The following is a 144,179-nucleotide window of genomic DNA, read 5'->3' on the forward strand; positions in this document are numbered from 1 at the left end:
TGCAATCAAATATGATTTTAAATAGGCTTAGTAAAAAAAAATAAATAATCGAAAATCAATCTGTGGCGGTCAGCCTTGAAATAAATGAACGTATGGGAAACACTGAGTTGTGCGTTTTGTGAATTAGCTGTATGAGCAAACTGAACGTCTTCTGACAATTTCCACTGCTGACCAGGCTGACTCAGAAACACTGACTGACACAATCACTGAAGAATTACAGTTTTTCTCGATTGTTTACACACATATTCTCAGAACTCTACACACAAATCAAAAAACACACACAATGGGCAAAACCCCTCAATTCTCCTGCAAAATGAAACTTTACATTCAAAACAATGTTATTTCTTCTCAAAATGGTATTTTGTTTTCAAATGACACACAAACCATCATATAAATAGACATTCATAAGAACCAGTTGAACACTGATGTGCTCAATGTAAAACACTATGATGAATGGAAAACACTTCTTCTTCATTCATCATAATGACTTAGGCCTTTTTTTGTTCAGTATTACACTTACTACAGATAGTACATACATAAGTGTGTTGTAAAATATTTGAAAATATTGTTTTTATACTCAGAACACACAAATACACGGTAACAAATATATTTTATTTGTCCCACAAAAACAATGTACACAGTGTGCATCCCATTCCCAACCAACACAAAGTTGCACATACACTACATACAAAACAACAGAAGAATTTACTGTACACAGTTATGAATGAAGATGAACTGGTGCTCTACTGCAGCCACCTCTAGCTCAAGGACTCTCTGAAACACACATGACAATATCAGAAATAGACATGGAGTGGTCACTATTGTGAAGCACAATCATTATGATTACAATATTATTAATATATATATATTAAATAAATATAATATAATAATAAATAATATATTAATATGTATAATTTACTGTATACAGTGTTGAGAGTATGCATCAATTGTGGGACTTAACTTGCACATGGTTATATCGCAACTCTTTGACTCTTTCTGAATTGCGTTCAAATGGCACCCTGTAGACCTGCTTCATCCTGAGATGATTTCTGCACAAGACACAGTCCAGTGTTGATAAGCTTACCCTATCAATATTTTGAAATATGTCATTGTTTTCTATTATTTTTATTTGTATTTGCTGTAATGTTATGGCGTTGTTTTCTAGGACCATGTTTATGATTTCAAGGTCAACGTTTCCTGTTCAGGAGACAGAAGACGTTCCCAACCACCTTGTGTTCTGCCAAACAAATAGTAAAATACTGTAAATACAAAGTAGGTATACATTTCCTAAATACTTGAAACATACTTTACAGTATTTTTACAGTCCTACAGAACAGTCCACAGGCAATACTGTACTACTGTACTCTTTGAGTACTGTATTGATATGCAGTACTGCAATTTGCTAGTGAGAGTAGATTTCTTACCTATTCTCATTTCGGGAAGTCCGGATGATGGATGCTACAGTGTACCTGCTCAGATTTGGCTGTACTCTTTGCCCAGCCTCCCTCATTGTTAGACCATGGTTGACCACATGATCAACCAAAGTGGCTCGGATCTCATCAGAGATTACGGTCCTTGGCCGTCTTCGTCCTCATCCTCTTACTCTCACTCCTCTGGCTCTGCCTCTGTTTCCAATGTTATCATCCATTGCTCCATTGAAGAGCTCACCTGTTGCCCTTTTATGCTAAAGCTCTGATTGCTAATTGGAAAACTGTGTGACGGGTGTTTGCCCTTGTGATGAGTCAGTGTGCATATTTGAATGGCAGTGTGTTCCTTGTGAAAACAAGATATTTTCTGCATGAAACTTGTGCCAAAAGCAGAGAATTGTGTGTAGTGTTTTGAAAAAAGTGTGTTTTAGAACTGCAATTTGAGTGTAAAGCAGGAATTGTGCTTGTAGTTTAGCAGAATTGGTTCAGGGGGTTGGTGAATGAGTTACATGTTGTGGTCATTGTGTCTCAAGTACCAGAATTTGTGTGTAAACAATTGAGAAATACTGTAACAAAAGCAGGACGGAGTTCTGGGATGATCATCAGTCAGGTGTATGATGGCACCGCTCTGATGTTGGGTGAATATGAGGGGTTCAAAAACATCTCCAACAAATACTGCACTGAGACATTTGTCCGTTGTTTCAACCACCAATAGCATTTCGTGGTTACCCATGCTTTGGCAGCAGAGCAGGCTTTGGGGATGTATTTTCCACTATGTGTAACATGCTCTATAAATTCTGCAGAAAATTTACTTTTGCCATTCCCTACAAGGGACAGACACTGAAGCGCCTGTTGGACTAGTCATTTGGGCATGGTCTCAGTTATTCAGAGAGCATTTGATGACCTAGCCACACTATTCTGAGAAATCAATGTGCAAGGTGAAGCAGCAGGTTTACTACAGGCCATGTCTGAACCTAGCTTTAGGTTCATTGCTGAGATGTTGCACAGAATCTTATCGTATCTCAACTCCCATAATATAATGCTTAAGGCAGGAGACATGCAGGGGCGGACTGGCATAATAATTCAGGCCGGGAATTTGACTCGACCCCAGGCCACCTTATTCACACAAACCACCAGGTACCAAACCAGGTATAGTCTTCGCCATGTTCGTCTAGTGACTTTTGGGACTGATCATTAAAGCAGCCTATGTGAACACTGAGTTTTCAAGACGAGGACGGAGCTTCATCACGGTGCCCACCTGCTACCAAGTCATTTAATACCAAGTTTACATGACCCCGGACGCACTGAGTCTGCCCGCGTCGCGGCTGCCGGACCGCTGCCATTCTAATCTGTGCTCACACCAGAAGTGCTGCAGTGCGTCCCAGAAGTGTCTCTGGCTCCGCTCCAGAGAGAGGCAACCAGCGTGTTTTTGCACGGCTTCCGTCAAGCAGCACGTCAGAGCAGATGAACCGACAAGTCAGACATAAGAAGGCAGAGAGTCCGGTCAATTTTCAAAATAAAATACCCCGTGCAGACTCCCGCTCATTTATCAACAATAAACACAGGTATAACAGACAAAAAAGAAACAATTTAACTAGATAGCCTAATAAATCATAGTAGAACATAAAACAAGCACTAATGACAAAATCCATAAAATTTAAACATGTCAGCAAAATCACAAAAACGCTCTTATTCTGAAATGCTCCTTGTGGGATGACAGAACTAATGCGGTCCACAGTGAAGAAGGAAGCAGAATCACAAAAGGACAAAAAACAAGTCATTAACGTTATGCAGGCAGCACAGTGCTGCTGAAATGCTGAGGGGCTTCCAGTGGAAGTTGAAGCCAGCATACTAAACCGCTGTTCACACGCAGCCTGTGTGAGTCTGGGGTGATAGGCTATAGCAGCTGAAGTCCGCCCCTCAGAATTCCCATGATGCTAATAAGTTTGCCATTTGTTTGAAATACAAATGTTACTTCATGATTGATGTATTTTATGTTTATAAAACATGTCTACTTAGAATAGAATGTTTTGTAGGTAATTGTTAGTATTGTGGTGGTTTACCATTGAAACCAGGAGTGAAGGAACTGTTTCATTTCATAGGAAGAGCTGAAGCTCCTTTACAGAGGGAGCTGAGCTACATACAGTCTGCTAATATACAGGTGCTGATCATATAATTAGAATATCATCAAAAAGTTGATATATTTCAGTAATTCCATTCAAAAAGTGAAACTTGTATAATGAAAACCCCAAAATCAGTATCTCAGAAAATTAGAATATTGTGAAAAGGTTCAATATTGAAGACACCTGGTGCCACACTCTAATCAGCTAATTAACTCAAAACACCTGCAAAGGCCTTTAAATGGTCTCTCAGTCTAGTTCTGTAGGCTACACAATCATGGGGAAGACTGCTGACTTGACAGCTGTCCAAAAGACGACCATTGACACCTTGCACAAGGAGGGCAAGACACAAAAGGTCATTGCTAAAGAGGCTGGCTGTTCACAGAGCTCTGTGTCCAAGCACATTAATAGAGAGACGAAGGGAAGGAAAAGATGTGGTAGAAAAGTGTACAAGCAATAGGGATAACCGCACCCTGGAGAGGATTGTGAAACAAAACCCATTCAAAAATGTGGGGGATTCACAAAGAGTGGACTGCAGCTGGAGTCAGTGCTTCAAGAACCACCACGCACAGACGTATGCAAGACATGGGTTTCAGCTGTCGCATTCCTTGTGTCAAGCCACTCTTGAACAAGACACAGCGTCAGAAGCGTCTCGCCTGGGCTAAAGACAAAAAGGACTGGACTGCTGCTGAGTGGTCCAAAGTTATGTTTTCTGATGAAGGTAAATTTTGCATTTCCTTTGGAAATCAAGGTCCCAGAGTCTGGAGGAAGAGAGGAGAGGCACAGAATCCACGTTGCTTGAAGTCCAGTGTAAAGTTTCCACAGTCAGTGATGGTTTGGGGTGCCATGTCATCTGCTGGTGTTGGTTCACTGTGTTTTCTGAGGTCCAAGGTCAACGCAGCCATCTACCAGGAAGTTTTAGAGCACTTCATGCTTCCTGCTGCTGACCAACTTTATGGAGATGCAGATTTCATTTTCCAACAGGACTTGGCACCTGCACACAGTGCCAAAGCTACCAGTACCTGGTTTAAGGACCGTGGTATCCCTGTTCTTAATTGGCCAGCAAACTCGCCTGACCTTAACCCTATAGAAAATCTATGGGGTATTGTGAAGAGGAAGATGCGATACGCCAGACCCAACAATGCAGAAGAGCTGAAGGCCACTATCAGAGCAACCTGGGCTCTCATAACACCTGAGCAGTGCCACAGACTGATGGACTCCATGCCACGCCGCATTGCTGCAGTAATTCAGGCAAAAGGAGCCCCAGCTAAGTATTGAGTGCTGTACATGCTCATACTTTTCATGTTCATACTTTTCAGTTGGCCAACATTTCTAAAAATCCTTTTTTTGTATTTATCTTAAGTAATATTCTAATTTTCAGAGATACTGAATTTGGGATTTTCATTAGTTGTCAGTTTTAATCATCACGATTAAATGAAATAAACATTTGAAATATATCAGCCTGTGTGTAATGAATGAATATAATATCCAAGTTTCACTTTTTGAATGGAATTACTGAAATATTCTAATTATATGACCAGCACCTGTAGTCATAGCTATGTTAAATTAACATAGATTGTCAGTCATATTGAAGCACCAACCACCCATACTGCCTACATTTGTTGAGAGTGGATTAGTTGTGTATACCGATTCAAACCTGCTAGATGATATTTGTTGCTCTTCTTGACAATGATTAAAGGCAGGACACCGGGATATGGCCCGGTTCTCCTGATGGCCAGACTGCCACTGGAGACATGAATCTGTTAACAGTTGTGCAACTTGTCAATTCAGCATGTACAGTAAGTATATTGAAAATCTCCACTCTAAGACAAAATTTGTGACACTCTTGAAGAGCTGCAAGGATGCAACAGTAGAGCCTGTGCCAAATAAGAGACAACATACACTAAACACATCCTTCACTATGTATGTAGTTGAGGAACGTATTGTACACAAAAATCTCAGCAACTAAAGAGAGCTACACGGAATATACTTTATTTGTATCGATGCAGTTTGTGGGGAAATGAAGGAGCACTTTAGGGAGCGCAATTGTATACTGAAGGATGCGCTCAGATCTCCGGACCCAGGGGATTCTGATTTCTTGGATGTGTCCAAAGTGACTGGACCTTACAAAGACACCCATTGTGGAGTCTGAATACACAGTGGCTCACCAATTCCTAAGTGCACAAATGAAGGACTCATCTCCAGCCGACAGTGGTAAATGGACAACAAAAGAAGTTCTTCTACTCTTCCAGAAACCTCTCGATGCAATGCCAAGCATGATGACGTGCTAAACGTGCTTTGACCTTTGGTGCAAGCACTGCACTCTATGAAAACTCTTGTTTAACCCATTTAATCGTGAATTTTTACCAGATTTGAAAATATCCAAATCATGTGTAATTAGTAACCCTTTGAAATAATCCATCATTGTTGTTTAAAATTTATATGAATAAGTAGGTGAAAAAGTGTAGGGCTGCAGCTAACGATGATTTTAGTATTCAAAGCTTATAAAAGCTATAGATTATTTCAACAATTCATCGATGCGTTGTTTCAGAAGTACTTTTGAGGGGGGTGAGCTACCAGAAGGCAACATTGAAGATGTTCAGGAGAGCTACAAATACCTTGGGATCCCCCAGGCAAAGGGAAACCATGAGGAGGCAGCAAGGATGTCAGCCACTGTGAAATACCTACACAGAGTAAGGCAGGTCCTAAAAAGTCCACTGAATGGGAAGAACTAAGCCATCAACACATGTTCTGCGAGTCATCAGATATGTAGCTAGTGAGTGTCAAGAACACTGTCCGGAATGAAACAACAAAGATCCAGGAGTACATCAGGATCAGGCCTCCAAAGATGAAGGGCTAAGTGAATACCTCAGGCAGAAGAAACCCAAGGATGAGGACAGGAGGAGGATGAACCTTCCTGGAGGGACAAGCCCCTGCACATCATGTACCACTGACAGAGATAGAAGAAGCCATCAGGAAATCCTACCAGTGGCTGCAAAAGGCAAGACTAAAGGACATCACAGAAGCACTAATCATGGCGGCACAAGAACAGGCACTCAGTACAAGATCAATAGAGGCTGTGGTCTACCACACCAGGCAGGACCCCAGGTGCAGACTGTGCAAAGAGGCCCCAGAGGCAGTACAGTACAGAGTTGCAGATGCAGGCAGGAACAGCCAACATGGAATGTCATTACCAGGTAGCTGGCATAGTGTACTGGAACATCTGCCAGAAGTATGGCCTGAGTCTCAAGGTCTCTAGGTCAAAATGGAAGACACCTCCTAAGGTAGTTGAGAATGACCGAGCTAATATCCTGTGGATCTTCAAGATCCAGACTGACAAACTGGTGATGGCTAACCAACCAGACATCGTGTTGATTGACAAACAGCAGGAGAAGGTTGCAGTGATAGATGTGGCAATCCCAAGCGACCGCAACATCATGAAGGAGGTACAACATCTGAAATCTCTGACCAGAAGTGTGCAGACCTAGGAACATCTAGGTACCGTGCAGAACCCTTCAACTCCCAGACTTCAGGGAGAGAACCTGAGCTTAAAGATGACACATACAACCCAAAGAGGGGTGAACTGGGGTTTTTATTTTTATATCATGGTGCATGCCTTGCCTGGGAGGTCATCTAGATCCAACATACCCAGAACTTGACTTAAAAGTAAAACTAAAAGAAAAAAACAAAGCAGAAAGTTACGTACAACAAGAACTGTGAATGTGTATACCTTGATACAATGTGTTATCTCGCCGGTCACTTTTGTTGCCGTCAAAATATTTGCTCATTCTATGACTACATTGAAGAAAGTTGAGTAAATGCACATATTAATAATAGACACCTTAAAGATAATGTGTACCAAAACTCTCCATCCTATCTTTATGTTAACATACTTTACTAACCTTTTGTTTGGGAGGTTTGATACAGTCATTCATTTGTCATGGTGCACCTAGGAAGTAAACAGCTCTGGTCATGTGACAATTTACACTAAACATGTGACACTGCACATAATTCGTGGAGACCCTTTATTTATTTATTAAATAAATATTTATTTATTTATTAATTTCAGTATTTGGTTGAAATTCATTGATACATCATTCAGAAGTTTTGTACGGTCACTAATGTGACTGATGGGATTAAAAGAAGATTTCACTCTACTCTATTTTACGGGTCAGCCTCAAACCTGGGTCACTGTGGTAAGAACATAGCTTTTGTACATGTGCTCTAGTGGTGAGCTAACTAGTCCCCCACTTCCAACCTAAATTGATGCAGAAAAGGCAGATATTGGTACAGAAATTGTCCCTAGAATACAGGAAATGAAGTGATTAATGCTCAAAATGTTCTTATGTTGATTTAAGCTATGGACATGTACAACATATGTTTGTTTGTTTATTATTAAAGTAAGTCAAATTTAAAATGAATTGAAATTAAAATACTGCACTCACTGCAGTCACTGTCCACAAAAGAAACATTGGATCATGATGTTACAGCTAGTGGTGCAGCTATACATTTTATATTGCTGCCCCTGTCCCCAACTGTGCATCTATTAAAAAAATGAACATAACATCCTGCACTGACCTACAGTAGAGCAACAGCACCATCTTCTGTTCATTATTGTACTTTGTACTGGAACGCTGGAAGGACTTCAGCTGACTGACTTTTCTTCTGGCAGGCTTCCAACTTATCAGAGCACATTGCAACACACAACTCTCACCCCTACACAAATGACTGAACCAGCCCTTCACCCATCACCATATACCTCAAATACTCTGATGAAATGTCCATACTTGAACTACACAAAGACAATAACTCATTACATCAAAACTCTCTTTCTCACTTCACACAATGGTGTATGGATAACTACCTGCAGCTGAACGTGGACAAAACACAGGAAGTAGTCATTAACACATCAAACACACCCCACACTGGACTCAACCGCCATACATGACAAGCCACAACAGGTGAGCAACTTCAAATATTGTGGACTCATTTCAGTATTGATCATTCTATCTGTAAATGATCTCAGCAAAGACTCCATGTCACCTGTAAACTCCAAGCACTCTCTGTTGCCCCTCACCTCCTGTTGTTGATTTACAAAAGTATATTTCAACCCATCCTGCTGCACTGTTCCCCCTGCTTCTTTACCCTGTGAACTATCTCCAACACAAACTTACCGGCATCACTCATATTGCCTCCAAAATCTTGCCTGCCAACACTCAACCTCTCAGACAAGTACCACAAAGCCATCACACGCCCAGTACTCACAACAGCAAGTGACACTGATCGACCCTCAATCAAAGAGCATTTGCTTCAGCAGGAGCTTTTTTCCTTCTGCTATAGGACCCCTGAACAAACTACCTTGTTCACACTGCTGTGATGTATGAATGCATACATCAAGATTTTCTGTATTGTCTATATCTGTGTGTTTTTGTGTTATATTTTACAATCCCTGAATTTGGCAGTACTTGCTTTTTATTATGTTCTCATTATGTTTAATTGTTGTACACCAGTCCACCAAAGGCAAATTCAATTTGGCAATAAACCTTTGGCAATAAACCTGATTCTGGTACTATATCCTGTAAGAACTACATCACATCAACTCAGTCGTATTTTACGGTGAATGTAGCTGGAAAAAAAGACAATGAACAAGGTAGTGTGTTACAGAATTTCAATAGTTTATTCATTCAATAATTAATCAGTTGTTCAATCATTTTTATTCCTGTTGTCAGTCACAGTACATTCAATTTCTCATTTTATAACAGTGTAGACAAATCACACAAAATATCACATCATATACAAAATCTAAACATATCTTTTATAAAACATTTAGACATCGTCTGCAGGTTTTTTCCTTTATTTTAAATACAGTGCTCTATTTTGTAATGGCATAAAACTCACTGAGAAAGATGAAACATCTGTTAAAATACATATATTATTTCTTTATAATTATAGTATTTAAAATAGCTTAATTTACCACAACTAAACACACAGTAATACTTTTGAGGGTCAAACCAACAAGTCTCTGGTTACTGGTCAGCTTCTCTACCTCTGTGTTCCCGAACAGTCTCAAGGTGTCATTTATTTGCTCTTACTTGACGACCTGTTCAGTTCAGTGGATCCAGTCATCAAGAAGTGCTAAATCAAAGTGCTGCAGACTTGCAGTAGATTTCTTTAAGACGTTTTGCCTCTTGTCCGAAAGGCTTCCTCAGCTCAGCACAGAAAACCCTGAGTTTCCCTCATCTCAGGCTTAACAACATATTTTCACTAATCCCGTTTTCTGAAACGTGGCCCTGCTCATGATCTCCATTGTGGTTGTGTGTGCACTGTCCGCAGCAATTAATGTGTATATACTGGTGTGAGTTTGTCATGACCCCCCTGCCGTGACTCTCGGTTTGAGTGTGAGTGTGTTCTTGCTATTTTTTTCCTTTTGGGCAAATGTGGCATGCTTGGTGTGTTTTGCCTTCCTCGCTTGCCAGCCTCACTAAGTTGTGCTCCTCTCTGTATGGGAATTGCTATTGGGTCAGCTGTGGCTGGAGGTAAAGTTGGTCGCAGGCTTATCAGAATATCTGTGATTCCATCCTCTGCTCCCCCCATTCTGCATGTCCTTGGGCAAGATACTGAACCCTAAATTGCTAATGTTTTTGCTCCCAAATTGCTGTGAATTTTTGTTTCTGATGAGCAGTTAGCACCTTAGCCTCTGCCATCAGTGTATGAATGTGTGTTAATGGGTGGATGTAATGAAGTGTAAAGTACTTTGTGCCTTCTGAAGACTAGAAAAGCGATATACAAGTGCATACCATTTACCATTGCTCTCTGAGACTGTACTGGGCGCTGGGGATGCTCCAACGAGCCATGCACAGTTGGCACCAATGCAGAATACAATGTTTCAAATTTCAGGAGGCGTTTACATTATTATGAAGGTTTGAACCAGTGCATGCATGTTTTCAGAGCCCAGCGCAAGAGTCATACAAACAGCCTTAGAGTTATGAGTCAACATGGCCTACAAGCTACTGGAATACTACTATTTCAAATGCTTAAATGACCAAGTGCCGTGGCTACTTGCAGAGCCGTCACGCTTAAAACAACATACATCATAACATCATTTTTGGAGCTATACTTCATGTCTGCTGCTGAAAGCACAGTGCAGTCTTAGTGAATGGAAGAATGATGGCAGTAGGAACCACTATTGTATTCCACACAGACCTTTTGTTTCTCTTGTATATTGCACCGTTAACTTAACAGACAACCTTGATCACACCTCACCATTTATTAATGTGGCCTCAACGCCATTGGCTTACATGGAAACTTCAGCTGGTTCTCAGCAGCACTGGACAAGGAAGGAGAAGATGGAGATGGAGTCAGGGCAGATTAAGGACAGAAGAGAGCATAGCTTAGCCACAAGCTCTTGTCTTGATCTGTGTCTGCAGATCATTTCATCTTCTAGGGCATAAGCATAAACTCTGGGATCAGTCACAGTAACAATTGAACTTTGAGGACATAAGATAAGGAAAATTCATATTTTTCACATCTGCAGATATGTATACTTTCTAAAGTTGTACTGTACGTACTTTTATACACTGCCTATTGTGGTCCTACAGTCAAAAGCTGCTCCACAGCAATGCAACAGAGCTGTGCAAAATATTAGGGGTAGTTTCAGTCCTACTGAGAGTAATTTGCTACTAGAAAGTACCTATAGGACATACTTTCCCAGTTTACTGGTCTAGGTTTAAGGGGTTTTGTGACAATATGGGAGTCATATTTTGGGACCATGTAAGACACAAAGGGAAGGGAGCAGGCTTCAGAGGACACTTCTGGTTTGTGCAAATAGGTGACTAAGAAATACATACTTACTCATAGTGAGTTATTTACACACACAAAGCAAATGCCTCCTAACACATTGGCTACACTAGATCAAATATATATTATTCACAACCCAAAGTATCACACACATTTTACTAAGGCAACTTGAAAAACTGGAGTGAAAATCAGCTGTTAACACTGTATTGAACAAAACTGAGTTGAAACACGGACACTGTGGCAAGGCAATTCTGTCGGCGTGAATCCATTTTACACTAGAGTTTTATCTTCATGATGGAGTCAGATTTTATGGTACATAGGTTCAATGCTAGCTTCATGTGAGAAGAGCTACTGGCTTGCTACAATTTCAATGTCTGTACTGCTGTATATGTACAACCTCAAGACATAAGTTAGTCATAATATACAATACATAGTTTCAACGTTTTAACTCTTTGGAAAGATACACACCCTGAGTTTGTTATTTGAAAGTCTTGTCCACCATTACTTTTTTTGTCTTGAAGTTTTGGCAAGCTTTATAAGCTGATTCCAATATATTTTGATTCAGTATGTTTATATATGACTACTTGTAGGCCATAATAATAATACATAAATGACATTTTTAACATTTCTCTCAGATAATTTAATGACGGACTTTCATGCTTGGAAATACAACTGACAAAGTGCATCTTAACAGTTAACTGAATAAATAAAATATGAAAAAACTAAATTTACAAACCTGCTGTTTCTCCTCATAACTGTTTGAAGGTGCTGAGGGGTGCATTTGGGGAATTTATGACCTCAGTATTTTTTTAAATCCTAGCTACGGCCCTGTCACTGTTGACTGGGAGGTCTTTCCCAAATCGGAGTTGCCACTGGAAGCTATAACAAAATCAGAGAGTGTATCTAAGCTACATCTTGGTTTTAGAAACAAGCCTAAATGTCAGTAAGACAAACATTTAGCAAAATCTGTAAAGAAACGGACCTCATAAGACTTAACTTAAAACTAAACTGCCCTCTACTCACACCACAACCCTAACTTCTGTACACCTGCATCCGCATGATGGTTCCAGGTGTGGTAGCTCCCTTAGATGGTCAGAGTTCTGGGTGTGCTCTGAATGGAAATTATACAAGCGCACACTATAACAGAGCAGAGCAGTTTCATTTAGGAGCCCATTTTTTCTTGGGTTGAAATCCCTGGTGTGTGCAACTAAGTAATGACAACATGTTCAGTGTTGCTGATTGTACAAATGTGTGTACTGTATGTGTGTGTGGAGGGAAAGTGTGTCTCAACTCAATCATTTCAAGTGCAGTACACATTCCAGAAACGCTGTGTGCCTCCATGGTCAGCTGCCATGGGCATGATGGTCAGCTGCCATGGGCATGAGTTTGTGTGTACATGCAGGTATGTGCACTTCATGTGTGAGCATGCTTGTGAATGTGCTGAGCTGTGTTGGCCTTTGTGCTGTGGTCTGAAAAGGCAGCTTCTGTTCTCTGCGTGTCTCTGCTGCTCCTCTGTGACCTCTAGAAGATGCTTTGTCTTCGGTTCTTTCCGCGACCTGAAGAGAGACACATTGAGATGGAAGACTTGATTTAAAATGATTATTCATTCATATTATTATTTATATATAACAGATGATACAGTATATAGAGAGTCCTGTGCCAAAGTCTTACTCCAGTGTGAAAAAATGCTGTAAAATAATAATTATTTCAATGACATGTTAATAGACTATATTTATCAATTAACAAAATGCAAAGTGAGTGAGCATAAGAAAAATCTAAATCAATCAATATTTGGTGTGACCACCTTTTGCATTTAAACTGCATCATTTCTTCTAGGTACATTTGCACATAGTTGTTTAAGGAACTTGGCAGGTAGGTTGGCCCAAACATCTTGGAGAACTTCCCACAGTCCTTCTGTGGATTGAGGAAGCCCCAAACTTACAAGGACCCTCCACCATGCTTCACTCTAGCCTACAGACACTCACTCTTGTTCTGCTCTCCAGCTCTTCGGTGAAGAACCCACCTTCTGCTGCAGCAAAATATTTCAAATTTTGAGTCATCAGACCAGAGCACCTGGTGCCATTTTTCTGCACGCCTGTTCCCGTGTTTCTATGCATAGTTGATAGACGTTGCTGACGTACTGCGGCAAGCGTGTTGACTCATTTCCGTTTCCGGTGCTTGTGTGTTGGTAGCGTGTTGTGCTGCTCTCGCTAAATACCAGTTAAATTTGTTAGATTATAGCGGCTAACTGTCCGCTAAACACTTATTTTTACAGTAATTTGCTTAAGCACTCACAGTTCTTTCCATCTTTTAGTGACTGCTGTTCAATCTCATAGTTGTTCAAACATTTTGGTAGCTGACGCTACAGTACTTTGGCTTAGCCGTTAGCGACATTAGCTCAGCAGCTAGCGATGGCTTCTCGTTCTCCCTCTCGCTCTCCTACTTTCTCCTGCTCGGTGTGTCAGATGTTCAGTTACTCCTCTGCCTCCTTTAGCGATAATAGTACGTGTAATAAGTGTAGTTTATTTGTAGACATGGAGGCGAGGCTCAGTGATTTAGAAGTCCGGCTCCGCACCTTGGTAGATCAGTCTTTAGCTACTGTAGCTAGCCAGTCCCCGGTAGTCGGTGCGGAACGGCCTGAGTTAGCCTGTGGTAGCCGTCCCCCGGCATCTCCTGAGCAGCCAGGAAAGGGTGGGCTGGGTGACTGTCCGAAGGAGGAATAGTCGTAAGCATTCAAAGTCCACGGGGCGCCATCAACCTGTTCACGTTTCTAACAGATTTTCCCCACTCAGCGACACACCCGCTGAGAAACCAACTCTGATCATTGGCAGCTCCATTTTGAGAAACGTGAAGTTAGCGAAGCCAGCGGCCATAGTTAAGTGCATCCCTGGGGCCAGAGCAGGCGACAATGAGTCTTATTTGAAACTGCAGGCTAAGGATAAACGTAAATACAGTAAGATTGTTATTCACGTCGGCGGTAATGACTCCCGGTTACGCCAATCGGAGGTCACTAAGATTAATGTTGAGTCGGTGTGTACATATGCAAAAACAATGTCGGACACCGTAGTTTTCTCTGGACCCCTGCCAAATCTGACCAGTGACGACATGTATAGCCGCATGGCGTCATTCCGCCGCTGGTTGTCGAGGTGGTGTCCAGCAAACGATGTGGGCTTTGTAGATCATTGGCAGACTTTCTGGGGAAGACCTGGTCTGATTCGGAGAGACAGCATCCATCCCACTTGGGAAGGAGCAGCTCTCATTTCTAGAAATCTGGCCAAGTTTATTAGTGGACCAAATCCATGACAACCCAGAGTTGAGACCAGGAGGCAGAGTCGCAGTTTAACACACTTCTCTGCCCTTCTTTTTCAGCAGTTACCCACCCAAAACCCTACGCAGAGTCGCAGTCTAACACACTTCTCTGCTCCTCCATTTCAGGAGTTACTTAGTGAAAATCCTATAGTGACGGTGTCTGTCCCCCGACCATCGAAATTATTTAAAAAGGTAAACAGAAGAGGAGCTGTGCATAAAAACCTCATAAAAATAAAAACCACAAGAGCAATAGTGCAAACGAATAGGAGAGTTAAATGTGGACTCTTAAACATCAGATCTCTCTCTTCTAAAGGTGTACTAGTAAATGAACTAATATCAGATTATGATATTGATTTATTTCATCTTACTGAAACCTGGCTGGGTGATGGAGAATATGTTAGCCTAAATGAATTCACCCCTCCCAGTCATATTAATACTCACATTCCTCGAGGCACAGGCCGAGGAGGTGGAGTTGCAGCTAAAACGGACAAAGTTATTATTGTAGGGGATTTTAATATTCATGTGGACGTTGAGAATGACAGCTTCAGTGCTGCATTTATCTCTCTGTTGGTTTCTATTGGCTTCTCTCAGAATGTTCATGAACCGACTCACTGTTTTAACCACACCCTCGACCTTGTTCTGGTGTATGGTATTGAAATTGAACATTTAATAGTGTTCCCACAGAATCCCTCTTTATCTGACCACTGTTTGATAACTTTTGAGTTTGTATTGCTGAACTACTCGCCATTGGGCAAAGTTTTTTATACAAGATGTCTGTCTGATAGTGCTGTAGCTAAATTTAAGGATGCGATTCCATCAGCTCTAAATACATTATCAAGTCAGCAAGTAACGGAGGACTCCTATGCTAATTTCAGTCCCTCCCAAATTGATCATCTTGTTGATAGTGCTGCAGGCTCGCTGCGAATGACACTCGACTCTGTAGCCCCTCTAAAAAAGAAAATACTAAAACAAAGACAGTTAGCTCCATGGTATAATACTGAAACTCGCAAATTAAAGCAAATATCGTGGAAACTTGAGAGGAATTGGTGTTCCACCAAACTGGAAAATTATCATTTAATTTGGCAAGATAGTCTTAAAACTATAGGAAGGCCCTCCGTAATGCCAGAGCAGCGTACTACTCGTCATTAATAGAGGAAAATAGGAACAACCCCAGGTTTCTTTTCAGCACTGTAGCCAGGCTGACAGAGTCACAGCTCTATTGAGCCAAGTATTCCCATAGCTCTCAGTAGTTACGACTTCATGAGCTTCTTTAATGATAAAATTCTAACTATTAAAAACAAAATTCACCAAGACCTGCCGTCAACTGGCACCGACTTATCTCTTAACTCAGGAAACTTATAAACAGCTGTAGAACCAGATATATGTATATTGCTTCCCTCAATCTTTACCAACTAACTTCAATAATTTCTTCATCTAAACCATCAACCTGCCTCTTAGACCCCATCCCGACTAGGCTGCTTAAAGATGTTTTACCCTTAGTCAGCACTTCTATACTAGATATGATTACTCTATCTCTATCAACAGGCTATGTACCACAGTACTTTAAAGTAGCTGTAATTAAACTTCTTCTGAAAAAGCCCAAACTTGATCCAGATGTTTTAGCCAACTATAGACCTTTATCTAACCTTCCATTTCTCTCTAAGATCCTGGAGAAAGCAGTTGCTAAACAGCTGTGTGACTTTCTACAGAGCAATAGTTTATTTGAGGATTTTCAGTCAGGATTTAGAGCTCATCATAGCACAGAGACAGCACTGGTGAAAATTACTAACGACCTCCTTATTGCATCAGACAAAGGACTTGTCTCTGTACTGGTTTTATTAGATCTTAGTGCTGCATTTGACACCACTGACCATCAGATCCTATTACAGAGACTGGAACATTTCATTGGCATTAAAGGAACTGCTCTAAGCTGGTTTAAGTCCTATTTATCAGATCAGATTGTACATGTTAACGATGAGTCCTCCATGCATGCCAAAGTTAGTCATGGAGTTCCACAATGATCTGTCCTCGGACCAATCCTCTTCACTTTATATATGCTTACTTTAGGCAATATTATTAGGATATATTCCATGGGCTTTCATTGTTATGCAGAGGATACTCAGTTATATCTATCGATCAAGCCAGATAAAACTAATCAGTTAGCTCAACTTCAAATGTGCCTTCAGGATGTTAAAACCTGGATGACCTGTAATTTTCTAATGTTAAACTCAGATAAAACTGAAGTCATTGTTCTGGGGCCCAAGCACCTCCGTGACGCATTATCTAAAGATATAGTTTCCCTTGATGGCATCGCCCTGGCCTCCAGCACCACTGTGAGGAATCTTGGAGTTATCTTTGATCAGGACATGTCGTTTATGTTTCACATTAAGCAAATTTCAAGGACCGCCTTTTTTCACCTACGTAATATTGCGAAAATCAGGAACATCCTTTCTAAAAATGATGCAGAAAAACTAGTCCATGCATTTGTTACTTCTAGGCTGGATTACTGCAATTCCTTATTATCAGGCTGCTCCAAAAAGTCTGTTAAGACTCTTCAGCTGATCCAGAATGCTGCAGCACGTGTTCTGACAGGAACCAGGAAAAGAGATCACATTTCTCCTGTCTTAGCTTCTCTGCATTGGCTTCCAGTAAAATCCAGAACAGAATTTAAAATCATTCTTCTTACCTACAAAGCTCTTAATGGTCAGGCGCCATCTTATCTTAAAGAGCTCATAGTACCTTACTACCCCACCAGAGCACTGCGCTCCCAGAATGCAGGGTTACTTGTGGTTCCTAGAGTCTCCAAAAGTAGACTAGGAGCCAGAGCGTTCAGCTATCAAGCTCCTCTCCTGTTGAACCAGGATCCAGTTTGGGTTCAGGAGGCAGACACCATCTCCACATTTAAGAGTAGGCTTAAGACTTTCCTCTTTGATAAAGCTTATAGTTAGGGCTGGCTCAGGTAGTCCTGAACCATCCCTTAGTTATGCTGCTATAGACCTAGACTGTCAGGGGATTTCCCATGATGCACTGAGCTCCTCTCTCCTCTACTTTCCCTCCCTCTGTATGCAACCTCATCCCATTATTGCATGTTACTAACTCAACTTCTCCCCTTTCCCGTAGTCTTGTGCTTTCTCATCACTCTCCTCTCTCCTCCTATCACTTCCTGCAGGTTTTCTGGCTCTGGAGCTGTGGAGTCTGGATCTGTGGTTGCAAGTCACCTGCTGCTCCCGTGTTCCTGATCGACACCCTCTGCTACAACAACTATTGTTATTAGTCCTATTGTTATTATAATCATTAACATTACGATTGTTATCATTAACACTACTATAAATATCTGTACCATTTTTCATTTAGTCTATAGCAACATCACCTTTACTGTCTGTACCTCTGTGTGTATATTATGTAGGCTGCCTCCTCTCTCTCTCTCTCTCTCTCTCTCTCTCTCTCTCTCCTTCACCCCAACCGGTCGAGGCAGATGGCCGCCCACCCTGAGCCATGGTTCTGCTCGAGGTTTCTGCCTCTTAAAGGAAGTTTTTCCTTGCCTCTGTCGCCTAGTGCTGCTCTTGGTGGGAACTGTTGGGCTTCTGTAAATATCATCACAGAGTACGGTCTAGACCTGCTCTTTTATGAAAAGCGCTGTGAGATAACTGTTGTTGTGATTTGGCGCTATATGAATAAAATTTAATTGAAGTTGAGTCGCGGGCTTTGTTTCTGCAGACGGTAGATGGCAGAGGTGGGGGACTCGCGTCACATGACTTGACTCGAGTTAGACTCGAGTCGCAAATTTGAAGACTTGAGACTTGCTTGACTAAAACAGACAAAAGACTCGACTTGACTCGGTTTTCTATGACTTTAGACTTGACTTAGACTTGAGAAAGATGGCTTAAATGACGTGATTTTATAAATAAATACATGCATTCGCTCATTCCAACATTTGCGCATAATCCTGCAACCATGTGTGCTTCACATAACATTAGTGGTCCAGATCTCCGTAACAGCGGCGTAAAAAAAGACTGTTACGTGTAGTACAACACAGACATTCAAGGATTATGATGTCGATGACTGTAGGAAGAAAAGAACAGCGGTGTGCAAAGTCTGCAGCTCTGCAGTCTGCTGTTTCCGTTTCACTTAATGATTTTGTTAAGATTTAGATACATTTACTTAGTGTTTCAACCTACATATACATACGTACTGTCTGTACCTCTGTGTGTATATTGTGTAGGCTGCCTCCCTCCCCTCTCTCTCTCCTTACATCCCTCTCTTTTTCTCTCTGTTCCTCTCTTGCCCTCTCTCTCTCTCTTTCTCGCTCTCTCTCTCCCTCTCTCTCCTTCACCCCATCCGGTCGAGGCAGATGGCCGCCCACCCTGAGCCATGGTTCTGCTCGAGGTTTCTGCCTCTTAAAAGGAAGTTTTCCTTGCCTCTGTCGCCTAGTGCTTGCTCTTGGTGGGAACTGTTGGGCTTCTGTAAATATCATCATAGAGTACGGTCTAGACCTGCTCTTTTATGAAAAGCGCTGTGAGATAACTGTTGTTGTGATTTGAACATTGAATTTATGATTATTAGCACCTGTTTGTTATAATTGTTTAATCATACACCTGACAATATGCCTACAAAATCCCTGACTTTGTGCAAGTGTACCAAGAAGATTTGATGCTGTTTTGAAGTAGTGTTGAGTCGTTCAAAGAACGTTTCGTTCATTTGACCTAATCTTGTATGTGACTCAGGAGGAACGGGTTCATTTTCACGCATGCGTGAAAGATCTTGGACTCTTACGTTCACTTGTCACACAGCAGCTGCATGGGCTCCGTCAGCACAGGAAACAGTATTGATTAGTTCACGACTCTCAACTGTGGTTCTCTGGGTTTGAGTCGTTCATTTGTCACATGACAGCTGGCTACAGGGCTGTGGTTAGCAGGCAGCACAGGAAACAGAATTGATTAGTTCAGAACTCATAACTGTGGGTCTCTGGGTTTGAGTCGTTTTCACGTGACATTTCAGCTACTGTAGAGCAGGAATGAACTACTCGTTCACGACTCACATGGGTCCTCCTCGGGGTCTGTCTTCACTCGGCAGACTGAGTAACTGCCAGCACCGGGGAATGAGAGGCAAGTCTGTTGTCAGTTAACAGTCACTGGACTGACATTATATATATATTTTGATAATTTTGAGAAAAGTGTGGTGGCCCAAACGTTAGAGAAGCGAGCTTGTGACCTGGAGGTTGCCAGTTCAATCGGCAGGATAATATCTTGTTGTGGAAAGTAAACCAACCTTGCCCTCCCTCATTTACCACCACTGAGGTGCCCTTGAACAAGGCCCATAACACCAACAGCTCCGGTTGTCCAGGTGTGAATGTGTAACAGTGTGAATGTGATCAGGGCCTTCCTGCAAAAGAGAGGCTTCCTCTCAGTGAAGCTTGCCTGAATAAATTAAAGTTAAAAAAAAACAAAACAACAATTTTACAGCGCAGTGATGTTGTGCCATAGTTTTAACACAGCCGTATGTTAAAACAAACGGATCCGGTCATTAAAACATTAAAAGACAGCCACATAGCAACGTTAGCGTTAGCCCTGTGGTTTGTTTACAGCTAACAGCTGATCCAGTATGCCAGAGAACGCAACATAACTTTTACTTTTTATTTATCAACAGAGCTGTGCTGGTGAACAACCTGCAGTGTTTGAGATTATTATTAAATTTGTTAAATTTTAATAAGAGTGTGTTTTATTCATCTGGTGTGTCAAGCTTATTACTTCAATATAGTCCCGCAAATCTGATGTTAATATATAGATTTTACCCATAGATAGGGACGTTACAGATATAAAGATAGTAATTAAAATTATATATGGCTGGTCTGGTTGTATACTCAGGAAAAATTGTGAAAATGGATGGATTTAGCCGGAGTAGTGGCTTAATTGAATATTGACAACATATTTCTATGGTCTTTTCATGGTTTGAATTTGGTTGTGGCTCCATGGGGCTTTATAGAACCATGATAAAGAAACATCATACAACACAAGAGGTGAATTTGTGCATTATACTTTGTCAATTAAAGCAAACCAGGCAGCCTTCTGTGTTTGAGAACTGTGCTGGTTATTTATTTATTTTTTTTTTTTTTATCGCCCACTAGAGGGCTGCAGTGCCGCAATAACCAGCCTAGTTAAAATGAACAAAATGACACAAAAAAAGATTAGTTCATTTTAATGAATGAGATTTGGTGACTCGAGTCTTTCAAAAGAGTGACTTTTCCCATCACTATTTTGAAGGCAAAGGGTGGTCACACCAGTAGGCTACTGTATTGGTGTCCCCTTGACACCATAATTTAAGAATTATATTTTCTTTAGCAATTTTTAAGTCTTAGAATGTGTGATATTAAAATATAGACAATGAGAATATAACGGAAAGTGAATGTGCATGCACAGCATACACACAGGATATCTATCCTGTGCACTACATTCTCATTACCAGATCTAACACTATCCACATCATGTGCAGAACATAGTCCACAGTAGAACTGTTATAGCTGCCCACAATGTGAAGAACTTAATGTTCCAAAGCTTGTTGTGAGATTGTGTGGCAGGAACCTTACTTAAAGGCTGAAACAATGAGCTGCGGTGGCCTGGATCCTTCTGGAGCTGCACCTCTCTGAGGGAAAACACTGAAGCAGCTACAAAAGAGGGGAGAGAAAAAGACGGCTCTACTGGTACTGTACAACATCCTCAGTGTGTGTTGCCACTCATTTATAAAATCTTTCATATGTGAATAAAAAACTGCCACATAAACTGTAGCTAAAATGAAGCATCTGGCTATATGAGACTACATGTGCTGTAGCTGTATTCATACATACACATATGCTATGAGATAACCAATTTGTTTGTCAAAATGTGGAAACTGACCCAAAAAACACAGAGATGGCAAAGTAGCATATTTACAGTAGAAGTGCAGTCTGCTGTTCACAGCCAGAGTTGCCAAGAGCTGTGGGCTTTAAAGGTGTGTTCACAGTGTACATGTGTGTACATGTCTTACTGTCTGCCAAATTGTGTATGTTATCCCCTAGACACAGGAAGTAGGGATGTCGTAGAGCAGCTTCAGCGGAGATTCTGCTTCTGGTGTCGTACTGCAATCAGAACATAAAAGCAGCTGAATAGACCGTCTTTGAAATCCAAGTTCAGTTCTGTCTCATATCCAGGTGAACGAAGGTCATTGTGCCTTTGTCTCATACCATCAGCAAAGCAGACAGCAGGTCGATCCCCTCTGTGTCCAACCTGATGGAGACAAAGAAAAAGTTCAGTTTGCATTTACACTATTTAGAGAAGAAGTACACACTGATACTGATCATGAAAACAAGTACAGCGGGCTGAATTTTCTTCATGTTGTTTTCCCCCAAATGACACCCTAAATGTTTTTATTCAAAAATGATATTCAGTCTATGGTTAGATATGGCTGATAATACCCAATATTTTCTCAGCTCTTTAATAAAATAGTATAGAATACAACTTACTTATCCACCAGAGTGGAAATGTGTCTTTAATTCGCAAAAACATAAAAAGGAGCATACAGAATAGATATGGTGACAAAAAATATCTTATTCTGACAGTGTACAAACATATAGAGTTGAAATATTATGTGCTTTGAGCAATTCTTCAAAATATCATTGGTATTTTCAGAGAAGCTAAATTGGCCACCCAGAACTATACCAAGAGAGGGTCCACACGGGTCTTAAAAGTATTAAAAAAAGTAAAAGTAAATTTCATATTATAAAAATATGCCTGTCTATTATACTGCTTTTATAGTCCTATATTTTAGTTCAGTGACTCCTGTATGGCAGCTTTGCATGATTCAAAGTTAAAAAAAAAAATTTCTATCTTATACTGACTCTTCATGAAGGCCTTCCTTTCAGCCTCTGTCTGAAACGAGCTGTAGTTGCTCCTGTCTCTTTAAGCCCCCCCTCTCAAAGCCCACTGTTTTTATTAAATTTAATTTACAAAGTATTACATTTCGTAATGTCCTTTCGTAGGATTAAATAAATGCCGTAAACATCATAAATAAACTCTTTTTGTCTGTGTGACTTTACAATTTACTCCGTTTTGTGTGACTTGGATGTTAAACGGCAGTTCAGGTAACATTACTGTTTATGTCAGTGTTTCGCTTGGACTGTGGAGTATTCACGGTGCACGAGCTCTGGCAGGAAAACAAAACATCTCTGAAGTGCTATTAACAAGCTAACGTTAAGACGATCGACACTTTGATGGGCAAGTGCCTGAAGTTCAGAAGGACAGAGATATGGACAAGTTGGGGCATAGGGGGCTGTGGTTAGCACCTGTGATGGGAATTTCATGAGAACCATCTTTAAAACACTGCCATGTAATTAATCTCACTAGGGGCCTCTAGCCTCTTGGGTATGGGGTCAGAGGAAGGTAAATGTGTGTGATGCTTTAGGCCCAGATTTTTAGGCCTTATTGGCCCAGAGACCACTCTAAGTGGTTCATCACATTTACCTTGGACATAGGTGTCTTTCTATAGATCCAGATTGAGTGTCCCCTAGGGAACACTGAAAGACACCATGTTCCTTTGATGAGATAGTACTCCGACTCCTGAGAAAATATAGAGTACGGTCTAGACCTGCTCTTTTATGAAAATTGCTGTGAGATAACTGTTGTTGTGATTTGGCGCTATATAAATAAAATTGAATTGAATTGAATTGAATAAAAGCTGCATGAGCTGTTACACTGGAGCTCACTCGGATGATACTCTCTGATGCGTATGTGTCCCTGTGAGTTCCTTCTGCAGAAGACTTGAATAAAATTCACAGAAAGACAATGTGTTTGCCTGAGCTATTTATTTGAAAACTCAAATTGCCATCCAGCGGAGCTGGAAGAACCGCCTGCAGGTTATTGGTCAGTGAATGTTACAATAGCAACGGAGAAACAATTGTGTATAAGACGAGGACCGTGTCTGTGTGTCGGCGTGGCCACAGTTGTAGGGTAACGTTATGTGAATGGAAACATCCAACACGCTAATGCACATTAAACTTACATCACCCAGATGCGCCGATCACTAGGAAGAAGAAAAAACAAACCTGTGCCCAACTCCTTATCCCCGCTGCTTTCAAGTCACTACTATATAATATTATATTTCAAGCAGCCTTTAGATGCAAAAACAGAACAGGATGAATAATCACTGAAGCAATTGGCATTTACATTGGCATTTTATATTACATTACTTTATCTAGCCAAGGTGTAATTAATTGTAACAACTCAAACTGCTAAATTTATTTTGTATTTTTGGTTTCACACCATAAGAGTTCTTAGTGAGACAAATATTACGTTCATTTCATAGGTGTCATTTACACTGGGGATGCTGGGGACATGTTTCCATCACTTTTTAAAAAACATTTGTTAAATATGTTCTGAAAAATGGCTTGCAACAAGAAATCTTAAAAAACTAATGAAAATGCTTTGAGAAAGGGTTATTTGCACAATAAGAAAACATGCAATGCAGTGTAACTATAGAAGAAACAAATTGTCCAAAAAAGTAACCTAAAAAAAAAAAGCTGCTTATTACTAATAGTCACTTGAATTTTCTTTTTCCTTTTATATAAATAAAGACAATTCTACCATAAATTGATGCAGAAAATGTCTCCAGAATGCAGAAGATTAAGTGTTTAATGCTCAAATCCCAATTTATATCAGCATTGAATATTTCATCAAAATAGTGTTAAAATATCTTCTTGTCTTGTTCTCGTGAACCCAAAATTGTGTATGTAAGCTAAGTGTATCGTCACACCCCTTTTCTGAACCCCTGTATATCCCCACCATTTTTCAACACAAAGTGATTTCCTTGATTAATTTTATGTTATCATAGTACAAACACACCCCAAAAATCTGTAGTGTATTAAATATGAATGCGAGTATTATAATAAAATGTTTTATTAAATTCAGGTAACTTCTTCAATAATAATTTTCTCTGGCTTAAAATTCATACAGATTTCCATTATACTAAGTTGCCATTAAATTTCATCCTAGGTGGTATTAAAAAGGTCTTAATTTTTAACTTTGAGAATCCTGGGGGTACCCTGCAAGACATAGTTTAAACAAGTTGGCTGTGAAGTTCAACCAGCCCTGTTATTATTTGTCACAAATACTTTTTTTAGTCCTATTAACATTAATCTCTGAGTTTCAATTTTTTCACCAAGCCTGAAGCATAAGGAGTCTGTTAAAGACGGAGAACTAAACCATGTTATCGGTATACATAAAAATCCTGCTCTCGAATCATAAATATATTTGTCTAGATGATTACAGGACTAAGAACACATCCTGGTTTCTCTTAATTATCTGCAGATTATTAATTATCTGTAGATTTTTACAGACTAACTGAGGAATGATTTTTGGCCACATTAACGCATAGCTTGAGCGATGGCAAAGCCTGTCTGCAGGTCCACCATTTTGGTCCAGAACAGAGATATTGACAGCTATTGGATAACTTGCCATTACATTTAGTGCAGCCATTTGTGGTCTCCTGAGGATGAATTGTAATGTATTTGGTGACTTTTGATCCAGAGCAATCTGAAGGTCAAGGTCTTTATGAACTATCTCAATATACTCGCCCAATCATTTAGTTTAATGAACTGACCCTTCCATCACCCTGTATTTCCTAATTAGCAACTGTTAGCATGCTAATAGCTAATCTAAGATGGTTAAAATGTTAACCATTATACCTGCTAAACATCAGCATGTTAGCATCATGACATGCTGATGCAGCAAAGCATTTACTCAAAGCACCACTGTGTCCTAAGAACAGCATCCTTCAGACACCATTCAGGTCAACAGACAGAATTTGTTAGCATTACCTGGGCACATGGTTGATGAGCGCTTGAGGTCTGTATTGAGGAAAAAGGTAAGACCGAAACTCCTCATTGCTGCTGATACCAGACCAGGTCTCTTCTGATGGAGTACCTGGCAGACAAAGAAACAAAAGAAATGTGTGGTTGTCTGTGTCACACTTAGGTATGGAAGCCCTAAGCGGCCATCGATTCATATCTTTATTTTACTCCGTTTTCCCGTGATAACGGGATCATTTTCTCGAGATCTCAAGATAACTAAACAGTAGTTTAACACGGGCTGGCAAGAACTTTTCTTAATGGTAATTTCAAGGTGCTTTCAGCTTTACTGATTAGCTCAGTTGGTAACTTACAGGACTTTGTAGGGTTTTAAGATTGTGAGTTTGATCCTCATGGAAGACTAATTAAAAAAAAATTTTTTTTTTCATATTCATCTCCAACAAAGCCACACCCCGAATACAAAGCTGACCAGTCACAGCGCAGTATAGGACTCGCTCTAACTGAGGTCCGACACTTTCATGGCTGTGCTCCAATGACTCTCATGTAAAAGGAGTCGTTTTCTAGCTTTTTTCCCCTTTTTTTTCTAACACTGTTCCTGGGGCACTTTCCAAAACCTAAAATAAATCCAGAAACATTTCGGCTGTGGGTTGTTCCTAATGTAATGTTAGTTAGCTTTGAAATAGCCATTGGAAAATGTGTGATTGAAAAAACACACAAAGGAATAATAAAAAAAAAAAACTTTGCAGAGCGCGGGGATTAAATCAACAATCTTTTGGATGCAAGTCGTGCACTCTACCAACTGAGCTAAATGCTAACTCAGCAAATTGTCACACAATTATCACAAAGAAACGCACCTTCGTTATCTGGAGCTCACAAGAAAATTATCTTGTTATCACGAGAAAACAACGGTCGTTATCTCAACATCATGAGATAATTATCCCGTTATCACGAGTAAAATAAAGATATGAAACGATGGCCGCTTAGGGCTTCCGTACATAAGACTCGTTCTTACTTCATATATTACTTGGTATTAGCATGGCCTGCAGGATATTATGATAATGTGCTGCTAACTTACCCATGAGCCTAAAAACTAGATGTAGCTCCTCCTTCACTGTGGCACCAGGAAACATGGGGCGACCTGTTGCCATTTCATACAGGATACAGCCCACGCCCCTGGAAGAGGAGGGAGGAGATGATACAGATACAGGGAGGACAAGCAAACAACAAAGAGTCCTCCATCATCGAGGTGAGGCCGTGTTCAAACACAAACACACACACTTCAAAGAGGGCTGATCATAAGTGCAAACATGTGTGGTGTGAGTGGGCACAGTGCATCCTTTTGTTCCAGGATGGTGTGCTGAAGAGGCTCACTGTGCTCTGATGAGAGAACATGTAGCTAGGTGAGCCTTACATGGCTGCCGTGTAACTACTGAGCCACGATGAATCCTCAGTGGTTCACCAGAGCTTTGTGGGTTTTCTCACCATGGCAAACTGCCAATGAGCAAAAACATGTACGGAAAGTGAATGCAGGTGTATGACTAGAGACTCATCTATTATCTTACATCTAATATTGCCTACCATCTGGTGAGTTCATATTTTCAACATTTTGCCCATAACAAATTTTATGAGGCAGTCACTGAAATGTCCAAGTTACGGACATGGCGATGCAGGGTTGTGATACGTAGTATGACTGGTCTCGATCAAGGCCAGGCAACATTGTGTCTCTTGTATTTTGTTCATTTTAGATGATACACACAACCACACATATATTTCTTTCCTCTATCTCTGTGGGGACATCTTATTGACATATTTGCAGTCTGTAGACCCCAGAGATGCTCACAAGTCTTTTAGCTAGAGTCCAAGTCAAGTCTCAAGTCATTTGTGGCTACTGAATGTTGTATCACCTGCTGCGTTCAATCCAGGTTGCTTATAAAACTGCATAGCTATAAAGATTTCTGTAACTGTAACCTGTTTTTCATTTACAGAGCACAACCATGTAATGTGCAATGCAATTAATGACGGCTTATTAACTACTGTAAGTCAACACACCCCCCAGACTCGCAAACCCAGTGTAACATTAACTAAATAAAACTGTAACGTTACATGATCAACAATAAACCTGTGACCCGTTTGCCAACGTTAATAATTAATGTGATGGTAGCCAGCGGGACATAAATGATTGACTATCATAAGTTTGGCAAGCAAACAAACACTCATTCATCTTTTCATAACGAACAACAGTCGGAATCTCTAACCCTAACCCTAAAACCAAGTCGTAACCCGACGCGTTGCTAGGAGACGCGCCCAGCCCCAAATCAACTTCCGTTCTGTTTGTTTATCACTGGGTTTGTGTTTACTGGCTAATCATGAACACCGCTGCACAAATCCGTCCATCCATTGTTATGGATTGCATGAGGAAGTCTACCGGAAGTTAAGTTTGGGCCAGAGTAATGCACATGCGCAGCACCGTTTGTTTATGTTGTTACTGTTGAAAGCGTCTATAGTGGGATCCCAGATTTCAGACCCGTTGAATATAGTAAAACATGCCCACACACACAGAATTCTCTTGAAATTCTGATATTCAGTTGAGCCTGAATTAGTCACAGAGAGAGACTTACTAAATGCAAATGCACAAATACATACAGTACATGCTTTTTTGCATCATGTTTAAATCTACAGAAAGTAAACTAAAGAAGAAATAATGCTGGTGGTTGCAATCACACAACAGTATTTGCTCCAGCATGCTCTTCCACATATTACAGTTGGGACTATTTGTAGTGCGGATGTAGGTCCAGTACACTGAAGTGAGCAGGCGTTAATTGTGGTACTGTGGACCAGTGCACTGTATAAAGAAGCAAGTTTATGTTAGCCTATTGATATCCATATTGTATTACTCACCACATATCGATGGGTGTGGAGTATTCTGTAGAGCCCAGCAGCACGTCAGGGGGCCGATACCATAGAGTTACTACCTCATTGGAATAGGTCTTAGTGGGGACAGACTTGGCCCTCGCCAGACCTGGACAACACAACACCGTCAGGGTGTAAGACCTTCATATTTAAGCAAGCCTGCTTTTTGTGCAAATATTCAACCTCTTTCAGTCTGGCACTACCTTTGTAGCAAAATCATCATGAAATGACAAGTATTTTGTGTCTCCACAAGAGTAGTATGGAACAGTACGATGCAGTCTCATACAGTGGGGTCAGTAAGACGTCATAGCACCTTAGACCAAACATGTACACACTGATTCATCATAAAGTGTCTGACAGATCAAAGTGTCACTCAGGAAAAACGTTGGAATAGTCCCGGCTCATATGCTGTGTTTAGTTAAAATTATAGAAAATACTCAGGGAATACTGTTTTTCTACCCACTCCCAGCACAAAATTAAAAAAACTCAGAGAGAGGGGCACAGTTGCTAGGATACAGGAAGTAAGGGTGCTAAAGTAATCAGGAGATCTCTCAGTGGCAGTAACATATAATTGGAAAGCAATCGTGGCAGGAAGTCATCTTATTCTATGTCTGTGTCCTTAGGACCCCATTTGCATTTGTTGTCCGTATTTTGCTGGATGCAAGCATGCTTTTTGTCCTACCAAAGTCGGCCAGTTTGAGCTCGCCCTTATCATTGATCAGCAGGTTCTGTGGCTTCAGGTCTCTGTGGAGGATTTTCCTCTTGTGACAATAGGACAGACCACGCAGCAGCTGAAACATGAAGATCTGTAGGAGAAAAAACAAAATATATTAACATTCTCAAAATAGGGGAGTTAGAAAATAAGAGCAGAAATCCAGCGGAATCCTAGAATGAACTGCTAATATATCACTTAGTCCCAGTTTGTGCCTCTTATGAGACTCTCATGAGTTGCAGAAGTAAACATTCGCTTTTTGCTCAAAAATGTACACCTGTATAACTGTATCTGAAAAATATCAGAAAAACCCAGAAGGCCATTAAACAAATGTTTCAATGTTTATGTAGTTATCACTTATTGGTGTATATATAGCAAAATCACAATTCTTATATGCATGTTTTTATTTCACACTCTGTTTCCCATGCCAACACAGCCCCATTGAATTGAACTGAACTGAAACGCTGTTCTAAAGGTATTTCCAGAATCCTTGATGAAAACAATATTCTGTCTAAACATTTTATTATTTGTTATTGGTGCTTGTGTTGAGAAAACAAAGCAAGGACATATACCTGGAGACCTGGGTATTTGGGGATTCAAGAAATAAATTCAGAACCAAACAATGTGTTGTTAAACCTTGTTGTTACCTTCTGGTTTTTATGGTATAGGTTTTATGTACTTGCACAGACGTAAACAAATACATACCCTCTCTCTCTGGTATATATTCTGTAGTGTTTGACATCTACAGTGTGGCTCACCTTGACGTTATGCATGCTCATGAGATTCCCACAGTTGTCCAAGTACTGTTTAAGGTCACTGTCCTGGAAGACACAGTTTTCGTACTTAATCTACCCACATTCCACTTGTGTAATTGTGGTAAAAACCTTTTGAATACCTGCATGCTGAAGTGGAGATGTACTCACAAGATACTCAAACACCAGAGTGAGGCAGCGGTCGGTGTGGATGATGTCGTGCAGTGTGACGATGTTGGCATGTTTCAGGTTCTTCAGTAGGGACACTGGGTGGACAGAGGAAGGAGAGATGAACATGTGCCTCCAGCACAACAACAGCAACAGTAGAAATCACTGGAAAACAATGGCTTTCAGGATTAAGATGGGTCTGAACTTGTGCTGTCTGAAACAAAATCACTTGGTCTCCTAAACCCCATTGCTGTGCCCTCAGAAGCTACAATTTAAACTGTCCCTGTGGTTTAGTCTAAACTCAGCTGCTGTGTCCTGGATAAATCTCTTAAATGCCACTAGAGTTCATTGTATCTGAGGTTTAATGTAAACCTACTGCAGACTTGAGCTATGGATTAGTACATACTAATCCTATCCATACTAATCTGTATAGTATATAGTTTTTGCAGTTAGTATTATAATAGAAAATGATTTGCACTGCTGGACATCTGTCAAACTGAGATTTTAAAGAGGTGGTATTCTGCTCATTTTCAGGTTCAAAATCTTATTTAGGGGTTGTACCAGAACAGGTTTACATGGTTTCATTTTCAAAAAACACCATGTGTTTCTCATACTGCACATTGCTGCAGCTCCTCTCTTCACCCTGTGTTGTACGGTCCGCTCCTGAGCTACAGAGTGATGCATCTTACTTGTACATAATCTTTGTTGGCAGTTCCCAGGTAAGCTGTGTCTCAATTCAGGGACCGCATCCTTTGAAGGTCGTGGCCTTCTGCGGCCTACGAAGGCTGAACCGACCGTTGTTAAATGAGACGGTCTGGTCTACAGAGGACTGTCTATTACGTCATCATCTGACCCCGCCATTACCCATGCGTGGGGAAGCGCCGCTCCTCCTCCGTCGCCTAGCAACCTTCACAGCTGCGGTCCACCGGCATGGAGACGAATATTTTAATTTAATTTTACCTCTTAATAGAGGAACTAGAGCTACTTCACCGCCGGCGCCGCCGCATGATGTATCTCAGGCTGAGAGAGGACCCTGGCCAGGTAAATACGGGGGAAAGTAACTAAGAAACGTTACATTTTATATGTATTTAGGAACTATAGGCTTCCTAAAGCTAACAGTGATGTTAACCACAGTTAACGTAGTTTATTGCTACTGCCATTTCACTTTAACAACATAATTTCATATTTAAAGAAACCCTAACCTTACTTTAATATTAAAATATTGACAGTGTTTTTGTCATTGATCAGCTAAAGCAAGTTGAATAGAAAGATATACAAGCCTTATCTAACTAAGCTCTCTACACTTCATAACAGCTGTTCTTCTCCTTGTATCCCTAAACCAGCCAAGGCTCCTGTACTGCAGGATAAATCTGATTGCGCCTGTGCTGGACAGGTTTTTTAACGAGTGCTACTGGGCCTCCTAAACCAGGAACGGAGACACGGATGGGGTGCCACGATTGAGACCCTGGTGTTTCTCTTGTGGCTGGCAAGCGGGGCATCATGCAGGGTGGTCTCCAGAGTGTTTGCAATGCCTCGATCCACTGTCCACCGCATCGTCCACAGAGTCACTGAGGAGGTGGTGGCCATTCGCCAAAGGTCATCCACCTACCGAAGACCCAGGATGAGTTACAACCGATATCCCGTGGGTTTGCAGGGCTGGCAAGACACAGAGCCTTTTTTAAAGCAGCTGGAGCAATCGACGGCTGCCACGTCCGCATCAAGCCACCGAGCGGCCCTGATGGTCAGTGCTACAGGAACAGGAAACTGTTTCCATCCATCATCCTGCAGGCTGTCTGTGACCATCAGGGCCGCTTCATTGACACCTACGTGGGCTGGCCTGTGATCCAAATCAAAGCCGCTTCAGACTGCGACCGTAACAGATGGTATAAGTTACTCTCAAGTCCACAACATCATTGTTCCACATCTTACCATCAGGACTAAACGTTGAACTGTTGAACTGTTGACCTGTTCTGATGATCTATGCTGCCTTGCCGAAAAATGCTACCATAGCGCATTGCAGATAGTACCCAGAGATAGTATGTAGCTTGTCGTCATAGCGACGCCACACACAACTGCCGCGACGTAATGTTCAATGCGACACACACACCAGCGATCCACACAGCTTTCTCTTTTTTAAGTTGAAACGTTTCAACCTTCCTCAGAATGTAAAGACAGATAAGCGGTATGAAAACCTTCCAGCTGTGTTTTCCTCTGCCGTTGTTGCTGCAGCGGTCTGTGTGACGGCGGGAGCAGAGCGCTCTGTGAGCGGGCGGCTGGCCGGCCTCACACGCTCCTCCCGCGGGTCACAGTAGGCTTCCCCCGCAGCCACTTGCTGAGCTCCTCAACTCCGAAAATATTCAAGCACGTTTTTGTTCCACCATCACTTCTCTAAAACTGTCAATATTGGAAATCTACACAGCTGATTTCTCACCTCAAAACTTCTCGGAAGTGGATTTAGTGATGAAATTCCATAAGAAAACTGTAACATATAAAACTTTCTGTTGCTGGCCTCTGTCTGGTGCAGCAATGATGATGCAGTGAATAGTGAATATTCTCTCTGACCAATCAGCAGTCTGTCTGTTTTCACGTTACATTTTAGTTTCCCTCAGCTCGCTTGGAACCTCGACGGAGGTGAGGTTATATGAAAAAAAGTACCTGGAAGCAGGTACAGGTGCAACATTTCTACAATGGAAAACCAAACAAAGGCGAGTTGAGCCAAAGGGCCTCCGCTCAGACTAGCTTGGTTTGAGGGCGTGCCTGACCCGCTAGCCGCTTGGCAAGCTTTATGACGCGTTTTCATTGTGATGTCACAAGTAAAGGAAGTGAAGAGCTGGACTACAAACCAGCTGTTTTCAAGCGGTTCAGAGCAGAGCTTTCTGTGGGAGATGGGAACTCCCTTTGGGCTGGACTTTGGGCTTTTTCACTTTGCAAACCTGTTACATGCACAAAAAAGAGAGAGAACTCAATAAAAGGACAAAAAGCAGAATAGCACCTCTTTAAAATGCAGATGAAACATAATAAAGAGACAGCTATGTGTTTCCATAAATATTAGTTAGTGGTTGTTGTCTGACAATTACTTTGGTCCTCCATTTCATTTGTGCATTGCATTGTGGGAGAAACCTGTAAAATAATATTTTTAATTTATACTGACTGTTTTGAGTATAGTTTATTTTGCCAAAACCTGCTTAGAAGTAGTATGTAGTACAGAGGTACAGAACAGAGGTTTATGGTAATAATGGTCATAACATATATTATACATTATTATATAAAGTGTATAATAACAACTGTGTACTTAAATAGAAGACGTGTCACATCTGCATCATCACTATCAGTTTTGGTAGCAGATAGAAGATCACTGACAAACTACCAGGCATGTATTAATGAACGCACACACATACGTACATGAAGGGGGGCATGATGTCAGTTTGTCAGTAATGTAGGCATTTGAGACATCTGTGAACCGTTCAGTCAACTGGTGCTATGTATGATCAATTCTGCCCACACCTTTAATGTGAACTAATATACTATAATGCTGTGTTCCTTTGAATGACAGAACTTCACCATACGTCCAGTTTAGATGCTAAATGACATATTTAAGTGAAGCTAAAATATAATTATTATCCATGTGAGGGCACAACCTTTCAGGGGTGTGTGTGTGTGTGTGTGTGTGTGCGTGCGTGTGTGTGTACCCTCTCTGATAGCAGTGCAAGGTGCTCCCTCTTCGTGCTCCAGCCGAATCTCCTTTAGCGCCACCAGGTTCTCCGTTAGTTTGCTTCGACCTTTGAATACTGTGGCATACGTACCCTATAAAAACACACACACACACACCTCTAGGTTGCCTTTCTTATTATACTATATTCTAAAGAGCTGTTACTCAAACGCCAGCAGTAATAGCATTAGAATAGAAGGGAAATTTAAAAAAATTTTATTAAAAAAAATTTAAAGAAAGGAATTTATGGGTATGTTTACTCCCACTGTCTGTTAACTTTTTCATAATCTTCTGAAGAACACAAACATAAACCGCAAAAATATTATTTATTCCATCTGAATGAATGAGGTTAGACGTTTTAACTGCTATCATCCTCATCAAAACATTACATCAGTGTAAGGCAAGCATGTCAGACAGGCTCCATTAAGTAAATTCATATTTATTTCTTTGGGATCTGATTGTTTCTGATTACCGACTGTCACAGCTCATCTTCCTCACTTATGATTATCTTTCATCATGGCTTGCTGGCAATCCTTTATGTAGCTGATTGTAGGTGTTCTAATAACTGTAGATCAAGTACTGCAGGCTGAACAGAGTAAAGGAACAGTAGTAACTGAAGTTTTATAATGGCCACATGTGCACATCACTGCATATAAACCAAGCCATGCCTTTTTGAACCACAGGTTATGATAACTGACAACAAAAGTGGCTCTTTTTGATCTCTCACCAGTGCAGTTATCTGCTGCTCTGCGTTGTGACTGAGACGAATGCTTTCAATAATTGAATTCTGTCAATAATCATTCCTTAAGGCAATAACTACTCTCAGATAAATGGTGTGGGATTTAAGTGGCCGAGTCATGCAATTCTAAAGCCACAGCACAACCATGCATTGTGATCCTTCAGAGTACAAAATGTCTGAGTGAACGGTGTGAATGCACATTAAATACTGTTCTTATTCTTGTTAAGCTGTACCAGCCATGCTGAACTAATGCAAGAAAACAGACACATGGATAAACTGTGATTTGTCTTGCTCAGGCGTGTAAACAATGAAAACAGTGTATGCGCTGTACCCATTCAGACAGGATCTTGCCTCCCCTGAGAGACTTGACTCACAGCAAGCCTGATAAGTGCAATGAAGACTCCCAGACAACTTGTAGTCAGCGTGGTTGATGTTATACACCAGAGAGATGGTTTATTTGTTTTTATAAAGTTCACTATAGTTACTGCTCAGTGGATGCAGCGGGCGTAGCAGCTGTACACTTGGCTGCATGTCAGCCGTTTGAATGTGTAACGGGTACCGACCTACCTCACCCAGTTTGCCAAGCTTCACGTACGTCTCCAGTTTCCCAAAGCCTATGTCAGACTAGAGACAATAAGAAGAAGACAAATAAATCTCAGTGTTCACTGCCATTATTCTTTCCTCTGATTATACCCTAGAATAGTCAAAAGATCACATTTGTATACATTAGTTAATGTTTTCTTAAGTTAATCAAGAACAAATCATTTTTCAGCCTGGCAGGAAACAAATGTCTCTTAATAGAAATCTGGAGGAAATATCAAAGAAAATAATGAACTCATTATAATATTAATACAGAAGGAACAAAATAATAATAATAATAACAGGAAGGCACAATAGGAGGACTAATTTGCAGAGGAAACATGCTCTGTAATATGAACCGAGACAGTCACAGATTTAAGACCAATCTAACAAATGACCTGTAAAACAAACAGGAGGCCATTATGTTTGCTAAAATGAGAATTATTTGAGAATTAGATAAACAAAAAGCCTTATAGCCGTCAATATGACTACTGTCAAATGTTAACACTTTATAGGCCTACCAATATTTATACATAAGATAAGTATGCAGTAATACAGAGCACTTACCAGTGAAGCGCGTCGAGACATGCGACTCAGAGGTTTGCAGGGCGGTGAGTTTTCACTCTCCAGCTGCAGTTTCTTCAGAAACTCTGGAGGCAGGCGGATGTCCATGGGCAGAGACATGTGCTTACTGACGTCCTGCAGGAAGTCGACAGACACCAACATTTAGAACATATACTCTGCTATCTGTCTGTTCTGGATGCAGAGTTTAGGAACCTTTAGACTATAAAGAAGAAGCATCAACCTCATTCATGCTTTAGCCTAACTGCTTTAAACCTCATGCCATAACAGTCTCCAATCTGCTGATTTTGCACATTGCACACACTGTTGCTGTATTAGACGGAAAAATATTTTAACTGCTTGTTAAACCACAATGTCTCCGTAACATTATGCTTCCACTGATGACTAACAATGTGGCCCTGTGATGGACTGGCGACCTTCTCCAGGGTGTACCCCGCCTTTCACCCAATGTAGGCTGGCGATTGGCTCAACCCCCCCGCGACCCTGTACACGGGATAAGCGGTTGACGATGGATGGATGGATGGATGGATGGATGGATGGATGGATGGATGATGACAATAACAATGTGTTTTTTTACTCTTAGATTATTAAGTAAAAAGTAATTGATTACGTTCCCCGTATACCTTCCCTACATTATGACTTGCTATAACTACAAATGTGGTGGCTTATTAGAAAGTAAACAGACCAATAAAGTGTTGTGACATTCTAACCCCCACAGGTGTTTTTCTTGGGTTAAAGGTGGGTGGAGCTATGCATCGACGCAGTCTTGAGGCTAATCAGTCAAAAGTGAAATCTCTGTGGGAGTGCAGGGCCTTTCTGCTAAGAAGCCATTAATGAAGTCTTCCACTGCAATAATGAGTCATGTCTGTGCTTGTAAATGTTCATGTGTTAATATTTGGAATGAATGCTTTCTGAATGCTAAGGCCATTACGTAGAGCTTGTAAACCCTTTCATTTGACAGAGGTGCATATATTTCTTATCCAGATTGCTCCCAGCCCTCTTACTGTTGCACTATTATTTCTGTCTTCACAGTCCTTCCTGAGCAATGTCTGTCTGCTAAGAATTGTGTGGAACATGGGAAAGACTCAAAATGAATCACATTCGCTCCACAGGGACTTTTTCTGAATAGGTGGAAGTGTGAACTCTCTCACATTTTCAATAAATAGTCTGGGGCTTTGGGGTTGGGGGGGGGGAGCCGAAGTGAGTCATCTCATTGAGCTGGTAGAGGTGGAAATAAAGAAATTACTCTTGGGGATAACCAACTACTTTTGCTACTGTTGATATCTACTTCTTGACCTTCAATGTGCACTTGAACCCAGACAGTCTCTTGAACCCAGTCTCCTATCAGTGCTGAATCAACGTTTAAACAGCTGTGTACAGCTTGGCAGCACGTGACTACACTGCGTGCACAATTATTACATGAATTGTATTCCCCAGGATTAATGTTATCGTTGAACAAACACAATGCTCTCGGTCAATCCAAAATATGATTGAATCTCAAACCTGAATGTTTAACTAAGAAAAAGTGAACTTTGTCTTCCCCAGGAGAATATATGTGTTCAGAATTATTAGACAACTAAATTACTAAATTTAAATGATTAAATTTAATAATTTCTATCAAATTACTTGTTGATTCTCAGTTTTTAGAATAAGTTTAACAACACAAAATCACCTTCAGGTATTTCTTTGCCCAATCTTGACGCTTCAACTTGTGAATCTTATTCAGTGGTAGTTGTGTTTCAGCCTTCCTGACCTTGGCCATGTCTGAGCACTTGGCACTGTGTACTTTTGTACACTCCAGGTAGGTTGCAGTTCTGGAATATGGTGGCTTTTGAGGATAATCAGTTCCAGGTAGCTTCATGTTTAATTCTACTCAGGTCTCCAGTCTCAGTTAATTTGTGCCTTTTCTTCTCCATGTACTTTTTGCGCCCCAGTTGACTATTCGCAACAAAACATTTGATTGTCCGGTGGTCACGCCTCAAAAGTTTAGCTATTTCAAGAGTGTTGCATCTGTCTGAAAGGCATTTTGCAATTTTTGACTTTTCAGTGTCAGTTAAATCTCTTTTGTGGTCCATTTTACCTTAAGTAATGAAGCTGCCCAATAATCATGCACACCTTGATATAAGGTGTCATTCACTTTCGCCACACCCTCCCTCATTACACATATACATATCACCTGAAAATGATAAACTCCAATGAGCATTCAAATTTATATGTTTAGAAAATGGGCATAGAAAAAATTATTCATTCAGAAAACTTGCCTAATAATTGTGCATGCAGTGTACAGCGTGACCAGCACTTCACCCCTCATCTCATATTAACATGTGACCTCCTACAGCTGCTCCTTACCTCCATGGAGAAACGTCTGTGCTGGGCCTTGCTGTGGTAGTGGAGGTGGGACGGAGACTGAGCTCCCGGTGTTGTTGGTTCAGGGCTTACCGGGCTGGCATCATCCGATGGAAGACCCAGCCTGTCTGGAGTCAGGCCTGACAGAGAATAAACAAAATCACTCAACATTTGCAGATGCACAGATAGGTTTTGGGCCACCACAAGCATTCAGAACGGCTTCAGTGATCAGTGGCATAGATTCTCCAAGTCCGTGGAATTCAAAACGTCATTTCAAAAACTGTTTTTTTGGTCAATTGTGAAAGCCACAGCATATGATTCACATTTTCAAACCATTCAGTGACACTTTGCAGCCTGTACTTTACAGAAGGAACTAAGTTAGTTCTGATTTATGTTTTCCCTTAGTTACATAGTTATGCTACAGACCGTTTGTTAATCAGATACATAGAGCTGATCAAAGGCAAACGTCTATGTAAATCATTAAATCCAACCAGCTTCAAATCTGTATATCTGACCCTGACAAGTGAAGATAAAGTGAATATTATCATTATTATTGTATTTCAATAATAATGATATCTTATCTCCTTTCTTCTCTGAGCAGCTACATGTACACATACGTCATTTTTACACAAACAAGATATAACATGTCTATCATTGAGCTTTAGAGGTACTGGTTGGTAAATTTTGTTACCTCTGCGCAGAGCCAGGCAGCTTTACTGTCTTTAAGTTAACTTCTTGATTCAGTCTTGCGGCTTTTATCAACCTCATGTTCAGCAGCTGGCAGATCTAAAAAGCCACTACCTGGTAGCAATTAAGTGATGTACAAAGCTGAATGAGATGTAATTTATCAGCTGAAGAGCCAGGTATTTTTCGCAAGAGCTGGTGAAGACCAAAACAGAGTTTCCACCAACATATTTGCAGACGACACCACGGTGATTGGCCTCATCAAGAACAGCTATTCAGACTACAGAGAGGAGGTGGATCGCCTGACTGCGTTTCTTTTCGGGTGCCAGTCAGGTTTTTCTCCTGACACGTAAGATATTTTATGATTTTACACAGAATAATATATGGCATACATATATACATATACATATACATATACATATACATTTATATATACACATATACATGTATATACATATATACATATATATACATATATACATATACACATATATACGTATACATATATATATACATATATATACACACACATATATATATATACATACATCATTCATACCTTGCACTTGTATAATAATTTCTCATATTCTATTTAATTACTGCTTAAGCACTTCTGGTTAGATGCTATCTGCATTTCGTTTCGCTTTGTACCAGTGACATGCGCAAAGACAATAAAGTTGAATCTAATCTAATCTAAAAGGCATAGTTGTCTATACACAACCACACATCTGACTCTCAGCAGTTTTCAGACGAGACACATCAACACTACACAGGAGATCGTAGTCAAGGCTGCTGAAACAAACATGTCAGACAATTATACTCTGAACACACCAGCATTGCAGTGTAACAGCTCCCCAACCAGTTTAGAGGGAAGAATGGACTTTGATCCTCTTCATACAACACTTTATGTGATGTCCGTTTGATGCTTTTTCGGCATCTTTAGAACACTGTGAGGTTTCAGCTGCAGTTTGATCTTCTATTTCAATAATGAGCGTCGGCCTCCTCAGCGGTATGGCAAGTGTGGTGTGTGATATGGACATGTTTCTCCATATGTGTGATACAACCGTTCCTTCCTGAGGTGAACTCCTCGTTTCCATGGCGACAATAGCTAACAAATAAAGCAGGTCTCAATCTTAAGAAGGAAAACTCATATCTCTTTAAAGCCTCCCCCCTCAGCACACGCAGTATGTATACACACAAACATTAGGATTAGCTGCATGACCTATGGCCTCTCTCATACTACAGGAAATTCAGCACTGTTTAACACACACACACACACACACACACACACACACACACACACACACACACACGTGTAAAAGTCTCCACTAAAAAGATAAAGCAGGCAGACAGATAGGGCTACAGAGGCCTCTAACTGACTGATTGTCTAAATGGGCTGGCAGGATGAAATGACAACCTGTTTGCTAGTCATTTCAATATCACAGCCACAGTGCTTCTTTGATCTCCCGACGCTAATTAGGGTCAGTAAAGGTGAAAGCTGATATGAGCACACACATCAGACATGGCTGATTGCTGTGAGGTGTGCATGGGTGCCTGTTAGTTATCTTGGAGGACAATCCAGTATTGTGCACCACATGCTGTTGAGTTCCATCTTAAACTGTGTTACAGTGACAGGAAGGAAGAGGCAAAGGGGACTCAGGAAGGGAATAACCATGGAAATAGTACAGAATGAACCCCCACACTTTGTTTGAGGACATTTTCATATTCACATATAAAACCTACAGGCTGGTCAATACATTAAGTCATTAAGTCTTGCTTAAGAATACATATTTTCCAAACATTTTAAAACTCAGTGTAAGTCATCTACAGTGCCATAAACCTTGATGAAAAAAGATGTGAATCCTAAACAAGACAATAGAGACAATGGAGCTAAATGCTAATGTCAGCATGCTAACATCCTCACAATGACAAGATAATTTTCGAGGGGGTCCTAACATATATCACAATCACTACAAAAAAGGAGTGAAAAAATAAAAGTCAACAGCAATAATAATAATTCATCATAATTAATGATTGATTATAATTAATAAAACCTTCAGGACATTACAACAATAAGATGTAGCCAATACTAGATGATCAGTAGAGTGTGAGTAGATCACCAAATAACATCAAAATACACTCAGTTATAAATATCAGTATATATAGACAATATGACAGCTTCATTGATAAAAGGAGCAGTCCATCTAAAGGTGAGAAGACAAGGCGTGCTTAAAGGAGCTATATGTAAGTTTTTGATTTTAATAAATCTAATTCATTGCCTTATTGTCAATGGGCTCAAAACTCACTTAGAAATGAAGCACACGCCTGTTTTCTCCGTTGCTTGCATCAGCCACTATTCTGCTTTTAATGTGGGGACTCCGGGTTGGGTTCAGCCGTGTGCTCCCGAGCCTCTCTCGTACTACAGCGACAACACGGCATCTAACGACATGCAGTCCGCTAACACCATAAAACAACCGGCTCACAGTAAAACACGGGCTCCACGTGAGGATACAAAACAACAATAAAGGTTTATGTGCTGAAGCCCATCAGACCAAACAGGTTCAGATGATGTCGAGAAAGAACAAAGTGAGCGTTAGTAAAGCTGCAGAAACACAAAGAAAGTAACGTTAGCTCGCCGGCTAACACCGAGCAGTCACTAATGTTATACGGTGCAAAGTTATATCGCTTTCCACATTAATTCACCAACTAAAGCGACCCAAGTGTCAAAGCCTGCAAGACATGATGTAACAGTAAAAAGCAAATGTGGAACGATTTGTTTACTATCCTATAGTAATGCAGCCAGCTAACGCTACATTAGCTCAGATCTGCTGCTGTTTGCTTCATAACGTTCAATTTAGATTTATTGCCTTTACCGATACTCAGGTACACAGCTTCTCCACCTCTCAGTCGCTGTAACTAACGTGACCCACATAATATACAATCCAGAGGAAGAGCCATCCACTGACATTACATTAAATTTACTTACTGCAGTCTAACTGTTATAAAGTGTGACACAATCTGGTTATAATATTCAGTCCAGCTCACTACCCGTTTCGTTATCATTCAATACATGTAGCTGTGCTGACTTTGCAGAGCCTCTGGTGAAAGATACACAGATAGTAAAGATAGTTACTGAAAGCAGCAGGCGAGCTAACGATGTAGGCAAGGTCTCCCTGCCTGTCTATAGCCGGTGTCACGCTGCTTTTTTTCCAGGAGGATTGTGCCGATATTTAAATGATCATCCAAGATGGCGCTGTCTATAGCTGCCTCGGAGTTCCCCTTCGAGGGAACTCGAACTGCGTCGGTTACGACACTATGGGAACGCCTCTAGGCGAAGCAGGTCTGAACGTGAATGAAATCACTCCAATCCTATTGGCTTGTTGCTAGAACGGTAAGGTGTGACGGAATAACCGGAGGAGTATAAAGCACACCTGTACACACTCATCATTAGCTTTTTTCTATTCAGCAGGCGCTCTGTATGTTGTTTGAAGAAAGCTCCAGTCCTACAAGCAGTATGTCTTACCTGAAGAAGAAGTCTACCAGCATGTCCGGCAACCAGATGTACAGAAGGTGTGTGTTTTTTCTTGCCCTCGGTACATCACGGATGGAGATTCTCATGAGATGTGTGTCTCATGTTTGGGGATGGAGCACGCCCGGGAGCTCTCGGGGGGGCTGCCTGCGCCCGTTGCAAAGCCCTTTCCGTGCGGGTACTGAGGTACAGCATGGCTCTCTTTTCCGAGGATGGCCGGATGTGTTTTCCCCGTGGTGCGGGCCCTGCGGCCACTGAGGCGGCCCGGCGGCTTCACTCATGGGGTTCACAGCGTGATCTGTCGGAGGATTTCGGGACGGCTGAGGCTTTTTCCCGACCTTCATCCGCTGGCTCCGACGCTTCCTTTCCTCGTTCGGGAGCCCGTTCTCGGCTTCTCCCGCTCGCGGTTTGGATCCGGAGACTCTGCAGCAATCCGACTCCGAGGAGGCGGACGTGCTCAGCGTAGTGGACGATGACTTCCGGGTGTCGGGGCGGCGTCATCTGGCGGCGCCCGACTATGACGTGCTGCTGGAGGTGGTGACTAGAGCCGTGGCTAAGCTCAACATCAACTGGCCACAGGAGGAGCAGACACCACAGGCTAGTGGTAAGCTGGATGAAAGGTTTCTTAAGCACCACACGCCACCTCCACGCCGGTCTCTGCCATTCTTTCCTGATTTACATGATGAACTGAGTAATCATGGGGCAGACCCTTCTCTACATGGCTTTCCACACCCCGATCACTGAACTACAGTAATGTGATGGGGGTTAGGGACCGTGGTTATGGGAGGATGCCTCGGGTGGAGGATGCGCTTGCGAGCTATCTCTCCCCTCGACTTGCGTCCTCCCTGGAGAAGCCGGCGTTACCATCCAAACCATGTCGCACCACATCCACGCTCGTGGGGAAGGCGTACATGGCAGCGGGCCAGGCAGGTGCGAGCTTGCACACCATGGCGGTGCTTCAAGCCTACCAAGCCGACCTGCTACAGGAGATGGTTCAGAGGGGGGGTCCCTCTGAGGAAGATCTGGCGGAGCTTCGCAGAACCACGGAGCGTTAGACGCAGGTCGAAGCGTTCCGCCAGTACCTCCCTCGCCGGTCTGGACCCAAGGCAGCTGAGGCTGCCAGGCGTAGGTCCCTTCCCTCTACGAGCTCCTACGGAGAGGAGAGGAAGCAGAGTGTCGCTTCTCGGGGGCCCCCCCGAGGAGCTGGGGCAGCGAGACGGCGCTCTCACCCTCAGCCGTCTGAGAGACGCGATCTGAGGACCGTCATCCAGTCCCGACGGAGCTCAGGGAAGACTGGGGTAGGGGAGTCTTTCTCCCCTCCCGCACCCCCCGCCCACCCCCCCCGGAGGCCGACCGAGGTCCCCTCCGCCGTGACAACAGGTGATGTTATCCCGCCGTTTACACGTTCAGGACGCACCTGCCACCATCGAGTCCACGCCGTACTGCCTGCCCCGAGGGTCTGCAGTCAGGCGGTGCCCCGACTCACTCACCGTGGATCTTCGGCGGCTCCCCCCTGCCGTTCTGGGGCTTCAGGAGTCCACCAGAAGATCACACGAGACACCGACCAGGGGCTCCGAGGGGCTGGTTCCGTTGGCAGACTTTGCAGAGGCTTGGCGGAGCCTGACGAACATTTCTCCGTGGGTCCTGCGCACTGCCATAGATGGGTAACGACTACAGTTCAAACCCGCCCTCCAATTCAACAGAAGAGAGGGGGTGGTTTGGACTGTGGTCCGCCCGGAGCAAGGTCCGGTGTTGGGACAGGAAGTTCGTACTCTGCTGAGGAAAGGGGCCGTGGAACATGTCTCCCCCCCAGACAGAGACGTCGGTTCTACAGCCGGTACTTCATAGTCCCCAAGAAGGACGGAGGGCTGCGTGCCCTATTTTGGATCTGCGGGTTCTAACCGGTCTCTGAGGAGATTCAGGTTAAAGATGCTCATCATCCCCGCCACCGTGACGCACATCCAATCTGAGGATTGGTTCGTCACGATAGATCTAAAGGACGCCTATTTCCAGGTCTCCATCCGTCCTTCTCACAGGAAGTTCCTGAGTTTGCCTTCGGGGGTGTGGCTTACCAGTATCGGGTTCTTCCATTCGGCCTGGCACTTCCCCTCGCACATTCACCAAGTGTATGGATGCAGCACTGGCCCCGCTGAGGCTCCAGGGCATCCGGATTTCAACTTCATCGATGACTGGCTCATCCTAGCCCAGTCTCGAGAGTTGGCGGTTCGGCATTGAGATGTCGTTCTGGCTCATCTGCGGCGTTTAGGGCTGAGGCTCAACGCAAAGAAGAGCGTGCTGGCGCCCACCCAACGGACTATGTTCCTAGGGGTTGTATGGGATTCGACAACGATGCGGGCACAATTGTCTCCGGCACGTGTCGACACCATATTGGCTGCCGTGAAAGGGGTGAAGTTAGGCCACGCCATCACTATGAAACACTTTCAACGAGTGTTGGGTCTCCTGGCGGCTGAGTCCAGCGTAATACCATCTGGACTGCTGCACATGAGACCCCTGCAGTGGTGGCTAAGGAACAAGGGTTTTTCCCCGAGGGGAAATCCTCTCCGTCTGATTTGGGTTACGCGCAAGTGTCTTCATTCCCTATCAGTTTGGAAGGAAACTTGGTTCCTGTCCCAGGGGCCCGTGCTGGGAGGGTCTTGTCGCCAGCTGGTTATTTCGACAGACGCCTCCCTCACGGGCTGGGGCGCGGTCATGGACGGCCGCTTTGCAAGGGGATCCTGGCAGGTGCATCAATCCGAGGGGCATATCAACTGTCTCGAGATGTTGGCGGTGTTCCAGGCTCTAAGGAGTTTCCTGCCCGATCTCCAAGGCCTATCTGAATCACCAGGGCAGTCTGCGCTCGCGCCCTCTGGACAGACTGGCGCGTCAGATCCTCCTGTGGTCCCAGCAGAGGTTACTATCGCTCAGGGCGATGTATCTCCCGGGGACGCAGAATCAGGAAGCAGACCTGCTGTCGAGGCAGGGGCTGAGGCCCGGGGAATGGAGACTTCACCCCAGTGGTGGAGCTCTTGTGCGAAGAGTTCGGCCCCATAGACGTGGATCTGTTGCGTCTCAAGAGACTACGCACTGCCCGCTATGGTTTCTCTCGTTCCTCCAGCCCCGTTGGGTCTGGACGCCATGGTACATTCGTGGCCGAGGCTACGTCTGTACGCTTTTCCCCCAGTCGCTCTGCTCCCGGGGTTCTGGAGCGGGTCCGCCAGGACAATGTCGGCCTACTGCTCGTAGCCCCGTTCTGGCCAACCCGGGTGTGGTTCTCGGACATCATGTCGCTCCTGGACGGCCCGCCGTGGCGGGTCCCTCTGAGGAGAGACCTGCTGTCCCAGGCGCAGGGCCGGGTTCTTCACCCTTGCCCCGCCATATGGCGACTGTGGGTCTGGCCCCTGAGGGGGCACAGTACCTAGAGGCGGGTCTAACAGCCGGAGCAGTCGAGACCCTCCTGAGCTCCAGGGCCCCGTCCACACGGAGGATGTACGGCCTGAAGTGGAGTGTTTTCTCCACTTGGTGTAGGGAGCGGTCGGTGGACCCTGTTACCTGCCCGGTGGTTCAGGTACTTGAGTTCCTCCAGGACCGGTTCTCTGCTGGTCTTTCCCCTTCCACCCTCAAGGTGTACGTGGCAGCTATTTTCCACACCCCTCTGAGGGAGGGGTCCTTGGGGAAACTTCCCTTGGTTGTACGTTTCCTCCGTGGTGCCCGGAGGATGAGACCTGCGACTCGGTCCAAGGTTCCCACTTGGGATCTGGCAGTGGTTCTTGGGGCGTTGGCTGAGGCCCCCTTCAAACCCCTGGAGTCAGCTGAGGCTAAGCACTTGACCCTCAAGATGGCCTTTCTCCTTGCTATCACCTCTCTGAGGAGGGTGGGGGATCTCCAAGCGCTTTCGGTTTCCCCGCAAAGCCTGGAGTTTGCCCCGGGGAATATTAGGGCTATCCTGCACCCTCATTCAGGATACATCCCTAAAGTGCCTTCTTGTGCGGCAGGGTCCACAGTGCTGCAGGCATTTCATCCTCCACCTCATGTGACGGCGGAGGACGGGAGACTTCATCTGCTCTGCCCTGTCAGAGCACTGAGTATTTACACTCTGAGGTCCTCCCGTTGGAGGAAGGCTGACCAGCTGCTAGTGTGTTTTGGGTCTCCCAGGGCCGGGCTCCCTGCATCCAAACATACTATTAGCAACTGGATTGTTCAGACTATTTCCCTGGCCTATCAGGTGCGCGGTTTGCCTTCACCTGTGGCTGTGAGGGCTCATTCTACCAGAGGCATGGCGGCCTCTCGAGCCCTCCCTTCCGGGGCCTCTTGCAGGATGTTTGTTTAGCGGCTGGCTGGGCCACTCCGCACACATTCATTCGGTTTTACAGTCTTGACCTTCCTTCAGCACCTGGCACTCGTGCGCTCTCCTCTTAGTCGTGCCACTTTATTGCACACAGGGGCAGGCGGGGTTTTCGGCGTGGTTTAGTGGGTATCTCGTTCCCATAGTGTCGTAACCGACGCAGTTCGAGTTCCCTCGAAGGGGAACGTCTCGGGTTACGTATGTAACCCTGGTTCCCCGAGAAGGGGAACGAGACACTGCGTCGGACCGCCGCACCTCTCTCCCCGCCTGAAGCGCCTGCTTCATAGTTAAGCTAATGATGAGTGTGTACAGGTGTGCTTTATACTCCTCCGGTTATTCCGTCACACCTTACCGTTCTAGCAACAAGCCAATAGGATCGGAGTGATTTCATTCACGTTCAGACCTGCTTCGCCTAGAGGCGTTCCCATAGTGTCGTAACCGACGCAGTGTCTCGTTCCCCTTCTAGGGGAACCAGGGTTACATACGTAACCCGAGACGTTAGGTGCGCTTTGTTTTGTTTTGTTTTTTCAGAGACTTTTATTCATTTTCTGTTCTGTTCTGCTTCACGGAGACTTGGCTGTGTGGATCAATACCGGACTCCGCGCTGCAGCTGGTTGGCTTCCAACTCTACAGAGCGGACCGCGACACAGAGCTCTCCGGCAAAACAAAATGTGGAGGTGTCTGTTATTAACAATGGCTGGTGTACCGACGTGACAGTGATTCAGCAGCACTGTTCTCCTAATCTGGAATTTCTTATCATTAACTGTAAACTGTTTTACTCCCCCCGTGAGTTTGCTTCATTCACTCTGGTCGGTGTTTACATTCTGCTGCACGCCAACATGCACGACACACAGCGCATGCTCAGCCAAGAACTCCCCAAATACAGACAGTAAGTGTCCAACCAGAGAGGGGAACACTTTGGATCACTGCTACACCACAGTTAGCAGTGCCTATCACGCCACACACGCTCCACTGGGACACTCGCGATGGTTCATCTGATTCCTGCTTACAGGCAAAAAGCTCTGTAAACCTGTAGTGAAGACATCAAAGAAATGGACCAGTGAAGCTGTAGAGGATCTTCAGGCATGCTTGGACTGCACTGACTAGGATGTTTTCAGGACTGCTACCAACAATCTGGATGAGTTTACAGAGGCTGTGACGTCCTACATCAGCTTCTGTGAGGACAGCTGCATTCCAACACGCACCATGGTGAGTTATAACAATGACAAACCCCGGTTCACAGCTAAGCTCAGACAGCTGAGGTTGGAAAAGCAAGAGGCGTTTAGGAGTGGAGACGAGGCCAGGTTTAATGAGTCAAAGTACAGGTTTAGCAAGGCGGTGCTAGATGCTAAATAGCTGTACGCAGAGAGACTACAACACCAGTTCTCAAGTAATGACTCTGCCTCTGTCTGGAGAGGATTCAGACAGATCACCAGCTACAAACCTAAATCCCCCCACTCCATGAACAACTCATGCCTTGCCAACGAGCTGAACCAGTTTTACTGTCGCTTTGAAAGACAATAGCCGCTTTTCGACCAAAAGTACCAGGGACTTTTAAGTCCCCAGATGTCTTTTCAAGGAACTAAAAGGTTCCTTCAGCCCACTGTTGTGCATTAGGCAAATTAACCAGCTGACGTAGGCTGTAGCCATACAAAGCGATGCACAGGCATCATTATTTGCAACCACTATCCATGATCAACATTTATAAATGAACATCAGATTTGACTGGAATATAATGAAAAACTATAGGCTTGCTTGACCATTAAAGCAGCTTTTTTGTGTGGGAGTATAATGAAGAGATAAAGTTCGTTACACATTTAATAACAAACTGGATAAAGCCATAAAGTTCTTAAAATAACTCCAGCACAGAAAAAGCAACACAAAAATAAAATCGCGACAGTTTGGTAAATTAAAACATTTGCGGCCGACAAAAGCCACAGATCAGCTATAGGACTCACGTCTGTGTCCGCCTGTGTTGGAAGAACGGGATGTTTAACGAGCTTAATTAGGCCTACCTGCTGTAATCAGCTCCACTTGGAGAGGAGGAGACCAACTTCAGCTCTGTATAAAAACCTCCTGACTGATGAAAACTTAAAACAACAACTCAGGACCCAGTATTTTGCGTATGATCTCAGCGAGACTTGTGTGGCTATTTGACTGTTGATTGAGTCTATGAAGATTCTCAGTCATCCAGGTCATAGTTCTCCAACGAAGGTTAAAATCAAGGGCAACTGGACTTGGTTGAAGATACTGGAAGACGTTTCGTCCCTCATCCAAGGGACTTCTTCAGTTCTGACTGAATGGCAGGGAAACTCAGCTATTTAACCTCAGTGGGGTCGTTGGCCAGGGTCATCGATACCGCTGGTTCGTTAGTGTTCCTTGTTGCTGTGACGACAGTCGTTACAGTCGTTAAGACTACCGGTGGCCAAGACTGAACGACCATCGTTGGTATCTTCACCTGAGGCCAATAGGTTACCTTTGTTGAGTTTCCTTGGAAGTGATGACTGCTTGACTGACTGTTTTTTTTAAATGTTGATTGTGATTTATTGGTTTGCAAACAGAGGTGGAAAAGACAGGAGCAGTCTAGAAAAAACAGTTGACATGCTCTTTTTAAAGCTAGTAGCCTCTACTCGCCCATTCAGAATTTCAAGGCAAGCACCCCCCCCCCCCCCCCCCCCCAAAGTACCAGTACTTTTGGAAACTACTAAAATGAAGACCCCAGAACTACATTTAGACCCTGGTCCCTCCGGTTGAAAAACAGTGAGTTCCTCCAAAGGTTCCTAGTTCTCGGGTATAGTTCCTTTGGTCGAAACGCAGCTAATGGGACAGACTTGACATCAGGTCTGTGGATGATGCAGTAAACATGGCCCTTCACTACATCCTCCAGCACCTGGACTCCCCAGGAACCTACGCCAGGATCCTGTTTGTGGATTTCAGCTCTGCTTTCAACACCATCATCCCGGCCCTGCTGCAGGACAAGCTCTCCCAGCTGAACGTGCCTGACTCCACCTGCAGGTGGATCCCAGACTTCCTGACGGACAGGAAGCAGCACATGAAGCTGGTAAAACATGTCTCTGATTCCAGGACCATCAGCACCGGTTCCCCTCAAGGCTGCGTTCGTTCCCCCCTTCTCTTCTCCCTGTACACCAACAGCTGCACCTCCAGTCACCAGTCCGTCAAGCTCCTGAAGTTTGCGGACGACACCACCCTCATTGGGCTCATCTCTGGTGGGGATGAGTCCGCCTACAGGTGGGGGATTGACCATGTGGTGACCTGGTGCAGGCAGAACAGTCTGGAGCTCAACGCTCGGAAGTGGAGATGGTCGTGGACTTCAGGAAGAGCCCAGCCCCACCCTCCCCCATCATCCTGAGTGACACACACACCTGGTTGCAATCTTATAACCGCACCGCTAGTGGCCGCTGAAAACTCCATAATGCCCCTTTAAACATCCCAAGTGATGATATGGATCTAATATCAACAGATAAATGATTCCAATTTGCTGCTTTAAACAGAAAAGGTGTTTTGCCAGTTGTTTTCTAGCACGAGGGACAGAGAAGCAAAGCTCAGCAGAATGCCTAACTAAAATCAGTTGAAGTAAAGGGAACAATGTATTGTTATAAATAAGGAGGATAATTAAAATGAATACACTTGAATATAAGGTGAAGCCAGAGAGTATGTCTTACATTTAGAGATGGCCATTAAAGTGCAAACAGTGTTGAGTGAGAAAAAGACAACCATGGACAAATCTGCAGTCTGTTATATGCTGCATTAAGCCAGACCTGGTCTGGTCTTACAGCATCTGGATAGACAACATCACAATATTCAAAAATCAGGAGTATAAGTTGAGAGACAAAATTCTTACGAACACTATGTGTCAAGCAGATACTATGTCTTTGATTCAAAAGTTGACTTTGCGCAAGACATGAGCAATGTGTGATTTGAATGAGCCATACACCAAGATATTTAATTTGATCAACGTTATGCAGAGGAGTGCAGTCAGTACAGGTTATTTCATAAGAACCGGGTTTGGACAATGCTAACATGCTGCTATAACAACTGGAATAACACTTGCAGAGACCCAGTCAAGAAATACTATACGATCTGGCACGAAGGCAGGGATGGCTAAAATAATCTAGGGAGTTTAATAGGGAACATAATGAAACTAATGCAGGCGGGGCAGAAAATTACATAACTAGGAAGGGGCAGGAAGTGAGGTGATCTGAAATGAGAGGAGAGGTAAGTAACACAGCGCAAACAGGAATCACTCACTGAAAGAAACAACACAACAACAAAATGAACGTATACTGGTTCAACAACTCACTGTCACAGAGTACTGTTTTATTTGTTAGTCCTTTAATCAGGATGTGTTACGTGCAGCACATTCTCTGCAGAGACAATTGGTTTTCAACTCTGATCAAGAAGAAGCTCTCATAAGAGCTCTGATCTGTCATGGAGGCTTATGTGATTACTGTCAACATTACAGTAGCACGTTCGTATGGGAGCTCAGCAAAGCAGCTTTAAATGCACTAATATATGAAAAGTGAACAAGGGGATTCTGCCTAATGTGAAATATTAGTGCTTAGTCAGGGAGTAAATCCTGGCTACCCCTAAGGACACTGACACACACACATACATACATACTTACTATAACCTTTGAGAATATACCTGTGTTTGTATTGTTAAAAAAATCTATAACATTTGACTAGCCTAGCAGCACGGACACTGTGTTTGTTGTTAAGGTGTTACTGCATCTCAGGGGTGTATTTGTGTGTGTGTATGCAGCCTTTGGGGATGCTAATGAGTTCATAGTGCTCAGTGATCTGAGACTGATTGACTTGCTGTTGTTTTAAAGTGTGAGAAACAATATCAGAGAATCACAAAAAGAAAATTTGAGATATTTAAAGAAATACTTCCATTGTTATTTTTGCATTTCGTATCATGTACGTATTCAAGACACCAAATAAATCTTTGATTAGTGAGCTTTAAGGCACATTTTTGAAATCAGAGCAATGCCAGCAGTATCCCCCTACTTTCAGTCTTTACACTAAGATCAGATAATCAGCTCTCTGTATTCAAGCTAATTAGCAAATTTGTGTCTTTGTAGTGTACTTTAAACATACACTATATTACCCTTAATATTAACTGTATCCAATAATAAACCACGCATGCAACAGAAATATTTTGGGGGTGTGATTATATCCTTGCAAAGTGGGACCATGATATAATCCATCATATAGGAGAGAGAGCAAGATCGAAGAGAGAGATGAACGGGAAAGATTAGAGAGGAGAGTAAACATCAGACGGCTGCTGGGTTCGGGTCTCTCTTTGTGTCTCTCTCCCTGTCTGTCTTTGTCTGCTTACCTCTTTCCTGACCTTCAGGATCAGACAGCGATGCAGACACATGTACTCTGGGGGGTTAAACTACATATCCAGCTGCTTCTCTGTCAGGCAGCTGCACAGCAATCTCACTAACACAGTAACTGAGCTCTATGCCTACACAGCAGGCAGAAGCTTTAGTTCCTGATTTTGATTAGATGACATAAGTGGTAACATCCAAGCAAGAGTGACCGTGGATCCTGCATGATTCCATTCTCTTCTTCTATTGACTTCACATTTTTTAGTGGCTTTTTTGCATTTAATCTAAATATATGGAATCATATCTATGCTTAGTTCCTGACCTGAAAGCAAATAGCTATAAACAGCAATGCACAGTGGTGATATTGTGTAAGATGAAAGTGTTGACCATCCTGGTAGCTCTGTGATCTAATGTCTTCACCCAGTTCGTTGTTATTCCATGTCTTTGTACTCACAGTAAATCTCTACATAAGAGACACTCGAAAACCTAATTCTGAATGCATTCAGTTCCTTTGCATCACCTACCCCTACTTATCCCACCGTAACCCTCATTTTCCTTAGAAGCCTGCTGATCCTCCGTGGCTCAGTGCCGGTGGTGGTACCAGTCATAGCTGGAAAAATCCCAGTTAATCTGTGAGGGTCCGCTACAGACACGGAAGGAAGGACGGCTTTTGTATTTGGTATTAACACCCACAACGAGACTGCAGTTTGTGCTCTATAATTAGACACGAGCTGTTCATTCACACAGGGACCAAAAGACACAAGGAAGTAGAGCTCAGGGTTCAGGACTTTGATCATGCTTAATTAACCAATGGTTTAGTGGTTATACAATTACCCTGTCAAAACTCTAATCCTTGGGATATGAGTGCAGTTACAAAAAATATAGTAGTCTGGCAACCCACAGAACCACCACGCTTGACAGTTACATAACAGTAATTCACGTTTGTGCAAATGATTCTTTAAAGTTACTCTCCCTGATTTTGTTCCAGTATCCCAAATTTCCAAGGATACTGTACAGCCCAGTATCCCTTAGATTATGTTTGGACAGCATTGCAGCTAACAATTGAAGTCCAATGCCAAGGTTTTGAAGTGGGGTTTTGGAAGAGTGTGTACTAGCATGACAGGCTTTTATGCTGAAGATGGATCTTTTCTGTCATCTCAGACCTACAAGCAACGCAGTTTAAAGGAGACCTATTATGCTTTTCCACATTTTATGACTTATCTACAATGTTAATGTTGGATGTTCACGTTAAACATGGCCAAAGCTTCAAATAATGAGGTTAAAGTATTTAAAACAAATCCCAGTGAGCAAAATCCTCAGATTCCCTCCTGTTCTCAACACTCTGTTTTGAACAGCTTTTTCTACCAATGGCTCCGTAATATGGAGCTAGACGGAGCCGTTGTTCCATATATGGTCATGTGCTCCGCACAGCAACGGCACAGCAACGCTCAGTTTGCCTGTTCCGCCCAGCGACAGCCTGGTAACATGCTTCAGGTCTTGGCCAATAAGAAGACAGTGGGCTTTGAGAGGGGGGGCTTTAAAGAGACAGGAGCATCTATAGCTTGTTTCAGACAGGCTGAATGAAGGCCTACATGAAGAGTCAGTATAAGACAGAGTAGGGATGAAACGATTAGTGGTTTAACGGTAAACCATGGTAAAATTCCCGACGGTTATTATTACCATACACATTTTAATTACCATGATAACCAGGTATGGTTAACTGCGCTGTTATAATCTCACGGCCAACACTGTCCAGCGTCTCCCAGAAGCAGGCTAACATGCGCAGAAAGCAATGTGGGTTTGTTTGGGTCAATGACAACGCTGCGGAGATTTTTCAGTCAATCTGAAGTCCGGTTGAATTTTAGTTTTTATGAGAGTGCTGAGGGAAACTTGATTGAAGAAAATGAACTTATAGTGAACGCAGGGTGAGTTAACTTTTAGCTTTGGTTTGTCTCTCTGACTTGCTAACAGCGTGTAAACTGAAGCTCTCAGTGTTGCTGCTCTTGTAAAAAGGCTACACGTTGTTCTGCTGCTGTGTGCGTCGTGTCGGCAGAGTCTATTGGTCCACTGCACATGATCCACGCTGTTCAGTCAACCAATCAGCAGAATACAGACTCCTCTGTATTTATGTCAGTTTTTGGGCTCATTGCAGTTACTATCACTGTCTTCTAAAGACTTATTTGTTCTCATGTAATTGTCCACAGGGTATAAAATATAAAATCTTGATAATGCACACTAAGATGATTTTCATATGTTTACAAAAGGTATTTGCTGTTATTTTATTTTTTATGCAAAAAAAATGCCAATTGTATTTGTAGTTTTCAATATAAAACTTGTTGAAATGGTTTCAGTGTGTGTATCAGTACATTTTATTATTTTTTTGTCACATTTTTGCAATACCGTGATAATACTGATAACCGTGATAATTTTCGTCACTATAATCGTGATATGAAATTTTCATATCGTTTCATCCCTAAGACAGAGAATAATTTTGGCAAAGCTGCCATATAGGAGTCACAGAATTACAATATAGGACTATATATATGGAAAAGCAGTATAATAGGTCTCCTTTAAAGCTCAGTGAACTACAGCATTGAGTGACAATTCTCTGTGGGTTTGTCACGATGAGTGACAGATATTTACTTTACCTTCAGTTCTTAATATAGAATATTAATGAGTGCAGCTTTGTGTTTGAAAATGTCACTGAATATGTTATTGGGTTTTAAAGAACTGTCCGATATCAACATTCTGCCTGGCTCTAGTGTTGGTTTTGAAACTCAAAACAGTTTCATTTCTAGTGATAATCTGGGAAGAATTTTTTAAAACTTTGATCTTTAAGGTTATTAACAGATTCCCCATGGCTGAACGGGGAAATAGGGGTTCTTACCCTGAGTGTGCTGTATGTTGAGCTGGTTGATCTGCTCAGTAAACTCATTCTCCTCAATGGTCTCAGTGCGAGGAACAGAAAGAGAGAAACGCCTCTTAAAGTTCTTCATCTTGTTCATGGTGCTAAGGAGCAATCTCTGGGAGAAGAAGGAGACAGAGAGAGAGAGAGAGAGAGAGAGAGAGAGATATCCACCAGTAAATATCCAATCAGTCATCCAATCCATCAATGCATAAAGACAGTACATGCATCAAAACAATCAATTCAAATTCAAAAAATGCACTATTTACATTACATGGTTATATACATATAGCCATGTAATACAAACGACAAACAGAAATGAACATAACTGTAACATAAATCAAAAAAGCTGAGTGGGAACATTCCTCAATACCTGCCTACATTAAACACGCAGCAGTGTGTCGTGTAGCTGTGATGGATCTTTTTGTGCAGCTTGACCAAAGACAGCCTTCTGTGTCATCTGATAATGAGGCAGAAAGCAGCAGGAAAGTATCTGATCTATATACTCTCTCTCCCTCGGTAGGCTACACATCCACAGCCAGCCCTGCTAGTTAGTTATCGGTCCCCTGCACTTTCTTCCTTTTCTCTGGTATGTGTGCTGCAGAGACTGGTGTCATGGGGTCTCCACATTTCCTTTATTGAAATGGATTTGTGCATATGTGTGGGTATTTCTGCTCATTACTGTTAAGGTTTAGAGATGTGTATTGTGGGTTAAATTACAGCAAGACACCAAAACCCCTTCTGGTATTTTCTGGTCCCAGCAACCTATCAGGATATATTATCCTCTGAGGGATCCCCACGCATTGTCAGAATACCCTGATTGCTGCAATACCCACACAGTGTGTCAGATGGCTACCTGGGTTCAATCAAGAACATCCCACACACACGGACAATACATGCACAGACACGCACACAAATGTAATCAAAACACACACACACAAAGTGCATCCAGATCTCAGTGATAAAAATCCAGCCCAACCAACAGCAGTGACTTTTCCACCAAGCGACATCATCATGAGATGCACACGCACACAGGGGTGTAGAACAAGTGAAGGAGAGTTTATGGGGTGAGTTATTTTTGTTCCTTAAACTGCATGAATAACAACAGTAATGGTTGGAAAATGTTTAATTTCCCAAGAAGGAAACCTTTCTGTAAGCTCAGAGTGCAAAAGCCATTAGGATTTAGCAAGCCTAATTTCACAAAGATTCTGACTGTGGCTTAGATCTAATAGTAAGACTACAGATAGATGTCTAAATGTATCCTTTGCACAAAGCTGAGCTACATTGAGCCATTTTCAAACTAAAACACATGTCTGGCCTAGCAACCATGTCAAGCTCTCAGTTCTCTTTGCTCCAGCAGAAAATGTTTGCCTTCTGGTGGAACTGGACATTTACATGAATATTTTACTGGTAGTGCATCAATACAAAAAAATTTAATATTCTGGGGGAAATGGATCCACAGTAAATAGAATTGACCCCATAGTCGACAGTTGCATCAAAGACAGACTCAGGACAGTTTCCCTGGGAGTGACTGACAGTTTCTTCACTGCTGCATTTTTCCAAGTTGTTACTGTGGTCTTTAAAAAGCTTCTTCCTTGTCATTGCTTGCCTCACAACACGCCACAAATGATGAGCCATTTCTTCCTGATTGATGCCACTGGTCAGCAGGTTTCTCTGTTATCATGGAAACGTGGCTCTTTGTCTAACTTGCATTAGACTAATTACTCTGAGAGCAAAAATGAAGACTGGCCTGACGCTGCCGACCAGTCTGTCTTTGTGAAACTGGCCCCAGGTCAGAGACCTGGACTTTAATGAGCTGGTGGATAGTTTTGCACAGAATCTGATGATTTAAGAGCTCATACAGTTACTGCATGTTTATGGCTGAACACAGTTTGATATGGGTTAAGCTAAATCCCTGTCAATTACATACAAACAACAAATAACATATCCCTGAGCAAAACACTTAGGCCCCATCCACACTACTGTGTTTTTGTTTTAAAACGGAGACCTTTTGCAACGTTTGCACCTCACGTCCAGACTGAAACTGCGAAAAGGAAGAACTTAAAAAGAAGAACTTTGAAAACACTGCCGATCCTCTTTTTCGTTTTAAAAGTCCGGGAAGCGTTTTAGTGCGGACGGGCAAAAATGGAGGACTTGTGAAACGATGAGTTGCTCCAGAGGCGACCTCTGATATATGTATAGCAATTGTAAGTCGCTTTGGATAAAAGCATCAGCTAAAAAAATGTATGTATTGTAAATGTCTACTATATTTTGATTATAAACAGCAGGATTGTCATACATGCTGACATTATTGATGTAACACCCAGAATGAGGCTTTTGCTTTTAACCAGTGCTGCCTACACTTTGTGTAGTCCGGGTTTGCATTATAATTGCTAGTAGCTGCCGTTTCCTACTACGTGTCATGTTAGCTAGCTGTCTAACAAAGTTTGGTAAAAGAGATTTGGAAATTAGTGCCACATCTAAACAGTAATAGTATTGGTTTATACTGAGTATTTATTTCTAAATGCTAAACATGTCCATATTTAAACTATCACCACATTGTAGCATTGTGGCTGCAATCACAGCCACGCTGTTTATAAGCAGGAAACATGTTTTTAAGGCAGCGCATTACAACTGCAAAACAATATAACTTCAGATTTGCCACACCTTCTCCTCACTAGTGCTCAACACAGGATCCTCCCAGGGCTGTGTGGTTCTACACACCAACGACTACAACCCCAGACATGGAGAGTACTCTGTTGGTAAGTTTGTAGATGAAATTACCATCACTGGCTGGATTTCAAACATGTGTTGTGTTGTGGTGTATAAAGTCTGGGTGAAAAACGTGAAGGTGAATAAATCATTGTTTTCATTGACTTAGTCAACTCTGGAACTAAAAATGAGAAATCACTTTGCAGCATCCTCAGCACAGCCAGGCAGCTTTGCTTTAGTTAACAAAACCTAAACAACTTCCATTGTATGACAGCACTTTCACTTGCAAGGACCACACAATCAACAGGTACGATTAAGTGATTTATTGATGATTGAAACAGAAAGATGTACGTGGCTTGTAGTTGCTGAATAGACATTCGAGGCGTTGTGGGAAAGCTACGATAGGGAAATCCGCCGTAGTCACGACGGACCCCCTTATAACCCTATGGAGAGGAAGAAGGAGATCAGGAGGCAGGACAGAGAAAGGGGTGGGGGGGAGGGATGCAGGATACGAGAGCGAAGAAGAGTTAGGGCATGTGGGTATTTATGGAAATGCTGCGATGACGTGGTTGATGTGCGGTCCCGCTCCTGAAACTCTGCTAATTGGCACCACTTCACTTGCAAAGACCACACAATCAACAGGTACGATTAAGTGATTTATTGATAATTGAAACAGAAAGATGTACGAGGCTTGCAGTTACTGACATTCGAGGCATTGTGGGGAAGCTACGATAGGGAAATCCGCCGTAGCACCCGGGCACGATGGACCCCCAAAAGCTTCTGATTACGTGAGAGCATTAGCTGATCTGAGGTCTTTGAGATTTGAATGAGTGTGATAATGGTACGTTTGGGAGGATCAGCGGTGCGTGATATGTATTGGGTGCTCGGGAATGACATCGGACGCTGAAAGGGTAGCTCTGATACTGAAGGACTGACCGGGACAATGGATGGGAGAAAGCATGACGAGAGAGTGCTTGGTGGGAGTGGCGGTGGCACTGGGAATCGAGAGGCCACTGGAACCAACTTGGAGACGATCTGGCGTGTTTTACTCTGGGTTCCCAGAGTTGCAATGGTTCACGAGGGTCTTGCAAGGGTTCAGGGTCATAGGACTCCAGAGAAAAGACGGGTGTAAGCAGGCCCAATTATATGGTTTCTTTGGTAGAACGTGGTGTTGTTTGGGGAATGAGTCTGAATTGCGAGTATGACGCTGAAGGTTGAGATGAGAGGAGATGCAGGGAGGTGAAACCTGAGCGGGTGTGAACGTAGCGAACGTAGTGAACATAAGGTTCGGGACGACTGGGTGATGCGATTACGTTGTACTAGTTGTGACGTGGCGGCTCTTCAAGCTGGCCTCTAGCACAAGAGAGAGCTATGCTGTTAATGTTAAGGTTTTGGCGACCATTCCGCTGCAAACCATCTGTCCTTATAGAACCCCCAAACCGTGGACTGGGAGTGAGCAGCAGTAGGCTTTGGCATCCTGGTGCCGGAAACCCCTTCTAATTTGTAACAAGTCGCTCAAAACTATTTTAAGCTCGAAATTACTTTGCTCGAACGCTTATTTTGAAACACTTGCTAGCTTGAAAGACTGTTCACTCGAATGATTTGGATTGAATGAAATGACTGCTGGCTCGGTGATAGCTCTATATATACTATGCTCGATGTGAGCTCGAAGCAACTGAGCGTTCGAAGAGATTTTAGCGCTAAACGACTTAACGCGACATGAGTGACTTAGCTTGGATTGACTTCGGTTAAAGACGACTGTTAGCTTGACCTAAGCTCGAAACGACGTTACCTCAATGTGAGCTTGAAGTGAGCAAGTTCGAAGCGACTGAGCTCGAAACAACTTTGGTTTACAATGACTTGTTCGTTGGAACGACTGTTAGCTCAATGTTTGCTCGAAACGACTGCATGCTTGATGTGAGCTCGAAGCGACTGTACGCTCGATGTGAGCTCGAAGCGACTGAGAGGTCGAAGTGACTGGGAGCTCAAGCGGCTGATAGCTTGAAACTACTTTAATGCAAAAGGCTGTAATGTGAAACAACTAATGCAGCTGAGCTCATAGTGACTTTAACTAAAGGTTACTTGGTTTAAAATGACTGTTCGCTCTGAACGACTGTTAGTTTGATGTTAGCTTGAAACGACTGTGAGCTCGAAACGACTGTGAGCCGGATGTTAGCTGAAACGATTGTTGGCTCAAAACTATTTTGGTTTAACGACGGTTGGGTTGAAAGACTGTTAGCTCGACGTTCGCTCATGGCGACTGTGAGCTCGACGTTTTCTCGAAACGACTTACCTTGAAGACGACTTAACTAGAAACTACTGTTTGCTTGAAATGATTATTCCGATTTAGGTAAAGACGACTCGGAACGCCTTAGCTAGAAAATGCTGTTGGCTCAAAATGACTGAGTTCGAAATGACTGTTAGCTGAATGTTAGAGCCGACTGTGAGCTCGAACGACTGTTTGCCGGATGATGGCACAAAATGATGCTGTTGTATAATAAAAGCTGCTGTTGCTGTTGCTGCAAGCCCTGATGCGAGGAGGAGGCTCTGGAATTCAGTTGTTGGAATCCCGCTTCCTGTGGTACAGACTATCTTGAGCTAGAGGAAATATGTGAACTGTCCCTTTAACAGTGGTGCTGACGTCACGGCGTGCGTAATGCGTCACCCGGAAGGGAGCTGGTGTTGACGGAACTGTGGGCATGCCATGCTGACATGATAGCGTTGAAAAGTTTGTTGTATTGTCTGTTCTGTAAACGGGATTCTTTCATGTTTGACAGTTTTCTAAAGAGTGACGATAGTCCCTTTCAAAATCGTTTATAAAGACTGTTCGACGCGGGGCCTTGCTGGAGTGGGGTAACGCTGTAATCAGCTGTTCTTGTGAGGCGGAGGATTCTCGGGTGAAATGTTCACAATTGCTGAGATGAAGCAGACTATGGAAGAGATGGAGTTAAACTGGACTCACCCACTTCCTGGCTGGCTTTACAATTGTGGAAAACAGGGTCTCAGCATGGAGACGGAAGAGAAGAGCCTGTCTTCTGGTGCAGGGTCTGCTGCCGTGGACACTGACAATGACTGTCGTGAGTTCGTCCGAATAATTCATTGTGTGACGGCGATTTACCGACACTTCTCGAAGAGGTAAGTGAATGGATGGAATAGTTGTATGGTGTAGCAGCGTTGGCGTAGCGTGCTCGACAAGCTGTTGCTTGGTCTGAGTTCGGGTGGGGAATGTGAGAGCCGTGCAGGATACGAGAGTGAAGAAGAGGAGTCAGGACGTGTGGGTATTTATGGAAATGCTGCGATGACGTGGTTGATGTGTGGTCCCGCTCCTGAAACTCTGCTAATTAGCACCACTTAAAGGTTCCCTGTGTTGTTTCTGATCTCTAGTAGCACTATGGGGATGTTTTTCTACAAGTGGGTTTATCTTGTGCACACTAGGGCACTAGGACACAAATGCACCCGATACAGCACCCCACCAATGGTATTATTAGTGAGGATGTTGGTAGGCCCTTAAGGGTACACACCGTGCATTTTGGTGAGTAACAGTGAATGTAAACATAACTTTTGTTAGTTTACAAGAAAACACCACTGAGCACCTTTAATCAACAAATGGTTCTATTTTTTCACAAAATCCTTTTGTGGTGGTTTAGGTGCAAAAGTGCAGTGACTGTGAAATCAGATTAATACACCAAACTAATTATGCACTCTCATTTCTAGAGGTGAAAGATACGTTTGAAGGTGTAAGATGTGTGCATCGGCCTGGGAGAGAAAATAACTAAGGCATTGTCAGAACCAGAGAAGTGTGGGCGGCAGCCATAAATTGAACAGCCAGTGGAGGAGAGGAAGCAGCTCAAAAGGCGACGGTGGAAGTCAATAATCCTCAGATCAGTGCAGAGAAAAGGAGGATTTCTAACTGAGAAGAGGAGAAGCCTTTAGAAATAAATCTACTCGTGACTCTTCGATGGAGAGGGAAACATACTTGCAAGCACACAGAGCCACCTCACTGTTTAAAGCAGGAACGCCTACCTTACTAATAACAATGAAGGTATTCAATTGTTCAATGAAGCTGAAGCTGAAGCAGCAACAGAGACCTCTATGACCTATATTTTCTAGAGCTGGAAAAAGCTTTTGGCTCAGTAGCACCACGCAATTTCATCCATTATGACAGCGATGGTGCAGTTAACAACATGTTTTCTGACTGACATGGATATTGTGGCATGTTAAATATGGCTAGAATGAACATAAAAACCTGATTATCAATACGCATTTCTCGTTAACTGTAAGAGACAACACACAGTATCAAAGAAACATTTAAGTTTAGGAACTGAACCAAAATAATAAAAAGCGATCAGATATGAAGACGATTAAGGGGTTAAGAGGGAAGGAGGAAAGAGGCTTACTCTGCAGAGAGAAATCAATACCACTAGGCTGAAGTGCTGCTGTGTTTGTGGCTGATGTTTGTCCCTTTGAGAAATTAGGAGGCAGCCTTTGTGAAGGCAGACTTCCCCAGTGTCTCAGCTTAGGAAGCGGGCACCTCAGGTACCCTTCATACAGGAGTTTAAATGAACAATAGTAGTTGACACTGTGGTCTAAAACAGTGTAATCCACCCAGGTAAACAATAGTACAAAAACCTCTTGGTGTCACGAGCTGAGTAACAAGTGCTGAGTCCTTCTACAAGTTTGGTCTGTTGTGATCTTTCTGAGAAGGAGGAGTGACCTTTACTCTTCTGTTCCAGCACTTTTTAACTGATGCTATACTGTATGTTCTATCCAGTGCTCTAGATCAAATAAGTGCAATTATAGCTTGGTTTATGATTTCATAGACACTTGTAGCTGTTACAGTTGCTATTAATAACTTGATCATTCTCATGCTGGAAAACATTTTACACAAGAAAATAAATACGTACAGAGGATCTTTTCATTAAACTTGTTCTTCACTATCTCCACTAGCTCACCTCACCAATCTATTCTATAGGTACAAAAACAACTACAACAACTAAATGGGATTACGCACCAAATACTGTGTTTGGAGTAAACAAAAGAAGAACTTCGTATTTATGAGCAAAGAAAGAAACCATGGCTGAACTAACACAGAAAAGAGCACCACATACAGGAACCTTAAAGTTGAACACAGATTTTACATGTCGGCCAGTGTTTCCAGATGTTGGGTAAGTATGACACCTTTAGGCTACATCTACACTGATACGTTTTCATTTTAAAATGCAGACCTTCTGCTATGTTTGCACCTCCCGTCCAGACTAAAACGGCAAATCCAAAGACCTAAAACAGTGAAGTTTAAAAATGCGGCTGACTTCGTTTTCATTCTGGGATAGCATATTAGTGCAGACAGGTGAAAATGGAGGACTTTAAAAAACGATGACGCAGACACTCACATCCGGTTTCCTGATTGGGTCTTATAAGTCATGCAAAGCAGAAACACGATACGGATAGACGGATAGAGTTTTAGTTATGGTATTTTTATAAAATATTTTGTACTGTACAAGTAACACTTATACACTTGTGTGTGAATATCGACGTATTTACTTTACGACGACTCTCACATCTGTTTTCCGTCTGTTAAAACTCAGTAGAGTAGATGTAACCTTAGTGTCTCTACGAGGAGCTGTGTAAAGTCTAATAAATGTCCTCAAATGATCTCACTAACCGATTAACCTAGAAATCTGTACCAGCACACATTTAAACTTAAAAGAAATAATCCAAGGACAAATACACTGCTGCACATGATCTTTATAAAAGCAGCACTGAAACAACACAGAGAGCTCTGTACCAACGTTTTAGTGTCATGCTTAAAAAATAGGGTCACTTCCAAGCTTTCTTGCACTTCACTTACACACTTGAAGTTTCTCTAAATGAGAGAGCTTCAGTAAAATGTTTTAAATGTAAATATTAATATGGGAGGATAACCAATAAAGCTTTTCTTGCAGCCTCGGATGAGTGCAGTTAAAACCCAGGATCAATTTGCATATCTAAAATTACTTAATTCCCAAATATTTGTCAGGCATCCCTGAAAATGTAGCAGACATTCCTTCCTGTTTACACTTCAGTACACCAAACTCATGGCCAAGAATATGGTCCACACAGAGTTGTGGTGGAATCTGCCAATATCCTCAAATCTCATCTTTATTTTGTGATAAATGTTTAGAGGTTTGGTCCTGATGAAGATTGTTGTGTCACATTTGGCTTCTAAATACATTTGTAGCATACGAAACGTGTTTCTTTTGTCTAAAAAACATTTTAGCTGCTATAGATCTGCCCATCTGTACTCCCTAACCTGGAAATCATGGCTTGAAGTCTGCACAAGTGGGGATGTAATATGTTTGTAGTTTCTCCCCCGGGATAAAGACTGCACTGCAAGCCTCTTTTTACAGTGACTTCAGTTTGTCTTGTCTTCACTTGCCTTCTCTTCTCTCCTCTCATGTGTTGCTCTGCTCTGGTGTTATAGAATTAGTGTCTCTTCTCCAAACAAGACAGAGAGAAATGCAAAGCCCCCACTCTGATTCGGAGCCTCTCTTTGTTCACTCTGCTCTCTGATTTGCCTCAACTTAATTGCATGGGTCGCGAGTGAGAAAATTCCTGATTGCGATGGACATTGTGTGGAAAGCTGCCGTGCTTCATTGATCTCGGGGACAACAGATGCCTCTGTTCGGATTCCACACACACACACACACACACACACATACTTATGCACACACTCAATCTCACAAGTGCATCTGATCCTAGCCACGTGCTAAGAGATCTCAGTTGCCCGTAGCTGTGATCCTCCCTGGACATAAACACACCTCACCCTACAAAATACAGTCAGTCAACAGTAGGCCATTCATAAGCCGTTGTCTGTAACATCACAGATGCAACAGATTAGACTAGACTGTCAACAAATGCTGAAAAAAGGGCAATTGATGCCTGGCAACACCACCACCAACAGACCAGTAGCTGCAGTTCAACCCAGGACAATATGGTCATGAAATAGCATGAAATTGATTTTATCAAAGCAGAACCTTGTTAGTTTCTAAGACAGTCAACAGTGTGTTCTATAACCATAACATTAACCAAGAACTTAATTAAACTTAATTTGAAAGGCGGCAGATCAGCAAGAACTGAGATGAATCATTTTTGTAAAGCTTCATTCTAGCAGTATTTGAAGGCACTAATGTTGACCTGCCAGTAAGGGCATCAAATCAGAAAATGCTCACATGGGATGTTTTGGAAGCCTTATTTTTTAAAATATCCACCGCGACTTGTAACGTAAGTTAATAGTCTACCTATTTTTTTTACCGAGTGAATCTGTGCGAGAACACATGCACATAAGACCCCCGCACACGTGCGCGCACCCGGTGACATCGTCCATCCCGATGTATCATTGTAGACATCGCCCAACCCTAAAGGAAATGACGCAAACCTACACACGAAACAGCTGTTGTTTGTTATTATAAAGATAGCAATTATAAAGACAAAGAATCTGGGTGAAAGAATGGATTAGTACACGCAGTTAGCAGGGATCATCTGAGCTCTCATTGGCTGGATGTGGATGTTGAGTCGGCCCACTCAGATATTTGGCGAGCTAGATATCTGGCTGGCGTTGGCGATGTGTCAGAAATGTGTCAGGGAGCCGTTTTGACGTGTCCTTGAGTAGTTCACACATAATGACTAGCGACTGCCGATCGATCAATGATTTACCCCTGATCACAGCCCGACGGTCGCCGACCGGCAAAGTGGGCTTAAAATTGTTTAGTGTGAACTAGGCTTTAGGGTTTCTAAAGATAAGACATGAGGTCTGACATAGGATGGACACAGCCGTGAGTTTGCTTCTGAAATAGGAAGATAGGATTTCTCCTATCTTTGACAGAAACCATTGTTGTGAACAAACAGTGTGGATTTGTGCCTTTTATATCAAATAATTTGGAGACTCAAAATTCCTTCTCTCTCTCTCTGAGAGAAGGAGGGGGAGGTTTGGGATATCAACCCTCAACAGACAGCTGAAGCGACCCAAAGGAAGAGGTGAAAGTGTGCTTTCCCCTAAGTGCTGTTTCTGGGCAGTTCGATCATAAAACTTGCCACCTCTGATGCCGCATCCAGATGACGCTCGGTGCACTAACCAGAGATTAGCTTCTACTGAACAGCCTATCGGAATCCTTTTTTGAAAGGGGGCAGGAAACCCTAAACTACCCCCCACACACATAACCATGGCAACTGACCTTCCTCTTTGTTTAATTAGCGCACATAAAAGGATATTGTCCTTTCACACCCAGTTGTAAATTCGTGAGGAACTGCAGGACACCCGAAAGACTGCCCTGAACTCTTTGTGTAAACAAAGAGTACTGTCTCCTCAAAACTCAAAGCATTACCTTGTTAAATTAAATAATCCCTGACCTTTATTCAATTTTTGTTGTAAACAATGCTTTGTTCATGTTCATGTTAGTTTATTTAAATAGGGACAGATACAAAAACATAGATAAACTTTGACAGACATCTGATGTGTGTATCATAGTGTTTTTAGCTAAAGCTAATTCACGACACTTGTCCCTAGTAGGGCTTTTTGATTAAAAAATACAGTTTAACAAAACAAAACAAAAACAAAAGAGGTAAAATGGAAGAAAATAAAAAAGGATAAAATATATACATGGGCAACGTGTAAAGACTAAATATGAGGGCAGTATTGTTCCTGAATTAACCATGATTTAGTGTTTTTTTTAAGGAGGCTAATGTCGGGATACATTTCAAGTGATCTGGCAGAGAATTCCATAGTTTTTTAGAATTTCCAAAATTATTTAATTTTGCCCCTTTACCGAAAAAGAAGCCTGGGCAAAAGATGTTCTTCGAAAAGGGATACTACAATTGCCTTTTGACGCTGATCAGGTGATGGATCTGGTACTTTGCAGTCTTGTTATTGTTTTGCAAAGCAGTGGTGGAGCAGCGTCATTTAAGCATTTGAAGACCAGTTTAACCAGATGCAGGGAGATAAAATTATCAAAACTTAACTTATTATTATTATATTTACTTTGAATTTGGCAATGATGATACCTTATTCTCTTCTTGTCCAGAATTATCAAGGCTCGCTTATAAAGACACTCTATGGTTTTGACTGATGACTGATGAGCTTGGGACCATGTGGTTAAGCCATAGGATATATGTGAGAGGATCATAGAATTTAAAAAAATAAAAGCAGTCAAGAGTCAAGCAGTTTCTTATCATCATAAAACAGCTCAAGTTGGCCTTAATGGTTTTACGGATTTTCTTGATATGACTTTTAAAATTCAACTGATAGTCTACAATTATTCTGAAATACTTCACTTCAGGTACTTGTTCAATAAGTTCCCCATTAATTTTTACATTCAAAAGTTGTGTTAGAGGTAGTTTTTTAATGGAAAAGCAGACAGAATTAGTTTTTTTGGTGTTTAAAGTTAAACAAGATGAGGCCAGCCAAGATGATATTTTTAGCATTTAGTTTGTCAGCCACAGAAATACAGGTATTACCAGATGCATACACCACTGTGTCATCTGCATACATCTGTAGACCTATATCTGGGCATACCACATCTGGCAAGTCATTGATGTAGAGACTGAAGAGTATGGGTCCCAAGACCGTGCCCTGGGGAATCCCTGTTTTGATTTTAAGATAAGCAGATCTCACATTATTGATCACAACACACTGTTCACGGCCTTTTAAATATGATTAGAACCAGGACAATGACTGTTTGGATAAATTAAACTTAGCTAGTTTTGAAATTAAAGTGTTATGATTTACTGTGTCAAGTGCCTTTTTTAAATCTAGGAATACTGCACCAACTACATTTCCCTTGTCAAGTGATTGTTTGATATTTTAATAAACAAGTAGCGGATTCTGTAGAATAGTTGTGCCTGAATCCAAATTGCAGAGGACTCAGATACTGGTTTGTCTCAAGATAGTACATGAGTTGTTCTGAGACAATCTTCTCTAAAACTTTAGACAAAACTGGTAGAAGACTGATAGGTCTGTAATTACAAGACATTTTGTCATCTCCTGATTTATAAATAGGTATTAGTAGAGCATTTTTACCTCTGAGAACTACGGCCCAACAGACAAAAGCAGCGACACATGCTTGCTCGCTCTGTCTTGTTCTCTCTTGTTCTGGCTCTCTCCGACTGCACTTCGACACGCGCCCAGCGTGCCCCATCTCCCGACAACGCCCTAAGAAGTTCGACCCGGCGCAACGAAGGCCCTTTGTTCGTTTTCAAGCCACACACGCGAAGAGCCGTGACCTTGTTTTTCCCTCGTTTCCAGCAACTTTACTTGCTTTTTTAATTCTCTTTTCTTTTGTTTGTTAAAAGTTATCAGACCGTTAAGTTACACTAGTTTAATTCAAGCCCGGGTCACCCATGTGGGCTGCCAGCAGTAACAAAGGACGACCAAACCTCTGACCCGAGACAGGGTTGTAAAGGCTCCCACTGCAAGTTTCTTCAATAAGCCGACAAAAGACGGACCTCCGGAGCAATTCCCTGGCAGAGAAAGCGACTGGCCGACGGCGTTAAGCTGTCCTAACCGAGAATGCACGGAACTCCACCAGTGTGAGGCCGCCTACCAGCAACCCGGCTGGGAGAAACGACAAGCATAAGACCAAAACCCTGCATTCTGTTGTAAGTGATGTCCAATAGTCTGTTAATCCATTAGCTTTACTCCTTAAAACTCATAGCTTGCGTTCATTAGCTGCCTGTATGAGTCAAATTCTCCCCACAATAGAACCCCACATCCTCATTGTTTAGCCATTGTTTATGTTTTTGATGTATATGTAACCGCATTTATATTCACCGTAGTTAGGTAATAAACTTCACTGTAATCACAGGAATTGTGTGTGTGCTACTGCCTACCTCCAAGTCCCTGCCACGAGAATTTACCCTTCGATATGAGACTGACTGACTGATTTAAGATAATTGAGCAATTGTTAACTAACTGATCACTAGTGAATAATTTTATAATTATTAACCATACCTGGGGAATCCCAAGACCCAGGGCGAACGGAATCTCGGGTGGTGCCCCGCGAAACGAGAAGCTTTATGAATTAATATTTTCGGAATATTAAAATTGATAATTTGGTATTAATTCTCATAAGTTTATTACAACATAAGTAGACATGCTACACCATGTTTCTCGTTTACGACATTGATGAAATCATTTTATTGCAGAAAGCTGATTGTAACCCAGTTACTTAAGTTCATGTAAACGCACTGATTAACTTGTATAGCTGCTGCAGTGAGAGCAATGGGAAAAGCCAAAAGCTGCACAATGCAAACAAAATATTGTCTTTTTGGCCAGTGACCAAATCCACTGGAGCAGTTCAGTGGCTGTTGAGGAATGTTTGATTTAACATGTGAACTCATTCAGAATGGGGCCAGCTGTGGACAAAAATGTGGGGCTTGTTTAGATGGGCTTCATGATTTTATACAGGTCAGTGGGCACAGTAATCAGAAAATATGACACACATTCATCAATCTATCTACATATAAGGCATACAGCACATGCATAGAGAGACACTGTGACTCATGCTGGGTGATGAGTTCCTATGTGCACACAGTCATAACACACAAATCTTTTTCTCTCTCTTTCACTTTTTCCTCTATCCAGTCTGTTAAAACTGAATAAAGGAATGACCCTGAGCGACTGGTAAAAAAGAAGCTCTAGCACAGTGTCAGGGCAAACCATTAGCACGCTACAGTGAGACCACAGCTTCATCCGACTGCTGTGTTTGTCCAGTGAAACCTGGCATGGCAGCTTCCTGTTCCTGACAGCCAGGCTGCCAACACAAGCTGTGATCTCCGGGAGGATCAACGGCAGAGATGCAGAGAGCAACAACATGGAGAAACCAGCAGGAGAAAGTGAGAAAGCCACACCCCCTCCCCTCCAGGTCCCCTTCAAAGCTACTCCAACAAAACACATGTTCACAAGCAGTGAGTGCGTACAGGTAGGCAGGTAGACAGGTAGGCCAGTATCATTTCATTAGGACGGAAAGAAATGATTGGCTGATTATTATAGTCCTCCAACCACAGACACCGGATTGTGTGAAATGACTGTCCATTTTTGTGTCATTTGATTAATTGGTAGCTGTTGATTCAACAAATAGAACAAAATATGTTTCTGAAAAAAACTGCCTATCTCAGCTGACTGAATACATTAATTTTGGATTTATTCAAATGATTAGAAACTTCACCTGTGTTTGTGATAAGAAGGAAGGACATCTTGATTCCTTTTCCATGCTGTTAGACAGAGAATGTGTGTTTGTGTGTGTGTGTGTGTGTGTGTGTGTGTGTGTGTGTGAGAGAGAGAGAGAGAGAGAGAGATGCACCCATCTGTCTGTGTCATCTGTATGTGTGTGATGGGTCATATGCTCTAAAACTGACCTTGGGCCTGAGGTTACATTACTGTGTGCTCCAATAGTTCATATGGACTGAAAAAAAACTACACACACGTTTTCCCTAAAGGAGCAGTGTGGTGGTGACAGTGCTGCTTCACAGAAAGCAGATTGGTAAAGAGAATCACTGCTGAACAGCTGGTGTGTTTCATCTGTAACACCTAATCCAGTTTTAGCTGCCATGATTGAGCCACGTTCCACAACAACACACACACAACAGGGATAATAATAATAATAGTTTTTGTACCAGTGAAGTATTTGGTGAAATCCACTGCAAAATGGGAACTCACATTAACACAGCCTGCATGCATTCGCTCTTTTCATATTATCAAATGTTTAGCTAGAGCTGCACTCTGCAGCTGTTTCTGTAGGAAACTAAGATAAAAAATAAATATAAATAGAAGTCCCCTAACTGTTTGAGTTGTAAAGTACAAGGCTGAGTTTAGGTTCTGTTTAACAGGAACTACACATTCCATTAAGATCCAAAATACTGTTTTAAAATCTGTTTCAGATTTGTAAAACGTGTGTAAATAGAAAAAACTGCATATCATGTTTTTCTTCTGTCCAGACCATATAAGATTAGGTCTAGATCAAAAGCCACTGTAATAAAACTCAGATTAAATACACAGTAAGAGTAAAACGAGAAACTGCTATTGAAGTATTTTTCTCTGCCAAGTTTTGGGGGAAAAATGCTTATTCAGTTTAGTCTAGTTAGTCAGACTCCATTAAAAAGAAAAAATACAACACATACTGCACTTTCTTGTTGAGAGTTAATGAAAAGATTGACACTGCTCTCACGTTTGTCCTACAGCTACACAAAAAGTCACATCCCGGTACTGTTTGGCGGTCATGTTTTTACTATTTTTAGTGACTTAGCTTGTTTCTTATTTCACCGTTTTAATTATACTTCATTCTCCATCTTAAGTATCGCTCACTGAATTCTTCTCCTTCAGTTCATTTCACAGTTCAGCGTCAGCGTCAGATAGCACCCCTCAATGTAGCTGGTCGTCATAGCGACGTCACACACAACTGCTGCAACGTAATGGTCGATGCGACACACACACCAGCGATCCACACAGCTTTCTCTTTTTTAAGTTAAAACGTTTCAACATTCCTCAGATTGTAAAGACAGATAAGACGGAGGTGATACAAAAAAAAGTACAACTTTTACACAATGGAAAACCAAAAAAGGCGAGTAGACTTGAGTCGAGCTGGTACCGTGCAGTGGAAAAGGGGCTTTACCGTCTCTCTCTCCCTGTGTGTCCGCTTCAGTGACTTTCTCCATCAGTAGTAGGCTGGGCTGTATAAAGTCACCGGAAAAAACAACAACTTGCCTTCTGGACTTTTCCTCCAGTGATTTCCTTCACAGCAGCAGCTGAGCTGCACATTGAGGATGCGTGTTGACGACGTGGCCTATCAACACAAAACCAATGTGGTCGTTAACGAATAACATCCAACTTGTGTGTTCACTGTCGCTTTACCTGGTCCGCTCTTGTAAAATATCCACAGTATCGCGACTTGTAGCGTAATTACCGTGTTTCTCTGATAACTGCTACAATGTGTCGCCTAACCTGGGCGGCCACCGAAGTGAAGTGCATGTGTGGGAAACACTGAATGAACCGTGTTTTTCTTTTTACAAGCCAGGTCTTTAACAGTGTTGACCAGCACGGTGAGGGAGAGAGAGAGCAAACGCTGGCAGGACTTTATGGAAACATTAATTAACTCAACATCAAACTATATCGGTATAAACGGTATTGAAATCGGTATACCTCATTGTAGGAGCCAATTTGATAGTTTATATTTATTTTTGTTAGTAAATTTGTATATTTACATATTTTTACGTGATTTCTTAATACTCATGTCTTTGCAGGTCCAAAAGTTATAAAGGAGTGTGCTGCAGCCTAGTGGGGCGGCGGACTGAAGGACCATAGAGTTTTTAGACCTTGCGTGGCTTGTATAGATGCCTTAATACCTCAGTTAATGTTTAATTCATGTAATCATTTTCTTTAAACCTTTTGTAAACAAGAAGTAAATAAAACACTCACAGTTGGAACGCACTATCTGGACAGGTCTCAGGCAGTCCAAGAGTGATCCAAGGAAAACAAAGTGGTCGCTACACTCATAAACCGATATACCACCCCCACCCCTAGTTTGTTCACTAAATATGAAGCTAGTTAAGATACATCCACACTACTATGTTTTTGTTTTAAAGCCCCCTTCCAGTGTATTTTGACATTTCTATGATATTTCAGATTTTTCTGAGTCATTTCCTCGCAGTGTTGATTACTCACAGTTGTAGTTAGCCAGGTGTAGTTAGCTATCCTAGTTATTGCAGTAAGTTAGCTAACAGAGGGTCTATATTGTATTGTTTAGTTTCCTCCTCTTGGTTTAGAGTGCTGTTTATTTTCATAATGGCTGTGTGTGTGCTGTGTTTGTAATCAGTGGTTAGACGTATTGGGCTGCAGAACAGATGACAGAAAACTCTCACCTTCCACAGTCTTATATATAGTCTGCAACACTCATTTTACTGACAGCCGTTGAGGAGCGACGCCATCAGCGTTGCTGAAACGGTGAGTTGTGCACTGTGAAATGTTTCAGATGATTTATTCACATAACAAAGTAAAAACGTTTATTAATTAATATGACATTAATTAACATGTTGACTGTGTGTGAGTATATTACATCCTAATAATTCATTCATTAATTTACATTCATGAGGCAGGTTTGAATTCAGCCATGGGCTCTGTGTGGAGTTTGCGTGTTCTTCCTGTGTTCATGTTTCAGTGCATAATGTGATATTTCTAAATGTGTATTGAGTTTTGTTGATGTGTAATTAGTTTTATGAAGGGAGCAAGAGGCAAATAAGTGACAAGAGCCGCTGCACAATCATAGGTCGTAGCTGACGATGAAAACTTACATACTGTATCAAAACGTTTGATAAATTTTCAATAATGAGCATTGGCACCCCAAGTGTGTGGCTTCTCTGCTTGTTTTTGTCAACTAGCAGCTCATTAATATGGAGGTCCTGAGCGCTCAACGCACTGAAACTTAAGAAGACACATTATACATACATATTATCTAACACCTCTCAGACTGAACATCAGCAGAGAAGGAGCATTATAAGCTTCATACAGGATGATCTTATGGCAGGGCTGATGATTGTTCCATTTAGGTCAGCTTTTGTTACAATTACATTTTCTTCTTTACAGAAAGGAAGGACCTGAATCTGTGGAGGCCAGCCATTATTAAACATCTGTACTCAACTGCAGCTTCTTCCACTGTTATTGAGATGTGATGGTAAACCACGTTTGAACATCCATGAACACAGCACGCTGAAACCAGTTACGACATCCCTTGTACAGTTTGTGCTTAAAAATGACTAGTGGTCCAGTCTTGTGCTGGTTGGTGCTTGGTTTAATTTGATTTCAGTGCCTCCACAAATATAATATTGTCTAGGTAAATTTCCCAGATTGTGCAAAGAATTAGAATAATTGGAAATGCATCACAGTAACACATTTGCACTGAAGTAAATCACAGCTAATTCTGTAGAGTAAAAATTCTGTTTTGAAACAGCCATTTTGGACATTAAGAGTAAAAACACATGAACGAGACATTTTACAAATTACAAAAAAACATTACTAGCTTCAAGAAGATATAATTTATAATTTATTTTTTTGCAGGGCTTTTTTACGGGGCTGGAATAGTTTTAGCTTGGTGTACCTTATTAACAGAAACTAGTATTTAATATCCATGGATATTCTGTGCAATCAAAAGCTAATGGCACTTTTTAGTCACAAGGTGGCAGCGTTGACTCAACACTTCACAACACAACACACTACAAGAAACATTTGGTCTTACAAATGTCATATATGTTGTCTTTACTTCTGTTTTTTTTCATACATGTACACTGCATGATCTGCCTTTTCTACAGATTTCTCCTTATAGTTCTACATTTCAACCACGATGGTAGCTGGGAGGTTGCCGTGATTGTGTATTATTTTGTAAACATGTTTTTACTTTCCCCAGCAACGGTTTAACACAGGACATAAATGTGAAATCTGCACATATTTGTTTACCAATATATATATTGGTAAACAAATATTTTTCAGCCATGAGGTGTGACTTTTGTTGTTCTCAACATTGCAAGATAGTATTTTGTTTTGTCACTGTACTCAGTTAAAACAATGATCTGTATATATTTTCATGTGGAGCCAGTAGATGTTAATTAAAATATTTTCTATTAATAAAATCTTGAGAATTGTACAGCTTTGGTTTGCTCTTGAGTCTTTTCTAGTTGAAGCTTATAGTTAGAGCTGGCTCAGGTGAGTCCTGAACCATGCCTTAGTTATGCTGCTATAGGCCTAGACTGCCGGGGGATTTCCCATGATGCACTGAGCTCCTCTCTCCTCTACTTTCTCTCCCTCTGTATGCAACCTCATCCCATTATTGCATGTTACTAACTCAACTTCTCCCCTTTCTGGTAGTCTTGTGCTTTCTCGTCCCTCTCCTCTCTCCTCCTATCACTTCCTGCAGATGTTTCTGGCTCTGGAGCCGTGGAGTCGGGATCAGATAATCTTTTCAAACAGACGGCCACTACAGAAGCACACTGACACATACACTCACCCGCTGAACTGTTTAATAAACCAATTAATGTCAAGTATAGGGAGACGCAGCCCACATAGATGATGACGACAGGACGCAAGTCTGTCATGTAAAGTCCTTTAGTGCGGTCACAGAATTGCAGTGTGAAACCAAACCAAAACTAACTGAATGTATGAAAATGTTTCAAAACATGAACTTTGGTTCGGACCTTGGTGAAGACTTCACTCAGGTGTGAAAGCCCCAGTGTGAAGTCTTACTTTTAGCTCGGTTGTTGTCAACACAAACTCCTGACAGAAATATCTGTCACTTAGCTGTTAAAAGCTCTACTATGCTCACCAGCTAGTTTCTATTTGCTGCTGGAAACCAAATGACTGAACGCTGAATGATGCTGAAAGGTTCTGTAGAGCTGAGGGACACTGCGAGGTTGTGTGATAATTCTGTTTGACACTACAAGCAAAACCTTTCACTTTACACATAGTTATTTGTAACTTACCAGTCATCTAGAAGCAATCATTTTCTTCATTAGACAGGATTCTGGTGCAGGAAGGATTAAAAAAACAAGAACCATGAGGCCTGAGCATTAGCTGAGTTTGTGATTGATCATATCTGTGTTTAGTCCATAATACAAAACTTTATGTGGCCCATTCAGAACACCGGCAGATTGCATTCTCATGAACCCCAGCAGAAAGACTCTCCTCTCAACAGTCTGACTGTTGCATTAAACAACAATGACTAAATATTGAAGTTGGGATAGCCTACAGTCAGCTTGGAGCTCCTCCCTGTTCCTACAGGCTGCAACATCAGCAGTTTCACCCTGAACACTATTCTTAAAAGGGCATGTTATCGAGACTTGGCTTAAACCCCGTCTGCGACAACTTTGAAAGGTTTATGAGATAGAAGAAACCCAGATGGTTTTCTCCCCCTCGTCCCGCAGTGATAATTAATTCTGCCAGACATCTCTCTGTGCAGTGCTGTGGAGAAAAAAGTTAAGCAGTAACCAACATTGTGCTTATGCTTGTGCCCGAGTACCCCTAATCAATTATGAAAATCCGGCATACTCTTGCTTGACATCTTTATGGCATGTTACACTAAGCGTGCAGTCACAAAAACAATGTTTCGGAGGCCATGCCATTGGGTGGCCCGGCTGATCTGTCTTTATCTACCAATTGTCCCTTTAAACTGTCTCAAACAGGATTCACCTACCTTGGGATAAAAGTTTCACCAAACTTGAAGGTGCTATGGAAGCTCAACTTCTCTCGAATAGCAACTAAAATAAAGAAGGACTTAGATAGATGGCACAATCTCCCTCTATCACTTATGGGGCACATCAGCTTAATCAAAATGAATGTATTCCCCTGGTTATTATATCCTTTACAAATGCTACCCTTGTGGATCTCCAAGAAGGCCTTTTCATTCTCGGCCTCCCCTCAAGGGAGGTGACTCTAACCCATTTACAGTTTATGGATCAACAATAACCACCTACATTATGGTATAGAGAAATATTCAGGGCCCTCCCCCATGAAAGACTCAGTGCAGTTGCGAAAGGTAATTAGGGGTCTTTCAGAGAGAGATCTGATGGCGGCCCTCTCATTGCTGACGTATTGCGGTAAGCGTGTCGACTCATTTCCGTTTCCGGTGCTTGTGTGTTGGTACCGTGTTGTGCTGCTCTCGCTAAGTAACAGTTACATTTGTTAGATTACAGCAGCCAACTGTCCGCTAAACACTTATTCTTTACAGTAATTTTGCCTAAGCACTCACATTTCTTTCCATCTTTTAGTGACTGCTGTTCAATCTCATAGTTGTTCTAAAGTTTTGGTAGCTGACGCTACAGTACTTTAGCTTAGCCGTTAGCGAATTTAGCTTAGCAGCTAGCGATGGCTTCTCCTTCTCCCTTTCTCTCTCCTACTTTCTCCTGCTCGGTGTGTCAGATGTTCAGTTACTCCTCTGCCTCCTTTAGCGGTAATGGTACGTGTAATAAGTGTAGTTTATTTTTAGACATGGAGGCGAGGCTCAGTGATTTAGAAGTCCGGCTCCGCACCTTGGTAGATCAGTCTTTAGCTACTGTAGCTAGCCAGTCCCCGGTAGTCGGTGCGGAACGGCCTGAGTTAGCCTCTGGTAGCCGTCCCCGGCATCCCCTGTGCAGCCAGGAAAGGGGGGGGCTGGGTGACTGTCCGAAGGAGGAATAGTCGTAAGCATTCAAAGTCCACGGGGCACCATCAACCTGTTCACGTTTCTAACAGATTTTCCCCACTCAGCGACACACCCGCTGAGAAACCAACTCTGATCAGTGGCAGCTCCATTTTGAGAAACGTGAAGTTAGCGAAGCCAGCGGCCATAGTTAAGTGCATCCCTGGGGCCAGAGCGGGCGACATTGAGTCTTATTTTAAACTGCTGGCTAAGGATAAACGTAAATACAGTAAGATTGTTATTCACGTCGGCGGTAATGACTCCCGGTTACGCCAATCGGAGGTCACTAAGATTAATGTTGAGTAGGTGTGTACATATGCAAAAACAATGTCGGACACCGTAGTTTTCTCTGGACCCCTGCCAAATCTGACCAGTGTTGACATGTATAGCCGCATGTCGTCATTCGCTGGTTGTCGAGGTGGTGTCCAGCAAACGATGTGGGCTTTGTTGATCATTGGCAGACTTTCTGGGGAAGACCTGGTCTGATCCGGAGAGACGGCATCCATCCCACTTGGGAAGGAGCAGCTCTTATTTCTAGAAATCTGGCCAAGTTTATTAGTGGACCAAATCCATGACAACCCAGAGTTGAGACCAGGAGGCAGAGTCGCAGTCTAACACACTTCTCTGCCCTTCTTTTTCAGCAGTTACCCACCCAAAACCCTACGCATAGTCGCAGTCTAACACACTTCTCTGCTCCTCCATTTCAGGAGTTACTTAGTGAAAATCCTATAGTGACCGTGTCTGTCCCCCGACCATCGAAATTATTTAAAAAGGTAAACAGAAGAGGAGCTGTGCATAAAAACCCCATAAAAATTAAAACCACAAGAGAAATAGTGCAAATGAATAGGAGAGTAAAATGTGGACTCTTAAACATCAGATCTCTCTCTTCTAAAGGTGTACTAGTAAATGAACTAATATCAGATTATGATATTGATTTATTTTGTCTTACTGAAACCTGGCTGTGTGATGGAGAATATGTTAGCCTAAATGAATCCACCCCTCCCAGTCATATTAATACTCATATTCCTCGAGGCACAGGCCGAAGAGGTGGAGTTGCAGCTATCTTCGACTCTAGCCTACTAATCAGCTCTAAACCTAAACTAAACTATAACTCATTTGAAAACCTTGTTCTTAGTCTTTCGCACCCAAGTTGGAAATCACTGCAACCAATTCTCTTCGTTATAGTGTACCTGGCCCGTATTCTGAATTCTTATCTGAATTTGCAGAGTTTTTGTCAACTTTAGTCCTTAAAACGGACAAAGTTATTATTGTAGGGGATTTTAATATTCATGTGGACGTTGAGAATGACAGCTTTAGTACTGCGTTTATCTCTCTGTTAGATTCCATTGGCTTCTCTCAGAGTGTTCATGAACCGACTCACTGTTTTAACCACACCCTCGACCTTGTTTTGGTGTATGGTATTGAAATTGAACATTTAGTGGTGTTCCCACAGAATCCCTGTTTATCCGACCACTGTTTGATAACTTTTGAGTTTGTATTGCTGAACTACACGCCATTGGCCAAAAATTTCTATACAAGATGTCTGTCTGATAGTGCTGTAGCTAAATTTAAGGATGCGATTCCATCAGCTCTAAATACATTATCTAGTCACAAAATAACAGAGGACTCCTATGCTAATTTCAGTCCCTCCCAAATCGATCATCTTGTTGATAAAGCTGCAGGCTCGCTGCGAATGACACTGGACTCTGTAGCCCCTCTAAACAAGAAAATACTAAAACAAAGACGGTTAGCTCCATGGTATAATACTGAAACTCGCAAATTAAAGCAAATATCGCGGAAACTTGAGAGGAATTGGCGTTCCACCAAACTGGAAAATTCTCGTTTAATTTGGCAAGATAGTCTTAAAACTTATAGGAAGGCCCTCCGTAATGCCAGAGCAGCGTGCTACTCGTCATTAATAGAGGAAAATAGGAACAACCCTAAGTTTCTTTTCAGCACTGTAGCCAGGCTGACAGAGAGTCACAGCTCTATTGAGCCAAGTATTCCCATAGCTCTCAGTAGTTACGACTTCATGAGCTTCTTTAATGATAAAATTCTAGCTATTAGAGACAAAATTGGCACCGACTTATCTCTTAACTCAGGAACCTTAGAAACAGCTGTAGAACCAGATACATGTTTAGACTGTTTTGCTTCACTCAATCTTTACCAACTAACTTCAATAATTTCTTCATCTAAACCATCAACCTGCCTCTTAGACCCCATCCCGACTAGGCTGCTTAAAGATGTTTTACCCTTAGTCAGCACCTCTATACTAGATATGATCAATCTATCTCTATCAACAGGCTATGTACCACAGTACTTTAAAGTGGCTGTAATTAAACCTCTTCTGAAAAAGCCCAAACTTGATCCAGATGTTTTAGCCAACTATAGACTATATCTAACCTTCCATTTCTCTCTAAGGTTCTGGAGAAAGCAGTTGCTAAACAGCTGTGTGACTTTCTACAGAGCAATAGTTTATTTGAGGATTTTCAGTCAGGATTTAGAGCTCATCATAGCACAGAGACAGCACTGGTGAAAATTACTAACGACCTCCTTATTGCATCAGACAAAGGACTTGTCTCTGTACTGGTTTTATTAGATCTTAGTGCTGCATTTGATACCATTGACCATCAGATCCTATTGCAGAGACTGGAATATTTCATTGGCATTAAAGGAACCGCTCTAAGCTGGTTTAAGTCCTATTTATCAGATCGATTTCAGTTTGTACATGTTAACGATAAGTCCTCCATGCATGCCAAAGTTAGTCATGGAGTTCCTCAAGGATCTGTCCTCGGACCAATCCTCTTCACTTTATATATGCTTCCTTTAGGCAATATTATCAGGAAACATTCCATAAACTTTCATTGTTATGCAGATGATACTCAGTTATATCTATCGATCAAGCCAGATGAAACTCATCAGTTAGCTAAACTTCAAATGTGCCTTCAGGATGTTAAAACTTGGATGACCTGTAATTTTCTAATGTTAAACTCAGATAAAACTGAAGTTATTGCTCTGGGGCCTAAGCACCTCCGTGACGCATTATCTAAAGATATAGTTTCCCTGGATGGCATCGCCCTGGCCTCCAGCACCACTGTGAGGAATCTTGGAGTTATCTTTGATCAGGACATGTCGTTTAAGTCTCACATTAAGCAAATTTCAAGGACCGCCTTTTTCCACCTACGTAATATTGCGAAAATCAGGAACATCCTGTCTAAAAATGATGCAGAAAAACTAGTCCATGCATTTGTTACTTCTAGGCTGGATTACTGCAATTCCTTATTATCAGGCTGCTCGAAAAAGTCCATTAAGACTCTTCAGCTGATCCAGAATGCTGCAGCACGTGTTCTGACAGGAACCAGGAAAAGAGATCACATTTCTCCTGTTTTAGCATCTTTGCATTGGCTTCCAGTAAAATCCAGAATAGAATTTAAAAACCTAAGCAACCTTATCCCATTATTACATGTTACTAACACAACCTCTCCCCTTTCTGGTAGTCTTGTGCTTTCTCGTCCCTCTCCTCTCTCCTCCTATCACTTCCTGCAGGTTTTCTGGCTCTGGAGCTGTGGAGTCTGGATCTGTGGCTGCGGGTCACCTGCTGCCCCCGTGTTCCTGCTCGACACCCTCTGCTGCAACGACTATTGTTACTAGTTCTATTGTTATTATTATTCATTTAGTCCATAGCAACCTTTACTGTCTGTACCCCTCTGTGTGTATATTGTGTAGGCTGCTCTCTCTCTCTCTCTCTCTCTCTCTCCCCCCTTCACCCCAACCAGTCGAGGCAGATGGCCGCCCACCCTGAACCATGGTTCTGCTCGAGGTTTCTGCCTCTTAAAAGGAATTTTTTCCTTGCCTCTGTCGCCTAGTGCTTGCTCTTGGTGGGAACTGTTGGGCTTCTGTAAATAGCATCATAGAGTACGGTCTAGACCTGCTCTTTTATGAAAAGCGCTGTGAGATAACTGTTGTTGTGATTTGGCGCTATATAAATAAAATTGAATTGAATTGAATTGAATATGTTGGCTCCTCTGCTTAACTACCTACCTGAGGATTTGACTCGGCTAGTGATGAGGGGCCAGCTCTCCCTAAAATGGCTACGCCCATCTCGGTTAAACCAATAAGTACCCTTCTCTGTAATATGGTTCTCAAATACTGTCATTTTAAAAATTATTATTATTATTATTATTTTTTAATTATTATTATAATTTTTTATTTTTATTTTAACTCCGCTCGATGTATCACTGCTTATTCTCGTAGAACACTGGCACTGTTATGATTACTTCTACACTACTGGACAATATGTGTATATACAGAGCAACATGGAGAGAGGCTCCTGTATGCACTAGGGAGGCGAAGGGGGGACAGTGTACGGGGACATTTTCCTGCTAAGAATAGATGGATGGCAATTCTGTGTATGTGTATGTATACATTTGTGTGTGTATATATATATATATATATATATATTATTTTTTTTTCTCTTTATTGTCTTTTTTTTATCTCTGTTGCTGACATGATGGCAAATGTATTACTTGTGTTTCTGTTGGAAACCAAAAACATTTGTTATAAAAAAACAATGTTTCCATCTCCTGTTCTTTATTTTGCGTCTGGGCTGAAGTTGTAATAAAGATGACCTTTTGTGTCCTCCCTTCCAGTCTTTTCTTGGAGTTGGGCCTCACTAGACTACAATCACTGCCTTATTTGCTCTGTTAGATGTTATAGCTGTTATACATCAAACTCCATGTTTCTTTTCCCGACAAAACCTTTTTTTCTTAACTTTTGTCTATCATCACTTTTCCTCAGAATTTTCCTCAGAATACTTTCAGGAAAGTGCTAACAATTAAGCTATCACTAGCAGAAAAATTGACAGCAGTGTTGACAGCAACAATAAATCCCCCTGTCTTTCTCCCTGTATCTGTCTACATGTCACCCCCTGCCCCCATGTGAACAGTAGGCCTACTGTGTTTATGGCTGTGACTGAATAACAACAGTGCTTGGGGGGTCAACATTAGATGGCCTATTGTATCACAGGGCCACCATGGTTTGTGCACCAGGCCACACATGTCATGGTGGTTGTTTTGTTTGGAGAGTCACATCTCCACGTCTCCACTGCTCTAGTGTCCAGTGGCAGCGTGCTTTATATTGTGTTGGCTGCCTCCCTCCCCTCTCTCTCCCCTTCCACCCCCAACCGGTGGAGGCAGATGGCCGCCCACCCTGAGCCATGGTTCTGCTCGAGGTTTCTGCCTCTTAAAAGGAAGTTTTTCCTTGCCTCTGTCGCCTAGTGCTGCTCTTGGTGGGAACTGTTGGGCTTCTGTAAATAGCATCATAGAGTACGGTCTAGACCTGCTCTTTTATGAAAAGCGCTGTGAGATAACTGTTGTTGTGATTTGGCGCTATATAAATAAAATTTAATTGAATTGAACATATAAATGTATGTCGATAGTGGGAGTTTCACGTTCACACTATTTATGCATTTAAAGACAAAAACAGCCAAGCCAAACTAAGTGAAACTTCATGTTGTCTCAGCCTTAGCCTGAGATTTCCTGACTACATTTTCAGGCAGTCACATATGAACAGAATAAGTGGTCTAATCCATTTTACAAATAAATAAAATTGCAGTCTTTTGATGATACTGTCTCTTCTCTCTCTATAGGCTGTCAATTCCTTAACTCAACCTACCAAACATGCACATGACATGACTGCTGAGGCAAGTCAGTATGCAGAAGTTGAGACATGTTACCACGCAATGCAAGGCACGACTCCAGAAAACAATTCTGTGCTGACGATTTAGCCACCATGATTTGCTCTGGGGACGAGGACAGGGGAGTAAAGGAGGAGAGAAGAAAAGGAAAGAAGGAAGAGAAATGAAAAGGAGTTATAATGTAAAAGAGTGTGGGAGGAGATAGTAGCAACACATATTCAGACAGCCTCAGTCTGATGGACGGCTGCTTGTTGTGACTGAAAGCATGAAATTACTCAAGTGGGCATGCTGTAAAATTAGAACTTCCTGCTGACAGGAAAAAACATTAAGTTCAGCCAGAGCTTTCTGAACTGTATCTTACAAAAAAGTGTCCACATCTTAGTCAGGTGTAGTTATCACTTTCCCCCTCTTGAACATTGAATGCATCCGTGTTTGTGGACCCAGGGGTTAGCAGTCATACCATGTATGCATATCTCTTGATGTTATTGCTTCCTGACAACTCACTGATATATACTCACCTAAAGGATTATTAGGAACACCTGTTCAATTTCTCATTAATGCAATTATGTAATCAACCAATCACATGGCAGTTGCTTCAATGCATTTAGGGGTGTGGTCCTGGTCAAGACAATCTCCTGAACTCCAAACTGAATGTCAGAATGGGAAAGAAAGGTGATTTAAGCAATTTTGAGCGTGGCATGGTTGTTGGTGCCAGGCGGGCCGGTCTGAGTATTTCACAATCTGCTCAGTTACTGGGATTTTCACGCACAACCATTTCTAGGGTTTACAAAGAATGGTGTGAAAAGGGAAAAACATCCAGTATGCGGCAGTCCTGTGGGCGAAAATGCCTTGTTGATGCTAGAGGTCAGAGGAGAATGGGCCGACTGATTCAAGCTGATAGAAGAGCAACTTTGACTGAAATAACCACTCGTTACAACCGAGGTATGCAGCAAAGCATTTGTGAAGCCACAACACGCACAACCTTGAGGCGGATGGGCTACAACAGCAGAAGACCCCACCGGGTACCACTCATCTCCACTACAAATAGGAAAAAGAGGCTACAATTTGCAAGAGCTCACCAAAATTGGACAGTTGAAGACTGGAAAAATGTTGCCTGGTCTGATGAGTCTCGATTTCTGTTGAGACATTCAGATGGTAGAGTCAGAATTTGGCGTAAACAGAATGAGAACATGGATCCATCATGCCTTGTTACCACTGTGCAGGCTGCTGGTGGTGGTGTAATGGTGTGGGGGATGTTTTCTTGGCACACTTTAGGCCCCTTAGTGCCAATGGGCATCGTTTAAATGCCACGGCCTACCTGAGCATTGTTTCTGACCATGTCCATCCCTTTATGGCCACCATGTACCCATCCTCTGATGGCTACTTCCAGCAGGATAATGCACCATGTCACAAAGCTCCAATCATTTCAAATTGGTTTCTTGAACATGACAATGAGGTCACTGTACTAAAATGGCCCCCACAGTCACCAGATCTCAACCCAATAGAGCATCTTTGGGATGTGGTGGAACGGGAGCTTCGTGCCCTGGATGTGCATCCCCAAATCTCCATCAACTGCAAGATGCTATCCATCAATATGGGCCAACATTTCTAAAGAATGCTTTCAGCACCTTGTTGAATCAATGCCACGTAGAATTAAGGCAGTTCTGAAGGTGAAAGGGGGTCAAACACAGTATTAGTATGGTGTTCCTAATAATCCTTTAGGTGAGTGTATATGCAGCAGCCATGTTAGTGCTTTAGTGGCATGCACGTACTGTATTAGCCCTGTTCACGGACGGTCTCCCATGCTGTGGATGAGAAACTCCCAGATGTTTCCCAAAGAAAAGCTCAGGGAAGCTCTGCTCTTTAGCAGAGGTGGGGAAGTTAACCAGACATACATTAGGTAACAGTTAGTCCTCACCCATACAGACCTTTCTCTTGTAAAAGTTAGACTTATTGATTTAAAACACTTCTAATGAAGTGTAAGTCTTGCTTTTGTGTGGCTTGTCCGAGTTTGTTTTCAAGTGCCCCGTATTCTTTGCCTTATTTAAAATCAAACTTTGACAACCAACACAAAGGTTATATTTATACATTATTATACGTGTTTTCACATAATATTTTTTTACAAGCAGACTTGAAGGCTAACTGGTTGTCTGTCTGGTAAAGCCATTTCTGTTAATTTCGCACCGTGTACAGCACACCTGGACACGGTTTCCTACATGAAGCTAAGACTTAATAGTGCAGTTTAATGTCAGAAACATGCATCAGTGTTTCAGACCTTTACATCTGTCAGATTGCCTTATGTCACATTATGTGTTTGTAATTATTGTGACATGTTGGTTGTTGGGACTTCTCCTTCAGGTTTTGGCTTTTGGTCCTGCTTCTGACAGAAACAGCAATGTGACTCAACTTAGCTCACACCACTTACACACAACAAATACATGTCCCTAGGTGGCTTCTGCCTGTGTCTGTGGGTGAGCCAACTTCTAATAAGCCTTTGTAGCTGCAGCTCTAGAGCAGCAACTTGTGAGAAAAAGGCCTGCAATTATGTAAAGCGCCTAAACACACTGCTAAGCCCGACAGCTAAAAATGAACACACTGGCCACCCTCCTGCCTGGAGAAGCAAAGCCTAGACTTCAGGGTGCCTAACCAATCATCAAACAGCTTCTGTCCACCACACAATAACTGTCACAACATGTGTGTTTGTCCAGTGTTCCCTGAAAACAACAGAAATAATAATCATTTATTTTTGACGCGGCATAAATTAAGGATTGGGAGCCTCAGATAGGATTAATAATTTAAGATGGATAGCCAGGCGGTAAATGAACTGCCCACCCACCTGTTGAGAGATTTTGAAGAATATTGGGCGTGAGTGAGGAAAGAATGCCCAGCAACACTTTAGGTATTTTCAGTAATTTAATGTGACCCTGGCAGCAGCAGTGGCACAGTATGAAGTATGCGGCGTCTTCTCATGCACACGGAAACAGTATCTGATATTAAATGTACCAATGGTGATACGTTATGATATTCTGAGCATTTTGTTGCTGTCGGGCATCCTGCTATACTGATTTGTGTGGATGTTCACTGGCAGCTGTTTACTACTTTATCAGTGAGTATTGTACTAGCTCTTGCTTTACTGTGGGTTTTCAGTGTTTTAAACTGTGCACTGATATATTGAGAGGTGCTGTCCAATGACAGTAAAGCAATAATATGATGATATATGCACGTTTTGCATTTCACACATCATCACAATGTTCCTTGGTACAACTGCAGTTTCAAAATAGCAACAATAAGAAGAAAACTGCACAACATTAGTAACCTGCAAATAGCACACTCATGTTTGCCTACACAAGAAGTCTATGGATCCAAGACGTTTGATTCTGTGGACCATGAATTGTTGCTGAACAAACTTAGGAATGCTGGTTTCTGTCCTAATGCTGTTAAATGGTTTACAAATTATTTTGTACATCAGATTCAGTGTGTCCATGCAGAGGGCCAAAAATCTGAGTTTCTTGAGAGATCTATAGGGGTCCATTTTGTTTTATTATGAATTTTTTCATGTTGTATATGTAGCATTTTAAAATGTTGTGTTTATGTATGGTTGCTACCTTTGCCAGATCTCTATTGTGAAAGAGATTTTTGATCCCAATAGGACTTTCTGGTAAAATAAAGGTAAAATAAAATAAAATATGTTCACACAGAAACACTGCAGCAGTGACTGAGCCAATATATCTAATGATAGTGATCTTTGTGTTGTTTGGGAAACAGGTTCTGCCAATAGAATACAGCCATTGTAGTATAAATTAGACAAACAGTAAGCATCCATGCAGGTTATGCAGAAGATGGGTTTATTTTCAGTGACGCCTGCTTGCTAAAACATTTGACCTTTCAATGTGTCATCACAGTAGCCAGTATGCTCGGTGCCGTGTGAAACGCAAACTGCCTTCCATTTTGTGTGTTTGACCAAATGTTTGCATGTGTTTGTTCTTCTGTGAGTGGTGTTTAGTGCGCCAGGGCTATTGTTGAATGTGGTAGGGTCTTATCTTCACATTATCATGGCTGAGTGGAAGCGGGGGCTGTGTGATGAATCAGGGACTCAATAATAAACTTCTTATGTAAACATTACCATTGTGTCTCATCTGTAGCATGCTAAGGCCAACAATTGCTACTTTGGACTCAAATTACAGTAACAACCATTCTCAGAGGGAAAAGGCTTCAAAACTGTTCAAAATGGTAAATGTACTATTATCATGTGAGGCAGGTGAGCTCTGGCTCTGACACAAAGCTGGAAAAGACCCGCAGAATAGTAAAAAGGACAGCAAGAATGAACTATTGGGTAACATGATGTCTATGTTTGGCATATTACAACAGTTTGTATTAATCCTAAAGTCAGCATAGAGGGGGCCCAAATACAATGTTCTGTATTTAACTTGAAATAAACCCAACACTGCTGCCAGTTACAGTTGCTCCTTTATTTTTGAAACTACAAAATCCTATTTAATTAATTAAAATAATTAATCTAATGTCATTTAATTTACCTCCAAACTTTGTTTAGTACATTTAACCAATTCTGTTACTACACCTGTCAGCACACATATTGTTAGCAAGGGCAAACATGGCAGATTTACCGGTTAAAATCTATAGTAATATAGCTTCTCATTTGTCATCAATTGCCCCTCACAAAGCCACGCCCCCTTTAGTTACTGTTGGACTGTACATGGTGCTGCCACTGTCTATAACTGCACTATCTGGAGAAATATTTTTGGATATATTTGGAAAAACAAAAAAGCTATCTCAAAAAAAGAAACATTTGCATTATGTATTTGAAGCCTTTATTCATGCTGTCAAACTGACGAGAAAAAAATAAAGAATAAATCTAAAGCCTACCAATCAGAGGAAAACAAAAAGTTATGAAAGTGAACCACCGCATCACTTGACGATTGAGACAAAGGACAACGATATTAAGAATCAGCATTGTTCCTGTAAAGTTCTCTTTTCACTATTAAAATCATTAAAAAGCAAAACTGTGTGCCTATATAATGTTACATTCAGTAGTAAGTTAGCAAGCGTTAGCTAACTAACATTACATTAGAAACAATCCACAGCCTACATTTTTCTGGATTTGTTTTAGGTTTTTGGAAATAATAAATCGTACTTCTCCTTTCAACCTCTCTGGGTAGTGACTGTCATTATTGCAATACCCCAAGAACAGCGTTTTACCATATCTTGGAAAAAGTCAGCAAAAAAAGCTTAAGAGTCAAAGGAGCACTGCCATGAAAGTGTCAGACGTCAGTTAGAGCAAATCCTATACTGCACTGTGATTGGCCAGCTTGAGTATTCGGGGCTTAGCGAAAGGGGAATTATGTCAGCTGATAAATGTCGCTCTAGTAAGTTGGAAGTAGCTGCTAACGTTAGCCTAAACTTTGATGTAATTTGACGAACCAGCTAACGTGTAGGTCATCAATGGGAAATTATGTAACGTATAGTCACACAAAATAATAGTTAGCTATTGATATGTTATTCCATCTAAGCTAGTTAGTAAGGCATGCTAACATCATGCCCTTGTGTTTTGATTATGTAAAGGTGAGAAAAAAAGCCTTCAAACAATCTGTATACTGAATATCACTCCTGTAAAGCCATGCACAATGCTGCAGCGTGTTGACAAAGCTAAAATGGGTATATATAAATGGTCAATTAAACAATCTGCCTATTACCCTCCCCAACAATCCCAACCACCTCCATACTCCATATTTTGTTATTTATATACTAGGCCGACTTTTAGCATTTACCAATGATGCTAATGGGCTTCCCAATGCCTTAAAAACGTTGTCCATATGTGATGAGCTGGGAGTGAGAACAGGTTGAATTAAAGCTGCAAGCAGCAATGTTCGGGGCCTCACACGTGTAGCGCATTGAGGTGTGAGGTGGCTGCGTTGCAGATTCTGATTCTTTTGCCGGTGTGGCTGTGAATTTGCGATATTCCTCGGATGCTGCAAGAAGGTGTTAAAGGTCACTTCCTGTGTCCCCTTTGTGGCACTACAGAGCACTTGGCACTATGACTATAACTGAATTTTATCATGTAGATGTGTTCGGGGCGGGACAGTTATCAAGCACGTAAAGTTTGGTACAGTTTCTGAGCGTGTACAGTGAATTTACGACGACTTCCTGTTTCAGGGCAAAGCATGGAACTTGGCCACGGATACGCTGTTGATGGAAAACTCACACGCTTTACAACATGACATCATCAGTGTGTAAAGTGTTTTCTGAAATAGTTTTGAAGTAGATATAGCCAATCTGTAAGAAGTGCTTCATCACAGCATAGAAGTAGTCACTTCCTGTTGCCAGCAGGTGGCGCTATGACTATGGGTAAATCTTGGCATGTACATGTGTTCAGGGCGGGAAACTTATTAAATGTGTACAATTTCGTACAGATCTGAGCATGTACAGTCAAGTTACAACAGTTTTTTACAGCATTGCATTGTCAATGTGTTAAGTGTTTTCTGGGACAGATTTGAAGTTGATATGGCCAACCTGCTAGGAGTAGTCTATCATAGCGTAAAACGTGACATTGCCAGCAGGTGGCGTTATGACTTTTAGTGAATTATGGCATATGAATGTGTTCAGGGCGGGACAGTTTCTTGGAGAATCGTTGATTTTTGACGCCACTCCACGGGCACGCTCATGGACGAAATCTCACCGTTTGTACAACTTTTAATCAGCAATGGGTTTAGACAGTGAAAATTTGAAGTCGATTGTATTAATTCTGTGGGACGAGTTTATTAAAGTATGAAGTGTGTAAATCACCATAAATTACCATTAAATCCAAAATGGCAGACTTCCTGTGTGGTGTGGGGCATTGCTCCAAGAGGCTTTTTTGTACGTCTGGATATGATACATGTACCACAGAAATTTCGTACACGTAGGTGAAGGTTTGGCCAGGGGCTGTCCTATAGGGGGCGCTACTGAGCCATTTTGCCACACCCATGTACAAAATTTTTACCCCCACCTGAATTATGTGCAAAGTTTGGTGAGTTTTTGAGCATGTTTACGCCCCCCAAAATTAGATTAATTTGAAGGGGGGAAAAAATCGCACGTTTCATGTCAGGCCCTAACTACGAAAGGTCACAACTGCAAAAAAAAGTAAGTAAGAAAACATGAAATCTTTTGAAGGCTTTTGAAGACCCTTAAATGTAATTATAATAATGACTTAACACATTAATTCAGACTTCTTGGTGTGTTCTACATGCAACACTTTCAACAGAAGTGCAACATGTTAGACCCATTTATTTTTGTAACCACAGCAGAGCTGCAGTCTAAACTCTGTATGATTCAACAACGCATGACAGAAATGGAAAAGGGAACCAGTTTTATGGATTTACATGGCACACACCCCAGACACAAATATAGTCCCTTGTACTGTAAGTAAACAGTACTGTGTACAGTGGTTATGGAATGACCTATGTATATTTGAATGACCCTGCCTTCATTAGTTGGTCAGTTTACATGTGAGTACTAATGCATGAGGCTCATCAGAAAGGAGAGAGGTGTATGAGTGAGAGCATGGGTAGGTGGGTGGGTGCAAGGGTTTCAGATGTTTTATGATGTTCTTAGTGGTGGACACAAAACAGTTATAGACAACAATAATAATAATAATATAATAATAGCGTGCAATTTTATAGCATCTTTCAGGGAACCCAATGACGCTTCATACATATGGAGGCAGACAAAACAAATAACACAGAAACAGAAAACAATAGCATAAATATTTGCTGAGGGTAACAGAATTAACTGGATCCATAGGCCTTGGTCAACATGTAGGTTTAAACCTTTCAAATCTAAAGAAAAAAGAGGCTACTCAGGCATCCTCATACTGTATCACACTGTACTAACTGTACATTGTGTAGTGTTACTATAAATAAAAAGTATTAGTCACAAATATAAGGCCATGCTGTAGCTGTAGCGTGACCTTATATTTTTGATTCCCATGAGGCACGGAACTATCAATATGGCCAATAGTTTTGCATGGAACAATTTGTGCTTTCTCCTTTCCATCAGTGTGATATTGTGCACTGTGTTGTAACCTCTGGATTTTGTTACATACAGAGCACCATTAAAGTTCAAACTCTGAGATGTCCAGTGAGCTAATGAGGAATCCTGATAAAAAATAATGAACACATTTCATAATCAAAGCAGAAGTTCAGCCTCAGCAACATGTACTTGTCTTTGCCTCCCCTGACCTCTGACCCTTGTTGTAAGGTTGTCTTGGTAAGGTTGTAGTGGATATGGCTGCAGCAGAGCTACTTACAGTACTTACAGAAGAGCACAAGTCATCCACACACAGGAGGAATGGAGGGGGGAGTAGACTCCTGCCTCTCCTCTCAGGTTTCCCTCGCCTTTCCAGGTGTCACTCACACAGAGGTAAATCCACAAGACGCAGGCAGCTCTATCACAGTGATGGACAGACGGCTCAGGAAGAAGACAGGGAAAATGGACCGACCTGTCCTTCTGGAAGCTCACCCTTCCAACCTCCCACCGTCCTCTACAGAGAGAACTGCGAGCCGTCTGACTGGCCAGATAACAGGAAAGACTAAATGAAACAGTGGAGACAGCTCAGGAGAGGAGAAACTGCTGCTCAGAGGGTTTTATAACCACCCTACAGCTCCTCCCCCACCAGTCTCTGGCTTTGGCCCTCCCTTGTTGGTATGGCAACGGCCAATCACCACTCGGCAAAGCACAAGCCGCCTCCTCCTCCTTCTCCTCCTATTCCCCCAGCCTCTGCTGTTGACAGGATTGGTGTGTCGTTATTGATGTCTGGAAGTATGTGCATATGTTGTATGTATGAATGTACTGTGTGTGCATGAATGTATGAAGCTTATATACGTTTAACTGAGGCTGGATGCATGTTCACATCTGTGTGGTTGTGCTTGCATGTGTACTTATGTGGGAAAATGTGCATGCACATGCACTGTACTAGTCTATGTGTGAGTGTGTGTCTATTTGTGTTTCCTTTATTATCAGATCTCCATCAGCTGTATATTTACACCTGATGTGATAAGAGTATTTCATTAGCACAAATTAAGTGCAATAATGTGTCATTTAAAAAACAATGAGAGCAGCTGCTAGTAGCATGAAATACATCTAGATATGTTAGAGTGAACATTATGAACATTATATTGACATTTAAGTTAAAGGTGTTTTATCACTTATATTTTGAAGCATGAGTATAACATACTATATCTGTCTTTGTGACTCACACTTTGGTGCACTTGCCAGGTCAACCTTTCATCTCCCAGACCAGATTCTGTGTGGTTCCCCTCTGCTGACAGAGCATGTCAGCAGCACAGCAACTGAACTGGGAATACAATTTATTCTTTTTGTATCTTTCACTGTGACAACTTGAGCGATTTTACGTTGTTTTGTTGCTGTGAGGTTACAGCAAAGGCTTAAAAACATGAGAACTGACAGGTAATGTACCATAAACAAAGGAATAGCAGAGGCATGTTTCGCATCAGTTTTGCATCAGACTTTTTAAGACCTTTTTTAAATATCACTTAGGATGAAATTTAATGCCAACTTCAATGCGGTATAATGGAAATCTGTATGAGTAAATTATTATGGAAAATTATTATTTAATACACTATAGCTTTTTGGAGTGTGTTTGTATAAATGAATCAAGGGGTTGAGAAAAGGGGTGTGACGATACACTTAGCTTACATACACAATTTTGGGTTCACGAGAACAAGACAAGAAGATATTTTAACGCTATTTTGATGAAATATTCAATGCTGATATAAATGGGGAGTCTGGGGGTCCTCCCCTAGAAAATTTTGAGCATTAAACACTTAATTTTCTGCACCAATTTATGGTATAATTTTCTTTATTTATATAAAGTGAAACAGAAAATGCAGGTGACTATTAGTAATCAGCAGCTTTTTTGGACAATGCACATTTCTTCTATAGTTACACTGCATTGCATGTTTTCTTATTGTGCAAATAAACCTTTCTCAAAGCATTTTCATTTGTTTTTTAAACATTTCTTGTTGCAAGCCATTTTTCAGAACATATTTAACAAATGCTTTAAAAAAATAGTGATGGAAACATGTCCCCAGCATCCCCAGTGTGCATCTGGGTGATGTAAGTTTAACGTGCGTTAGCATGTTGGCTGTTTCCATTCACATAACGTTACCCTATAACAGTGGTGCAACGCTGACAAACACATCGAAATTATTTAAAAAGGAAAACAGAAGAGGAGCTGTGCATAAAAACCTCATAAAAATTAAAACCACAAGAGCAATAGTGCAAACGAATAGGAGAGTTAAATGTGGACTCTTAAACATCAGATCTCTCTCTTCTAAAGGTGTACTAGTAAATGAACTAATATCAGATTATGATATTGATTTATTTTGTCTTACTGAAACCTGGCTGGGTGATGGAGAATATGTTAGCCTAAATGAATCCACCCCTCCCAGTCATATTAATACTCACATTCCTCGAGGCACAGGCCGAGGAGGTGGAGTTGCAGCTATCTTCGACTCTAGCCTACTAATCAGCTCTAAACCTAAACTAAATTATAACTCATTTGAAAGCCTTGTTCTTAGTCTTTCGCACCCAAGTAGCACCTGGTCCGTACTCTGAATTCTTATCTGAATTTGCAGAGTTTTTGTCAACTTTAGTCCTTAAAACGGACAAAGTTATTATTATAGGGGATTTTAATATTCATGTGGACGTTGAGAATGACAGCTTTAGTACTGCGTTTATCTCTCTGTTAGATTCCATTGGCTTTTCTCAGAGTGTTCATGAACCGACTCACTGTTTTAACCACACCCTGGACCTTGTTTTGGTGTATGGTATTGCAATTGAACATTTAGTGGTGTTCCCTCTTTGTCCGACCACTGTTTGATAACTTTTGAGTTTGTATTGCTGAACTACACGCCATTGGCCAAAATTTCTATACAAGATGTCTGTCTGAGAGTGCTATAGCTAAATTTAAGGATGCGATTCCATCAGCTCTAAATTCATTATCAAGTCACAAAGTAACGGAGGACTCCTATGCTAATTTCAGTCCCTCCCAAATCGATCATCTTGTTGATAGTGCTGCAGGCTCGCTGCGAATGACACTGGACTCTGTAGCCCCTCTAAAAAAGAAAATACTAAAACAAAGACAGTTAGCTCCATGGTATAACTGAAACTCGCAAATTAAAAGTAAATATTGCGGAAACTTGAGAGGAATTGACATTCCACCAAACTGGAAAATTCTCGTTTAATTTGGCAAGATAGTCTTAAAACTTATAGGAAGGCCCTCCATAATGCCAGAGCAGCGTACTACTCGTCATTAATAGAGAAAAATAGGAACAACCCCAGGTTTCTTTTCAGCACTGTAGCCAGGCTGACAGAGAGTCACAGCTCTATTGAGCCAAGTATTCCCATAGCTCTCAGTAGTTACGATTTCATGAGCTTCTTTAATGATAAAATTCTAACTATTAGAAACAAAATTCACCAAGACCTGCCCTCAACTGGCACCAACTTATCTCTTAACTCAGGAACCTTAGAAACAGCTGTAGAACCAGAAATATATTTAGACTGTTTTGCTTCCCTCAATCTTTACCAACTAACTTCAATAATTTCTTCATCTAAACCATCAACCTGCCTCTTAGACCCCATCCCGACTAGGTTGCTTAAAGATGTTTTACCCTTAGTCAGCACTTCTATGCTAGATATGATCAGTCTATCTTTATCAACAGGCTATGTACCACAGTACTTTAAAGTGGCTGTAATTAAACCTCTTCTGAAAAAGCCCAGACTTGATCTAGATGTTTTAACCAACTATAGACCTATATCTCACCTTCCATTTCTCTCTAAGGTTCTGGAGAAAGCAGTTGCTAAACAGCTGTGTGACTTTCTACAGGTCAATAGTTTATTTGAGGATTTTCAGTCAGGATTTAGAGCTCATCATAGCACAGAGACAGCACTGGTGAAAATTACTAACGACCTCCTTATTGCATCAGACAAAGGACTTGTCTCTGTACTGGTTTTATTAGATCTTAGTGCTGCATTTGATACCATTGACCTCAGATCCTATTGCAGAGACTGGAACATTTCATTGGCATTAAAGGAACCGCTCTAAGCTGGTTTAAGTCCTATTTATCAGATCGATTTCAGTTTTTACATGTTAACGATGAGTCCTCCATGCATGCCAAAGTTAGTCATGGAGTTCCTCAAGGATCTGTCCTCGGACCAATCCTCTTCCCTTTATATATGCTTCCTTTAGGCAATATTATCAGGAAATATTCCATAAGCTTTCATTGTTATGCAGATGATACTCAGTTATATCTATCGATCAAGCCAGATGAAACTCATCAGTTAGCTAAACTTCAAATGTGCCTTCAGGATGTTAAAACCTGGATACCTGTAATTTTCTAATGTTAAACTCAGATAAAACTGAAGTCATTGTTCTGGGGCCCAAGCACCTCCGTGACTCATTATCTAAAGATATAGTTTCCCTTGATGGCATCGCCCTGGCCTCCAGCACCACTGTGAGGAATCTTGGAGTTATCTTTTATCAGGACAAGTCTCACATTAAGCAAATTTCAAGGACCGCCTTTTTTCACCTACGTAAAGGGACATCCTGTCTAAAAATGATGCAGAAAACTAGTCCATGCATTTGTTACTTCTAGGCTGGATTACTGCAATTCCTTATTATCAGGCTGCTCGAAAAAGTCCGTTAAGACTCTTCAGCTGATCCAGAATGCTGCAGCACGTGTTCTGACAGGAACCAGGAAAAGAGATCGCATTTCTCCTGTCTTAGCTTCTCTGCATTGGCTTCCAGTAAAAGCCAATGTTCAGGATGGTCAGGCACCATCTTATCTTAAAGAGCTCATAGTACCTTACTACCCCACCAGAGCACTGCGCTCCCAGAATGCAGGGTTACTTGTGGTTCCTAGAGTCTCCAAAAGTAGACTAGGAGCCAGAGCGTTCAGCTATCAAGCTCCTCTCCTGTGGAACCAGGTTCCAGTTTGGGTTCAGGAGGCTGGGTCTCACTGTTGTATATATACAAGGTGCGGACGTAGGAGAGGCCCACGCTGTGGGTGGGCATAGACTAAAATTCTCAATTCCTTGCAGGCGCGCGGAAGGGGTAAACCCAATAGCGATAGCCTTAGAGGGCGAGGCTATACGAAATAGAGCCACAGGGTGGCTTAAAGGTTATAAGAAGTATTTAAGCTTTTATACAGAATAGTAGATGTTGGTCAGCTAGATTTTAGATTTTTCTGTAGACAGTATTGGCCAGATCAGTTTACTTTATGAACGAATCCGGGCCGGATGAGACACTTCGTGAATGGGTCCGGATTGGATCCGGGCCGGATGAGCCACTTCGTGAACGGGTCCGGATCCGCAATCTTTAGCCGGATCCGCAATCTTTATCCGGATCCGTCCCGCTGTGCAAGTGGACTCTGTGATACCTCCAGTGCGTTTGTTATCTGGGAACAATGGTGTGGACAGTTTTAAGAAGAGGCTCCAGGGCAATTGGGGCCTGGGATGTACTTAGGTCCTTGTATTCCCGAAATCCCTGGATGCTTCCTCTTCTCCCTACTTTTAGTCTGTCACACAAACAAAGCAGTTCCTCATCATCATGCGGTATGTCCAGCTTTCCATTAGGCCAAGTGTCTGGTTGAAGAACCTTCTTGTCTGCCATCAGTTGGTTGCCACCTCTGTAGGGCTGCAACTAATGACTATTTTCGTAGCCAACTAATATGTTAATTATTTATTCGATTAGTCGACTAGTCACGATTATTTTTGTCACTCCCTAACCCTAATTAAACCATTTAACTAATTAAATATCTTTCAAGTGAATTACTGATCTCCAACACTCAGCCTAACTAGCTAACGTTACCATTAAGTGAACGAGGTTTACTATTCAGAATGAACACCAGTATCAATGCCAGGGGGCAACCAGGGAAGAAGACAAGACAGCGTAGGCTACTCCTATAATTCACTGATTTATACAAACTTTAAAACTTTTAACTGTTTAACAAAGATTTTTGCTTTGGAACTTAAATAAAAGCAGATTAACAGCAAGTACTATAACAACTTCACTAACAATGTAATGTCTATTTAGAACAATAAAGCAACAGTCTCCTTTCATACTACTTCTGTAGTTTATTTTTTAAAAGTAAAGGTTTTAGGCAATAACTCAGTGGAGAATGTTCTGTAGGCTACATCACGAGCCAGATGTTCCTTGATGTACTTTAAACCATTACTCATTGCTAACAAAAACTTTTTTAAAGCTGGGTCTCCGACATTGCCAGCGTTGTGTTGGACAGATTTGTGCTGCGGTGTTCATGAGGGAGAGAGATGACCGAGAGGATGTGCTGCGCGAATGTGCTACGGCGCTGATCTGCAATCAAAGATTTTAAATAGGCCTAGTAAAATAAAATAAAAACAAAATGGCAAAGTGGCTGTCAGCGTTGATATTGTGGTAGGCTGTCACAAATAAATGAACGTAGCCATTGGAAGTATATAAAAGTAAAAAAAACTGAAATCTCAGGCTGATCCAACCTGGGTACCTTTCATCAAGGCAACTTACAATGTGACTCAGCAGTGTGTTAAGAATGTCCTGATGAGGATGAGCTCCTGGACAGTCTGTCGCATCACTTGGCATTGTTGGATGCACCGATACATAATATCCCATAAGTTCAATCCAGGAACTGCCCACACACTCTGGCCACATGAGGCTGGGAATTGTCCTGCACCAGGAGGAACCCTGCCCAGCCCACTGCACCTGAATATTGCTTTCCAGTACCTAACAGCAGTCCAGAGTACCGTTGGCTAGCACGTAGAAGTCTGTGTGAGCCCCCAAGGATATGCCTCCCCAGACCATCACTGACCCACCCCTAAACTGGTCATTTAGCTGACGCTTTTATCCAAAGCGACTTACAATTGCTATACATGTCAGAGGTTGCACGCCTCTGGAGCAACTAGAGGTTAAGTATCTTGCTCAGGGACACAATGGTTGATGTTTCACAGTGGGAATCGTGCCCAGGTCTCCCACACAAAAGGCATCTTATCTGTACGCCATCACCACCCCTGGTCATGCTGGATGATGCTGCAGGCAGCATAACCTTCACCACAGCTTCCCCAGACTCTTTCACATCTTTCACATGTGCTCAGTGTGAACCTGCTCATATCTGTGAAGAGAATGGGCGCCAGTGGAAGACCTGCAAATTCTGGTGTTCTCTGGTTGATGCCAATGAAGCGGCACGGTGCTGAGCTGTGAGCACAGATCCCACTAGAGGACTTTAGGCCCTCATGCCACCTTCATGGAGTCTGTTTCTGACAGTTTGGTCAGAAACATGCACACCAGTAGTATTTTGTAGGACAGTACTCCTGCTGATACCGGTCCTGCGCTGGGCTGATGCCAGATTATTAAATATAATTTAATTATTAATGTAATCCCATAATCAAGCAATAAAAAACATTTATAAAACTTTTGAAATACAAATTTTGACCTGTCCTACATCATAGTTGGTCAACTTCTAAAAGCCATTAAAGTCCAAAAAAATGTGTTATGTTAATTTAAAAAAAGAAATAGTGAACATTACATTTGTCCTTTTCTTTTTAAATAATTGTGAAAAAGTTATTGAATTTAAAAATTTAATTGTGTTCCTGCATTTTCAAGACAATACATTTAAATATATATTTCACAAACAATATTTATATATCTGTATGCAATTAGGAGAAATGTATTGATTAATCTACTTGCATCTTCAATAGAATGGCTCAAACACCAGCTGAGAAACAGAGGCGTATTTCCAGAGGTGAGACGCAGATCTAGAGAAGGGACAGAATTATTTAGAAGGGTCATTCTACAAAACAGGTACAATTTCACCTTTGAAAAGTTGTTTTTTGAAGTTCTTTTTAGGGGGCTCTTTGACATTCTGTTGGAGAGAGGACATGTTTAACTGTGTCATACATTTATCGTCCCACCTCAGGATGTTTTATTTTTATCTTTATTAGAGATTTAGCACCACAATGTACTTGATTTCAACCCTGTTACCAAACTTTGCATGAGTATTAGAAGAAGTTAAAACAAATGAATAACGGAAATCAAACATATTAAGGATTATTTAAACATACCTTTGTGTACAAGTGCTATTTTTAAATTACTAACAATTAAGAAATTACTTTTTTTCAAATATTTAACCAAGAACTTGCTAGTCATACTCCAAAGCACTTTTTGTTTTTTCAACAAATAACTAACATTTTCGGTCTGTAACTTCAAATTTCACTGTGACTAATTGGCCTTTCACTTTTTTTACATTTTCATGTAAGTTAGTAAGTCATTTACTTCCAAATTATAATAATTATATCCATAAACTTGCCAGTAACAGGGCTGACACTTCAGTTACAGGGTTGACACTAGTAACAGGGTTGACAGGACGGGCAAATGTCATTGTCAGTGATTGATTTTTTTGATGAAAACCTTTTTTTATTTTTTATGATTCATATTTAGCCATGATATGTAGATTGAGTACTTTTAAGTAAGATGTAGTCCTGTTCAGAAGGGTCACAATTGAACCGGACAAGTGGATGAAAATATATGATATTCTTTTAGTTTAGTTAACCTCAAAACCATAAACATGCAACAAGAGTAAATAACAAGTAAATAAAGTATTAAAACAACATCATCCATTAATGTAAATGAAGTAATAATGTATCCAAACCTATTTCCCTCCCAAATAACATCAAAGTAATTGAGTCAGTCGAGGCTTCTGCTCTCACTCTCTTCTCCATTGTCTCCTGTTTTACCTACTTTAAGTTCTTTCTCTGTCATAGACACACACACACTTGTGTGCATGCATGTCAGAAATGGCATTACTCACATGCTGAATGTTATTTCTTACTACTACCATGTTACTGTTATTACGAGGGGTGGGAGTCTCTAGGCACCTGTTGATTTGAGAGGGCTGCATTGCGATTATAAAACAGTTTATGATGCATCTTGGTGTTACTATTCTAGCACAATGAGTGAAAATTATTATTATTATTGCAAAAGTTTAGTTGTGGCACTCATCTATCAACATTATGTTATCAATTAACATTTAAAAAAATCACTTTTTGACATATGTGAATGGATTCAGATTTGTCCAAGTCTGCATCTCGATGTATCTAAGCATACATTTCCTCTTCACCCCTTACTTCATTTATTATTGTTACTAATTAATAAAATTGTTACTTTTATGTTACTACCCAACTTCCCTCATCTCTAACCTTGAGGGCGCTGCCTGCTGTGGTCCATCTGCAGAAGGGCTTTCTGGTGGTATCATGAGCTCAGAGGCTATGCTGGCTACTCTACCCTTCCTTTGGGCTTTGGCTTTTTACCCAATTCTCTGTATTTTCTCCATCTCATGCGTTCTATTTAGTAGGATAGTATAGTTGTAAAAATATAGTATATAAGTATAATTGCAACGTTACCATTGCCAGTTAATTAGATATACCAAGCTAAAACCAATGCAGTCTGATACAACAGTTTTGTAATAAATCCTTCTTCAATATGGTGATAATGTTTTTATCCATGAGGCAAACCAAAGCAGAAAATGTTCTCTTGGATCTGTGGGATGTTTTACAGTTGGTTTAAGGCTAGACTGCCAGGCAAAGCAGGTAACAGCTTAACAACCGGTTGTAATTTGATTAATTGCAGATTTGTACCACCTGCTTCACTCAACTTGTAGCTCTTGTAGAGGGGCCGTGTGCCAAACTCTAGCTTTAGGAGCGTAAATAGGGCTCTCCTAGGTGCCCTATTAATCTGGCCGTTGATTACATACATTGTAAACAAGAAGTCACATGGACTGACATGTAAGCCATTTATTGCCATTTAAAATCTGATGACTAACAAAGTCACGCTACACTTTACTGACTTCTCTGGTGGTCATCAGAGCCAGTCGAGCCACTAAGCGACCATGGCGGTGGCATTGGGCCCCTTGGCCAGCAGAGGGCCCACTACAGTCACTTCTTGCTTGTGGTGGAAAAAATTGAAATGTAAAATAATAAAATAAAATGAAAGACAGCTCTTTATATTACGCACCATAATATGCATAGTGTTTATTTAATTTAGTTTTATACTATGGAAATATATTATTAAAGTCAGTTGAAAATGTTAATATTGTTATTAGGACATGGGTCTCCTACAATTTAAGCCATTAGCCTATCTTACTAACTATCTAACATTATCTATGGAGCTGTGCTGTTCACATCCAGTGTTATAAAGCATTTAGCAGAACAAAACCAGATAGGCCAGGTTTGAACATGGTCATGTCAATGTTATATGTTTTAGTTAAACCTGTTTTAAAGGACTGATTATTGAGCAACCTTGTGGAGCCTCCTCCAAAGCTGCCAGTGTTGAAAAGACAACCCTATCTTTTAAAAGGAGACAGTATCAAATTCTTGTACATTGTCTTGCATTATAAGATCCTCCAGATATAAGCTAAAAACACAAGTCATTTCAATTCAGTCAATTTATTTATTTTGTTTTATTATTTCATAGCAGGTCCATCAACCTCCATCTCGACCTCCATCATTGCTCTCATCCAAGAAGCTGAAGTTTAGGCCTACATCAATGAAAAATGAACAATTATTCACGTCTAGGAACACCCAGTGTATGAACATGTCAACTTACTAAAATGAATTATTTTCTGTGTTAATCTTCCACATAGGTCTACCTGTGCCTACTGAAGTGGAGAGTAGTACCATCATGCTTACTACCACACCTGTCTCTCTGGTTTCTACCCCCCCAGTGGATCCAACTGACTGGCCATCAGTCCTTAATGAGCAGTTATACGTTGATGTGGTGAGTAGTAAAACCAGTACAGGCTGACAGAAACATTTTGACTTTTCCAAAAAGACACTCAGACAGCAAAAGTCTTTCCTGTCATTACATGTTTAGATCACTCATAAAGAAGATGGTTGAGAAAATGATGCTATCAATTGTTTTGTAGTTTTTGTCTCTTAAACTCTTGTTTGGCTGTTATTAAAGATTTAAGCTTTAGTCATAATCAGTTTATCAGTATTTTTATTCAGAACTAAGTTCATCGGTGTCTATCGGGTCTTGCACTGACATTAAGCTCAGTAGCACTGGTGGTATCATACGTTTCCAGATTATAGTCCAATTAATTGTTTTTCATCAGAATCTGCTTTATTGCCAAGAAGGTGTAAGAAATTTGCTTTGGTGTTTTGTGCTAAACAAACATGGCAGGTTGAAGAATATAATTTAAAAACAAAAGATGTTGTTTCTGTGTCATATAGTGACAACACCCAACAGTCAGAGGGGCCTCCAACTAAATTTTGAGTAGGGCCCCTGAAGGCATTGGGCCTGCTCTGGTGGTCATGATGATCTCACAAAACTCACAAAAATACCACTAAGAGTGGAAAAAGAAGAAGAAACTCCATCTGTCATAAATAATGACAACTTATAATAAACTCTGATATCACAGTGACATAGTCTTTAGTGTGCTCTGTGCTACACTGACAAACTGCTTCAGAGTTCGCCTCAGTTGACCGGATGGTCATGTGGTGTTGGTGGAGTGACGCCACCACTTGATAGCTGGGAAGTTTTGTATTGGGTATTTGGCATGTACAGAATATAGCTGCAACAAGTACTGACAGTACTGTAATGTTATGCACAGGAAAATGACACACAAGTACAAATAACATTACTTTTGCCTCAACGTAGCTGAACTCATGCATGAGAATGCATGCAGGAACATGCGCACACACACCACTTGATACACAACAATGAACAGGGTACAGCCAGCAGCCTGGCTGAGAACATTCTTCAGTGTGATTAGATTGCCCTTGTCCTTGGCCCCACACACACACACACACACACAGGGAGGTGGTGCACAAGCTCACAGCATTACAGAAAATTAAAATCTATCCTGTGGAGCTGCTGGCACCAGGGAGCTCACTTTCTCTTTACTTCTCTAATTCCTTTTCCTTCAGTCCAACACTGGTTGAACTCAGTTTCAGGCATGGAGGTCGTAAAAATCATATCATCTTTACTGTTTTACCAACGAGAACATGACAAAATGCAACACACTGACTGTACAATGACTCAGAAAAGCTTTATTGATAAAGCGACCTTCGGGGGAAATTATGTCCACATAAACCATGAGTTCATAAATGTGCTCTGTTGAAAAATATTGCAACAGATCCAACTAATTAATGTTTACTGCAAAATAAGATATACGACCTAAGGACATTTTTACAGAGACATAACAGGAGAATTGTACGCCTCAGATATTTTGTGTAATTAAGTTATGGCAATGATTTAATTTACTGTAAGATGAAAAAAATCTGATAAATTCTGTATGTGTAGAAGCAGAACTTAAAAATAAATTCTTGGTGAGAAATATGTCTATAATAATATATAATAATAATATTAGTGACAAATGTGTTGTTCATGATACACAAATAAGAGCTAGTACATGCTACAGCTATGTACATAGTTTAGCAAAGGCATATAATGTTTTGAAAATACTCTAACTTAAAATACTCTAACTTAAAATACTTTAACTTAAAAACTCAATCAATATTTAATATTAACAATCACATGGATCACATGACCTCTTGTATGTCAAAAGAGACACTCTAGTGACCAGTGTTGGGCAAGTTACTCAGAAATTGTAATAAGTTACTAGTTACTTATTATTCCTTAAAAAGGTAATAATATTACTTTACTTATTACTGGTTCATAAAAGTAACTACTGTAAAACTTCAATTAATAGCCGAGTCCCAAATAGCTGCTCACACCGTTTACTGGCCTGGTGTGGGAACACATTTTGACAGATAAACACAGGTCTCGATTAGAGACTGGTTACTGGTCTGGTTATTATAGAAGTTCTTTGGATGTTTAAAACTTGTTAAACCCCACCGGGTTGCCCGCTTTAACTGCTTCTGAGCTGCTTAGATCGTTAATACAAATATTAATGTTTAAACCTATGATCAATAAGTCAATACGGACATGCTACACATCTCCACAATTCACGCGTGACACAATCTACAAACAGAATATGATCTTCACCTGCAAACAAATGTTTTTTTTCAAGTACAAGTCACTGATTTATATTTGTGAATCATGAAGAATCTGAGGATTTTTTATCTATTCGTAGATCTTGTTTTACATGCAGACTTTGTTTGCAGATTTTTTATCTATTTGTAGATTGTGTTTTGTGTTTACAAGTTGTAAGTGTCTCATGTCTATTTGTGACTTTTTATCTGTTCATTTTCGATCATTTTGGCATAGTTTAACCTCCATAAACGCCACTCTCTCCCAACGAGTCCAAGCATCACTGGCAGTAGCGGCTACTTCAGCAGATGCTTCAATAAATGAGATGTAGAATCGTTCGCTTGTTGCTGCTCACACAAAGTTTACAATGGATGACAATGTTTTTTGCATCTTAGACTATGACACAATAATAGCAATACTTAGAGCTGTCGAAAGTACTCCCTTGTTCTCCATTCTTTTTGTTTTTTTATGCCCGCCAAGAATTGCACGCACGTCAAGGTTCCTCGCAGGTCTACTGTACTGTTTAAAAATGGTAGATGATTCTTTGTGTGGTTCATCAATGGTGATAAATGGTTCAAACGAGTAAAAAGTTCATGTACAACGTGGTACAACACCGGCACAGATGGTGCTCTGTCTCTATCCCTCTACTACCACACACACACTGAGGCCCCTTACCTTTAGGGTTAGCATTACAATTTTGGATTTATTCACACACTTTAAAAAGATTTATTAAAAGCTTCTTTACTTTCACATTTTTATTTACAGAACTACATGTTGATATTTATATCATAATAGGCTGTATATTTACTTATTGGGAGAAAACCGGTAGTTCTACATGAAATCAAACATTGAGCACCCACATATACCCATAATAGTATGATCCTCTTTTTATAACGCTGCTGTGAAAATTCAACAGTGAGATTGGGAGTCGAATCTGGCTCCTTCTATCAAAGTACTGAATCTTCAACTATTCAGAGTCACCACTAGACACTTTGTCAGGTCCACACATGCATGTTGATGGTGGAATTTGCCATAACATCTGGTCAGACAACATATATCTAAGTCACAGGGAACATCTGTCTGATACACCAGACTAATGTAGAAGAGGCAGCTAAACAAGAGGCACTTGTTAACTTTGAGAATTATTTCTCTGTATTCAGTTATTTCCAAGACCATTAAAGAGCTTTTACATACCACATTCAACATCATCCAGCACATTTTATTCAATACACCAAATATAGTAATATAGTTATTGTGATGCAATTGATGAATGAATAATGAACAATACTTGACTAACTATAAGTATAATAATAATGCAGTGATCAAATTATTGTAATCATCATTGTAAATCAGTGGTTCTCAAAGTGAGGGGTCGGCACAGAGCCACTGTGGGTGGGGAGCGTGGATGTTGAGTGGACCTAAAGTTGCACAAATATGATGTGTGGACTATAAACAAAAGTCCTCTGGTGTTAGCATGATTATCTTGCTAACAAGAATCTTTTGTTTACTTCTCTTACCTAAATTGTTGATGATTGTTAATGAATCCACATTGGGGACTCTTCAGATTCTGACAAAAAAAGTTTGAGAACCACTGTTGTGTGTACTGTACTCCCTGTCGTAAAACTGGCCTTCATTGGACTCAGATGCTTGTGAATCGTCGAGTCTATGTTCACTGGAAGGCTGCGGAGCAATTGCCCGCTTGCTCATCTCTGGTTCTGGTGCTCATTCCGGCGCCATTCACCAGCAGCATCCCCCAATGAGTTAACAGCAGAGCAGTGCGCACTGGTGAAGAGAAAAGGTAAACAAAATCTCTCTCAGACCTGGTCTGATTCGGAGAGACGGCATCCATCCCACTTGGGAAGGAGCAGCTCTCATTTCTAGAAATCTGGCCAAGTTTATTAGTGGACCAAATCCATGACAACCCAGAGTTGCAGTCTAACACACTTCTCTGCCCTTCTATTTCAGCAGTTACCCACCCAAAACCCTACGCAGAGTCGCAGTCTAACACACTTCTCTGCTCCTCCATTTCAGGAGTTACTTAGTGAAAACCCTATAGTGACGGTGTCTGCCCCCCGACCATTGAAATTATTTAAATGGTATAAGGTAAACAGAAGAGGAGCTGTGCATAAAAACCTCATAAAAATTAAAACCACAAGAGCAATAGTGCAAACGAATAGGAGAGTTAAATGTGGACTCTTAAACATCAGATCTCTCTCCTCTAAAGGTGTACATTATGATATTGATTTATTTTGTTTTACTGAAACCTGGCTGGATGATGGAGAATATGTGAGCCTAAATGAATCCACCCCTCCCAGTCATATTAATACTCACATTCCTCGAGGCACAGGCCGAGGAGGTGGAGTTGCAGCTAGTCTTTCACACCCAAGTTGGAAATCACTGCAACCAATTCTTTTTGTTATAGTGTACTGAGCACCTGGTCCATACTCTGAATTCTTATCTGAATTTGCAGAGTTTTTGTCAACTTTAGTCCTTAAAACGGACAAAGTTATTGTAGGGGATTTTAATATTCATGTGGACGTTGAGAATGACAGCTTTAGTACTGCGTTTATCTCTCTGTTAGATTCCATTGGCTTCTCTCAGAGTGTTCATGAACCGACTCACTGTTTTAACCACACCCTCGACCTTGTTCTGGTATATGGTATTGAAATTGAACATTTAGTGGTGTTCCCACAGAATCCCTCTTTATCTGACCACTGTTTGATAACTTTTGAGTTTGTATTGCTGAACTATACGCCATTGGGCAAAAATCTTTAAACAAGATGTCTGTCTGATAGTCCTGTAGCTAAATTTAAGGATGCGATTCCATCAAGCGGCAACCTCCGGCTCTCACTTCCGATACCAATGCGGAAGTATCTGAAATTGCAATTCATCGAGTGGCCACTTGAGGCTGGCTGCAGAAAGGAGTCAATCTCCATTGACCCCCATGTAAAAAAGCCCAACTTTACAGCTGAATAAAACATGTTTACAGCCTGGTTCACAAAATGGTTTTAGTGCATATTGCTAATTTTGCAGTTCGTGACAACTGTGAGGGGGGTGAATTTTTTTTATAACTCACCTGTTTAAATTATATTAAGCCTTAAAGTTCAGAATTATTAGGGGCGTGGCTGCTTTGATTGACAGGTGCCATTAGCCGCTGCCACAGCTAGCACTCGGTCCACCGTCCGTTAGCCTCACTCAGCTGCACGGAGATCTGAGGCTCAGCCTGCCGGAGCATTTTGGACATGTCTACATGCAGACTTGGTGAGTGAAATTCATATATTTTATTTATGTGTTAACATTTATCGCTGTTGGCATATAGCTTGTAACGTTAGCTCGTTACACTAATTAGCCAGATACGAGCAGCCCCAATGCTAATTTAGTGTAAGTAAGTAAGTTAGTGTGTTCTATTTCGTATAGGCTTCGCCCTCTAAGAGCTGTCGCTATTGGGTTCATCCCCGCGCGCATGCGCAGTCCTGAAGATTTCTTTCGCGCCCATGTGCCGAGCACGGGCCTCTCTCAGGTCCGCAAATTAGGTATATAATACCGGCGAGACCAGAGATCTGCTCCCCTTTTTTCTTCAGCGCTGCATAGCAGTCACTTCGGAGAGCAGAGTAGCATCTAAAGAGCAATTTCTCCTACTACAGAGCTTCCTATGGCTACTCACCGCTCTACCGTTGAGGTCCGCCGCTCGGAAGGAGTCCGCCTCTGCCCTTCCTGCCACGCCGGCTACATCATGGGGTTTGATCTCCACGCCCGCTGCGAGACCTGCCTCAGTCCTCAGCACGCTGGCCTGGCTCTGACTCCCCGGGCCTCGTGCCCCTACTGCGCACAGCTGCCCGTGGAGAAGAAGCGACGGCGGGTCGACGCCTTCGCAGCCCTGCAGGAGGAGGAGGCTGACGATGCTAGCTGGGCTAAGCCAGTTAGCTTCACCGCGGACCTCGCTGGCGGGACTGCTGGCGATGCAGGGCTTGAGTCCTCTCACTCTGCTCCCTCCATTGCTGGCTCCCCGCCAGGATCTCCCCTCTTCCCGCTGGAAGACCTGGAGTTTGACGCGTCACTAGCTCCTGCTCCACTTCCGCCTTCCAGCTTGCCGTCCTGCGGGGCTCTCTTCCGGGATCTCCCCGACATCATAAAGACGGCTGCTGAGCGCAAGGGCGTGCCGATGCCTGCTGAGCCTCCTGCACCTGCTCTTTGCGCCATGCTCAGCAACATCTACCAGCCAGAGCAAGCGTCCAGACAAGTCCCTGTGTGGCCCCTTTTTCCACCGCTTCAGCCTTTTCTCTCCGAAGCGGGGGCCGAGCCTGGGAAGCTGAAGGCGCCGGTGGCGAGATACGTCAACTTCACTAAGGTTGAGGGCCTCACTGACCGTGGTTTTCCCTCAGTTCCACCTCTGGAGCCCAGCCTGGCAGCCATCCTGCTGTCTAAAGCCACTTTTTTCGGCAGGAGGAAGCCGACTCCGCCCTCCGCCCGCGACCAGGTGACGGCTCGAGTCACCGACCGCTCCCACCAGTGTGCCGCCCAGGTAGCAGCTGCCATCAATAATATAGCGCTGCTGGCCTTGTCCATGTCATCTGCCGCTGCTCAGCCCGACGCCCTTTCCCCCGAGCTTGCCAGCGAGTTTGGGAAAGACACGGCCGCCATTTTTGTCGCTCTCCACAGCGCCGTGGATGGATTATGGCGTGGATGACGATTCTGCAACGCAACATGTGGCTGCACATGTCCCATCTGCCAGAGCAAAATCAGGAAGGAGTTGCTGGACGGCCCCATCAGCCCCGATGGGCTGTTTGGGCCGCTTCTCCAGGATGCAATCACCCACCTGCAGCAAGCTTCGGACGAGGCGGACAAGGGGAAGCGGCACACAGCGTGGAGCAGAGCGCCACCTCAACACCCATGGCGCTCACAGGGCTCAAATTTTTGCTCGCCCGCTTTCAGAGCGTTGCTGCGCATGGCAAAATCTGCCCATGAACGAGTGGATGGCGAGACTAATAAAGAAAGATTACACTCTCCAATTCGCCAGTTCCCCTCCTCCTTTCAGCGGGGTGCTGGAGACTGTCATGTCATCGCAGTCAGAGACAACTGCTCTGATGGCAGAAATAACAGAGCTCTATTTCAAAAGTCCCGCGGGGCGAGGAGAACGAGGGTTTTTACTTCCTGGTGTCCAAGAAAACGGGCGGAATGAGACCGATCCTGGATCTCTCCTTCTTCAACAAATGCATAATGAGGCTCTCAGTCAGGCACGTATTGGAATGTGTACGTTCCGGGGATTGGTTCGCGTCCATCGACCTAAAGGACGCCTATTTCCATGTCTCCATCATCCCCAGACACAGGAAATTCCTGCGGTTCTCTTTCAGAGGAGCCCAGTTTCAATACAACCGCCTGCCTTTCGGCTATTCTCTGGCCCCGCGCACGTTCTCCAAATGTGTGGAGACAGCGCTGGAGCCGCTGCGCAGGAGTGTTGTTTTACCTGGACGACTTGATTGTCATGGCATCGCCCAGGGAGAGCTGTGCGCTACACACGATGAAGCTCGTGAAACATCTGTCCTGCCTGGGTTTTGCCATAAACTGGCAGAAGAGCTCTCCTCTCCCCTCCCAGTCAATAATCTATCTGGGAGTGCATCTGGACTCAGCCCACATGAGAGCCAAATTATCTCCAGCCAGGCTGGAAGCTCTCAGCTCTCTGCTTTCACAAACCGCACAAAGTAACAGCGTAACAACCATCCTTACTGTTCCCTCAACATAAGCCGCAGTGTGCGTCTGTGTGTGCTTGTACGCTCTCGTGCGCCATGAGTTTTTTCCACACACACCCCCCGTTGCCGGGATGCGTGTGTGTTGTTCCATTCTCACGCCTGCTCTGCTCGTTGTTGGGACTGGTTACAATGCGTAACTCTCATTCCAATTTCCTCACAGCAGCAGGTGGGAGGCAGGGAGTAATGTGTTCAGCCATCCTGTTATCTGGTCTAATGTGGATGGCTGTGTATCTCAGTTCCCGTAGTGTAATGGATCAGACGCTCGCCTTCTATACCTGGTTCGAGACCAGACGGAAACATTGACCTACATTTTGGTCTCTATCATGCATTGTGTGATTAGGGTACTGTAAGCTGGTGTGTTAATGCTTATGACCGCTGGTGGTCCAGTGGGCATTGACTACATCTGGCTTCGCCCTTATCCCAATAGCGACAGCTCTTAGAGGCCTATACGAAATAGAACGTTGGTTACGTATTGTAACCCCAGATTCTATGAGTATAGGTGTAGCCCTCTAAGCTGCGGGCCCGACTGGTCCCACCAGCGTCGGCTGAAGAAAAAAAGCTGACCTCTTGGGAGCAGATCTCTGGTCTCGCCGGTATTATATACCTAATTTGCAGACCTGAGAGAGGCCCGTGCACGGCACATGGGCGCGAAAGAAATCTTCAGGACTGTGCATGCGCGCGGGGATGAACCCAATAGCGACAGCTCTTAGAGGGCTATGCCTATACTCATAGAATCTGGGGTTACAATACGTAACCAATGTTCTAACCACAGCTTTTAATGAGTCAAAGACAAGTCAGCAAGAAGAGAGAAGCCAAAATGTAACGTTATTAGATTAACCTTAGTGTTAGACATTAGGGAGATAATGCTTTGAAGAAAAGGCGTCTGTGTGAAGTTGTAAGTAAAGGCTCAGCTCTCAGTTACCTGATGTTATGTTAATGGTAACTTTTACTAACGGGCAATTTAGCTACATCCTGTAACGGAATCACTGTTCAGTTAGATACTAGTCAGATACTATTATAAGTGGCTGCACCTGATCCCGATGGACAAGAAGGGTTTAAAGGCAGAGAGCCAAGGGGGGAGCAGCTGCGGAGTTCTGCCTAAAACTGTCACACCGAGGAGCACCGATGCCACTATTTGAGCTAGCTGTCTCTCCCGAGGAGAGCCGTGCACATCCAAGTGTAACGTTACTGTTTAAAAACGATAACATTATACTATTCTTTGTGGGGTTCATCAGTGGGGATGATTGATTCTGAGTACATATTAAATGCAGTTTAGACTCATCAATAAGTTATTACACATCCTTGAGATTCAGCAAACAATCTGAGGTGATAACTGCGTTGACTGAAATTATGACGCTGGGTTCTTATCAACATCATTATAATAACTCTTAACACATTTGAAGTTATACAAAAACTACTTTTGCATTTGTAACCTTTTAATATTGATGGTTTCATGAATGCAAGAAAAGAGTTTAATTTATTCAACTATTGCTTTTGTATTAGGAAGACTATGTTATAAATGTGTATCAGACTAATTATATATAATAAAATCATTCTTCATTCATCATCAGTTTCATATTTTAATTTTAAATAGTGTGTATAATAGTGTATCTAAACTCTACAGTATATTATAGTTAACAGCTGTAAATGAAATAGTTATTTATAGGCTAACATTTTGCATATATGTTAGTAGAAAGTAAAAAATTAAAGGTTGATGTTATATACTGTTTTATTTTGACATTTATTTAAGAGACAAACAAAGAATTATCTGCACACTGAATAGTTTTGAAGCCCTGTAGGAGGTGTCATTTATTGCGACCTCTCAGAAGATCTTGTGTGGTTTACATTGTATAGACTCACCTATTTTCTACATGTGCATTCGGTCAGCTCTGAGACCTCAGAGTTTGCAAGGTCACAATAAAAACCACCTAGTGGGATTCATAATTACTCTGTGCAGATCATTCTTTGTTTCAGCACTTACCCACAGGATGGTTTGGATGTGCCCACATTATTCTGTGTTTAAACTAGACTTATATCAGAGCCGCAAACAAAGCACTCTTCAGAAACTTCAGGCTCTGTTATACAGTGTGGGTACTGGGTGTATGGCTCCTTATTTATCTTAAAGTATAAGGTAGAAAGTACAAATACTCTTGCACACACAGAAGTACACTGCATAATTACTTTTCAACATTTCATGTGAAACATGTTGGGAGTATTTTCACTTTTTAACTTATACTAGACTGATGTACTTTAGCAAGAGTTCAGCTTTAATGTTTCATGTTTTATCTGTCGTACACGATTAGCTTTTCAGTAAGTAGTAAAGACAGGGAGTGCTAATAAATATAGAATTTATTACAAGTGAACCATAAACCATATCTTTTTTTTAAATGGATCTATGATACAAATATGGACAATATTTAAAAGTCAAAGTAAACAGAAGGAAAGAAACAGAGAGAACGCCTTTCCACGTCAGTCCACCCCATCAGCACAATGAGGCTTCCCAGGTCTCTGCAGCTCTCTGGCAGCAGGTGGGACATCTGGTCCACAGTGTGACTCTGGGAGGAAAATGGGTAATAAATTCTTCAGGTGATAAAAAATATAAAGTAAATACAGATGATTCTGTGGTGTCCGAACAATAATGCTGCGATGATGTGTTGAGAAGAAATCCGCTTGACACTGTTCTTGATCATAAAAGTTTCTTACATCAAGGAGTTCAGCATCAATTACAAGCTCTGCAGCAGCTTGGAGAGTGACCCAGCCCGATGGCCACTCTGTCTCTCTGTACATCAAACATAGCTTATATAGGATATGTGTAGGTATCTGTTAGGTACCATAGAAGGGTTTGAGTCTGCAAAATAAAGCTCCAACCCATAGAAGGGTACAGTACTATTCTGAGGTAACAAAGCAAGGGGTTAGAGGGTCAAATTCTACAGAAGGGTTCAGTCCCTACCTAACCACCAATCACTGCTCTCCCCTTAGGAGGTCACTGACCCTCTGTCCTGCTGCTACAGTGCTATTTTCAACTGTTATGAGTCAAATGCACATATATTGTACACTACAATTCTTTAATAAATAGAATATTGTGGTGAAGTTAATTTTCTAACGTAATTTAATTCAAAAAGTGATTCTTTGATATATTCTAGATTCATTACACAAAGCGAAGCATTTCAAACCCTTTTTGCATTCATCTTGATGATTACGGTTTACAGCTCATGGAAATAAAAACTCTATCACTATATCACAATGTATAAACATTTTAGAATAAAAATACATTTCTGTATTATAAATTATACAGAAATAACTGGAGAAGAGCTCTCTAATCAGCTAATTAACTCTCTCAGTCTGGTTCTGATGCTCACAATGAACTTTTCCTCAGTATTCAAATTTTTTGAGATTGTCCCCTAAAAGATCAGAGCCTCAGTGTTTTAATGTTGACAGCACTATTATGTCACATAAGTGGGAGAAAATGGAACAAGGGAGACTCTTTAAATGTTTTTGTGTTGTCCTTTTAAGACAGACAATTTTATATCAGCTGTCAAATGTCCAGTAGCCAAGACTAGCAACGTAATTTTAGACTAGAAGATGTGGAGGCATCAGAACCTCAACAAGAAACTTGTGACAAATATAAAAAGTACCTTTCTCTCTCAAGTGTCCTATTCCAGACAATAATCCCACACAGCCTTGCCGACAACAGCAGTGTTACTCAAAATAGCGGTGTGGGGAATTAATTAACGTGATAGCAGCCATGGCTAACGTTTTACAAGATATAAAGCTTCCATCATGTAACTGAGGACTCTACAGCTAGCTTCTTACAAGTAAGTTAACATACTGAGGTGACGTCCAAAGAAACGACTTGTAACCGCTCGTAACCAACGGTATGTAAATTGATTTGCCTGAAATTGCTCGTTTGAGCTGTAACGTTAAGTAAATTTAAGGTAATTAATAACTGATTCATAGTTAACTGTTAACATTGGTCTCAACAAAATCTAACTTTAGTGTTGCAAAATAACATTAACGTTACCACATTTATATATTAAAATTTATTTAAAACCTTGTGAAGTATAATTTCAATAACATATGCGAGTTATTTTAATATTTTCCGGTGTCTTACCTTGACTGTAGCTGGTAATGTCAGTAAACTGGTAACAACATGGCCATACGTTCCAGCCTCCACCGTACAGCACCGCAGAGTAGTATGTAGCATTAGCTCCTTAGCATGAGCTAACTCGGTCACGTCAAGCTAGGCGGGAGTGGTTTCAGCAACACGTCACCTCAGCTCCACCTACGACCCGCCTCCCTGCCCATTTTTGGTTATCCTGGAGAGACGCGCGGTGACGCGCTGCCAAGATGGCGCCAGCCAGCTCCGCTAATTTTGAGCTTCAAAACGGCTCTTCAGAAACCAACAGGTGACGTCATGGACGCTACGTCCATTTTTATATACGGTCTATGGATTCAATCAGCTCTAAATTCATTATCAAGTCACAAAGTAAAGGAGGACTCCTATGGTAATTTCAGTCCCTCCCAAATCGATCATCTTGTGGATAGTGCTGCAGGCTTGCTGCAAATGACACTCGACTCTGTAGCCCCTCTAAAAAAGAAAATACTAAAACAAAGACGGTTAGCTCCATGGTATAATACTGAAACTCGCAAATTAAAGCAAATATCACGGAAACTTGAGAGGAATTGGCGTTCCACCAAACTGGAAAATTCTCATTTAATTTGGCAAGATAGTCTTTAAACTTATAGGAAGGCCCTCCGTAATGCCAGAGCAGCGTACTACTCGTCATTAACACGGAAAATAGGAATAACCCCAGGTTTCTATTCAACACTGTAGCCAGGCTGACAGAGAGTCACAGCTCTATTGAGCCAAGTATTCCCATAGCTCTCAGTAGTTACGACTTCATGAGCTTCTTTAATGATAAAATTCTAACTATTAGAAACAAAATTCACCAAGACCTGACCTCAACTGGCACTGACTTATCTCTAAACTCAGGAACCAGATATGTTTAGACTGCTTTGCTTCCCTCAATCTTTACCAACTAACTTCAATAATTTCTTCATCTAAACCATCAACCTGCCTCTTAGACCCCATCCCGACTAGGCTGCTTAAAGATGTTTTACCCTTAGTCAGCACCTCTATACTAAACATGATCAATCTATCTTTATCAACAGGCTATGTACCACAGTACATTAAAGTAGCTGTAAATAAACCTCTTCTGAAAAAGCCCAAATTTGATCCAGATGTTTTAGCCAACTATAGACCTATATCTAACCTTCCATTTCTCTCTAAGGTTCTGGAGAAAGCAGTCGCCAAACAGCTGTGTGACTTTCTACAGGTCAATAGTTTATTTGAGGATTTTCAGTCAGGATTTAGAGCTCATCATAGCACAGAGACAGCACTGGTGAAAAGTACTAATAACCTCCTAATTGTATCAGACAAAGGACTTGGTGGAACCAAGTGGAAAAAATCTTCCAGGCAATCTCAGCGTGCCAGTACCTGGCTCTGTTGTTGTCTTTAGACCGCAGTGGAAGGAGCATTTATAGCACCACAAAACCAAGGAAACTTGATCTTTGTCATTAAAGTGATTGTGCAAGACCAAGCCCTCCACAAAACTGTGAAGGACAGCCGGTAAGCGCCATATTGGCCATGTTTTGGCTAGATTGACTTAAGCAGTGCAGTGCTAATGATGCTCTGGAAAAACACAGACTCTTAACTCTTGCTGACTTTGATAGGACTTTTTGCAGTGGTATTTGTAACTTCAAATGTTGTTTGGTTTTATCAAACAAGTGGGGAAAAGGAAAGATAAGAAAATATACATTTTGAAAATTAAAATACCAACTGATTTGTTTGGGTATAACATATCTAGTTGTGTGGCTACAATGATACCTTATAATAATTCTTTACTAGAAATATACAGCTTAAAACTAATGATTAGAAAGTAAATAGAATTTTTTACTACTAAAAAATATTTTGTATTGCATTTGGCTAAAATGTGAATTTGGCTAAAAATATACTAATTCTGATCATTTGATTTAAAATTATGGGTATTTATTTGGATAACATTTACTTTAAAATTGGAAACCTTGTAACTTATAATGGCAGAAATGTGTTTATCTGAGTTAAATGTGAATAATTTTATTTTGGCTGTCAACTCAGATAATAACTTGTATTTGTCATCTCTCTTTTGAGGTTTTTCACCTGTTTACTGCCCACCAAAGATTGGTTAATAAAAGACAAACAACTGATCCCATGGCTGTTTATTGAGTGAAATCCAGTTAAGATCTTCATGTGGAGGGACTGTCCTCACAACTTGACAATACTCAGTTATATCTATCGATCAAACCAGATGAAACTAATCAGTTAGCTCAACTTCAAATGTGCCTTCAGGATGTTAAAACCTGGATGACCTGTAATTTTCTAATGTTAAACTCAGATAAAACTGAAGTTATTGCTCTGGGGCCTAAGCACCTCCGTGACGCATTCTCTAAAGATATAGTTTCCCTTGATGGCATCGCCCTGGCCTCCAGCACCACTGTGAGGAATCTTGGAGTTATCTTGGATCAGGACATGTCGTTTAAGTCTCACATTAAGCAAATTTCAAGGACCGCCTTTTTTCACCTACGTAATATTGCGAAAATCAGGAACATAAAAACTAGTCCATGCATTTGTTACTTCTAGGCTGGATTACGGCAATTCCTTATTATCTGGCTGCTCGAAAAAGTCCATTAAGACTCTTCAGCTGATCCTGAATGCTGCAGCACGTGTTCTGACAGGAACCAGGAAAAGAGATCATATTTCTCCTGTTTTAGCTTCTCTGCATTGGCTTCCAGTAAAATTCAGAATAGAATTTAAAATCATTCTTCTTACCTACAAAGCTCTTAATGGTCAGGCACCATCTTATCTTAAAGAGCTCATAGTACCTTACTACCCCACCAGAGCACTGCGCTCCCAGAATGCAGGGTTACTTGTGGTTCCTAGAATCTCCAAAAGTAGACTAGGAGCCAGAGCGTTCAGCTATCAAGCTCCTCTCCTGTGGAACCAGGTTCCAGTTTGGGTTCAGGTGGCAGACACAACTCCGATCATCACTCTTCACACACTACGCTCCTCCTACCTGCACCTGCTAAAACACTATTTAGGTGAATTTAAACAATGGCTAAGTTGCTAAACGCATCTTGTTCTCATTTAAGGGCCCTGTTCATGTTGGACAGACATTTTAATTGCATTTTGTGTCTGTTAAGAGGCACAAAGACACTCTTTATGTATATGCCCCCATAACTGCTGTTTTAGCTGAGTGGGAGCTCTGGGCATTAGCTGTAGCAGCTCCGTGTTGCAAGCACCAATCTGTTTTTTTTTTTTTTTCTATAGACAGTACTCACAAAGGTATAACGATCAAGATTAACTTAAAAATTGCCCAGAGTTCTCCTTTAACATTATGATTATTATCATTAACACTACTGTAAATATCTGTACCATTATTCATTTAGTCCATTAGCAACATCACCTTTACTGTCTGTACCTCTGTGTGTATATTGTGTAGGCTGCCTCCCTCCCCTCTCTCTTCTTCCATCCCTCTCTCTCTTTCTCTCTGTTCCTCTCTCTCTCTCCTTCACCCCCAACCGGTCGAGGCAGATGGCCGCCCACCCTGAGCCATGGTTCTGCTCGAGGTTTCTGCCTCTTAAAAGGAAGTTTTTCCTTGCCTCTGTCGCCTAGTGATTGCTCTTGGTGGGAATTGTTGGGCTTCTGTAAATAGCATCATAGAGTACGGTCTAGACCTGCTCTTTTATGAAAAGCGCTCTGAGATAACTGTTGTTGTGCGCTATATAAATAAAAATTGAATTGAACTAAATTGAACACAAACTCTAGATGACATTACATTATCAGATCCAGGTAGTAGGTATGTAGTAAAATTGTAAAAAAAAAAAAAATCAGGCAAGTATGCAACATAACTAAGACTCTGTTGTCTGTACCTATAAATACTGAACCTAGTGTTCAATCCAAGCTATGCTTTTACACATTTGGTATGTGGAGTCAAAATAAACTACAGCGTGTGTTGAGGGTAATGAAGGAACATTTCACCTGTCAACAGGTGCAACACCACACACACACACACACACACACACACACACACACACACACAGAGTAATGCAAACAGCAGATAATAGCAGAGGTGAGAGTGTTAGAAAAATGTGCTATGCTTAAGTATTTTAAACTGTTGCAGGCTTGTCTAAAAATAGAAAAGGAGAAGCATACATCATTTTTGGTGAAGTTATACACTCACAGTGAACTTAGAAAACAGGAACTGGTGCATAGACAGAGCTAGGAAACATCTACGGGTGAGAGACATGGTGTAATGCAAATAACAGTTCATGTCTGTATCCGAGTGACATGTGACACAGATTAAGATTCAGCTACCTTGTAATGACTTGGGAAACAATGGGTGTAACCAACTAATTAAAAACAGACTGCCGAGCCTTTCTCGTCAGTCAATTCTGTACTCACTGTAGTGAATGTATTGACTCCTTGCAGCAAGTAAAACCTTCACTGAAAAAGACTCCAGTAACTCGGTCAGTCTTTGATAAAGATTATTCTAACAACTTGGTCCTTCTCCAGGTTTGGGACCTGAAACCGTGCACGAGGGAGTCTGGGACTCCTTAAGAAAGACCTCCAGCTGAATTGCTGTTACAACAGAGGCCAGGCACCACTGGAAAGAGGAGGGTGATGGGATCCCACAGCAGAGACAGAATCACTGGACTCTAGGTGAGAATAACTTAATTACTTGAAAGTCAGGAAATTGATACTCATATGGTGATGATATTCTGTAAGTCGTTACATGAACTTATATTAACCGGAAATATAAAATTCATTACAATGTTTGAATAATCAGAGAGTTCCGACCACTGACCAGAAAAGTAAAAGAGTAAATGGTAAAGAGTCCTGGGGAGTATATAACTCCATAAGTTCGGGTTCTCCAGAGTTTGGGACTCCGCAACAGTCCGTAGTCTGTGTGAGACTACAGGAATAAATAACTCTGTGCGCCCCTAGAAGATATAAAAGAGAAATTTTGGAAAATTTCTGTAGGTCTAGTTGAAAAGAAAAAAAAAAGAAAATAAAGAGAGAGAAGAGTAAAGGTACCAATATTGTTTGTGAAAAGTCTTCTGTCTTGAATGTATTTTTATTGTTGCATTTGAATGTCTTTTTGTTGCATTTTTGTTGTGTGTCTTGGTGGTACTTACTGTATTACAGTTTTTCTTGATTGCTTAAACACATTTGCCCACACATTTTCAAAACAGTTAACACACAGGATAAAACTGAAGCTCAATGGCCAAAATGACTCATTTTGTTAGCAAAATGCTCTAACACTCACAAAACATTAAAAACATGCAACATAAGCAAATATTTCCATCAAACACCACAACTTGTGGTCAAATTAATTTATTCTTTCAATCAATCATTACACAATGGACAACAAAATACAGCCATCAATATGAAATATGATACTTTACAAACTCTACAAAAATGGATACTGGGGGGAAAAAAGCCACCAAAGGAAACTTATGGGTGGAAATACCTTAGTCCATTTGTTCTTGACGATTATGCCACAGGTTCTCATCAACATCGCATTGAATATTTTCCTTTGCAATGCACCGAGGGAAATACCTCCTTGCAGCGTATCCATCCCTGGCAGTCCTCTGCACCTATTGCCAGGCAACCATCATTCATTGCCTCCAGGAGGGGCATCTGCTCATATGGCCGGTGATCATACACCTTCCACCTCCAAGCAGAGAAGAACTCCTCGACTGGGTTCAGAAAAGGCGAGTATGCAGGGAGGAATTGCATCATAATAAGAGGCTGTGCTGCAAATCATTCATTCACACTGCGAGAGTGGTGGAAAGCCACATTGTCCCAAATTATGACATACGGAGTCATGCCAGGCCTCAACAGCCCTCTCTCTTCGGGGTGAAATCAATATTTTCTTTCAATGCATCAAGAAATGTGATGAGGCGTTCTGTATTGTATGGGCCAATAGTTGGTATGTGGCAAAGGACCCCATCATTGGAGATGGCAGCACACATGGTGATATTGGCACTCTGTTTATATTTCTAAATGCTCCCTGATCTGCAATTACTGCTGCCTGGACTTCACGCAGTCTGATTGCATTTCGTTTTCCTTTTGTTCAACACAGTGAATCCAATAGAGTTCGGGGTGTTTCAGTGAGATCTGTGGTAACTGTTTTGACAAAGGGTGTGAAAAATGTGTGAAACAAATGAAAAAGTGTTAAAACATTTCCAAGAGAAGACTTCTGCTATGCTAATAATGTGATGATGAAGATCAAGCGGATCCCAATTTCATTTAGTGTGTCTAGCAAATGAGAAAAACTGTAACAGTGTCTCAGTAAAGACAACAAATAGTGGAAACCTAACGATAACAACAGAAGCAGTGTCTTACTGATTGGGCCTATTGCTCGGGTGAACTCCATACAAACTGGCTGGCTGTTAAGAGGGAAATAGAATCACAGGGAATAAATGTTGTAAGGGACAGAGTACTGAACTGACAGGAGATGGGAAGTACATGATAAAAAAAAGGACGGAGGAAATGTGAAACATTTTCTAGAAATAGGGATAGAAATGTGGCTTTAAAAGGAAACTAAGTGTACCAGAATGTATAACATCCAAGAGATAGAAAAAGAGTGTGGTAAGAATGATTAGAAAAAATAAAAATAAAAAGCAGGTTCAGCAGAAGCAAGAGCATAGCAAGGAAACGTAAGGAAGGAGTAGAGAAGAAACTTTAACCTTAGTAGATAAGGAAGATGAAAACGCAGTAACATTGAGGAGATTTCTGCAGAAGCTGGATATCAAATTATGCAGCTATAACAGCACCCTTATCTGCATTAATTTATGATACTCCACTATCCGCATCAGATCCAATCACCTGGACTCCTGAAGTAGAAGAAGCTTTTGTAAACATAAAACAGCTGTTAGTGAGTTCAGCAGTCTTAGGCTTACCAGACTATTCAAAGAGTTTGTACAAACAGACAGCAAAGATGGATTTTTGACCTCAGCACTGATGCACAGTTATGGGGAAAACAGAGGCCAATCACCTACTACTCTAGCAAACTAGACGCTGTGGCTAGAGCCATAGAAGGGGTGGTGATGGCGCAATGGATGAGACACATGCCTTTGGTATGCAAGACCCGGGTTCAATTCCCCAATGTGACCCATCCACCATAGTGTCCCTGAGCAAGACACTTAACCCCTCGTTACTCCAGAGACATGCAACCTCTGACATGTATAGCAATTATAAGTCCAAGCGTCAGCTAAATGAATAAATGTGTGCAAGCAGTGGTGGCTGCATCAATGGCAGTGCAGGCGTCAGCAGGCATAATGTTATTCCACCCACTAGTGTTAAAGGTAACCTATGCTGTAGCCGTAATACTGTTACAAAATAAAATCTCTTACCTTTCACCATCCAGACATCTTTCATGCACGACTGTAATGTTGTTACAACCGCACCTGACTATAGAACGATGTACCAGTCTGAATACATCAACTTTATTATCTGAAGGAACTGATGGAACACCACATGACTCTTTGACTGTCTATCAGAAATAACAAAGTCTTGACTGACACACCATATGATGACGCACAGTTGACTTTGTTTGTAGATGGCTCAAGCTGGAAAAACCCAGACGGTACGAATGCAACAGGATTTGCAGTAGTAACTCATGACAAAGTACTAAAGGCTAATCCATTACCAAAACATTATTCTGCACAAGCAGCTGAAGTAGTGGCAGAAGCATGAAGAAGCATTAACAGAAGCATGTAAATTAGCTGTTGTATCTCTATGTCATGTATACTACCATAGTCTACCATAGACTGTTTGTAGGTTAGACTACTGTATTGTTTTTGTATTATTGTATTTTGTGTATTATTGTTAAAGCACTTTGTAACATGTTTTTGAAAAGTGATCTACAAATAAAGATTATTATTATTATTATTATTATTATTATTATATACACGGAGGCAAGGCTGCGGTACGAGCACGTCTTTATTTGCACTTGGAAATCTCCGCCTAAGGAACAGTAATCACACACCGAACACCCAGTAGCAACACTGACAGTGCAACACAGTTGAGCACCAAGTGCTCGATCTAATATACCACTCTAGCCAAAGACAAATAAGCCAATATCTACGATAGTCAATATGCTTTTTCAACTGTCCATGTGTTTACACAACAATGGAAAAATAGAGGTATGGTTACCTTTACATGGAAGCCAATAAATCATAGAGACCTTATACTGAACTTACTGGCAGCAATACAACTACCTAAAAATGGCAATATGCAAATGTACAGCACACACAAAAGGGACAGATCCACTGTGCATACCACCCACAGTCCGCAGACTAGTAGAAAGACATAATGGAACGATAAAATCAAAACTGAAGAAGACTATGGAGGAGGTCTTCCTCTAGTAGTATTGAACATGCACATCACACCTACATCAACAGGACTGACTCCTTTTGAGATAATTTATTGCAGACCATATAATATTCCACAACTAAAACCATTTCTTAGAGCTGATGAAGAAAGAGAACAGACATTGGCAGATTATATGGCACAAATTTTAACAAAGAAAGAGGTCTCTTCTGTTAATTCTGTTCCAGGAACCACACTGACACCAGAGGATCCGGTGGTACAACCAGGGGACTGGGTGCTGATTAAAGCCATAAAAAGGAAAACCTGGTCCAGTCCAATGTGGGAAGGGCCGTTTGAAGTCCTACTCAACACTGCCAAAAGCCCTGAAAATTGAGCCACCTGGATTCATCTGTCACACTGTAAAAACGTATTTGGGTTGTCTGAAAAGACAGACCAGGCTAAGAAACCTTAAATTCACTGATCTGCCGGTGGTTGGGGGAAGTCTGGACTACAGAGGGGGCTCATTAGATATATTTAGCGAGTCGTCTCAAACCCAGTGAAGAATACAGATCCCAATCACTTAGAGGAGAGGTGGAAATAGGGAATCAGTAAAGAGCCTCTAAAGAAACTCAACATAATGGAAAGACCAAGACCATGGCACCCATTTAGACACCCAGGTTTATGTAGACATAGGGGTACCCTCTGTATCATAGTCGTCATTACCATACTGGTAGAAGTTCGCCCCTTACAGTGGTTCATTAGTTTTTAAAACATGACGTAAACCACATTAGACTGACCTCAGCGAGACCTAAAGCATAGAGGCCGCAGAAGGGTGGGAGTATAAAGGGAAAGATGCCACAATTTAGATTATTGTGACATGGTAAAAGAATATTACTACTGTCAAGATAGAACCAAGGCATCTAGCCTTACATAGTCTGATAAATAAGTCTGAATGGTATATGCTAACACCCAATCAGGAAGATTGTGCTCATTATGGTCCAAAGCATTATGGACAATGGGCCAGAATTATGGTTACTAGATCCAAGGGAATCTAAAGAACAGATTAATCATAATAAAAAAGGCAAGCTCTCCATGCACTGACAAAAATAACAACAAATTTCTGATGACTGATCAGGGGACAGACACTTGAAATATGATACCTCAGACCAAGCAATGCTAGTCATTAAACTTGTTATTTCCTCCGGTTGGATCTTCCTTACCCCCCGCAGCTTCAGCATTTGCAGGAAATTACACTTGTTTCTCACAAACAGGCAAGGGGTTACAGTGTTATTGAACTAGTGATTCAAGAAGCATCGATGTTACTACAAACACGGGTAGCTATTCAGCCTCATGGTTTGTCAGTCAATCCACCATTAGAGCAGACCTTTGGTGGTTGTGTGGAGATCTAAAGATAAGGCCAAAATTGCCACCACAGTGGAGTGGCAGCTGCGCCTTGGTGCAGTTATTCCCGGTAGAAGATTTTAAGAATATCTCCACCATGCTCCATCAACAACGCCACCTATACAGAACTACTAGAAAGAGAGCTCCTGGTGGTACATTTGACAAAAGAGTCTACGTTGATGCTATAAGAGTGCCCAGAGGAGTGCCCGATGAGTTCAAAGCACGAAACCAAGTAGCTGCGGGGTTTGAGTCATTCCTAGTGTGGCGGTCAACAACAAATAAGCATGTAGATTGGATTACTTCTTTAATGGCGTGGCAAAACAGAATGGCTCTAGACATGTTACTGTGAGAGAGATGGAATATGTAAGATGTTTGGCATGTTCTGGTACATTTTCATCCCACAGCTCCAGATGGCAGTATCACTAATGCGGGATTCAGACCAAACGCAAATTTTCTCCTCGCAACGCTTTACTCGCGTGAGTACATTCACTGCAAGTGTTCGCACACAACGCGAGAAGGCGATTTTAACGCGATAAGGTGAATAAACACAACTTGCTATTACTACAGCTGTATGAACCCAAAGTAAACATTTTGCTGTGATTAAATAGCAATAAACGGATTAAACTGTTCTGTGTCCATATAAGTCGCTAAATGTAAACTCTGTAGGTCAGAGTGTCCACATGAAAAAGAAGGAAGACATGGCTGGTAGTATTGTCTTCAAATAGAGTTGCTAAACACCTCAGCACACTGAAGGAAGACATCTGACTGTGTGAGGAGCAAGCTTGCTGAGGTGTGCAGGTAGAGTAGGCCTAGAGCTCTCCCGTCTGACTGGTCCACCAATAGGGGAGAAGTTGACCCCTTGAGACACAGCCCCTCCTCATTTGCATAATGAGGCAGAAATGCATAGAGAAATGTAAAAAGGACAGGCAGAAATAAATACCATTGTGGAAATAAATAGGGTAGAAAATGCAACGGAAGAATAAAACAGACAAAAATATTAAAACACACATAAATAAATACATTTAAAAAAGTAGTAATTAATAAATAAAGTTGAAGATTATAACGGACAATAAATAAATAAGGTAACCATTACAAATGTAAATAAATAAAGAAGCTAATTAAAATAGATATATACATTTATATGTCATTGTATAATTTAATTACTGCCTACATTTATTTATTTACTTTATTTTTTGTGCATTTAATCGGATGCTTATTTATTTATTGAGCATTTATTTATTATTTATTTAATATTTATTTCTGAATTTGTCAGGATCAGTCCTCCATATTACACAACCGTCGCTATGAGAATACGGAGAGAGCACACACACGGGCAGACATGCACATGCTACCCACCATCACATGAAGCTCACAGGCTGTCAGGAACAGTGAACGATGGAGTGCTGCAGAATAGCTCCGCTCTCAGCAGGAGGATAAATGCACATTCTCCTGCCTCTCAGCCCTGCTGAGACCTCTATTCTCTCCACCTCCGTGTCAACTGGGCTTGCCTACCTGCCCTCTCCCCTCAGGTTTCCTCCACGGCGTCCTCCCGGCTCTTCCTCGTGCCTCGCCAGTCAGCCTGCCACCACACTCCTCCACCAACGAGCCTCATCTCCACTCCCTCAACCCCTTTTTTCCTAATAAAACCTGTTTCATCTGAGCGTTGTGTTTGGGTCCTCTTTGTCCAACTCATAACATGGGATGTGTGAGGGGAAAAAACTGAAATGGGTTTTACTTAACATTCTACATCAAGTTTAAGTTACTGATCAGCTGGACTTAAAGCTGGGCAGTGCTCCATGTTGAGTTCAGAGGATTGTGAGAACCGGTCAGAATCACAACTTTTTGTATTTACAACAACAAGCTAAAAGCAATAACGACGCTCTTCACATTCAGAGTGTCGCTACTACAGCCACATGCATGCTTCTTCAGCATAAGGAGAAATGTGAGTTTCACAGGCTGGCTGTGCCTAGTTAAAATTGGACAATTGATGTTCAAAGAGGGGTTAGCCAGTTAACCAAACAGCTTAACTCACTGGTTAAAGTTTTTCTCTGAGATGTTAATATAGGAAAATGCTACCGACATGATTGATATTACTGGTAATGATGTGTATTCACTGTGTCTTTTATTGTTGAAAAGTCTTGTAATCTTTGACATCTTACAGTTGTTCCAGTATAAGACTCCATATTATCCTGCTGATCACAATGTCACCTTCATTTTAAATGATGCTTTTGTTCCTTTAACTAAAAAGGAATTGTAATTGTTTTTGGATGTGTGTGTTTGTGTGGAAGCCCATGTAAATTTTCACAATGAATAATGCAGTCCTGGCTTTCGAGACTCAGACATGAAAGAAGAATGAGTGGCTCAGACAGATGGCTGCAAAGAGAGAACACAGAATTGTTAATAAGTAGCTAAAAAGATGGCCAGTGGCTTATATCCACAGCAGCACACAGTCAACAAAGGCAGAAATCGAGGGGGGAGGGGGTTGTCCCCCACTAAAAAAATCATTAAATAATATGATGACATGGTGTTTTGTAATGTCATCTGATTACTTTGTTACTTTTGGATTACTTCAATACCAAATACAAAAATAAAGACAAGAGAGTATCGAAGATGAATTGTCTGCTCAGTGTATTTTTAGAGAAACATAAAATTATAAAATATCCCATTCCCATGAAATCAAAATCGATGTTTAAATGTTAAAAGCCCACAGATTTTTGAGTGGCCTTTTATTGTGGCCAGCCTAAGGCACACCTGTGCAATCCCCATGCTGTCTGATCAGCATCTTGATATGCCACACCTGTAAGGTGGATGGACTATCTTGGCAAGGGAGAAGTGCTCACTAACACAGATTTTGACAGATTTGTGAACAATATTTGAGAGAAATGGGCCTTTTGTGTACATAGAGAAAGTCTTAGATCTTTGAGTTCAGCTCATGATGAATGGGGGCAAAAACAAAAGTATTGCGTTTATAATTTTGTTCAGTGTATACACTCACCTAAAGGATTATTAGGAACACCATACTAATACTGTGTTTGACCCCCTTTCGCCTTCAGAACTGCCTTAATTCTACGTGGCATTGATTCAACAAGGTGCTGAAAGCATTCTTTAGAAATGTTGGCCCATATTGATGGATAGCATCTTGCAGTTGATGGAGATTTGTGGGATGCACATCCAGGGCACGAAGCTCCCGTTCCACCACATCCCAAAGATGCTCTCTTGGGTTGACATCTGGTGACTGTGGGGGCCATTTTAGTACAGTGACATCATTGTCATGTTCAAGAAACCAGTTTGAAATGATTGGAGCTTTGTGACATGGTGCATTATCCTGCTGGAAGTAGCCATCAGAGGATGGGTACATGGTGGCCATAAAGGGATGGACATGGTCAGAAACAATGCTCAGGTAGGCCGTGGCATTTAAACGATGCCCAATTGGCACTAAGGGGCCTAAAGTGTGCCAAGAAAACATCCCCCACACCATTACACCACCACCAGCAGCCTGCACAGTGGTAACAAGGCATGATGGATCCATGTTCTCATTCTGTTTACGCCAAATTCTGGCTCTACCATCTGAATGTCTGAACAGAAATCGAGACTCATCAGACCAGGCAACATTTTTCCAGTCTTCAACTGTCCAATTTTGGTGAGCTCTTGCAAATTGTAGCCTCTTTTTCCTATTTGTAGTGGAGATGAGTGGTACCCGGTGGGGTCTTCTGCTGTTGTAGCCCATCCGCCTCAAGGTTGTGCGTGTTGTGGCTTCACAAATGCTTTGCTGCATACCTCGGTTGTAACGAGTGGTTATTTCAGTCAAAGTTGCTCTTCTATCAGCTTGAATCAGTCGGCCCATTCTCCTCTGACCTCTAGCATCAACAAGGCATTTTCGCCCACAGGACTGCCGCATACTGGATGTTTTTCCCTTTTCACACCATTCTTTGTAAACCCTAGAAATGGTTGTGCGTGAAAATCCCAGTAACTGAGCAGATTGTGAAATACTCAGACCGGCCCGCCTGGCACCAACAACCATGCCACGCTCAAAATTGCTTAAATCACCTTTCTTTCCCATTCTGACATTCAGTTTGGAGTTCAGGAGATTGTCTTGACCAGGACCACACCCCTAAATGCATTGAAGCAACTGCCATGTGATTGGTTGATTACATAATTGCATTAATGAGAAATTGAACAGGTGTTCCTAATAATCCTTTAGGTGAGTGTATATCTGGTTTTACAGCCGTTTCTAAGGTTCCAGAGTTTAGTGATAAGTCGGTGACTGAAATTAGAATAGGAGTCCTCCGTTACTTAGTGACTTGGTAATGAATTAAAAGCTGATAGAATTGTAACAGTGCCATTCTCTAAAACTGAGCTAACACTGTGCTAGGTTCTGAATGAGCTAAGCGAAACTGTACCCATAAAAGGAAGCATCAGGCCAGGGAAGTTGTAACCAGTAACTTTTATTCACATAAATTTGCAAGCAACAGTTGAAACACAATTGCATAACATATATTGAAAATAAAAAATTGGGCCCTTTAAAATTAATTAGTCTTCAGGTTTTTCTTTTGTAGTTATTATGGCAGAAAATTGTGTCCTCTTACATTTCATCTTTTATGTTCTATTGTTATCATTACTATTACTATTATTGTTATGTCTTATAGATATATATATTGTGTTTTTATCCTTAACCTTTCCTCTCCTATACTCCTTATGTTAGTCTGTTCATCAAAAGTAGTCAGTCAGTAGCATCTAAAGAGCAATTTCTCCTACTAAAGAGCTTCCTATGGCTACTCACCGCTCTACCGTTGAGGTCCGCCGCTCGGAAGGAGTCCGCCTCTGCCCGTCCTGCCACGCCGGCTACATCATGGGGTTTGATCTCCACGCCCGCTGCGAGACCTGCCTCAGTCCTCAGCACGCTGGCCTGGCTCTGACTCCCCGGGCCTCGTGCCCCTACTGCGCACAGCTGCCCGTGGAGGAGAAGCGACGGCGGGTCGACGTCTTCGCGGCCCTGCAGGAGGAGGAGGATGACGATGCTAGCTGGGCTAAGCCAGTTAGCTTCACGGCAGACCTCGCCGGCGGGACTGCTGGCGATGCAGGGCTTGAGTCCTCTGACTCTGCTCCCTCCATTGCTGGCTCCCCGCCAGGATCTCCCCTCTTCCCGCTGGAAGACCTGGAGTTTGACTTCGAGTTGGATAAGAAGGTGGCGTCGCTAGCTCCTGCTCCACTTCCGCCTTCCAGCTTGCCGTCCTGCGGAGCTCTCTTCCGGGATCTCCCCGACATCATAAAGACGGCTGCTGAGCGCAAGGGCGTGCCGATGCCTGCTGAGCCTCCTGCACCTGCTCCTAGCGCCATGCTCAGCAACATCTACCAGCCAGAGCAAGCGTCCAGACAAGTCCCTGTGTGGCCCCTTTTTCCACCGCTTCAGACTTTTCTCTCCAAAGCGGGGGCCGAGCCTGGGAAGCTGAAGGCGCCGGTGGCGAGATACGTCAACTTCACTAAGGTTGAGGGCCTCACTGACCGTGGTTTTCCCTCAGTTCCACCTCTGGAGCCCAGCCTGGCAGCCATCCTGCTGTCTAAAGCCACTTTTTTCGGCAGGAGGAAGCCGACTCCGCCCTCCGCCCGCGACCAGGTGACGGCTCGAGTCACCGACCGCTCCCACCAGTGTGCCGCCCAGGTAGCAGCTGCCATCAATAATATAGCGCTGCTGGCCTTGTCCATGTCATCTGCCGCTGCTCAGCCCGACGCCCTTTCCCCCGAGCTTGCCAGCGAGTTTGGGAAAGACACGGCCGCCATTTTGTCGCTCTCCACAGCGCCGTGGATGGATTATGGCGTGGATGACGATTCTGCAACGCAACATGTGGCTGCACATGTCCCATCTGCCAGAGCAAATCAGGAAGGAGTTGCTGGACGGCCCCATCAGCCCCGATGGGCTGTTTGGGCCGCTTCTCCAGGATGCAATCACCCACCTGCAGCAAGCTTCGGACGAGGCGGACAAGGGGAAGCGGCACACAGCGTGGAGCAGAGCGCCACCTCAACACCCATGGCGCTCACAGGGCTCAAATTTTTGCTCGCCCGCTTTCAGAGCGTTGCTGCGCATGGCAAAATCTGCCCATGAACGAGTGGATGGCGAGACTAATAAAGAAAGGTTACACTCTCCAATTCGCCAGCCCCCCTCCTCCTTTCAGCGGGGTGCTGGAGACTGTCATGTCATCGCAGTCAGAGACAACTTCTCTGATGGCAGAAATAACAGAGCTCCTGAGCAAAGGAGCTATTTCAAAAGTCCCGCGGGGCGAGGAGAACGAGGGTTTTTACTCCCGTTAATTCCTGGTGCCCAAGAAAACGGGCGGAATGAGACCGATCCTGGATCTCTCCTTCTTCAACAAATGCATAATGAGGAGGACGTTCCACATGCTCTCAGTCAGGCACGTATTGGAATGTGTACGTTCCGGGGATTGGTTCGCGTCCATCAAACTAAAGGACACTTATTTCCATGTCTCCATCATCCCCAGACACAGGAAATTCCTGCGGCTCTCTTTCAGAGGAGCCCAGTTTCAATACAACCGCCTGCCTTTCGGCTATTCTCTGGCCCCGCGCACGTTCTCCAAATGTGTGGAGACAGCGCTGGAGCCACTGCGCAGTGTTGTTTTACCTGGACGACTTGATTGTCATGGCATCGCCCAGGGAGAGCTGTGCGCTACACACGATGAAGCTTGTGAAACATCTTTCCTGCCTGGGTTTTGCCATAAACTGGCAGAAGAGCTCTCCTCTCCCCTCCCAGTCAGTAATCTATCTGGGAGTGCATCTGGACTCAGCCCACATGAGAGCTCTCAGCTCTCTGCTTTCACGCATCGCTCCGCACAAAGTGGTAACGGCTTTGTCTGTGATGCGTCTACTGGGCATGATGTCGGCCAGTCACGTGGTGGTCCCTCTGGGTCTCCTCACATTAGAAAAATCCAGAGATGGTTCGGCCGTCTCCGCCTCGATCCCATAAAGCACAAAACACCTGCTGTCCGTCCCCCCCTCAGTACAGTCAGACCTGACGTACTGGAAATCCCCTCACGTGCTTTCAGCGGGGGCCCCCCTCGGGAAAGTGACGTCACATGTCACAGTGTACACGGACGCGTCTCTCATTGGCTGGGGTGGGATGTGCCATTCTCACGTGGTGGGAGGGAAATGGCCACAGCCTCCATCTCTCCACATAAACTGCCTGGAGCTGTCCACAGTGCTGAAAGTGCTGAAACACTTTGCTCCACTCCTGAGAGACAAACATGTGCTGGTGAGAACAGACAACATGACAGCCGCGGCTTTCATAAACCGTCAGGGCGGTGTCGGGTCGGAAATAAGGACCGGTTCGGGCCAGTAAAAGACCTGGTCCCTACCCTAACCAACGTAATAAACTATTAGATTTCTTCTTTAGTCAAAGGAGACGGTCAAGAGTCGGTGCAAAAGAGTTTATTCCAATAAAGGACAGATAAACCCGAGCAACATCCCTGCAGGTCTCAGGATGGAACCGAGTTGGTGGTCAGCGAACATCGCCTTATATTCACCTTAAGCTCCACCTTGTCCCTCCCTTCAGGTGGGCGTTACATCTTAACTCCTCCTTATCTCCTCCTTCTAGGTGGGCGTTACACCTTAACTCCACCTATGGTGTTCGCTGACCACTCCTCCCCTTTGGTAGATTTCCTATCCTCTACTGCCATCTAGTGGCCTTTTTCCTTGTACTGTTTTACCAAATTAACCCTTTCATTAATGTTACAATTTCCACATTTTAGCTATTATTACATGTTATTATTGTTACCATTTATCTCTCTTTATATTTTTTACATTACTTTCACCAATATGTTTCAACTTCAGTCCCACCGTATTTTTTTTAAAAGTTATACAGGCATAGTTTGACACCATTAAAACTTAAACACTTACAATCGTATTTTTTAAAAGAATTAATAAGGTATAACATATTTAATACATGTATAACGTGATTCAATGAACAAGTACATGATTTAACAATGGCAACCATGAGAGTGCTTTGTCTCATACAAGTTTAGTTTCGGCAGTGCAAAGCTTGGTTTCATGCAGTACCTGGCCGTACCCTGCAGTACCAGGCGCCATAAATCACAACATGTCATGATCTCATTCTTGGCTTCAGTTCGCGATGATCTCAGGCCTGGCGTACGTGACTTACAGCCGCTGCCTTACTTCCATTGTGTGGGTTACGGTTGGCTAGGTTTTGCCTGCGCGGCCTGAGCAGCTTCTCTGCTCATGTAGGCACATTAAAAAAGCACACGTTCATGAATACACAGAGTATAGGAATAATATATGATAAACACACAGAGTATAAGAATAGAATATGAGTTTGAACACACTCATTAAACACTCAGTAGTTAAACTTCACACTAAAAGCATACTCAGTAGTTAAACACTACACACAGGTGTATAAATATGGAAAAATAACCTAACAAACAATCTAGGAATTAGGCATTATTCAACAGCGGCGTCCGTTCGGCTCGGCTACTAGAGATAGCCAGGAGCCTGCTGCTGTGGGCCCACGCGAACCTGCGCTCTATCAGAGTACTCCACATTCCCGGTGTTCAGAACCGAGCCACGGACCTCATGTCACGCGGCGGTCCCTCTCAGAACGAGTGGAGACTGAATTCCACTCTTACTCAGGAACTGTGGGACAGATTCGGGGAGTCAGAGATAGATCTGTTCGCCTCACGAGAAAACGCACGGGACGAGCCGCCACTGGGCGTGGACGCCTTCTCACACAGCCCGTGGCCCAGAACGCTCCTTTATGCTTTCCCCCCGGTTCCTCCGATTCCCCGTCTCCTGGCGCGCATTCAGGAGGAGCTCCTAACAGTGATTCTGGTGGCACCAGAACGCACGAGCGCATCATGGTTTCCACTGATGATTCAGCTGCTGTCGGGGAAACCGTGGCAGCTGCTGTGGCGCAGAGACGTGCTCTCACAGCTGGAAGGCGCCATCCTACACTTCCCAGTGATAGGTCAGCGTTTGTGGGCTTGACCCCTGAACGGGAGCGCCTTGAAAGATTAGGATTGCCCCCTAATGTGGTGCGCACCATCCAAGGCGCTAGGGCTCCCTCCACTACTGCTTCTTATAGAGCAAAGTGGTCCGTTTTTCAGCACTGGTGCGTGCAAAGAGACACGGACCCCGTCTCGTGTCCCTTATCTCATGTTCTGTCCTTCCTCCAGCTGCTGGTGGACAGAAATCTGGCTTTATCCACGGTCAAATCATACGTGGCGGCCATCTCTTCCTGCCACGAGGGCTTTGGAGAGAGATCGTTTTTTGCGCATCCGCTGGTTAAGCGTTTTTTAAGAGGAGTGAGAAGACAGCGGCCTGTCACGCGCCCCTTGGCGCCACAGTGGGATTTACCGCTTGTGCTGCGCCGCAGTGTGCTTCTGTGTGTGCTTGTACGCTCTCGTGCGCCATGAGTTTTTCCACACACACCCCCCGTTGCCGGGATGCGTGTGTGTTGTTCCATTCTCACGCCTGCTCTGCTCGTTGTTGGGACTGGTTACAATGCGTAACTCTCGTTCCAATTTCCTCACAGCAGCAGGTGGGAGGCAGGGAGTGATGTGTTCAGCCATCCTGTTATCTGGTCTAATGCGGATGGCTGTGTATCTCAGTTCCCGTGGTGTAATGGATCAGACGCTCGCCTTCTATACCTGGTTCAAAACCAGACGGAAACATTGACCTACATTTGGTCTCTCTATCATGCATTGTGTGATTAGGGTACTGTAAGCTGGTGTGTTAATGCTTATGACCGCTGGTGGTCCAGTGGGCATTGACTACATCTGGCTTCGCCCTTATCCCAATAGCGACAGCTCTTAGAGGGCGAAGCCTATACGAAATAGAACGTTGGTTGGCCCTCTAAGCTGCGGGCCCGACTGGTCCCACCAGCGTCGGCTGAAGAAAAAAAGCTGACCTCTTGGGAGCAGATCTCTGGTCTCGCCGGTATTATATACCTAATTTGCGGACCTGAGAGAGGCCCGTGCTCGGCACATGGGCGCGAAAGAAATCTTCAGGACTGCGCATGCGCGCGGGGATGAACCCAATAGCGACAGCTCTTAGAGGGCTACGCCTATACTCTGAATCTGGGGTTACAACACATAACCAACGTTATCTACCCACAGCAGAATTTAAACACTAAGGTTCAACATTTCCACACAGAACATTATAATAAAATCGTCACAGAAAACCATGTATTTTTTCATAACCTTCCCTTCAATAGCATTGTAGTGTAATTCACTCAGCTACTCTTTAAAGGGGCATTATGGAGTTTCCAGCGGCCACTAGCAGAGCGGTTCTAAGATGTATGCGTTCTCGCTTGAACTCATGAGCGAGCATAATACGAAACAACCACTTTCATACAGAAATACCACAATAAACGCAGGAACACCAGCATGCAGGCTGTGGCTTTTCTCCAGACATGTTCAGGCTCTGTTACTTCAACGTTCCCGTCTCAGAGGCAGATCAACACCAGCACCGTATCTTTCATTCAGAGCAGCCAGCTGCATATCCATCCACCCAAAAAAAGGCAGAGTGACAGTGGCTATAGACAGACAGGGAGAACAGATAGAGCTGGAAACTCAGGTAAACTCCCACTGCAATGTTACAGTAATAGTTTTATCAACTGTAGGTTGAACTACATTTATTCATTTAGCTGACGCTTTTATCCAAAGTGACTTACAATTGCTATATATGTCAGAGGTTGCATGCCTCTGGAGCAATGAGGGGTTAAGTGTCTTGTTCAGGGACACAATGGTAGATGTCTCACAGTGGGAATCGAATGCAGATCTCCCACACCAAAGGCAAGCATCTTATCTATGCGCCATCACCACCCCCAATTCCGACCAACCCTATGTTTCCAGAGCCAGTTGTTTCAAAGAAATCAACGTGAGTTTCTAACGTACACCAATGACTGTTCAGAAAATGGCGGGGGGAGGGTTTTCCGGCAGGACAAAAAGAGGGGAGAAGCATACCTCCGCAGAAAACGGCTCTTAAAACATGATCACCCACCAGAAAATGACAAAAACATTCTCATGGTCTTATAGAATAGTTATGAGTTACAATTTGCAAATAATTGGATTTTTTTAAGGGATATACATGTTCAATGAAGCGCCTCAAGTTAAATTAACATTAATGTTAAATGCTGTTTAAACGTCATTTCAACACATTTGTGTAATTTCACATTATCTGGTTAACGTTAGGACAGCACGCATTGTAATAACATGCAATTTAACAACATTTCAAGCCATTAAGTTATGTTTAAGTTACTTATAAGCCATAAAGGTAATAATCATAATTTCTATAACGTTCAGTTATTTGAGGACCCAATAAAAATTAATCTAGACTTCATTTTATAAAAGGAACTTTTAATAACATGAAAAAGATGAACACCAACAAAAAACTATATACATTTAACTATATACAAAAACTATACACTCTTCCTGGTGTGTACTGGCCTCTCTTCCGGCCTCTCTCCCCGTCTGTTAAAAAGAAAAACATTAATAATGCTTTAAAAACACTTAAAGCCGTAAGTATAAGAACTCACAACAGTATTAACATTACAATTTTAACAGTAAGTTACAGAAAAGCTAACAAATGCATGTCTTCTTTTGGTATGTTAGGGAAGAATGTCAGGCAACAGGAAATACAGCAGGGAAATGCTAGATGCTGCATTAAATGCTGTAAAGTCAGGAGAAAGTGTGAGGAGTGTCTCACAGAAATTTGGCATACCGAAGTCTACCCTGTCAGACCACAAGCTGGGGAAATCTGAATGTGGGCCTCATCCAAATAGGGCCCTTACCCTGGAGGACGAACAATCAGTTAATTACATTTTTTGGATGGCAGATCATGGGTTTCCCCTAACAAGAACCATTGTCAAGTTTCTCGCCCTGGAAATAATTAAAGAAAGCAGCCAGAAGACTGGTCAACCTGGCGATGGGGTTGAGTGACAACTGGTGGGTCCGCTTCAAAGCTCGCCACCCAGAGCTGACCACCCGGACACCGAACTCCCTTGATAGGGCCAGGGTCCTTGCTGCAACACCTAAGGGAATAGATCATTTTTTCATGTTACTTGAAAAAATGATTAACTTCCACAGTCTGCATGACAAACCTCATCAGTTGTGGAACTGTGATGAGATGGGCTTCGGACATAAGCCCAAGTCGAAGGAGAAGGTGATCTGCCAGAAGGGAAAGCGACACATCCACCGGCAGCAGACGACCACCAGGGCGCACATCACTGTGCACGTAGCAGTTAGTGCAGCTGGTGAAAGTGTCCCTCCGTTCATCATATATCCCCGCTGCCTTCCCAGTGTGGCATATGCCTTGGGTGGGCCAGAAAATAGCCTTTACGGCTATGCGGACAAAGGCTACATGACGGCAGAGTTGTTTTTGAAATGGTTGGACTATGTCATTAAGTATGCCCCTCCTGCACGCCCTCTGGTCCTTATAATGGACCAGCACGAAATCCACTGTGGCCGTCAAATAATAGACGTCTGCAGGGAAAACCAAATTGACATTCTCCTCCTACCCCCCCCCCCCCCCCACATAACACACATGCTGCAGGCACTGGACATCAGTGTTTTCAACCCCCTGAAGGGAGTGTTCAGCACCCTGGCCAGTCGCATGGGCATGGGAGAGGAGACATGGTGGTGGGAAAGAAGACCTTCTCCTCTGTGCTGAAACATGCCTATGAAAAGGCCGTCACTGCAGCCAACATCATGGCAGGATTCCGGAAGGCAGGCATCTATCCTCTGTCAAGAGAAACAGTGGACGTGACACAGGTTAGGTTCTTCATTGTATTCCCTAAAAATATTCCTATTAATTGTGTTATGTAACTTAACTTGAGCACTCTCTATCTAGATCGTAAAGCTTGTGCCCACTGCAGCCCCTGCTCCCTCCTCCTCTACGGCAGCAGCTGCGCCCTCCTCCCCCACTGCAGCCCCTGCTCCCTCCTCCACCACTGCAGCAGCTGACCCCTCCTCTGCTGTGCCCACCTGCTCCACTTCACTTGTCTGCCCTACTTGCAACAGAAGTACAAATAACCACTTGGTGGAAACTGGCCTCATTCCACAATATTTAGCGGACATCCTGGTCACACCCAACTTTGGCCAGAAAGCGGAAGGGATACGGCGTTGGGTGCCACTGCAAGCCCGGGTCATTACAAGTGATGATTATGTGGCACACCTCGAGAAGCTGGAGGCCAAAGAAAAGGAAAAATAAGTACAGAAGAAGAAAAGAAAGGAGGAACAGGAGAAGAAAAGGGAAGCAAAAAGGACTACACAGGCTAAGGCAGCAAAAAGAGGAGCGCCTGCAATGGACGATGGCAGCTACTGTGCTATCTGTAAAAGCACCTTGCCACCAGGGTCCACGCAGAGATGGATGAGTGGATCCAGCGCGACCTCTGCCAGCTGTGGTTCCACATGGCGTGTGTGGACGCAGACACTGTCCCTGAAGGAGAGTGGCTGTGTCACAAGTGTGGTGTCACTATGTAAATAGATAGACAGACATGTCATCATAATATAAATAGTTTCAGATAAAATGTAAATAGTTTATACACACATTATTCTTATTATCCATTATCATCATACATTCACACAACTCTATAATTTCTATATGTACATATCAGTCATTATAAATTGTTATTGTTAAAACATTGTTAAAAGTTATGTGTTAATTTAATGTTGTAAATGTAAATGTAAACTCACAAACTTCTCTTTCTGAGACAATCACACTTATAGATAAATTCTCATCCATCTCAGACTACTCCATTAACTGGAGTAAATCCATAGTTTTACCTGTAAAGTGTGATTTCCAGAGTATATCTACCACACCGCTAAAGTCTGGGAATATTAAATATCTGGGTGTCAATATTTCCTCCAGGCTGTCAGAACTGACATGGCTAAACTACACGCCTTTACTTAAATCTATAGAGGATGACCTTGTACGGTGGACATCATTACCTATATCACTCATGGGAAGAGTCTCCACCATAAAAATGATGGTCCTACCTAAAATCAATTATCTGTTTTCAATGTTACCCACCAAACCCTCTGCTGTCTGGTTTAAATCACTGGACTCAAACATCTCAAAATTTTTGTGGAAAAATAAACCCCCACGAATCAGTCTAAAAACTATGCAAAAAGCAAAAGACTGTGGTGGTTTAGAACTGCCAAATTTTATCATTACTTCCTGTCTAATAGACTACAATATATCTCAAAATGGATCAATCAGAGCCCCCTGGACCACTCATGGATGGACATAGAACAAACCTTCTGTAATGAAATTAAAATTTCCGATATGCCATTCATCAGTTCCAGCATCAAACGTCATACCTGCTTTAAAAGCATTAACATAAGCACTTCCTTGGCAGCTTGGTGGGAACTTCTCAAAATATCTGGGTCTTCACCTATCCCATGCAGATTTACCCCAATCTGGAATAATCCTGACATCCTGCAAAATAAGAAAACACTAAATTCCCCACTGTGGTATGACAAAGGGATAAGACATCTAGAGCATGTAATGCAAGGCAGTAACTTTATTCCATTCCAGGATCTAGTGGCACAATATGGAATTAGCCATAATAGATTTCTGGAATTTCAACAGTTTAAATCCATAATTCAGGCTAGATTTAAGGATAAAATAATGGACTTAGATTTACCTCCAATGATAACAGACTTTCTTAAACTCTCGCCTCCAAAACTGTTATCAAAAGTATACATGTTACTGTTAAAAACAGATAGTTCAATCTCTCTCCCATTCTTAAAATGGGAAACAGATCTATCCATTAGTCCAGACCAAAACTTTTGGATGCAGATATGTTTAAATACCTTTAGAATGACTACAAATCCCAATCTACAACTTATACAGTATAAAACTCTCCATAGAACACACTATACTGGACAAAGGATGTTCAGAATGGGTCTTATGCAGTCAAACATCTGCCGGAACTGCTCAGGTAACATATCTGATAGTTACATGCATGCTATGTGGCAATGTACACCTGTTCAAAAGTTCTGGCAGAAGATATGTGAAGACCTATCGATATGGCTAAGTTACCCCGTCCCAGTTTCCCCATCACTCTGCGTGCTGGGGGACCTAAGTGACATTAGTATAGAGGTTGACACATCATACATGCTTCTCACTGCCTTATGCATCGCCAAGAAAACTATCCTCATGAACTGGAAGGCCAAAAAGAATATAAGTATCACCCAATATCGGAATCACCTTATAGATCACATTAGCATGGAGAAAATGTCTGCTGTAAAAAAAAACAAATTGACACAATTCCAATCTCTCTGGTCCCCCTTGATCAACTTTATCACTTAATGGGGGTGGGTGTGTACTGCCTTGCTGGTCAGGGTCCCGTACGGCTGGTAGGTGTGTCTGGGGGTGGGTTGATTCTTAGATGCATTGCGGTGCGGGCGTGGGGGACTTTTTCTAATTTTAAATGTTGGTTGATGGCATGGTGTTGGCGGGGGGGGGGTTGCCTAGGGCGCGGGCTTGACGGGGGGACCGGTGTTTGCCCTGTATTCGGCGTGCCGCTGCTGCGGGGTGGGTAGCCACTCTGCTTAGGTGTCGCGAGGTTGTTGGTATCGGTGCGCGGGTGGTGATTTTGACTCGCGCGCTGTGCGGATGTGGTGGCGCTCGGTGCTTGGCTGCCTCCCTGTGTGTCCTGTGTGTGGGTCCGGGTTGGGGGGAGGGGGCGGGCGGCGGGCATGGCGGTGGAGGTTGGTGGGGGGGGATGCTTGTGGTGGGTTTCGGTCTGGTGGTGAACGTGCGGCGTGGGTCACGGTGTAGCCGTGGGTGGGGTCTGTGGTCTCTCTGGCTGCGGGGGGGATGGGGGCGGTTTGCGCCGGCTGGCATCTCTCCTGCGCAGCGCATTACTTGGCTGTTGTGTGCCGCTAGTTAGATTGGTAGCGGGGTAGTGTTGATTGGCTCATCTGTAGGTCATTATTGGCTTGCGTGCTTGTCGGGGGTTGGGGGCATCGGGTGCGGGCCGGGACTGGGCTGGTGTGCGGCTCTGTCCTGTGTGCATGCTGTGCATCCTGATAATTGCATTTCGGTTCTCTGAGGGGTCTGGCGACTGGTTGTTGGAGGGGTGGGGGACCGGGAAGAAGGGGTTGACGGGGTGGGTTGGGGTGCGGGCTGGTCCTTTTTGAGCTGGTTGGGGGGTGTCTCCTCTGGATTTTAGTGCCCGGACTGGATGCTTGGTGGTTGTGCCGGGATCCTGTGTATGGAGGGATTGTGCTTTGGGGTGTGTCGATGGTTGCTTGCAGTCGCGTCGCGGCCCTCTGGAGTGTGGTCGTGTTGAGTCCTAGGGCTATTTGCATCTGCTGACTCCCTAGGGCTGAGGGGCTGTTGCTGCTGTCGCGGGGTGATTGCTGTCTCTTTTCTTTGGGGACGGTGGGGGTTTGTGTGTGGGATGCTTCGCTGCTAGGGAGGGAAGGGAGCGGGGGTGGGGGTCTTCTGGCCTGACCTGGCCTGAGTGGCATTGCCTCCTGGGTGTGGGCCGACCTTCGGATCTGGGCTGTTGGGCCGTTCTGTCCTTGGGTGGGGTCCTTGCTGCCCCGGACCTGCTCCCTTGGGGGCTGGTGGTGCTCGGAGTACTGCTGATTGTGGGGGAGCGGTGAGGTGAGGGGTTAGCAGTGGGGCTGCCGGAGGGGCCCCGGCGAGGACGGGGGATTGTTGGACTTTGGGTTGGGGCTGCACTGACCTGCCTCTGGAGTGTGTGGGGGTCTGGGGCACGGGGCTTTGGAGCCTCTGGGTCTGGGGCGGGTCTGCGCGCTGGGGGGCTGGGCCCCCCTGGGCCCGTCCTGGGATGGGCGGGGTTGTCACTGACTCTGGGGTGCTACCGGTGCTAGAGGGGCTCTTGCTATAAGCCCTGGGCTGGAGGGACCTGGCGTCCTCCTGCTTAGGGGGGTGGGGGACGGGACTGAATAAATGATGGGGCCAGTCAGGAATCTGGTCTTCTAGCCTCCCTATGACCTCCTTCACCTTTCCCCTTTGGTCATGTCTCACAACATACACCCTTAGGATCCTGGGGGACGGGCAGCCTGCAGGGCGTTTGGGGGGTGGGGCTGCTTTATTGCGGCCTCGCACTTCTTCCTCCCTCACTGCCTGCCCCTCAATTTTAATTACACATTAGACACAGAGGGCTTGGGGGGTGGGAGGGGCACGATGGGAGGCTCCACTACCTGACAGTTGTGGGGTGCCTGTGTCACAACTACCCTCCAATTTTAGTTGCACCTTAGTTACCACACACCTTATCTTCACTCCACCATACAACACTTCACAATCCATGACATGCATCCAACACAAAACAATACATTTACAGAGGCAGGCAGAGGGGTTGAAGGAGTGGGAGAGATTCTCATTGGCCTCGTGTCCTACCCCTGGAGCCCCGGGCGTTGGGGGTGCTGTGGGGTTGGTGGCGGCCTTGCCTGATCTGGGGTGGGCTGGGGGGGGTCGGGGCTCCCCTGGCGTGGGGGCCCGCCCTTGGCCTAGGGTTCTGCGGACTCGGGCTTGTGGCCTTTGCTCATTTCTGGGCGGGTGGTGTGTCCCTGGGCCTGGGGGCCCGTTGTCTCCTCTCCTCGCCTGGGCCCTCTTCGGCAGAGGTGAGGCTCCCGCTGCTTCCCCCTGCCAGCTCTCTCACGGTGGGGGCATTCGGGAGTCTCTGGGGCGCATGACCGGTGCTGTCGGGGTAGGTTTTGGTGCTCCTCCTTGGGGGTGCTTGACTGGGGGGGCTGGGCCCCTGTCCGGGGATGAGATCGGCCTCGGGGGCTGCTGTCACTGGCTGCACTGTAGGGAGGGATGCCTCTGGCTGGGCTGGGGGACCGTTGGCCTGGTTCTCCCGCGTTATCGCTCCCTGGCGGTAGCGAGCTTCCCGGCACGGCTTTCTGCTGTTCTTCCTTGGGGCGGGGTACAGCTTCCCCCTGGACATGCGGTCTGGGGTCCTTTGCGCTTTGGGGGGTCGCAGGGTGTCCTGGCTTCTGGGGGTGGGGGTCTGCGGTGGGATTGTGGGGCGATTATCGATGCATCTTGATGTATTTTTTCCCTGGGCAGGGTCTCTGGATGGCTGCTGGGTGTTTAGTTTGTGCGTTGGAGTCCGGGGGAGGCATCTCCTCGTTGGCTTGGAGGGACCTGTTTGCGTTCCTGTTTTGCTTCGTTGGCCTCGGATCCGTGCTTGCCCATTTCTCTGTCGGCCAGTTGTTGGACCCCTCTGGATACTGAGGTATATAGTTAGTTTTCGGGATGTGCAGTGTGGGTGCGGGGCAGGGCTGTGCTCCGGTTTGTTCTGGGTTTGTGCCTGGAGTTCTCGGCCCTTGATGGATGGGTGGGTTGTTGGTGGCATGCAGCTGAGCTAGTTGATTTTGCCTCGTTGCTGGTTTGGCTGGTGTTGCATGGCGGCCGGGGGCGCGCTGGGCATGGGGGATGTCGGCTGGCGCCAGCGGCCTTAGTTTTTTCCGGCGGTTGGGGGGACGGTGGACTTTTATTGGCGGGTGCACGGTGACCTGTGCGGCGCGTTTGCTGCCGGGCTGGGACTTGCTGCTGGTGTCTCTCTCCGATGGCTTTCGCTGTCGTGTTGTTCCGTTTGCTCTCTCTCATTTGCCCGACCTCGCGCGCGGGATTCGCGGGGGGCTGCTGGGCATGGGTGTCGCCGTGCTCGCGCAGTGTGCGCGTTGGGCTCGTCACTTGTGCATTGGTGTTGATGATTGCGTGGCATTTGGGCATTGTGGTTGTTTGCTGCGCGGCGGTGGGGTGCTGGATGGGGGAGGCCACTGGTCTACGTTGTGTCTGCGCCGCGGTCGGTCCGGGCGCTGCTCTTCCTCTTTTGCGTTCCGTCGGCATTACGTTGTCAACTGGCATTTGGGTCGGGGTCTTCTGCGTTTGCATCACGGTGCATCTGGGAGTCTTTGTTTTTTTTTGATTTGATTTATTCTTTTTCTTTCTTCCACCCCTATTGGCTACTGGGGTTCTTGCCTGCCTGTTACAGTCGTGGCGTCCCACTCTCTCTAACAACTACATTCTTTAACAGGCTTATGCGCACACACATGTACATACACACACATTCACCCACACGCACACAGACACACACAGACACAAACAAACTTAGGTTGTCCCTGGTAGAATTATTCCTGATGCCTTTCTTTCAGTTTTCAGTCATTTAAATTAATTATTATTCCAGCTCTCGTGGCTGTGTTGTGTTGCTTATTTAGTGTGTGTGACTGTTTCTTGTTTTCATTGTTCTCTTAGTTGTCTTAATATGTCATTAATATGTCAGCTGTTTATTGCTGCTGTTCGGCTGGTTTTCTTTTACTATTATTATTTATTTTTATTGTTTTTTTGTTTGTGTTTGTTTGTTGTTGTTTTTCTCCTCCCCAAGCCCCCCTCTCTGTTCTCTTGCAGGTTTCGTTGCTTTCTGCAATTGGTGTTTCCCACAGCTTTTCCCTGTTGTCCCCACCCTCCATCCCCCTTTCCCCCTTCTCTTGCAGGTGTTGTCCTTTCTCTGTGCTGTCTGTTTGTGCCCCCCCATCCCCGTGTCTGCCCCCCTGTCCGGCCCGGTGACAAATCAATACATAATTAAATAAATAATAAAACAGACAAAGGAGTATTTTAATACTCTCTTGTTAAAGTAAAATCTGTCTGGCACAATATGGTATCCAGGTCATTATACTCTATACCAGGCTGCTGGGCAGGACAGGTTTAAAAAAAAAAACAAAAAAAAAAACAAATTTAATGTTGTGTTCATGCATTCTGTTTGTTTTTTTTAACGTTAATGATAAATTTTAAGTGGGGAAATTAGTTCTTTTTTGTAATAATTAAATGTGTTCAATAATTCACCAAATTGGCAGAATTGTGTTTATTTACGGTAAATTAATCCTCCACATGGGCATGAGCAGTATTTCTAGATATAACAATATACTAAGTTGATTTAAAATTCTTAAATATAACATTAACGTTAGAAGATAATGTTATCGACGTCAGTTTTCAGTTGCGCACCAGCATTTTGGACTGCCATGTGCTTCACATGAGCAATCGTCAATTAAAAGAGTATATAGACGCTTCTAAATAATAAATATACAACATATGAAGATTAATATTATTTCACCAGCTTATAGTTAAAATGTATGCGTTTTATATTAGAAAAGACTCCTTCTTTCCTGTCCGAAACACAGTGAGTGGAAATTTTCAGTTGTCCGGAACACCGTGAGTCCTCACTGTAATCTGGACACTGCGTCTCCTGGCAGTTTTCTCAAGATTTCTCCAAAATGATTAGCTACTGTAGCGTTAGTTGGCTGCTCCTGGCTGCATCACTATAGGCTAACGTTAGTAAACAAATCGCTCGACATTAGCTTTTTGCTGTTACATCCTTTCTTTCAGACTAAATCAACAGTGGTACACAGGATAGTAACATGGGTCGCGTTAGTTGGTGAAGTAATGTGGAAAGCAATATAACTTTGCACTGGATAACATTAGCAACTGCTCGGTGTTAGCTAACGTGACTTTCTCTGTGTTCTCTGCTTTACTAATGCTCACATTGTTCTTACTCGACATCATCTGATAATGTTGGTCTGATGGACTTAAACCTAAACATAAACCTTTATTGTTGTTTTGTATCCTTGTGTGGATGTTGGTGTTTTGCCGTGAGCAGGTTGTTTTATGGTGTTAGTGGACTGTATGTCGTTAGATGCCGTGTTGTCGCTGTAGTCAGGGAGAGGCTCGGGAGCGTGCACAGGGCTGAATCCGACCCGGATAGGCGGTGGGCCGAGGCCGCGTATCTGCTTTAGTTTTAGAAAATAATGATCCCTATCGAGGGAAAACCCAGATTGATTAAAGTTGTGAAGAATGTTTTATTCTTAACCAGATTCCATTTGTTGCCTCTCGAAATGCTTCACTAAATCACTTTAAAATCGTTAAATTTACCGGCAATCAAGGCAGCCTACTATAGCAGACGAACCAATAGCATGCTTGCATACTGATGAAGCGATGTCATTAACCAATCAGATTTAGCTGCATTGAGCACCGCTGTTGACACAACGAAGAACGGCATGGAAGCAGCGACACTCGGCCGTAGACAGTATGCGTAAAAGCTGCGAGGGTAAATATTAATATTGTTGGAAAATGCTCGTAAAGCAACTTGTTTTAAGACATAACTG

The 144,179-nt window shown here is 42.6% G+C and overlaps 1 protein-coding gene across 2 annotated transcripts; it reads right to left on the reverse strand.

Annotated features, from left to right (window-relative positions):
- Positions 1 to 12,711: 12,711 nt before the first annotated feature.
- Positions 12,712 to 90,995, reverse strand: cdk18 (cyclin dependent kinase 18). Of its 2 annotated transcripts, none has more exons than XM_038697735.1 (16): positions 90,706 to 90,995; positions 54,783 to 54,918; positions 37,988 to 38,124; positions 35,624 to 35,755; positions 35,045 to 35,101; positions 33,719 to 33,833; positions 30,033 to 30,127; positions 29,868 to 29,930; positions 29,080 to 29,203; positions 28,386 to 28,506; positions 26,563 to 26,660; positions 25,497 to 25,602; positions 21,870 to 21,912; positions 21,674 to 21,764; positions 21,237 to 21,314; positions 12,712 to 12,900 (listed from the first exon to the last, which is right to left on the reverse strand). In XM_038697735.1, the coding sequence occupies exons 2-16, from the start codon at positions 54,898 to 54,900 to the stop codon at positions 12,866 to 12,868; spliced, it is 1,413 nt and encodes a 470-aa protein (XP_038553663.1). In that variant the 5' UTR covers positions 54,901 to 54,918; positions 90,706 to 90,995; the 3' UTR covers positions 12,712 to 12,865. The 2 variants fall into 2 exon arrangements, with proteins under 2 accessions (XP_038553663.1, XP_038553662.1); XM_038697734.1 differs by having other exon boundaries at positions 90,697 to 90,995.
- Positions 90,996 to 144,179: the final 53,184 nt, after the last annotated feature.

The sequence above is a fragment of the Micropterus salmoides genome, unplaced genomic scaffold, assembly GCF_014851395.1.
Source record: "Micropterus salmoides isolate LMB-PRFRI ecotype aquatic unplaced genomic scaffold, ASM1485139v1 Ms_hic_scaffold_4, whole genome shotgun sequence".
Taxonomy (NCBI): Eukaryota; Metazoa; Chordata; class Actinopteri; order Centrarchiformes; family Centrarchidae; genus Micropterus; species Micropterus salmoides.

What these genes read in the sequence shown, in the direction of transcription:
- cdk18 (XM_038697735.1), bottom strand. Translation starts at nt 54,900, where the DNA reads ATGAACAAGATGAAGAACTTTAAGAGGCGTTTCTCTCTTTCTGTTCCT. An exon ending in TCTAGTTTTTAGGCTCATGG is followed by an intron (nt 25,603 to 26,562) that starts GTAAGTTAGCAG and finishes TTTGTCTGCCAG; the next exon opens with GTACTCCATCAGAAGAGACC. An exon ending in CTCATTGTTTCAGCCTTTAA is followed by an intron (nt 12,901 to 21,236) that starts GTAAGGTTCCTG and finishes GTCTCTCTTCAG; the next exon opens with GTCGCGGAAAGAACCGAAGA.